Genomic DNA, 144,179 nt, shown 5'->3' with positions numbered 1-144,179 from the left:
TTTTGGGGTTGTGGTTTTTCAGAAAGTTATAGGGTTTTTTTAATTAAGAGAAATATGCCCCATTATAGAGATAGGGCTTTTCAATTTGTTGTGGCTGCGCAGTGGCAGCCAGGAGAGCGAGAGTGAGTGAGGGAAGGGGTCTCGTGCAGGCTGAGGTTATAAAAGTAGCTGCTGGCGGCGGGAGGAGAGCCAGCGGTTCCTGGGTGTGTGCACCTGCGGTCCCTTACAGACTGCAGCGACCCATTAGTACTGTGGAGGAGAGGGGTAGCGGCATAGCAGCCGCAGGCTTACCGAAAGTGCTCACTACTGAGCAATATGGTCCCCTTACCCGAAGTGGGAGCCGCAGCGGGAGGAATAGCTGGAGTTGCGCCGCAGGAGAAAGTCAGAGGACATCCAGAAGAGACATCCGGTGCAGCGCTGACTCCTGACTGACAGCGCTTGCCTACTGAGCGGTGTGGTACCCCCACACCTGAAGCGGGTGCGGGAGCGGCAGCCGGAGAAGACAGCTGTGCTGCACGGAAGAAGTCAGGCAGCAGCAGCACCAGCGGGCTGAGGTGGGGAGGATCAGTATGGTCCCTTACGTGCGGCTCACATTCAGATCCATCCAGCTCCCTTCCCCTCCTCCCCTGCACCCTTAGCAGCCTGCCCCCACATCTCATTCACCCACCGCCGCAGACTCCTCCCCCACACGGTTATTATAATAAGGCCACCCCCCTACCCCCTTCCCTCCCTGCTGTGTGTCCAGCCACCCCCCCCCCTCACCTGCTGTGTGTCCGCCCCCCCCCTCACCTGCTGTGTGTCCAGCCCCCCCCCTCACCTGCTGTGTGTCCGGCCTACCCCCCCTCCCTGCTGTGTGTCCAGCCACCCCCCCCTCACCTGCTGTGCGTCCGGCCTACCCCCCCCTGCTGTGTGTCCAGCCCCCCCCCTCCCTGCTGTGTCCGGCCTACCCCCCCCTCCCTGCTGTTTGTCCGGCCTACCCCCCCCCCTCCCTGCTGTGTGTCCAGACCCCCCCCCTCACCTGCTGTGTGTCCAGCCACGCCCCCCCCCCTCACCTGCTGTGTGTCCGGCCTACCCCCCCCTCCCTGCTGTTTGTCCGGCCACCCTCCCCTCCCCTGCTGTGTGTCCGGCGGCCTACCCCCCCCCTCCCTGCTGTGTGTCCGGCCTACCCCCCCTCACCTGCTGTGTGTCCAGCCCCCCCCCCTCCCCTGCTGTGTGTCCAGCCCCCCCCTCCTCCCCTGCTGTGTGTCTGGCCTACCCCCCCCCCTCCCTGCTGTTTGTCCGGCCACCCTCCCCTCCCCTGCTGTGTGTCCGGCCACCCTCCCCTCCCCTGCTGTGTGTCCGGCCACCCTCCCTTCCCCTGCTGTGTCCGGCCTACCCCCCCTCCCCTGCTGCGTGTCAAGCCCCCCCCCTCACCTGCTGCGTGTCCAGCCCCCCCCTCACCTGCTGTGTGTCCAGCCCCCCCCCCCTCACCTGCTGTGTGTCCAGCCCCCCCCCTCACCTGCTGTGTGTCCAGCCCCCCCCTCACCTGCTGTGTGTCCAGCCCCCCCCTCACCTGCTGTGTGTCCAGCCCCCCCCTCACCTGCTGTGTGTCCAGCCCCCCCCCCTCACCTGCTGTGTGTCCAGCCCCCCCCTCCCCTGCTGTGTGTCCAGCCACCCCCCCTCCCCTGCTGTGTGTCCGGCCTACCCCCCCCCCTCCCTGCTGTTTGTCCGGCCACCCTCCCCTCCCCTGCTGTGTGTCCTGCCACCCCCCCCCCTCCCCTGCTGTGTGTCCGGCCTACCCCCCCCCTCCCTGCTGTTTGTCCGGCCACCCTCCCCTCCCCTGCTGTGTGTCCTGCCACCCCCCCCTCCCCTGCTGTGTGTCCGGCCTACCCTCCCCCCCCCCTCCCCTCCCCTGCTGTTTGTCTGGCCACCATCCCCTCCCCTCCCCTGCTGTGTGTTCGGCAACTCCCCCCTCTTCCCGCTGTGTTCGGCCACCCCCTACCCCCTCCCCTCCCTGCCGTGTGTCCGGTCACCCTCCCCTCTCTGCTGTGTGTCCAGCCACCACCCCCCTCTCTCTGCTGTGTGTCCGGCCACCCCCCCCCCCAGACACGCAGCGCCTGACACACACAGACATGCAACGCCTGACACGCATACGCATATGCAGCGCCTGACACACACGCACACACACAGCACCTGACACACACACACACACACACACACACACAGCACCTGACACACACGCACACACACAGCACCTGACACACACAGCACCTGACACTCACACGGACCTGACACACGCGCACACACACTCACACGCAGCACCTGACACACACGCAGCACCTGACACACAGACTGACCTGACACACACGCACACACTCACACGCGGCGCCTGACGCACATAGACATGCGGCGCCTGACGCACACGCGGCGCCTGACTCACACGCGGCGCCTGACGCACACGCGGCGCCTGACGCACACGCGGCGCCTGACAGACACGCGGCGCCTGACAGACACGCAGCGCCTGACACACACAGACACGCAGCGCCTGACACACACAGACACGCAGCGCCTGACGCACAGGCAGCGCCTGACACACACGCACAGGCAGCGCCTGACACACGCAGCGCCTGACACACGCAGCGCCTGACACACACACGCACCTGACACTCACATGCTCCTGACACACGCAGCACCTGACATACTCACACGCAGCACCTGACACACACGCAGACACGCAGCATCTGACACACACACACACACGCAGCACCTGACACACACACGCAGCACCTGACACACAAACACGCAGACACGCAGCGCCTGACACACACGCAGACACGCAGCGCCTGACACACACGCAGACACGCAGCGCCTGACACACACGCAGACACGCAGCGCCTGACACACACGCAGAGCCTGACACACACGCAGCGCCTGACACACACGCAGACACGCAGCGCCTGACACACACGCAGACACGCAGCGCCTGACACACACGCAGCGCCTGACACACACGCAGACACGCAGCGCCTGACACACACGCAGACACGCAGCGCCTGACACACACGCAGCGCCTGACACACACGCAGCGCCTGACACACACGCAGCGCCTGACACACACGCAGACACGCAGCGCCTGACAGACACGCAGCGCCTGACACACACGCAGACACGCAGCGCCTGACACACACGCAGACACGCAGCGCCTGACACACACGCAGACACGCAGCACCTGACACACACGCAGACACGCAGCACCTGACACACACGCACACACACACACACAGCACCTGACACAGATATGCAGCGGCTGACACACACACGCAGACATACAGCGCCTGACACACACACACGCAGACATGCAGCACCTGACACACACATGCAGCACCTGACAGACACACACACCCACAGACATGCAGCACCTGACACACCCACACACACACATGCATCACCTGACACACCCACACACACAGACATGCATCACCTGACACACCCACACACATATACAGACATGCAGCACCTGACACACACACACACACACACACACAGACATGCAGCGCCTGACACACACACACACATACAGACATGCAGCACCTGACACACACACACACACACACATACAAACATGCAGCACCTGACACACACACACACACACACACACACACGCAGCACCTGACACACATATATACATGTGGCATTTAACGCACACACGCACAGCACCTGACACACAATCATATACACTCAGAGCACCTAACACACACATACACTCGCAGCACCTCACACACACTCGTATACACACGCAGCACCTGCCACTCACACATATATACACATGCAGCACCTGCCACTCCCACATACATGAACAGCACCTGACACACACATACACGCGCAGCACCTGACAGTCACACACATACAGATGCAACAGCTGACACAAACACATACACGCTCAACACCTGAAACCCACGTGGCAGCTGACGCATACAAATGCAGCACCTGAAATACACACATATACACGTGCAGCACCTGAGACACACACACATACACGTACAGCACCTGAGACACACACACACACACATGTATGTACACGCGCGGCTCCAGGCACACACATACGTACGTACACACGCGGCACTTGACACACACACGTACACGCGCGGCACCTGACACACACACACACACGTACGTACATGTGTGGCACCTGACACACACACGTATGCACACGTGTGCCTCCTGACACACACGCGCGTTGCTCCTGACACACACACATGTACGTACACGCTTGGCTCCTGACACACACACGTATGTATACGCGCGGCACCTGAAACCTACATGTATGTACGTATACGCGCGGCTCCTGACACCCTCACGCATGTACACGCGTGGCTCCTGGCACACACACACACACACACACGTACACGCGCGGCACCTGACACATACACGCGTGTACGTACACACATGCACAGCACCTGACATACACACATGTAGGTACGCGCCACCTGACACACACACACACACACACACACACACGTACACGCACGACACCTGACACACACGTACGTACGTACGTACGTACGTACGCGCACGGCACCTGACACACACGTACATCTAGTGATGAGTGGGTTCGGTTCGTCGGAATCCGGACCCCCCGAACTTCACCCATTTTACATGGGTCCGAGGCAGGTTCGAACCTTCCCGCCTTGCTCGTCTAACCCGAGCGCGCCCGAACGTCATCATCCCGCTGTCGGATTCCCGCGAGATTCGGATGTCTGCATTCGTGGAAAGGGGTCCCATGTGTAAACATGGGACCCCTTTCAGTCCGTCTGGTCCGGGTGTTCGGTTTGTTGTTTTGCCAAGTACGTGGATTTAATCTGGAACCTGGATCAGGTGAGTATAATTATCTTTCTCTGACGTCCTAGTGGATGCTGGGACTCCGTCAGGACCATGGGGAATAGCGGCTCCGCAGGAGACAGGGCACAAAATTTAAAAGTTTGACCACTAGGTGGTGTGTACTGGCTCCTCCCCCTATGACCCTCCTCCAAGCCTCAGTTAGGTTTTTGTGCCCGTCCGAGCAGGGTGCAATCTAGGTGGCTCTCATAAAGAGCTGCTTAGAGTAAAAGTTTTGATAGGTTTCTTATTTTCAGTGAGTCCTGCTGGCAACAGGCTCACTGCAACGAGGGACCTAGGGGAGAAGAAGTGAACTCACCTGCGTGCAGGATGGATTTGCTTCTTAGGCTACTGGACACTAGCTCCAGAGGGACGATCACAGGTACAGCCTGGATGGGTCACCGGAGCCGCGCCGCCGACCCCCTTGCAGATGCCGAAGTAAGAAGAGGTCCAGAAACCGGCGGCTGAAGGCTTTTCAGTCTTCATGAGGTAGCGCACAGCACTGCAGCTGTGCGCCATTGCGCTCAGGCACACTTCACACCAGCGGTCACTGAGGGTGCAGGGCGCTGGGGGGGGCGCCCTGGGCAGCAATGAGATTACCTTTCTGGCTAAAAAGAATACATCACATATAGTCCCTGAGGCTATATGGATGTATTTCACCCCTGCCAGGTATCAGAAAAACCGGGAGAAGAGCCCGCCGAAATAGGGGGCGGGGCCTATCTCCTCAGCACACAGCGCCATTTTCCTACACAGCTCCGCTGCTAGGAAGGCTCCCAGGCTCTCCCCTGCACTGCACTACAGAAACAGGGTAAAAAACAGAGAGGGGGGGCATTTTTTGGCGATATTATATATATTTAAGCAGCTATAAGGAAACAACACTTATATAAGGTTGTTCCTATATAATTATAGCGCTTTGGTGTGTGCTGGCAAACTCTCCCTCTGTCTCCCCAAAGGGCTAGTGGGGTCCTGTCTTCTATCAGAGCATTCCCTGTGTGTCTGCTGTGTGTCGGTACGTGTGTGTCGACATGTATGAGGACGATGTTGGTGTGGAGGCGGAGCAATTGCCGGTAATGGTGATGTCACCCCCTAGGGAGTCGACACCGGAATGGATGGCTTTGTTTATGGAATTACGTGATAATGTCAGCACGCTGCAAAAGTCGGTTGACGACATGAGACGGCCGACAAACCAATTAGTACCTGTACAGGCGTCTCAAACACCGTCAGGGGCTGTAAAACGCCCTTTGCCTCAGTCGGTCGACACAGACCCAGACACGGACACCGAATCTAGTGTCGACGGTGAAGAAACGAACGTATTTTCCAGTAGGGCCACACGTTATATGATCACGGCAATGAAGGAGGCTTTGCATATCTCTGATACTGCAAGTACCACAAAAAGGGGTATTATGTGGGGTCTGAAAAAACTACCTGTAGTTTTTCCTGAATCAGAGGAATTGAATGACGTGTGTGATGAAGCGTGGGTTACCCCTGATAAAAAACTGCTAATTTCAAAGAAGTTATTGGCATTATACCCTTTCCCGCCAGAGGTTAGGGCGCGCTGGGAAACACCCCCTAGGGTGGACAAGGTGCTCACACGTTTATCCAAACAAGTGGCGTTACCGTCTCCTGATACGGCCGCCCTCAAGGATCCAGCTGATAGGAGGCTGGAAAATACTCTAAAAAGTATATACACACATACTGGTGTTATACTGCGACCAGCAATCGCCTCAGCCTGGATGTGCAGTGCTGGGGTGGCTTGGTCGGATTCCCTGACTGAAAATATTGATACCCTGGATAGGGACAGTATTTTATTGACTATAGAACAATTAAAGGATGCATTCCTTTATATGCGAGATACACAGAGAGATATCTGCACTCTGGCATCAAGAGTAAGTGCGATGTCCATATCTGCCAGAAGAAGTCTATGGACACGACAGTGGTCAGGCGATGCGGATTCCAAACGGCATATGGAAGTATTGCCGTATAAAGGGGAGGAATTATTTGGGGTCGGTCTATCGGATTTGGTAGCCACGGCAACAGCCGGGTAGTCCACCTTTTTACCTCAAGTCCCCTCCCAACAGAAAAAGACGCAGTCTTTTCAGCCGCAGTCCTTTCGTTCCTATAAGAACAAGCGAGCAAAAGGACATTCATATTTGCCCCGAGGCAAAGGAAAGGGTAAGAGACTGCACCAAGCAGCCCCTTCCCAGGCGCAGAAGTCCTCCCCGGCTTCTGCAAAGGCCTCAGCATGACGCTGGGACCTTACAAGCGGACTCAGGGGCGGTGGGGGGTCGCCTCAAGAATTTCAGCGCACAGTGGGCTCACTCGCAGGTGGACCCCTGGATCCTGCAGGTAGTATCTCAGGGTTACAGGTTGGAATTCGAGAAGTCTCCCCCTCGTCGGTTCCTAAAGTCTGCTTTGCCAACGTCTCCCTCCGACAGGGCGACGGTATTGGAAGCCATTCACAAGCTGTATTCTCAGCAGGTGATAGTCAAGGTACCCCTTCTACAACAGGGAAAGGGGTATTACTCCACACTATTTGTGGTACCGAAGCCGGACGGCTCGGTAAGACCTATTTTAAATCTGAAATCTCTGAACCTGTACATACAAAAATTCAAGTTCAAGATGGAGTCACTCAGAGCAGTGATAGCGAATCTGGAAGAAGGGGATTTTATGGTGTCCTTGGACATCAAGGATGCTTACCTTCATGTCCCAATTTGCCCTTCACACCAAGGGTACCTCAGGTTCATGGTACAAAACTGTCATTATCAGTTTCAAACGCTGCCGTTTGGATTGTCCACGGCACCCAGGGTCTTTACCAAGGTGATGGCCGAAATTATGATCCTTCTTCGAAGAGAAGGCGTATTAATTATCCCTTACTTGGACGATCTCCTGATAAGGGCAAGATCCAGAGAACAGCTGGAGGTCGGAATAGCACTAACTCAAGTAGTGCTCCAACAGCACGGGTGGATTCTGAATTTTTCAAAATCCCAACTGATCCCGACGACACGTCTGCTGTTCCTAGGGATGATTCTGGACACTGTTCAGAAAAAGGTATTTCTTCCAGAGGAGAAAGCCAGGGAGTTATCCGAACTAGTCAGGAACCTCCTAAAACCAGGGACAGTGTCTGTGCATCAATGCACAAGAGTCCTGGGAAAAATGGTGGCTTCTTACGAAGCGATTCCATTCGGCAGATTCCATGCACGAATTTTTCAGTGGGATCTGCTAGACAAATGGTCCGGATCGCATCTGCAGATGCATCAGCGGATAAAATTGTCGACAAGGACAAGGGTCTCTCTGCTATGGTGGTTGCAGAGTGCTCATCTGTTGGAGGGCCGCAGATTCGGCATACAGAACTGGGTCCTAGTGACCACGGATGCCAGCCTGAGAGGCTGGGGAGCGGTCACACAAGGAAGAAACTTCCAGGGCGTGTGGTCAAGCCTGGAAACGTCTCTTCACATAAATATACTGGAACTAAGAGCAATCTACAATGCTCTAAGCCTGGCAAAACCTCTGCTTCAGGGTCAGCCGGTGTTGATCCAGTCGGACAACATCACAGCAGTCGCCCACGTAAACAAACAAAAAACTGGACAGGTATTGCGCCAGGTCAAGAGATCCTCAGGCAATAGCTGTGGACGCTCTGGTAACACCATGGGTGTACCAGTCAGTGTATGTGTTTCCTCCTCTGCCTCTCATACCCAAGGTACTGAGAATTATACGGCAAAGGGGAGTAAGAACGATACTAGTGGCTCCGGACTGGCCAAGAAGGACTTGGTACCCGGAACTTCAGGAGATGCTCACGGAAGATCCGTGGCCTCTACCTCTAAGAAGGGATCTGCTTCAGCAGGGACCGTGTCTATTCCAAGACTTACCGCGGCTGCGTTTGACGGCATGGCGGTTGAACGCCGGATCCTAAAGGAAAAAGGCATTCCGGAAGAGGTCATCCCTACCCTGGTCAAAGCCAGGAAGGAGGTGACTGCACAACATTATCACCGCATTTGGAGAAAATATGTTGCATGGTGTGAGGCCAGGAAGGCCCCGACAGAGGAATTTCAACTGGGTCGATTCCTACATTTCCTGCAAACAGGATTATCTATGGGCCTCAAATTAGGGTCCATTAAGGTTCAAATTTCGGCCCTGTCGATTTTCTTCCAGAAAGAATTGGCTTCAGTTCCTGAAGTCCAGACTTTTGTAAAAGGAGTACTACATATACAGCCCCCGGTTGTGCCCCCAGTGGCACCGTGGGATCTCAATGTAGTTTTGGATTTTCTCAAATCCCATTGGTTTGAGCCACTCAAATCGGTAGATTTGAAATATCTTACATGGAAAGTAACCATGCTACTGGCTCTGGCTTCAGCCAGGAGAGTGTCAGAATTGGCGGCTTTGTCGTATAAAAGCCCATATCTGATTTTCCATTCGGACAGGGCAGAATTGAGGACGCGTCCTCATTTTCTGCCTAAGGTGGTATCAGCGTTTCACCTGAACCAGCCTATTGTGGTGCCTGCGGCTACTAGCGATTTGGAGGATTCCAAGTTGCTGGACGTTGTCAGAGCATTGAAAATATATATTTCAAGGACGGCTGGAGTCAGAAAATCTGACTCGCTGTTTATACTATATGCACCCAACAAGCTGGGTGCTCCTGCTTCGAAGCAGACGATTGCTCGTTGGATTTGTAGCACAATTCAACTGGCACATTCTGTGGCAGGCCTGCCACAGCCTAAATCTGTCAATGCCCACTCCACAAGGAAGGTGGGCTCATCTTGGGCGGCTGCCCGAGGGGTCTCGGCATTACAACTCTGCCGAGCAGCTACGTGGTCAGGGGAGAACACGTTTGTAAAATTCTACAAATTTGATACCCTGGCTAAGGAGGACCTGGAGTTCTCTCATTCGGTGCTGCAGAGTCATCCACACTCTCCCGCCCGTTTGGGAGCTTTGGTATAATCCCCATGGTCCTGACGGAGTCCCAGCATCCACTAGGACGTCAGAGAAAATAAGATTTTACTTACCGATAAATCTATTTCTCATAGTCCGTAGTGGATGCTGGGCGCCCATCCCAAGTGCGGATTGTCTGCAATACTTGTACATAGTTATTGTTACAAAAAAATCGGGTTGTTTATTGTTGTGAGCCATCTTTTCAGAGGCTCCTACGTTATCATACTGTTAACTGGGTTCAGATCACAAGTTGTACGGTGTGATTGGTGTGGCTGGTATGAGTCTTACCCGGGATTCAAAATCCTTCCTTATTGTGTACGCTCGTCCGGGCACAGTATCCTAACTGAGGCTTGGAGGAGGGTCATAGGGGGAGGAGCCAGTACACACCACCTAGTGGTCAAACTTTTAAATTTTGTGCCCTGTCTCCTGCGGAGCCGCTATTCCCCATGGTCCTGACGGAGTCCCAGCATCCACTACGGACTATGAGAAATAGATTTATCGGTAAGTAAAATCTTATTTTTATTTTCAGGTACCCGTGGATTCTACTTGGAGAAGAGGACCGACTGCTTCGTGTCAACATAGGTAAGTATGTGTGTGTCGGCAGGTGTGAAATAAAGTTATACTTTCACGGTGTCTGTGTCCTGTTTTTATTTGGGTATTTTTTCCCCAGTAGAACTACAGGTACCAGCGGGCCCGTTTTTCTCCCGCATGCTGGTACTTGTGGTTCTCAAAGTACCAGATTGCGAGGGAGGCTTGCTGGGACTTGTAGTACTACTGGAAAAAACAATATTCTTTCAATTTTCTCAAGGCTATCAGCCTCCCATCCGCAGCCCTTGGATGGGGGGGACAGCCCCGGGCTTCACCCCTGGCCCTTGGGTGGCTGGGGGGGGACCCCTTGATTGAAGGGGTCCCCACTCCCCCAGGGTACCCCGGCCAGGGGTGACTAGTTGGATATTTAATGCCACGGCCGCAGGGCACTGTATAAAAGTGACCCCCGGCTGTGGCATTATCTGTCCAGCTAGTGGAGCCCGATGCTGGTGTAAAAATAATGGGGGACCCTACTCTTTTTGTCCCCCGTATTTTTTGCACCAGCACCAGGCGCAGAGCCCGGAGCTGGTTTTAAAAATACGGGGGATCCCCTGTCCGTTTTTCCCCCGGATTTTTAGAACCAGGACCGGCTCGAAGAGCCCGAGGCTGGTTATGCTTTGGAGGGGGGACCGCACGCAATTTTTCTTTTCCGGGTTTTTCACATTCCATTTAAAAAAAAAATAATAATAATAATCTTTTAAAAAATATATAAATAATACTTGTGCCTCCAAAAAAGACAAACCAAGTACCTAATCCCTTCTAATATAAATAGATATGCTATTACCCCAAAAAAAACATGTTTTACATTTTTTTTATTAGATTCCGCCTGCAAAGTGTGGCGGATTGAAAATGACGAATTTACTGTTTAAAAGCACTGTTGTCGAATTTACAAACTTCAATTGAATATACTTTTGTTGAATTGCCGCATTTGTACCATTGCAGAAAAGTCGAATTTGTCAAATGTCGAATTTTGAAAGGATGCAAGAATAGGCCCCGCCCCCTTCTTCACATCAGCCGTCCCCTTCTACCCCTGTACCTTGCTCTCTCCTGTCTGTGCTCTCTCCCGTCTGTAGGACTAGGCCCCGCCCCCTTCTTACCCTCCAGTGACTGCTCTCTCCTGACAAGTGGACCAGGCCTGCCCCCTACACGCTGCTGGTGTCTTCATTGTTACTTGGTCTGGAGCTCCGTTGGGGAGAGAACTCACGTGAGCTCATTAAGAATGAGGAACTGGGATGTTTTAATTTTATTGTGAGTAGTGTAGTGTGGTGATGTAGTATGTTGTATGGGGGGTATAGTGTAACTATGAAGTGCAGCATATGGGAGGGCTATAGCATAGTGATGTAGTGTGGCATATGGGGGGTGGTAGCGCATAGGCGTGCGTACAGGGGGTGCCTGGTGCGCACAGGCACTCCCTAATGTCCAGCACCGCTGCACGCCACGCTTGCTGTGGCACAGTGATCGCTGAGTGTGTGATCGGTGGAGCCTAGCCTGTAGCTCATTTCCGTACCTCCCACCACCGCTGCGCCCGCCCCCCCTCTGCCTGCTGCTAATACTATGCTGAGTGCATTCGTCGGCGGCCTCACTGGGGGGACTGGTGTCACCTTGCAATGTGACGTGGTGATGTCCGCCTATGCTCTCCTCCCGCCCACCCGTGCTTTCCTCCCGCTGCGGTCTCTCAGTCCTAGTTTGCCGCGGCTGCCACACCACTGGCAGTGTTCCTCTAGGGGGGACTGGGAGCCGCCGGCAGACACATTCTGCTGAGACTTACTTGTCAGTGCGGGTTCCGGATGGCAGGCGGCGGGTGGGAGGGCAGACGGGGAGCAGGTGTCACAAGGAGTGTGTGGGTAACTAATTCACAATACTTCCGCTCAACGTGGCACTGCTGGTCTTTCATCTCCCATGTCTCTTCACCAGGTGGCGGGCGGCCCGGAAATTAAGTGATGTGTTGTGCAGCAGTCAGTGTGAAGTGACTGTGAGTAACACTGATGGTGCTGATGATGCTGCTGCAGAATCGGGAAGCAATTAATTCATAAATATAATGTACTCTATCAGTGTATTATACATACATAAACATGTACATACGTGTATTTGTGTATACATGTATATACATGAGTGTGTGTGCATATATATATATATATATATATATATATACAGCCAGTTCCCAGGAACAAAAGTCCTCCCCCGCTTCCGCTAAGTCCACAGCATGACGCTGGGGCTCCACTGGTGGAGCCAGGTGCGGTGGGGGCCCGTCTCAAGTGCTTCAGCAATCAGTGGGCTTGCTCACAGGTGGATCCCTGGATTCTACAAGTAGTGTCTCAGGGATTCAAGCTGGAATTCGAGACGTCTCCCCCTCTCCGTTTCCTAAAATCTGCCTTGCCAACATCTCCCTTGGACAGGGAGGCTGTGATAGAGGCAAATTCACAAGCTGTATTTGCAGCAGGTGATAGTCAAGGTACCTCTCCTTTCAAAAATTCACTTCATTTTCTTTACCCTATTATTAAAATGGTAATTGACAAAAACAAACTACATTGTCACCAGAAGAGCAATACAAAATGTACAAGTGATATATTAAAATCATCTTTCCAGCTTGAATTTCAATGATGCATTGGGTCAACAAATTTGTGAGAAACATCTTCACCCTTAAATAAAGATTTTCTTAATTCCTTACCTGTGTGCTAATTAGATATCACCTTGTTTTCACATTAAACAGACTTCCACATGAGAAAGCAGCAAGAAAGCAGTGGCGTTAATGTTTCCTGGTGTCAACTTGTATTATTTCAGTAGACATTGAAATGAGGATGCATCTTGCTGCCTTTCCAATGAAGCAAGTTTAATTTAGTAATAGGTGAAAAACCATCCTTACAAAGGTGTTAATAAGAGACTTGGCTTTGTGGACACTTTTCAGAGAACAAATTTGTTAGCATAAAAATAAAGCCAGAAAATGAAGAGCTGTTTAATCACTCGATTGGATTTTTCTGTCAGCATATTTTTTTTCTCTGCAACCCACTGCTAAATTGTGCTTCCTAGCTGTTTTTTATAAAATCACTGAATCAAATCTAACTCTGATTACATCAGAGAAGGCCATGTACCCTACACCATAAGAGGGGGTTTGAAATTTTGACTTGTCTACTTAAATATCACCAAAATCTGATCACAAGTTTAATTACGTCCCTGGGTGGGATTGAACCACCAACCTTTTGGTTAATAGCCGAACACACTAACCGATTGCGCCACAGAGACACTTTGCAAAAAGTGCATACTGACAAAGGCTAATAAGCATACATCTAGAACGTTTCCTAGAAAAACATTAAAAAATCAATAATCTGGAGAGTTTTTGTAAGATGTTTCTTCCATCAACCAACGAATAAACACATTGGTACTTTCCCATGATGAGTGAGTGCTTCAGGATCTCTTGCACTTACATGTGCAGCAGAGTACTGCAATGGAAGCATGCTGGACCCATAACCCAGAGGTAGGCAGATTGAAACTATCCTTTGCTATATGCATTTTTTTTGTTAATTTAAGTAATCAAAACTGGGATTGATATTTTTGCTCTTTTATTTTTACTTAAAGTACAATAACTTTTACCATTTTAATTTGTTTTAATAGTATATTGACAGTATAGTTTTCTTTCAAAAATCCACTTAATTTTCTTTACCCTGTTATTAAAATGGTAATTGACAAAAAAAACTACATTGTCACCAGAAGAGCAATACAAAATGTACAAGTGATATATTAAATCATCTTTCCAGCTTGAATTTCAATGATGCATTGGGGCAACAATTTTGTGAGAAACATCTTCACCCTTAAATAAAGATTTTCGTAATTCCTTACCTGTGTGCTAATTAGATATCACCTTGTTTTCACATCAAACAGACTTCCACATGAGAAAGCAGCAAGGATGCAGTGGCGTTAATGTTTCCTGGTGTCAACCTGTATTATTTCAGTAGACATTGAAATGAGGATGCATCTTGCTGCCTTTCCAATGAAGCAAGTTTAATTTAGTAATAGGTGAAAAACCATCCCTACAAAGGTGTTAATCAGAGACTTGGCTTTGTGGACACTTTTCAGAGAACAAATTTGTTAGCATAAAAATAAAGCAAGAAAATTAAGAGCTGTTTAATCACGCAATTTGATTTTTTTGCCAGCATATTTCTTTTTCTCTGCAACCCACTGCTAAATTGTGCTTCCTAGATGTTTTTATAAAATCACTGAATCAAATCTAACTCTGATTACATCAGAGAAGGCCAGGTACCCTACACCATAACAGGGGGTATGAAATTTGACTTGTCTACTTAAAGATCACCAAAATCTGATAACAAGGTCAATTACGTCCCTGGGTGGGATTGAACCACCAACCTTTTGGTTAATAGCCGTACACACTAACTGATTGCACCACAGAGACACTTTGCAAAAGTACATACTGACAAAGGCTAATAAGCATTCATCTAAAACGTTTCCTAGAAAAACTTAAAAAAGTCAATAATCTGGAGAGTTTTTGTAAGTTGTTTCTTCTATCAACCAACGAAGAAACACATTGGTACTTTCCCATGATGAGTGAGTGCTTCAGGATCTCTTGCACTTACATGTGCAGCAGAGTACTGCAATGGAAGCATGCTGGGCCCATAACCCAGAGGTAGGCAGATTGAAACTATCCTCTGCTATATGCATTTTTTTGTTTGTTAATTAAAGTAATCCAAAACTGGGATTGATATTTTGGCTCTTTTATTTTTACTTAAAGTACAATAACTTTTACCATTTTAATTTGTTTTAATAGTATATTGACAGTATTGTTTTCTTTCAAAAATCCACTTAATTTTCTTTACCCTATTATTAAAATGGTAATTGACAAAAACAAACTACATTGTCACCAGAAGAGCAATACAAAATGTACAAGTGATATATTAAAATCATCTTTCCAGCTTGAATTTCAATGATGCATTGGGGCAACGATTTTGTGAGAAACATCTTCACCCTTAAATAAAGATTTTCTTAATTCCTTACCTGTGTGCTAATTAGATATCACCTTGTTTTCACATTAAACAGACTTCCACATGAGAAAGCAGCAAGGATGCAGTGGCGTTAATGTTTCCTGGTGTCAACCTGTATTATTTCAGTAGACATTGAAATGAGGATGCATCTTGCTGCCTTTCCAATGAAGCAAGTTTAATTTAGTAATAGGTGAAAAACCATCCTTACAAAGGTATTAATCAGAGACTTGGCTTTGTGGACACTTTTCAGAGAACAAATTTGTTAGCATAAAAATAAAGCCAGAAAATAAAGAGCTGTTTAATCACTCAATTGGATTTTTCTGCCAGCATATTTTTTTTCTCTGCAACCCACTGCTAAATTGTGCTTCCTAGCTGTTTTTATAAAATCACTGAATCAAATCTAACTCTGATTACATCAGAGAAGGCCAGGTACCCTACACAATAAGAGGGGGTTTGAAATTTTGACTTGTCTACTTAAATATCACCAAAATCTGATCACAAGGTCAATTACGTTCCTGGGTGGGATTGAACCACCAACCTTTTGGTTAATAGCCTTACACACTAACCAATTGCACCACAGAGACACTTTGCAAAAAGTACATACTGACAAAGGCTAATAAGCATTCATCAAGAACGTTTCCTAGAAAAACTTTAAAAAGTCAATAATCTGGAGAGTTTTTGTAAGATGTTTCTTCCATCAACCAATGAAGAAACACATTGGTACTTTCCCATGATGAGTGAGTGCTTCAGGATCTCTTGCACTTACATGTGCAGCAGAGTACTGCAATGGAAGCATGCTGGGCCCATAACCCAGAGATAGGCAGATTGAAACTATCCTTTGCTATATGCATTTTTTTTGTTAATTAAAGTAATCCAAAACTGGGATTGATATTTTTGCTCTTTTATTTTTACTTAAAGTACAATAACTTTTACCATTTTAATTTGTTTTAATAGTATATTGACAGTATTGTTTTCTTTCAAAAATCCACTTAATTTTCTTTACCCTATTATTAAAATGGTAATTGACAAAAACAAACTACATTGTCACCAGAAGAGCAATACAAAATGTACAAGTGATATATTAAAATCATCTTTCCAGCTTGAATTTCAATGATGCATTGGGGCAACGATTTTGTGAGAAACATCTTCACCCTTAAATAAAGATTTTCTTAATTCCTTACCTGTGTGCTAATTAGATATCACCTTGTTTTCACATTAAACAGACTTCCACATGAGAAAGCAGCAAGGATGCAGTGGCGTTAATGTTTCCTGGTGTCAACCTGTATTATTTCAGTAGACATTGAAATGAGGATGCATCTTGCTGCCTTTCCAATGAAGCAAGTTTAATTTAGTAATAGGTGAAAAACCATCCCTACAAAGGTGTTAATCAGAGACTTGGCTTTGTGGACACTTTTCAGAGAACAAATTTGTTAGCATAAAAATAAAGCCAGAAAATGAAGAGCTGTTTAATCACTCAATTGGATTTTTTTGCCAGCATATTTCTTTTTCTCTGCAACCCACTGCTAAATTGTGCTTCCTAGCTGTTTTTTTATAAAATCACTGAATCAAATCTAACTCTGATTACATCAGAGAAGGCCAGGTACCCTACACAATAAGAGGGGGTTTGAAATTTTGACTTGTCTACTTAAAGATCACCAAAATCTGATCACAAGGTCAATTACGTCCCTGGGTGTGATTGAACCACCAACCTTTTGGTTAGTAGCCGTACACACTAACTGATTGCGCCACAGAGACACTTTGCAGAAGTAAATACTGACAAAGGCTAATAAGCATTCATCTAAAACGTTTCCTAGAAAAACTTTAAAAAGTCAATAATCTGGAGAGTTTTTGTAAGATGTTTCTTCCATCAACCAACGAACAAACACATTGGTACTTTCCCATGATGAGTGAGTGCTTCAGGATCTCTTGCGCTTACATGTGCAGCAGAGTACTGCAATGGAAGCATGCAGGGCCCATAACCCAGAGGTAGGCAGATTGAAACTATCCTTTGCTATATGCATTTTTTTTTGTTAATTAAAGTAATCCAAAACTGGGATTGATATTTTTGCTCTTTTATTTTTACTTAAAGTACAATAACTTTTACCATTTTAATTTGTTTTAATAGTATATTGACAGTATTGTTTTCTTTCAAAAATCCACTTAATTTTCTTTACCCTATTATTAAAATGGTAATTGACAAAAACAAACTATATTGTCACCAGAAGAGCAATACAAAATGTACAAGTGATATATTAAAATCATCTTTCTCTAATGTCCTAGTGGATGCTGGGGACTCCGTCAGGACCATGGGGATTAGCGGCTCCGCAGGAGACAGGGCACAAAAATAAAGCTTTAGGATCAGGTGGTGTGTACTGGCTCCTCCCCCTATGACCCTCCTCCAAGCCTCAGTTAGGTTTTTGTGCCCGTCCGAGCAGGGTGCAATCTAGGTGGCTCTCCTAAAGAGCTGCTTAGAAAAAGTTTTTTAGGTTTTTTATTTTCAGTAAGTCCTGCTGGCAACAGGCTCACTGCATCGAGGGACTTAGGGGAGAGAAGTGAACTCACCTGCGTGCAGGATGGATTGGCTTCTTAGGCTACTGGACACCATTAGCTCCAGAGGGAGTCGGAACACAGGTCTCACCCTGGGGTTCGTCCTGGAGCTGCGCCGCCGACCCCCCTTGCAGATGCCGAAGTTGGAAGAGGTCCAGAAGCAGGCGGCAGAAGACTTTTCAGTCTTCCTGAGGTAGCGCACAGCACTGCAGCTGTGCGCCATTGCTGTCAGCACACTTCACACAGCGGTCACGGAGGGTGCAGGGCGTTGGGGGGGCGCCCTGGGCACCAATGTATAATACCTTTTTTATGGCTAAAAATACATCACATATAGCCCTTGAGGCTATATGGATGTATTTAACCCCTGCCAGATCTTACAGTCTCCGGAGAAGAGCCCGCCGAAATAGGGGGCGGGGCTTATTCTCCTCAGCACACAGCGCCATTTTCCTGCTCAGCTCCGCTGTGAGGAAGGCTCCCAGGACTCTCCCCTGCACTGTACTACAGAAACAGGGTAAAACAGAGAGGGGGGGCACTTTTTTGGCGATATTACTATATTTAAGCTGCTATAAGGATACAACACTTATATAGGGTTGTTCCCATATATATTATAGCGCTTGGGTGTGTGCTGGCAAACTCTCCCTCTGTCTCCCCAAAGGGCTAGTGGGATCCTGTCTTCAATAGAGCATTCCCTGTGTGTCTGCTGTGTGTCGGTACGTGTGTGTCGACATGTATGAGGACGATGTTGGTGTGGAGGCAGAGCAATTGCCGGTAATGGTGATGTCACCCCCTAGGGAGTCGACACCGGAATGGATGGCTTTGTTTATGGAATTACGTGATAATGTCAGCACATTACAAAAATCAGTTGACGACATGAGACGGCCGTCAAACCAGTTGGTACCTGCCCAGGCGTCTCAGACACCGTCAGGGGCTGTAAAACGCCCTTTACCTCAGTCGGTCGACACAGACCCATACACGGACACTGAATCTAGTGTCGACGGTGAAGAAACAAACGTATTTTCTAGTAGGGCCACACGTTATATGATCACGGCAATGAAGGAGGCTTTGCATATCTCTGATACTACTAGTACCACAAAAAGGGGTATTATGTGGGGGGTGAAAAAACTACCTGTAGTTTTTCCTGAATCAGAGGAATTGAATGATGTATGTGATGAAGCGTGGGTTAACCCAGATAGAAAAGGGCTAATTTCAAAAAAGTTATTGGCATTATACCCTTTCCCGCCAGAGGTTAGGGCGCGCTGGGAAACACCCCCTAAGGTGGATAAGGCGCTCACACGCTTATCAAAACAAGTGGCGTTACCGTCTCCTGATACGGCCGCCCTCAAGGATCCAGCTGATAGGAGGCTGGAAACTACTCTAAAAAGTATATACACACATACTGGTGTTATACTGCGACCAGCCATCGCCTCAGCCTGGATGTGCAGTGCTGGAGTGGTCTGGACGGATTCCCTGACTGAAAATATTGATACCCTGGATAGGGACAGTATTTTACAGACTTTAGAGCAATTAAAGGATGCTTTTCTTTATATGCGAGATGCTCAGAGGGATATTTGCACTCTGGCATCGAGAGTAAGTGCGATGTCCATATCTGCCAGAAGAAGTTTATGGACACGACAGTGGTCAGGTGATGCGGATTCCAAACGGCATATGGAAGTATTGCCGTATAAAGGGGAGGAATTATTTGGCGTCGGTCTATCGGATTTGGTGGCCACGGCAACTGCCGGGAAATCCACTTTTTTACCTCAGACCCCCTCCCAACAGAAAAAGACACCGTCTTTTCAGCCGCAGTCCTTTCGGTCCTATAAGAACAAGCGGGCAAAAGGACAGTCATATCTGCCCCGAGGCAGAGGAAAGGGTAAGAGAGGGCAGCAAGCAGCTCCTTCCCAGGAACAGAAGCCCTCCGCGGGTTCTGCAAAGCCCTCAGCATGACGCTGGGGCTTTACAAGCGGACTCAGGAACGGTGGGGGGTCGACTCAAGAATTTCAGCGCGCAGTGGGCTTGCTCACAGGTGGACCCCTGGATCCTGCAGGTAGTATCTCAGGGTTACAGGTTGGAATTCGAGAAGTCTCCCCCTCGCCGGTTCCTAAAGTCGGCTTTGCCAACGTCTCCCTCAGACAGGGCGACGGTATTGGAAGCCATTCACAAGCTGTTTTCTCAGCAGGTGATAGTCAAGGTACCCCTCCTACAACAGGGAAAGGGGTATTACTCCACGCTATTTGTGGTACCGAAGCCGTACGGCTCGGTAAGACCTATTCTAAATCTGAAATCTTTGAACCTGTACATACAAAAATTCAAGTTCAAGATGGAATCACTCAGAGCAGTGATAGCGAATCTGGAAGAAGGGGACTTTATGGTGTCCCTGGACATAAAAGATGCTTACCTGCATGTCCCAATTTGCCCTTCACATCAAGGGTACCTCAGGTTCGTGGTGCAAAACTGTCATTATCAGTTTCAGATGCTGCCGTTTGGATTGTCCACGGCACCTCGGGTCTTTACCAAGGTAATGGCCGAAATGATGATTCTTCTGCGAAGAAGAGGCGTATTAATTATCCCTTACTTGGACAATCTCCTGATAAGGGCAAGGTCCAGAGAACAGCTAGAGGACGGAGTAGCACTAACCCAAGTAGTGCTGCAACAACACGGGTGGATTCTGAATTTTCCAAAATCTCAGTTGACCCCGACAACACGTCTGCTGTTCCTGGGAATGATTCTGGACACGGTTCAGAAAAAGGTGTTTCTTCCGGAGGAGAAAGCCAAGGAGTTATCCGAACTTGTCAGGAACCTCCTAAAACCAGGAAAAGTGTCTGTGCATCAATGCACAAGAGTCCTGGGAAAGATGGTGGCTTCTTACGAAGCAATCCCATTCGGCAGATTCCACGCACGAACTTTTCAGTGGGATCTGCTGGACAAATGGTCCGGGTCGCATCTGCAGATGCATCAGCGGATAACCTTATCGCCACGGACAAGGGTGTCTCTTCTGTGGTGGTTGCAGAGTGCTCATCTGTTAGAAGGCCGCAGATTCGGCATACAGGACTGGGTCCTGGTGACCACGGATGCCAGTCTGAGAGGCTGGGGAGCGGTCACACAGGGAAGAAACTTCCAGGGAGTATGGTCAAGCCTGGAGATGTCTCTTCACATAAATATACTGGAGCTAAGAGCGATTTACAATGCTCTAAGCCTGGCAAAACCCCTGCTTCAGGGTCAGCCGGTGTTGATCCAGTCGGACAACATCACGGCAGTCGCCCACGTAAACAGACAGGGCGGCACAAGAAGCAGGAGAGCAATGGCAGAAGCTGCAAGGATTCTTCGCTGGGCGGAAGATCATGTGATAGCACTGTCAGCAGTGTTCATTCCGGGAGTGAACAACTGGGAAGCAGACATCCTCAGCAGACACGATCTACACCCGGGAGAGTGGGGACTTCATCCAGAAGTATTCCACATGATTGTGAACCGTTGGGAAAAACCAAAGGTGGATATGATGGCGTCTCGCCTCAACAAAAAACTGGACAGGTATTGCGCCAGGTCAAGAGACCCTCAGGCAATAGCTGTGGACGCTCTGGTAACACCGTGGGTGTTCCAGTCAGTGTATGTGTTTCCTCCTCTGCCTCTCATACCCAAAGTACTGAGAATTATACGGCAAAGGGGAGTGAGAACGATACTCGTGGCTCCGGATTGGCAAAGAAGAACTTGGTACCCGGAACTTCAGGAGATGCTCACGGAAAATCCGTGGCCTCTACCTCTAAGACGGGACCTGATTCAGCAGGGACCGTGTCTATTCCAAGACTTACCGCGGCTGCGTTTGACGGCGTGGCGGTTGAACGCCGAATTCTAAGGGAAAAAGGCATTCCGGAAGAGGTCATTCCTACACTGGTTAAAGCCAGGAAGGAGGTGACTGCACAACATTATCACCGCATTTGGAGAAAATATGTTGCGTGGTGCGAGGCCAGGAAGGCCCCCACGGAGGAATTTCAATTGGGTCGATTCCTACATTTCCTGCAAACAGGATTGTCTATGGGCCTCAAGTTGGGGTCCATTAAGGTTCAAATTTCGGCCCTGTCGATTTTCTTCCAGAAAGAATTGGCTTCAGTTCCTGAAGTCCAGACTTTTGTAAAAGGAGTACTACATATACAGCCCCCGGTTGTGCCCCCAGTGGCTCCGTGGGACCTTAATGTAGTTCTGGATTTTCTCAAATCACATTGGTTTGAGCCACTCAAATCGTCGGATTTGAAATATCTTACATGGAAGGTAACCATGCTACTGGCCCTGGCTTCAGCCAGGAGAGTGTCAGAATTGGCGGCTTTATCGTATAAAAGCCCATATCTGATTTTCCATTCGGACAGGGCAGAACTGCGGACGCGTCCTCATTTTCTGCCTAAGGTGGTGTCAGCGTTTCACCTGAACCAGCCTATTGTGGTGCCTGCGGCTACTAGCGATTTGGAGGATTCCAAGTTGCTGGACGTTGTCAGGGCATTGAAAATATATATTTCAAGGACGGCTGGAGTCAGAAAATCTGACTCGCTGTTTATACTGTATGCACCCAACAAGCTGGGTGCTCCTGCTTCGAAGCAGACGATCCACCAAATCCGATAGACCGACGCCAAATAATTCCTCCCCTTTATACGGCAATACTTCCATATGCCGTTTGGAATCCGCATCACCTGACCACTGTCGTGTCCATAAACTTCTTCTGGCAGATATGGACATCGCACTTACTCTCGATGCCAGAGTGCAAATATCCCTCTGAGCATCTCGCATATAAAGAAAAGCATCCTTTAATTGCTCTAAAGTCTGTAAAATACTGTCCCTATCCAGGGTATCAATATTTTCAGTCAGGGAATCCGTCCAGACCACTCCAGCACTGCACATCCAGGCTGAGGCGATGGCTGGTCGCAGTATAACACCAGTATGTGTGTATATACTTTTTAGAGTAGTTTCCAGCCTCCTATCAGCTGGATCCTTGAGGGCGGCCGTATCAGGAGACGGTAACGCCACTTGTTTTGATAAGCGTGTGAGCGCCTTATCCACCTTAGGGGGTGTTTCCCAGCGCGCCCTAACCTCTGGCGGGAAAGGGTATAATGCCAATAACTTTTTTGAAATTAGCCCTTTTCTATCTGGGTTAACCCACGCTTCATCACATACATCATTCAATTCCTCTGATTCAGGAAAAACTACAGGTAGTTTTTTCACCCCCCACATAATACCCCTTTTTGTGGTACTAGTAGTATCAGAGATATGCAAAGCCTCCTTCATTGCCGTGATCATATAACGTGTGGCCCTACTGGAAAATACGTTTGTTTCTTCACCGTCGACACTAGATTCAGTGTCCGTGTCTGGGTCTGTGTCGACCGACTGAGGTAAAGGGCGTTTTACAGCCCCTGACGGTGTCTGAGACGCCTGGGCAGGTACCAACTGGTTTGACGGCCGTCTCATGTCGTCAACTGATTTTTGTAATGTGCTGACATTATCACGTAATTCCATAAACAAAGCCATCCATTCCGGTGTCGACTCCCTAGGGGGTGACATCACCATTACCGGCAATTGCTCTGCCTCCACACCAACATCGTCCTCATACATGTCGACACACACGTACCGACACACAGCAGACACACAGGGAATGCTCTATTGAAGACAGGACCCCACTAGCCCTTTGGGGAGACAGAGGGAGAGTTTGCCAGCACACACCCAAGCGCTATAATATATATGGGAACAACCCTATATAAGTGTTGTATCCTTATAGCAGCTTAAATATAGTAATATCGCCAAAAAAGTGCCCCCCCTCTCTGTTTTACCCTGTTTCTGTAGTACAGTGCAGGGGAGAGTCCTGGGAGCCTTCCTCACAGCGGAGCTGAGCAGGAAAATGGCGCTGTGTGCTGAGGAGAATAAGCCCCGCCCCCTATTTCGGCGGGCTCTTCTCCGGAGACTGTAAGATCTGGCAGGGGTTAAATACATCCATATAGCCTCAAGGGCTATATGTGATGTATTTTTAGCCATAAAAAAGGTATTATACATTGGTGCCCAGGGCGCCCCCCCAACGCCCTGCACCCTCCGTGACCGCTGTGTGAAGTGTGCTGACAGCAATGGCGCACAGCTGCAGTGCTGTGCGCTACCTCAGGAAGACTGAAAAGTCTTCTGCCGCCTGCTTCTGGACCTCTTCCAACTTCGGCATCTGCAAGGGGGGTCGGCGGCGCAGCTCCAGGACGAACCCCAGGGTGAGACCTGTGTTCCGACTCCCTCTGGAGCTAATGGTGTCCAGTAGCCTAAGAAGCCAATCCATCCTGCACGCAGGTGAGTTCACTTCTCTCCCCTAAGTCCCTCGATGCAGTGAGCCTGTTGCCAGCAGGACTTACTGAAAATAAAAAACCTAAAAAACTTTTTCTAAGCAGCTCTTTAGGAGAGCCACCTAGATTGCACCCTGCTCGGACGGGCACAAAAACCTAACTGAGGCTTGGAGGAGGGTCATAGGGGGAGGAGCCAGTACACACCACCTGATCCTAAAGCTTTATTTTTGTGCCCTGTCTCCTGCGGAGCCGCTAATCCCCATGGTCCTGACGGAGTCCCCAGCATCCACTAGGACATTAGAGAAAGATGATTTTAATATATCACTTGTACATTTTGTATTGCTCTTCTGGTGACAATGTAGTTTGTTTTTGTCAATTACCATTTTAATAATAGGGTAAAGAAAATTAAGTGGATTTTTGAAAGAAAACAATACTGTCAATATACTATTAAAACAAATTAAAATGGTAAAAGTTATTGTACTTTAAGTAAAAATAAAAGAGCAAAAATATCAATCCCAGTTTTGGATTACTTTAATTAACAAAAAAAAATGCATATAGCAAAGGATAGTTTCAATCTGCCTACCTCTGGGTTATGGGCCCTGCATGCTTCCATTGCAGTACTCTGCTGCACATGTAAGCGCAAGAGATCCTGAAGCACTCACTCATCATGGGAAAGTACCAATGTGTTTGTTCGTTGGTTGATGGAAGAAACATCTTACAAAAACTCTCCAGATTATTGACTTTTTAAAGTTTTTCTAGGAAACGTTTTAGATGAATGCTTATTAGCCTTTGTCAGTATTTACTTCTGCAAAGTGTCTCTGTGGCGCAATCAGTTAGTGTGTACGGCTACTAACCAAAAGGTTGGTGGTTCAATCACACCCAGGGACGTAATTGACCTTGTGATCAGATTTTGGTGATCTTTAAGTAGACAAGTCAAAATTTCAAACCCCCTCTTATTGTGTAGGGTACCTGGCCTTCTCTGATGTAATCAGAGTTAGATTTGATTCAGTGATTTTATAAAAAACAGCTAGGAAGCACAATTTAGCAGTGGGTTGCAGAGAAAAAGAAATATGCTGGCAAAAAAATCCAATTGAGTGATTAAACAGCTCTTCATTTTCTGGCTTTATTTTTATGCTAACAAATTTGTTCTCTGAAAAGTGTCCACAAAGCCAAGTCTCTGATTAACACCTTTGTAGGGATGGTTTTTCACCTATTACTAAATTAAACTTGCTTCATTGGAAAGGCAGCAAGATGCATCCTCATTTCAATGTCTACTGAAATAATACAGGTTGACACCAGGAAACATTAACGCCACTGCATCCTTGCTGCTTTCTCATGTGGAAGTCTGTTTAATGTGAAAACAAGGTGATATCTAATTAGCACACAGGTAAGGAATTAAGAAAATCTTTATTTAAGGGTGAAGATGTTTCTCACAAAATCGTTGCCCCTATGCATCATTGAAATTCAAGCTGGAAAGATGATTTTAATATATCACTTGTACATTTTGTATTGCTCTTCTGGTGACAATGTAGTTTGTTTTTGTCAATTACCATTTTAATAATAGGGTAAAGAAAATTAAGTGGATTTTTGAAAGAAAACAATACTGTCAATATACTATTAAAACAAATTAAAATGGTAAAAGTTATTGTACTTTAAGTAAAAATAAAAGAGCAAAAATATCAATCCCAGTTTTGGATTACTTTAATTAACAAAAAAAATGCATATAGCAAAGGATAGTTTCAATCTGCCTATCTCTGGGTTATGGGCCCAGCATGCTTCCATTGCAGTACTCTGCTGCACATGTAAGTGCAAGAGATCCTGAAGCACTCACTCATCATGGGAAAGTACCAATGTGTTTCTTCATTGGTTGATGGAAGAAACATCTTACAAAAACTCTCCAGATTATTGACTTTTTAAAGTTTTTCTAGGAAACGTTCTTGATGAATGCTTATTAGCCTTTGTCAGTATGTACTTTTTGCAAAGTGTCTCTGTGGTGCAATTGGTTAGTGTGTAAGGCTATTAACCAAAAGGTTGGTGGTTCAATCCCACCCAGGAACGTAATTGACCTTGTGATCAGATTTTGGTGATATTTAAGTAGACAAGTCAAAATTTCAAACCCCCTCTTATTGTGTAGGGTACCTGGCCTTCTCTGATGTAATCAGATTTGATTCAGTGATTTTATAAAAACAGCTAGGAAGCACAATTTAGCAGTGGGTTGCAGAGAAAAAAAATATGCTGGCAGAAAAATCCAATTGAGTGATTAAACAGCTCTTTATTTTCTGGCTTTATTTTTATGCTAACAAATTTGTTCTCTGAAAAGTGTCCACAAAGCCAAGTCTCTGATTAATACCTTTGTAAGGATGGTTTTTCACCTATTACTAAATTAAACTTGCTTCATTGGAAAGGCAGCAAGATGCATCCTCATTTCAATGTCTACTGAAATAATACAGGTTGACACCAGGAAACATTAACGCCACTGCATCCTTGCTGCTTTCTCATGTGGAAGTCTGTTTAATGTGAAAACAAGGTGATATCTAATTAGCACACAGGTAAGGAATTAAGAAAATCTTTATTTAAGGGTGAAGATGTTTCTCACAAAATCGTTGCCCCAATGCATCATTGAAATTCAAGCTGGAAAGATGATTTTAATATATCACTTGTACATTTTGTATTGCTCTTCTGGTGACAATGTAGTTTGTTTTTGTCAATTACCATTTTAATAATAGGGTAAAGAAAATTAAGTGGATTTTTGAAAGAAAACAATACTGTCAATATACTATTAAAACAAATTAAAATGGTAAAAGTTATTGTACTTTAAGTAAAAATAAAAGAGCCAAAATATCAATCCCAGTTTTGGATTACTTTAATTAACAAACAAAAAAATGCATATAGCAGAGGATAGTTTCAATCTGCCTACCTCTGGGTTATGGGCCCAGCATGCTTCCATTGCAGTACTCTGCTGCACATGTAAGTGCAAGAGATCCTGAAGCACTCACTCATCATGGGAAAGTACCAATGTGTTTCTTCGTTGGTTGATAGAAGAAACAACTTACAAAAACTCTCCAGATTATTGACTTTTTTAAGTTTTTCTAGGAAACGTTTTAGATGAATGCTTATTAGCCTTTGTCAGTATGTACTTTTGCAAAGTGTCTCTGTGGTGCAATCAGTTAGTGTGTACGGCTATTAACCAAAAGGTTGGTGGTTCAATCCCACCCAGGGACGTAATTGACCTTGTTATCAGATTTTGGTGATCTTTAAGTAGACAAGTCAAATTTCATACCCCCTGTTATGGTGTAGGGTACCTGGCCTTCTCTGATGTAATCAGAGTTAGATTTGATTCAGTGATTTTATAAAAACATCTAGGAAGCACAATTTAGCAGTGGGTTGCAGAGAAAAAGAAATATGCTGGCAAAAAAATCAAATTGCGTGATTAAACAGCTCTTAATTTTCTTGCTTTATTTTTATGCTAACAAATTTGTTCTCTGAAAAGTGTCCACAAAGCCAAGTCTCTGATTAACACCTTTGTAGGGATGGTTTTTCACCTATTACTAAATTAAACTTGCTTCATTGGAAAGGCAGCAAGATGCATCCTCATTTCAATGTCTACTGAAATAATACAGGTTGACACCAGGAAACATTAACGCCACTGCATCCTTGCTGCTTTCTCATGTGGAAGTCTGTTTAATGTGAAAACAAGGTGATATCTAATTAGCACACAGGTAAGGAATTACGAAAATCTTTATTTAAGGGTGAAGATGTTTCTCACAAAATTGTTGCCCCAATGCATCATTGAAATTCAAGCTGGAAAGATGATTTAATATATCACTTGTACATTTTGTATTGCTCTTCTGGTGACAATGTAGTTTTTTTTGTCAATTACCATTTTAATAACAGGGTAAAGAAAATTAAGTGGATTTTTGAAAGAAAACTATACTGTCAATATACTATTAAAACAAATTAAAATGGTAAAAGTTATTGTACTTTAAGTAAAAATAAAAGAGCAAAAATATCAATCCCAGTTTTGATTACTTAAATTAACAAAAAAAAATGCATATAGCAAAGGATAGTTTCAATCTGCCTACCTCTGGGTTATGGGTCCAGCATGCTTCCATTGCAGTACTCTGCTGCACATGTAAGTGCAAGAGATCCTGAAGCACTCACTCATCATGGGAAAGTACCAATGTGTTTATTCGTTGGTTGATGGAAGAAACATCTTACAAAAACTCTCCAGATTATTGATTTTTTAATGTTTTTCTAGGAAACGTTCTAGATGTATGCTTATTAGCCTTTGTCAGTATGCACTTTTTGCAAAGTGTCTCTGTGGCGCAATCGGTTAGTGTGTTCGGCTATTAACCAAAAGGTTGGTGGTTCAATCCCACCCAGGGACGTAATTAAACTTGTGATCAGATTTTGGTGATATTTAAGTAGACAAGTCAAAATTTCAAACCCCCTCTTATGGTGTAGGGTACATGGCCTTCTCTGATGTAATCAGAGTTAGATTTGATTCAGTGATTTTATAAAAAACAGCTAGGAAGCACAATTTAGCAGTGGGTTGCAGAGAAAAAAAATATGCTGGCAGAAAAATCCAATCGAGTGATTAAACAGCTCTTCATTTTCTGGCTTTATTTTTATGCTAACAAATTTGTTCTCTGAAAAGTGTCCACAAAGCCAAGTCTCTGATTAACACCTTTGTAAGGATAGTTTTTCACCTATTACTAAATTAAACTTGCTTCATTGGAAAGGCAGCAAGATGCATCCTCATTTCAATGTCTACTGAAATAATACAAGTTGACACCAGGAAACATTAACGCCACTGCTTTCTTGCTGCTTTCTCATGTGGAAGTCTGTTTAATGTGAAAACAAGGTGATATCTAATTAGCACACAGGTAAGGAATTAAGAAAATCTTTATTTAAGGGTGAAGATGTTTCTCACAAATTTGTTGACCCAATGCATCATTGAAATTCAAGCTGGAAAGATGATTTTAATATATCACTTGTACATTTTGTATTGCTCTTCTGGTGACAATGTAGTTTGTTTTTGTCAATTACCATTTTAATAATAGGGTAAAGAAAATGAAGTGGATTTTTGAAAGGAGAGGTACCTTGACTATCACCTGCTGCAAATACAGCTTGTGAATTTGCCTCTATCACAGCCTCCCTGTCCAAGGGAGATGTTGGCAAGGCAGATTTTAGGAAACGGAGAGGGGGAGACGTCTCGAATTCCAGCTTGAATCCCTGAGACACTACTTGTAGAATCCAGGGATCCACCTGTGAGCAAGCCCACTGATTGCTGAAGCACTTGAGACGGGCCCCCACCGCACCTGGCTCCACCAGTGGAGCCCCAGCGTCATGCTGTGGACTTAGCGGAAGCGGGGGAGGACTTTTGTTCCTGGGAACTGGCTGTATATATATATATATATATATATGCACACACACTCATGTATATACATGTATACACAAATACACGTATGTACATGTTTATGTATGTATAATACACTGATAGAGTACATTATATTTATGAATTAATTGCTTCCCGATTCTGCAGCAGCATCATCAGCACCATCAGTGTTACTCACAGTCACTTCACACTGACTGCTGCACAACACATCACTTAATTTCCGGGCCGCCCGCCACCTGGTGAAGAGACATGGGAGATGAAAGACCAGCAGTGCCACGTTGAGCGGAAGTATTGTGAATTAGTTACCCACACACTCCTTGTGACACCTGCTCCCCGTCTGCCCTCCCACCCGCCGCCTGCCATCCGGAACCCGCACTGACAAGTAAGTCTCAGCAGAATGTGTCTGCCGGCGGCTCCCAGTCCCCCCTAGAGGAACACTGCCAGTGGTGTGGCAGCCGCGGCAAACTAGGACTGAGAGACCGCAGCGGGAGGAAAGCACGGGTGGGCGGGAGGAGAGCATAGGCGGACATCACCACGTCACATTGCAAGGTGACACCAGTCCCCCCAGTGAGGCCGCCGACGAATGCACTCAGCATAGTATTAGCAGCAGGCAGAGGGGGGGCGGGCGCAGCGGTGGTGGGAGGTACGGAAATGAGCTACAGGCTAGGCTCCACCGATCACACACTCAGCGATCACTGTGCCACAGCAAGCGTGGCGTGCAGCGGTGCTGGACATTAGGGAGTGCCTGTGCGCACCAGGCACCCCCTGTACGCACGCCTATGCGCTACCACCCCCCATATGCCACACTACATCACTATGCTATAGCCCTCCCATATGCTGCACTTCATAGTTACACTATACCCCCCATACAACATACTACATCACCACACTACACTACTCACAATAAAATTAAAACATCCCAGTTCCTCATTCTTAATGAGCTCACGTGAGTTCTCTCCCCAACGGAGCTCCAGACCAAGTAACAATGAAGACACCAGCAGCGTGTAGGGGGCAGGCCTGGTCCACTTGTCAGGAGAGAGCAGTCACTGGAGGGTAAGAAGGGGGCGGGGCCTAGTCCTACAGACGGGAGAGAGCACAGACAGGAGAGAGCAAGGTACAGGGGTAGAAGGGGACGGCTGATGTGAAGAAGGGGGCGGGGCCTATTCTTGCATCCTTTCAAAATTCGACATTTGACAAATTCGACTTTTCTGCAATGGTACAAATGCGGCAATTCAACAAAAGTATATTCAATTGAAGTTTGTAAATTCGACAACAGTGCTTTTAAACAGTAAATTCGTCATTTTCAATCCGCCACACTTTGCAGGCGGAATCTAATAAAAAAAATGTAAAACATGTTTTTTTTGGGGTAATAGCATATCTATTTATATTAGAAGGGATTAGGTACTTGGTTTGTCTTTTTTGGAGGCACAAGTATTATTTATATATTTTTTAAAAGATTATTATTATTATTTTTTTTTTAAATGGAATGTGAAAAACCCGGAAAAGAAAAATTGCGTGCGGTCCCCCCTCCAAAGCATAACCAGCCTCGGGCTCTTCGAGCCGGTCCTGGTTCTAAAAATCCGGGGGAAAAACGGACAGGGGATCCCCCGTATTTTTAAAACCAGCTCCGGGCTCTGCGCCTGGTGCTGGTGCAAAAAATACGGGGGACAAAAAGAGTAGGGTCCCCCATTATTTTTACACCAGCATCGGGCTCCACTAGCTGGACAGATAATGCCACAGCCGGGGGTCACTTTTATACAGTGCCCTGCGGCCGTGGCATTAAATATCCAACTAGTCACCCCTGGCCGGGGTACCCTGGGGGAGTGGGGACCCCTTCAATCAAGGGGTCCCCCCCCCAGCCACCCAAGGGCCAGGGGTGAAGCCCGGGGCTGTCCCCCCCATCCAAGGGCTGCGGATGGGAGGCTGATAGCCTTGAGAAAATTGAAAGAATATTGTTTTTTCCAGTAGTACTACAAGTCCCAGCAAGCCTCCCTCGCAATCTGGTACTTTGAGAACCACAAGTACCAGCATGCGGGAGAAAAACGGGCCCGCTGGTACCTGTAGTTCTACTGGGGAAAAAATACCCAAATAAAAACAGGACACAGACACCGTGAAAGTATAACTTTATTTCACACCTGCCGACACACACATACTTACCTATGTTGACACGAAGCAGTCGGTCCTCTTCTCCAAGTAGAATCCACGGGTACCTGAAAATAAAAATAAGATTTTACTTACCGATAAATCTATTTCTCATAGTCCGTAGTGGATGCTGGGACTCCGTCAGGACCATGGGGAATAGCGGCTCCGCAGGAGACAGGGCACAAAATTTAAAAGTTTGACCACTAGGTGGTGTGTACTGGCTTCTCCCCCTATGACCCTCCTCCAAGCCTCAGTTAGGATACTGTGCCCGGACGAGCGTACACAATAAGGAAGGATTTTGAATCCCGGGTAAGACTCATACCAGCCACACCAATCACACCGTACAACTTGTGATCTGAACCCAGTTAACAGTATGATAACGTAGGAGCCTCTGAAAAGATGGCTCACAACAATAAACAACCCGATTTTTTTGTAACAATAACTATGTACAAGTATTGCAGACAATCCGCACTTGGGATGGGCGCCCAGCATCCACTACGGACTATGAGAAATAGATTTATCGGTAAGTAAAATCTTATTTTCTCTGACGTCCTAGTGGATGCTGGGACTCCGTCAGGACCATGGGGATTATACCAAAGCTCCCAAACGGGCGGGAGAGTGTGGATGACTCTGCAGCACCGAATGAGAGAACTCCAGGTCCTCCTTAGCCAGGGTATCAAATTTGTAGAATTTTACAAACGTGTTCTCCCCTGACCACGTAGCTGCTCGGCAGAGTTGTAATGCCGAGACCCCTCGGGCAGCCGCCCAAGATGAGCCCACCTTCCTTGTGGAGTGGGCATTGACAGATTTAGGCTGTGGCAGGCCTGCCACAGAATGTGCCAGTTGAATTGTGCTACAAATCCAACGAGCAATCGTCTGCTTCGAAGCAGGAGCACCCAGCTTGTTGGGTGCATATAGTATAAACAGCGAGTCAGATTTTCTGACTCCAGCCGTCCTTGAAATATATATTTTCAATGCTCTGACAACGTCCAGCAACTTGGAATCCTCCAAATCGCTAGTAGCCGCAGGCACCACAATAGGCTGGTTCAGGTGAAACGCTGATACCACCTTAGGCAGAAAATGAGGACGCGTCCTCAATTCTGCCCTGTCCGAATGGAAAATCAGATATGGGCTTTTATACGACAAAGCCGCCAATTCTGACACTCTCCTGGCTGAAGCCAGAGCCAGTAGCATGGTTACTTTCCATGTAAGATATTTCAAATCTACCGATTTGAGTGGCTCAAACCAATGGGATTTGAGAAAATCCAAAACTACATTGAGATCCCACGGTGCCACTGGGGGCACAACCGGGGGCTGTATATGTAGTACTCCTTTTACAAAAGTCTGGACTTCAGGAACTGAAGCCAATTCTTTCTGGAAGAAAATCGACAGGGCCGAAATTTGAACCTTAATGGACCCTAATTTGAGGCCCATAGATAATCCTGTTTGCAGGAAATGTAGGAATCGACCCAGTTGAAATTCCTCTGTCGGGGCCTTCCTGGCCTCACACCATGCAACATATTTTCTCCAAATGCGGTGATAATGTTGTGCAGTCACCTCCTTCCTGGCTTTGACCAGGGTAGGGATGACCTCTTCCGGAATGCCTTTTTCCTTTAGGAACCGGCGTTCAACCGCCATGCCGTCAAACGCAGCCGCGGTAAGTCTTGGAATAGACATGGTCCCTGCTGAAGCAGATCCCTTCTTAGAGGTAGAGGCCACGGATCTTCCGTGAGCATCTCCTGAAGTTCCGGGTACCAAGTCCTTCTTGGCCAGTCCGGAGCCACTAGTATCGTTCTTACTCCCCTTTGCCGTATAATTCTCAGTACCTTGGGTATGAGAGGCAGAGGAGGAAACACATACACTGACTGGTACACCCATGGTGTTACCAGAGCGTCCACAGCTATTGCCTGAGGATCTCTTGACCTGGCGCAATACCTGTCCAGTTTTTTGTTTGTTTACGTGGGCGACTGCCGTGATGTTGTCCGACTGGATCAACACCGGCTGACCCTGAAGCAGAGGTTTTGCCAGGCTTAGAGCATTGTAGATTGCTCTTAGTTCCAGTATATTTATGTGAAGAGACGTTTCCAGGCTTGACCACACGCCCTGGAAGTTTCTTCCTTGTGTGACCGCTCCCCAGCCTCTCAGGCTGGCATCCGTGGTCACTAGGACCCAGTTCTGTATGCCGAATCTGCGGCCCTCCAACAGATGAGCACTCTGCAACCACCATAGCAGAGAGACCCTTGTCCTTGTCGACAATTTTATCCGCTGATGCATCTGCAGATGCGATCCGGACCATTTGTCTAGCAGATCCCACTGAAAAATTCGTGCATGGAATCTGCCGAATGGAATCGCTTCGTAAGAAGCGACCATTTTTCCCAGGACTCTTGTGCATTGATGCACAGACACTGTCCCTGGTTTTAGGAGGTTCCTGACTAGTTCGGATAACTCCCTGGCTTTCTCCTCTGGAAGAAATACCTTTTTCTGAACAGTGTCCAGAATCATCCCTAGGAACAGCAGACGTGTCGTCGGGATCAGTTGGGATTTTGAAAAATTCAGAATCCACCCGTGCTGTTAGAGCACTACTTGAGTTAGTGCTATTCCGACCTCCAGCTGTTCTCTGGATCTTGCCCTTATCAGGAGATCGTCCAAGTAAGGGATAATTAATACGCCTTCTCTTCGAAGAAGGATCATAATTTCGGCCATCACCTTGGTAAAGACCCTGGGTGCCGTGGACAATCCAAACGGCAGCGTTTGAAACTGATAATGACAGTTTTGTACCATGAACCTGAGGTACCCTTGGTGTGAAGGGCAAATTGGGACATGAAGGTAAGCATCCTTGATGTCCAAGGACACCATAAAATCCCCTTCTTCCAGATTCGCTATCACTGCTCTGAGTGACTCCATCTTGAACTTGAATTTTTGTATGTACAGGTTCAGAGATTTCAGATTTAAAATAGGTCTTACCGAGCCGTCCGGCTTCGGTACCACAAATAGTGTGGAGTAATACCCCTTTCCCTGTTGTAGAAGGGGTACCTTGACTATCACCTGCTGAGAATACAGCTTGTGAATGGCTTCCAATACCGTCGCCCTGTCGGAGGGAGACGTTGGCAAAGCAGACTTTAGGAACCGGCGAGGGGGAGACTTCTCGAATTCCAACCTGTAACCCTGAGATACTACCTGCAGGATCCAGGGGTCCACCTGCGAGTGAGCCCACTGTGCGCTGAAATTCTTGAGGCGACCCCCCACCGCCCCTGAGTCCGCTTGTAAGGTCCCAGCGTCATGCTGAGGCCTTTGCAGAAGCCGGGGAGGACTTCTGCTCCTGGGAAGGGGCTGCTTGGTGCAGTCTCTTACCCTTTCCTTTGCCTCGGGGCAAATATGAATGTCCTTTTGCTCGCTTGTTCTTATAGGAACGAAAGGACTGCGGCTGAAAAGACTGCGTCTTTTTCTGTTGGGAGGGGACTTGAGGTAAAAAGGTGGACTACCCGGCTGTTGCCGTGGCTACCAAATCCGATAGACCGACCCCAAATAATTCCTCCCCTTTATACGGCAATACTTCCATATGCCGTTTGGAATCCGCATCGCCTGACCACTGTCGTGTCCATAGACTTCTTCTGGCAGATATGGACATCGCACTTACTCTTGATGCCAGAGTGCAGATATCTCTCTGTGTATCTCGCATATAAAGGAATGCATCCTTTAATTGTTCTATAGTCAATAAAATACTGTCCCTATCCAGGGTATCAATATTTTCAGTCAGGGAATCCGACCAAGCCACCCCAGCACTGCACATCCAGGCTGAGGCAATTGCTGGTCGCAGTATAACACCAGTATGTGTGTATATACTTTTTAGAGTATTTTCCAGCCTCCTATCAGCTGGATCCTTGAGGGCGGCCGTATCAGGAGACGGTAACGCCACTTGTTTGGATAAACGTGTGAGCACCTTGTCCACCCTAGGGGGTGTTTCCCAGCGCGCCCTAACCTCTGGCGGGAAAGGGTATAATGCCAATAACTTCTTTGAAATTAGCAGTTTTTTATCAGGGGTAACCCACGCTTCATCACACACGTCATTCAATTCCTCTGATTCAGGAAAAACTACAGGTAGTTTTTTCAGACCCCACATAATACCCCTTTTTGTGGTACTTGCAGTATCAGAGATATGCAAAGCCTCCTTCATTGCCGTGATCATATAACGTGTGGCCCTACTGGAAAATACGTTCGTTTCTTCACCGTCGACACTAGATTCGGTGTCCGTGTCTGGGTCTGTGTCGACCGACTGAGGCAAAGGGCGTTTTACAGCCCCTGACGGTGTTTGAGACGCCTGTACAGGTACTAATTGGTTTGTCGGCCGTCTCATGTCGTCAACCGACTTTTGCAGCGTGCTGACATTATCACGTAATTCCATAAACAAAGCCATCCATTCCGGTGTCGACTCCCTAGGGGGTGACATCACCATTACCGGCAATTGCTCCGCCTCCACACCAACATCGTCCTCATACATGTCGACACACACGTACCGACACACAGCAGACACACAGGGAATGCTCTGATAGAAGACAGGACCCCACTAGCCCTTTGGGGAGACAGAGGGAGAGTTTGCCAGCACACACCAAAGCGCTATAATTATATAGGAACAACCTTATATAAGTGTTGTTTCCTTATAGCTGCTTAAATATATATAATATCGCCAAAAAATGCCCCCCCTCTCTGTTTTTTACCCTGTTTCTGTAGTGCAGTGCAGGGGAGAGCCTGGGAGCCTTCCTAGCAGCGGAGCTGTGTAGGAAAATGGCGCTGTGTGCTGAGGAGATAGGCCCCGCCCCCTTTTTCGGCGGGCTCTTCTCCCGGTTTTTCTGATACCTGGCAGGGGTGAAATACATCCATATAGCCTCAGGGACTATATGTGATGTATTCTTTTTAGCCAGAAAGGTAATCTCATTGCTGCCCAGGGCGCCCCCCCCAGCGCCCTGCACCCTCAGTGACCGCTGGTGTGAAGTGTGCCTGAGCGCAATGGCGCACAGCTGCAGTGCTGTGCGCTACCTCATGAAGACTGAAAAGCCTTCAGCCGCCGGTTTCTGGACCTCTTCTTACTTCGGCATCTGCAAGGGGGTCGGCGGCGCGGCTCCGGTGACCCATCCAGGCTGTACCTGTGATCGTCCCTCTGGAGCTAGTGTCCAGTAGCCTAAGAAGCAAATCCATCCTGCACGCAGGTGAGTTCACTTCTTCTCCCCTAGGTCCCTCGTTGCAGTGAGCCTGTTGCCAGCAGGACTCACTGAAAATAAGAAACCTATCAAAACTTTTACTCTAAGCAGCTCTTTATGAGAGCCACCTAGATTGCACCCTGCTCGGACGGGCACAAAAACCTAACTGAGGCTTGGAGGAGGGTCATAGGGGGAGGAGCCAGTACACACCACCTAGTGGTCAAACTTTTAAATTTTGTGCCCTGTCTCCTGCGGAGCCGCTATTCCCCATGGTCCTGACGGAGTCCCAGCATCCACTAGGACGTCAGAGAAAGATAATTATACTCACCTGATCCAGGTTCCAGATTAAATCCACGTACTTGGCAAAACAACAAACCGAACACCCGGACCAGACGGACTGAAAGGGGTCCCATGTTTACACATGGGACCCCTTTCCACGAATGCAGACATCCGAATCTCGCGGGAATCCGACAGCGGGATGATGACGTTCGGGCGCGCTCGGGTTAGACGAGCAAGGCGGGAAGGTTCGAACCTGCCTCGGACCCATGTAAAATGGGTGAAGTTCGGGGGGTCCGGATTCCGACGAACCGAACCCACTCATCACTAGATGTACGTGTGTGTCAGGTGCCGTGCGCGTACGTACGTACGTACGTACGTACGTGTGTGTCAGGTGTCGTGCGTGTACGTGTGTGTGTGTGTGTGTGTGTGTGTGTGTGTCAGGTGGCGCGTACCTACATGTGTGTATGTCAGGTGCTGTGCATGTGTGTACGTACACGCGTGTATGTGTCAGGTGCCGCGCGTGTACGTGTGTGTGTGTGTGTGTGTGCCAGGAGCCACGCGTGTACATGCGTGAGGGTGTCAGGAGCCGCGCGTATACGTACATACGTGTAGGTTTCAGGTGCCGCGCGTATACATACGTGTGTGTGTCAGGAGCCAAGCGTGTACGTACATGTGTGTGTGTCAAGAGCAACGCGCGTGTGTGTCAGGAGCCACACGTGTGCATACGTGTGTGTGTCAGGTGCCACACATGTTCGTACGTACGTACGTACGTACGTGTGTGTGTGTGTCAGGTGCCGCGCGTGTACGTGTGTGTGTCAAGTGCCGCGTGTGTACGTACGTATGTGTGTGCCTGGAGCCGCGCGTGTACATACATGTGTGTGTGTGTGTGTCTCAGGTGCTGTACGTGTATGTGTGTGTCTCAGGTGCTGCACGTGTATATGTGTGTATTTCAGGTGCTGCATTTGTATGCGTCAGCTGCCACGTGGGTTTCAGGTGTTGAGCGTGTATGTGTTTGTGTCAGCTGTTGCATCTGTATGTGTGTGACTGTCAGGTGCTGCGCGTGTATGTGTGTGTCAGGTGCTGTTCATGTATGTGGGAGTGGCAGGTGCTGCATGTGTATATATGTGTGAGTGGCAGGTGCTGCGTGTGTATACGAGTGTGTGTGAGGTGCTGCGAGTGTATGTGTGTGTTAGGTGCTCTGAGTGTATATGATTGTGTGTCAGGTGCTGTGCGTGTGTGCGTTAAATGCCACATGTATATATGTGTGTCAGGTGCTGCGTGTGTGTGTGTGTGTGTGTGTCAGGTGCTGCATGTTTGTATGTGTGTGTGTGTGTGTCAGGTGCTGCATGTCTGTATGTGTGTGTGTGTGTCAGGTGCTGCATGTCTGTGTGTGTGTGTGTGTGTGTGTGTGTCAGGTGCTGCATGTCTGTATATGTGTGTGGGTGTGTCAGGTGATGCATGTCTGTGTGTGTGGGTGTGTCAGGTGATGCATGTGTGTGTGTGGGTGTGTCAGGTGCTGCATGTCTGTGGGTGTGTGTGTCTGTCAGGTGCTGCATGTGTGTGTCAGGTGCTGCATGTCTGCGTGTGTGTGTGTCAGGCGCTGTATGTCTGCGTGTGTGTGTCAGGCGCTGCATATCTGTGTCAGGTGCTGTGTGTGTGTGTGTGTGTGCGTGTGTGTCAGGTGCTGCGTGTCTGCGTGTGTGTCAGGTGCTGCGTGTCTGCGTGTGTGTCAGGCGCTGCGTGTCTGCGTGTGTGTCAGGCGCTGCGTGTCTGCGTGTGTGTCAGGCGCTGCGTGTCTGTCAGGCGCTGCGTGTCTGCGTGTGTGTCAGGCGCTGCGTGTGTGTCAGGCGCTGCGTGTGTGTCAGGCGCTGCGTGTGTGTCAGGCGCTGCGTGTCTGCGTGTGTGTCAGGCGCTGCGTGTCTGCGTGTGTGTCAGGCGCTGCGTGTGTGTCAGGCGCTGCGTGTCTGCGTGTGTGTCAGGCGCTGCGTGTCTGCGTGTGTGTCAGGCGCTGCGTGTGTGTCAGGCTCTGCGTGTGTGTCAGGCGCTGCGTGTCTGCGTGTGTGTCAGGCGCTGCGTGTCTGCGTGTGTGTCAGGCGCTGCGTGTCTGCGTGTGTGTCAGGCGCTGCGTGTCTGCGTGTTTGTGTGTCAGGTGCTGCGTGTGTGTGTCAGGTGCTGCGTGTGTGTGTGTGTGTGTCAGATGCTGCGTGTCTGCGTGTGTGTCAGGTGCTGCGTGTGAGTATGTCAGGTGCTGCGTGTGTCAGGAGCATGTGAGTGTCAGGTGCGTGTGTGTGTCAGGCGCTGCGTGTGTCAGGCGCTGCGTGTGTCAGGCGCTGCCTGTGCGTGTGCGTGTGTGTCAGGCGCTGCCTGTGCGTCAGGCGCTGCGTGTCTGTGTGTGTCAGGCGCTGCGTGTCTGTGTGTATCAGGCGCTGCGTGTCTGTCAGGCGCCGCGTGTCTGTCAGGCGCCGCGTGTGCGTCAGGCGCCGCGTGTGCGTCAGGCGCCGCGTGTGAGTCAGGCGCCGCATGTGCGTCAGGCGCCGCATGTCTATGTGCGTCAGGCGCCGCGTGTGAGTGTGTGCGTGTGTGTCAGGTCCGTCTGTGTGTCAGGTGCTGCGTGTGTGTCAGGTGCTGCGTGTGAGTGTGTGTGCGCGTGTGTCAGGTCCGTGTGAGTGTCAGGTGCTGTGTGTGTCAGGTGCTGTGTGTGTGCGTGTGTGTCAGGTGCTGTGTGTGTGTGTGTGTGTGTGTGTGTCAGGTGCTGTGTGTGTGCGTGTGTGTCAGGCGCTGCATATGCGTATGCGTGTCAGGCGTTGCATGTCTGTGTGTGTCAGGCGCTGCGTGTCTGGGGGGGGTGGCCGGACACACAGCAGAGAGGGGGGGGTGGTGGCTGGACACACAGCAGAGAGGGGAGGGTGACCGGACACACGGCAGGGAGGGGAGGGGGTAGGGGGTGGCCGAACACAGCGGGAAGAGGGGGGAGTTGCCGAACACACAGCAGGGGAGGGGAGGGGATGGTGGCCAGACAAACAGCAGGGGAGGGGAAGGGGGAGAGGGTAGGCCGGACACACAGCAGGGGAGGGGGGGGGTGGCAGGACACACAGCAGGGGAGGGGAGGGTGGCCGGACAAACAGCAGGGAGGGGGGGGGGGTAGGCCGGACACACAGCAGGGGAGGGGGGGGGGTGGCAGGACACACAGCAGGGGAGGGGAGGGTGGCCGGACAAACAGCAGGGAGGGGGGGGGGGTAGGCCGGACACACAGCAGGGGAGGGGGGGTGGCTGGACACACAGCAGGGGAGGGGGGGGCTGGACACACAGCAGGTGAGGGGGGGGGGCTGGACACACAGCAGGTGAGGGGGGGGGCTGGACACACAGCAGGTGAGGGGGGGGCTGGACACACAGCAGGTGAGGGGGGGGGCTGGACACACAGCAGGTGAGGGGGGGGGCTGGACACACAGCAGGTGAGGGGGGGGGGCTGGACACACAGCAGGTGAGGGGGGGGCTGGACACGCAGCAGGTGAGGGGGGGGGGCTTGACACGCAGCAGGGGAGGGGGGGTAGGCCGGACACAGCAGGGGAGGGGAGGGTGGCCGGACACACAGCAGGGGAGGGGAGGGTGGCCGGACACACAGCAGGGGAGGGGAGGGTGGCCGGACAAACAGCAGGGAGGGGGGGGGTAGGCCAGACACACAGCAGGGGAGGAGGGGGGGGCTGGACACACAGCAGGGGAGGGGGGGGGCTGGACACACAGCAGGTGAGGGGGGGTAGGCCGGACACACAGCAGGGAGGGGGGGGTAGGCCGCCGGACACACAGCAGGGGAGGGGAGGGTGGCCGGACAAACAGCAGGGAGGGGGGGGTAGGCCGGACACACAGCAGGTGAGGGGGGGGGCGTGGCTGGACACACAGCAGGTGAGGGGGGTGGTCTGGACACACAGCAGCGAGGGGGGGGGGTAGGCCGGACAAACAGCAGGGAGGGGGGGTAGGCCGGACACAGCAGGGAGGGGGGGGGGCTGGACACACAGCAGGGGGGGTAGGCCGGACGCACAGCAGGTGACGGGGGGGTGGCTGGACACACAGCAGGGAGGGGGGGTAGGCCGGACACACAGCAGGTGAGGGGGGGGGCTGGACACACAGCAGGTGAGGGGGGGGGGCGGACACACAGCAGGTGAGGGGGGGGGTGGCTGGACACACAGCAGGGAGGGAAGGGGGTAGGGGGGTGGCCTTATTATAATAACCGTGTGGGGGAGGAGTCTGCGGCGGTGGGTGAATGAGATGTGGGGGCAGGCTGCTAAGGGTGCAGGGGAGGAGGGGAAGGGAGCTGGATGGATCTGAATGTGAGCCGCACGTAAGGGACCATACTGATCCTCCCCACCTCAGCCCGCTGGTGCTGCTGCTGCCTGACTTCTTCCGTGCAGCACAGCTGTCTTCTCCGGCTGCCGCTCCCGCACCCGCTTCAGGTGTGGGGGTACCACACCGCTCAGTAGGCAAGCGCTGTCAGTCAGGAGTCAGCGCTGCACCGGATGTCTCTTCTGGATGTCCTCTGACTTTCTCCTGCGGCGCAACTCCAGCTATTCCTCCCGCTGCGGCTCCCACTTCGGGTAAGGGGACCATATTGCTCAGTAGTGAGCACTTTCGGTAAGCCTGCGGCTGCTATGCCGCTACCCCTCTCCTCCACAGTACTAATGGGTCGCTGCAGTCTGTAAGGGACCGCAGGTGCACACACCCAGGAACCGCTGGCTCTCCTCCCGCCGCCAGCAGCTACTTTTATAACCTCAGCCTGCACGAGACCCCTTCCCTCACTCACTCTCGCTCTCCTGGCTGCCACTGCGCAGCCACAACAAATTGAAAAGCCCTATCTCTATAATGGGGCATATTTCTCTTAATTAAAAAAACCCTATAACTTTCTGAAAAACCACAACCCCAAAAGGCACTACACTGGGGCATACTCTATCTAGTAAAACAAACCCCAAGTCTTAATTCGTCCTCTATCCGGAGTTATGCCTTCCCAAAAAATATCTAATTCACTCTATAGGAAAACGGTGTCAAAAAGCCACAAAGGAAGTCACAGAAAAAAACTGACAGTTGGAACTTTAGGTTACTCCCAATTCCTCATTTTTTATTATTTTGCCCTGAAATTTGGCATGCAGCACCGGGTGACGATTCTACACGCCCATGCCAAATTTCAGCTCAGTACGTCCAATCAGTTTTGAGGTGTAGCCCCTCAAACACCATGCCCCCATCTCAGAAGTTCCCTATGGGAGAATTCCGTTTGTTCGATTCAGCCTTAATATAAGGGCACGACCGTGCCCTTATAATATCTATCTATCTATCTATCTATCTATCTATCGTATGTGTGTGTATATATACATCTATACATACATGCGCTAACTAGAGATGATCGGGTTCGGTTCCTCGGAATCCGAACCCGCCCGAACTTCAGCTTTTTTTACACGGATCCGAGCGACTCGGATCTTCCCGCCTTGCTCGGTTAACCCGAGCACGCCCGAACGTCATCATGACGCTGTCGGATTCTCGCGAGGCTCGGATTCTATCGCGAGACTCGGATTCTATATAAGGAGCCGCGCGTCGCCGCCATTTTCACACGTGCATTGAGATTGATAGGGAGAGGACGTGGCTGGCGTCCTCTCCATTTAGATTAGAAGAGAGAGAGTGAGATTGAGACAGAGACACTTGATTTACTGGAGCTTAGGAGTACTAGAGAGTGCAGAGTTTACTAGTGACTGACCACTGACCAGTGACCACCAGTGCAGTTTTATTTAATATAATCCGTTCTCTGCCTGAAAAAAACGATACACAGTGACTCAGTCACATACCATATCTGTGCTCAGCCCAGTGTGCTGCATCATCTATGTATAATATCTGACTGTGCTCACACAGCTTAATTGTGGGGGAGACTGGGGAGCAGTTATAGGTTATAGCAGGAGCCAGGAGTACATATTATTAAAATTAAACAGTGCACACTTTTGCTGCAGGAGTGCCACTGCCAGTGTGACTGACCAGTGACCTGACCACACTGACCACCAGTATAGTATACTATATTGTGATTGCCTGAAAAAGTTAAACACTCGTCGTGTGACTTGTGTGGTGTTTTTTTATTCTATAAAAAACTCATTCTGCTGACAGACAGTGTCCAGTAGGTCCGTCATTATATAATATATACCTGTCCGGCTGCAGTAGTGATATATATATATTTTTTATATCATTATTTATCATCCAGTCGCAGCAGACACAGTACGGTAGTTCACGGCTGTAGCTACCTCTGTGTCGGCACTCGGCAGTCCATCCATAATTGTATACCACCTACCCGTGGTTTTTTTTTTCTTTCTTCTTTATACATACTACATCTCATTATCATCCAGTCTATATTAGCAGCAGACACAGTACAGTACGGTAGTCCACGGCTGTAGCTACCTCTGTGTCGGCACTCGGCAGTCCATCCATAATTGTATACCACCTACCCGTGGTTTTTTTTTTCTTCTTTATACATACTACATCTCATTATCATCCAGTCTATATTAGCAGCAGACACAGTACAGTACGGTAGTCCACGGCTGTAGCTACCTCTGTGTCGGCACTCGGCAGTCCATCCATAATTGTATACCACCTACCCGTGGTTTTTTTTTCTTTCTTCTTTATACATACTACATCTCATTATCAACCAGTCTATATTAGCAGCAGACACAGTACAGTACGGTAGTCCACGGCTGTAGCTACCTCTGTGTCGGCACTCGGCAGTCCGTCCATAATTGTATACCACCTACCCGTGGTTTTTTTTTCTTTCTTCTTTATACATACTACATCTCATTATCATCCAGTCTATATTAGCAGCAGACACAGTACAGTACGGTAGTCCACGGCTGTAGCTACCTCTGTGTCGGCACTCGGCAGTCCATCCATAATTGTATACCACCTACCCGTGGTTTTTTTTTTCTTCTTTATACATACTACATCTCATTATCATCCAGTCTATATTAGCAGCAGACACAGTACAGTACGGTAGTCCACGGCTGTAGCTACCTCTGTGTCGGCACTCGGCAGTCCATCCATAATTGTATACCACCTACCCGTGGTTTTTTTTTCTTTCTTCTATATACATACTACATCTCATTATCATCCAGTCTATATTAGCAGCAGACACAGTACAGTACGGTAGTCCACGGCTGTAGCTACCTCTGTGTCGGCACTCGGCAGTCCATCCATAATTGTATACCACCTACCCGTGGTTTTTTTTTCTTTCTTCTTTATACATACTACATCTCTTTATCATCCAGTCTATATTAGCAGCAGACACAGTACAGTATGGTAGTCCACGGCTGTAGCTACCTCTGTGTCGGCACTCGGCAGTCCATCCATAATTGTATACCACCTACCCGTGGTTTTTTTTTCTTGCTTCTTTATACATACTACATCTCATTATCATCCAGTCTATATTAGCAGCAGACACAGTACAGTACGGTAGTCCACGGCTGTAGCTACCTCTGTGTCGGCACTCGGCAGTCCGTCCATAATTGTATACCACCTACCCGTGGTTTTTTTTTCTTTCTTCTTTATACATACATACTACATCTCTTTATCAACCAGTCTATATTAGCAGCAGACACAGTACGGTAGTCCACGGCTGTAGATACCTCTGTGTCGGCACTCGGCAGTCCGTCCATAATTGTATACCACCTACCCGTGGTTTTTTTTTCTTTCTTCTTTATACATACATACTACATCTCTTTATCAACCAGTCTATATTAGCAGCAGACACAGTACAGTACGGTAGTCCACGGCTGTAGCTACCTCTGTGTCGGCACTCGGCAGTCCATCCATAATTGTATACTAGTATCCATCCATCTCCATTGTTTACCTGAGGTGCCTTTTAGTTGTGCCTATTAAAATATGGAGAACAAAAATGTTGAGGTTCCAAAATTAGGGAAAGATCAAGATCCACTTCCACCTCGTGCTGAAGCTGCTGCCACTAGTCATGGCCGAGATGATGAAATGCCAGCAACGTCGTCTGCCAAGGCCGATGCCCAATGTCATAGTACAGAGCATGTCAAATCCAAAACACCAAATATCAGTAAAAAAAGGACTCCAAAACCTAAAATAAAATTGTCGGAGGAGAAGCGTAAACTTGCCAATATGCCATTTACCACACGGAGTGGCAAGGAACGGCTGAGGCCCTGGCCTATGTTCATGGCTAGTGGTTCAGCTTCACATGAGGATGGAAGCACTCAGCCTCTCGCTTGAAAAATGAAAAGACTCAAGCTGGAAAAAGCACAGCAAAGAACTGTGCGTTCTTCGAAATCCCAAATCCACAAGGAGAGTCCAATTGTGTCGGTTGCGATGCCTGACCTTCCCAACACTGGACGTGAAGAGCATGCGCCTTCCACCATTTGCACGCCCTCTGCAAGTGCTGGAAGGAGCACCCGCAGTCCAGTTCCTGATAGTCAGATTAAAGATGTCAGTGTTGAAGTACACCAGGATGAGGAGGATATGGGTGTTGCTGGCGCTGGGGAGGAAATTGACCAGGAGGATTCTGATGGTGAGGTGGTTTGTTTAAGTCAGGCACCCGGGGAGACACCTGTTGTCCGTGGGAGGAATATGGCCGTTGACATGCCTGGTGAAAATACCAAAAAAATCAGCTCTTCGGTGTGGAAGTATTTCACCAGAAATGCTGACAACATTTGTCAAGCCGTGTGTTCCCTTTGTCAAGCTGTAATAAGTAGGGGTAAGGACGTTAACCACCTCGGAACATCCTCCCTTATACGTCACCTGCAGCGCATTCATAATAAGTCAGTGACAAGTTCAAAAACTTTGGCCGACAGCGGAAGCAGTCCACTGACCAGTAAATCCCTTCCTCTTGTAACCAAGCTCACGCAAACCACCCCACCAACTCCCTCAGTGTCAATTTCCTCCTTCCCCAGGAATGCCAATAGTCCTGCAGGCCATGTCACTGGCAATTCTGACGATTCCTCTCCTGCCTGGGATTCCTCCGATGCATCCTTGCGTGTAACGCCTACTGCTGCTGGCGCTGCTGTTGTTGCTGCTGGGAGTCGATGGTCATCCCAGAGGGGAAGTCGTAAGCCCACTTGTACTACTTCCAGTAAGCAATTGACTGTTCAACAGTCCTTTGCGAGGAAGATGAAATATCACAGCAGTCATCCTACTGCAAAGCGGATAACTGATGCCTTGGCATCCTGGGTGGTGAGAAACGTGGTTCCGGTATCCATCATTACTGCAGAGCCAACTAGAGACTTGTTGGAGGTACTGTGTCCCCGGTACCAAATACCATCTAGGTTCCATTTCTCTAGGCAGGCGATAACGAAAATGTACACAGACCTCAGAAAAAGAGTCACCAGTGTCCTAAAAAATGCAGCTGTACCCAATGTCCACTTAACCACGGACATGTGGACAAGTGGAGCAGGGCAGGGTCAGGACTATATGACTGTGACAGCCCACTGGGTAGATGTATGGACTCCCGCCGCAAGAACAGCAGCGGTGGCACCAGTAGCAGCATCTCGCAAACGCCAACTCTTTCCTAGGCAGTCTACGCTTTGTATCACCGGTTTCCAGAATACGCACACAGCTGAAAACCTCTTACGGCAACTGAGGAAGATCATCGCGGAATGGCTTACCCCAATTGGACTCTCCTGTGGATTTGTGGCATCGGACAACGCCAGCAATATTGTGTGTGCATTAAATATGGGCAAATTCCAGCACGTCCCATGTTTTGCACATACCTTGAATTTGGTGGTGCAGAATTTTTTTAAAAACGACAGGGGCGTGCAAGAGATGCTGTCGGTGGCCAGAAGAATTGCGGGACACTTTCGGCGTACAGGCACCACGTACAGAAGACTGGAGCACCACCAAAAACTACTGAACCTGCCCTGCCATCATCTGAAGCAAGAAGTGGTAACGAGGTGGAATTCAACCCTCTATATGCTTCAGAGGTTGGAGGAGCAGCAAAAGGCCATTCAAGCCTATACAATTGAGCACGATATAGGAGGTGGAATGCACCTGTCTCAAGCGCAGTGGAGAATGATTTCAATGTTGTGCAAGGTTCTGATGCCCTTTGAACTTGCCACACGTGAAGTCAGTTCAGACACTGCCAGCCTGAGTCAGGTCATTCCCCTCATCAGGCTTTTGCAGAAGAAGCTGGAGGCATTGAAGGAGGAGCTAACACGGAGCGATTCCGCTAGGCATGTGGGACTTGTGGATGGAGCCCTTAATTCCCTTAACAAGGATTCACGGGTGGTCAATCTGTTGAAATCAGAGCACTACATTTTGGCCACCATGCTCGATCCTAGATTTAAAGCCTACCTTGGATCTCTCTTTCCGGCAGACACAAGTCTGCTGGGGTTGAAAGACCTGCTGGTGAGAAAATTGTCAAGTCAAGCGGAATGCGACCTGTCAACATCTCCTCCTTCACATTCTCCCGCAACTGGGGGTGCGAGGAAAAGGCTCAGAATTCCGAGCCCACCCGCTGGCGGTGATGCAGGGCAGTCTGGAGCGACTGCTGATGCTGACATCTGGTCCGGACTGAAGGACCTGACAACGATTACGGACATGTCGTCTACTGTCACTGCATATGATTCTATCAACATTGAAAGAATGGTGGAGGATTATATGAGTGACCGCATCCAAGTAGGCACGTCACACAGTCCGTACTTATACTGGCAGGAAAAAGAGGCAATTTGGAGGCCATTGCACAAACTGGCTTTATTCTACCTAAGTTGCCCTCCCACAAGTGTGTACTCCGAAAGAGTGTTTAGTGCCGCCGCTCACCTTGTCAGCAATCGGCGTACGAGGTTACATCCAGAAAATGTGGAGAAGATGATGTTCATTAAAATGAATTATAATAAGATTTTCTTTCTAGTGTCCTTCGTTTGGGAGAAAAATGCAAAGGTACAAGACAGCTTTTCCTTGCCAATATCTCTCTTTTGCAAAGAGCTGCGCATTGGAAAATTCAGGGCTATGTCGTGTAGATGATGGCCTAACAGGAGGCTTTAAAATTTTCTTTCTAGTGTCCTTCGTTTGGGAGAAAAATGCAATGGTACAAGACAGCTTTTCCTTGCCAATATCTCTCTTTTGCAAAGAGCTGCGCATTGGAAAATTCAGGGCTATGTCGTGTAGATGATGGCCTAACAGGAGGCTTTAAAATTTTCTTTCTAGTGTCCTTCGTTTGGGAGAAAAATGCAATGGTACAAGACAGCTTTTCCTTGCCAATATCTCTCTTTTGCAAAGAGCTGCGCATTGGAAAATTCAGGGCTATGTCGTGTAGATGATGGCCTAACAGGAGGCTTTAAAATTTTCTTTCTAGTGTCCTTCGTTTGGGAGAAAAATGCAATGGTACAAGACAGCTTTTCCTTGCCAATATCTCTCTTTTGCAAAGAGCTGCGCATTGGAAATATCAGGGCTATGTCGTGTAGATGATGGCCTAACAGGAGGCTTTAAAATTTTCTTTCTAGTGTCCTTCGTTTGGGAGAAAAATGCAAAGGTACAAGACAGCTTTTCCTTGCCAATATCTCTCTTTTGCAAAGAGCTACGCATTGGAAAATTCAGGGCTATGTCGTGTAGATGATGGCCTAACAGGAGGCTTTAAAATTTTCTTTCTAGTGTCCTTCGTTTGGGAGAAAAATGCAAAGGTACAAGACAGCTTTTCCTTGCCAATATCTCTCTTTTGCAAAGAGCTGCGCATTGGAAAATTCAGGGCTATGTCGTGTACATGATGGCCTAACAGGAGGCTTTAAAATTTTCTTTCTAGTGTACTTCGTTTGGGAGAAAAATGCAATGGTACAAGACAGCTTTTCCTTGCCAATATCTCTCTTTTGCAAAGAGCTGCGCATTGGAAAATTCAGGGCTATGTCGTGTAGATGATGGCCTAACAGGAGGCTTTAAAATTTTAATTCTAGTGTCCTTCGTTTGGGAGAAAAATGCAAAGGTACAAGATAGCTTTTCCTTGCCAATATCTCTCTTTTGCAAAGAGCTACGCATTGGAAAATTCAGGGCTATGTCGTGTAGATGATGGCCTAACAGGAGGCTTTAAAATTTTCTTTCTAGTGACCTTCGTTTGGGAGAAAAATGCAAAGGTACAAGACAGCTTTTCCTTGCCAATATCTCTCTTTTGCAAAGAGCTGCTCATTGGAAAATTCAGGGCTATGTCGTGTAGATGATGGCCTAACAGGAGGCTTTAAAATTTTAATTCTAGTGTCCTTCGTTTGGGAGAAAAATGCAAAGGTACCTGACAGCTTTTCCTTGCCAATATCTCTCTTTTGCAAAGAGCTGCGCATTGGAAAATTCAGGGATATGTCGTGTAGATGATGGCATAACAGGAGGCTTTAAAATTTTAATTCTAGTGTCCTTCGTTTGGGAGAAAAATGCAAAGGTACAAGACAGCTTTTCCTTGCCAATATCTCTCTTTTGCAAAGAGCTGCGCATTGGAAAATTCAGGGCTATGTCGTGTAGATGATGGCATAACAGGAGGCTGTAAAATTTTAATTCTAGTGTCCTTCGTTTGGGAGAAAAATGCAAAGGTACAAGACAGCTTTTCCATGCCAATATCTCTCTTTTGCAATGAGCTGCGCATTGGAAAATTCAGGGCTATGTCGTGTAGATGATGGCCTAACAGGAGGCTTTAAAATTTTAATTCTAGTGTCCTTCGTTTGGGAGAAAAATGCAAAGGTACAAGACAGCTTTTCCTTGCCAATATCTCTCTTTTGCAAAGAGCTGCGCATTGGAAAATTCAGGGCTATGTCGTGTAGATGATGGCCTAACAGGAGGCTTTAAAATTTTCTTTCTAGTGTCCTTCGTTTGGGAGAAAAATGCAATGGTACAAGACAGCTTTTCCTTGCCAATATCTCTCTTTTGCAAAGAGCTGCGCATTGGAAAAATCAGGGCTATGTCGTGTAGATGATGGCCTAACAGGAGGCTTTAAAATTTTCTTTCTAGTGTCCTTCGTTTGGGAAAAAAATGCAAAGATACAAGACAGCTTTTCCTTGCCAATATCTCTCTTTTGCAAAGAGCTACGCATTGGAAAATTCAGGGCTATGTCGTGTAGATGATGGCCTAACAGGAGGCTTTAAAATTTTCTTTCTAGTGTCCTTCGTGTGGGAGAAAAATGCAAAGGTAAAAGACAGCTTTTCCTTGCCAATATCTCTCTTTTGCAAAGAGCTGCGCATTGGAAAATTCAGGGCTATGTCGTGTAGATGATGGCCTAACAGGAGGCTTTAAAATTTTCTTTCTAGTGTCCTTCGTTTGGGAGAAAAATGCAATGGTACAAGACAGCTTTTCCTTGCCAATATCTCTCTTTTGCAAAGAGCTGCGCATTGGAAAATTCAGGGCTATGTCGTGTAGATGATGGCCTAACAGGAGGCTTTAAAATTTTAATTCTAGTGTCCTTCGTTTGGGAGAAAAATGCAAAGGTACAAGATAGCTTTTCCTTGCCAATATCTCTCTTTTGCAAAGAGCTGCGCATTGGAAAATTCAGGGCTATGTCGTGTAGATGATGGCTTAACAGGAGGCTTTAAAATTTTCTTTCTAGTGTCCTTCGTTTGGGAGAAAAATGCAATGGTACAAGACAGCTTTTCCTTGCCAATATCTCTCTTTTGCAAAGAGCTGCGCATTGGAAAAAAATCAGGGCTATGTCGTGTAGATGATGGCCTAACAGGAGGCTTTAAAATTTTCTTTCTAGTGTCCTTCGTTTGGGAGAAAAATGCAAAGGTACAAGACAGCTTTTCCTTGCCAATATCTCTCTTTTGCAAAGAGCTGCGCATTGGAAAATTCAGGGCTATGTCGTGTAGATGATGGCCTAACAGGAGGCTTTAAAATGTTCTTTCTAGTGTCCTTCGTTTGGGAGAAAAATGCAATGGTACAAGACAGCTTTTCCTTGCCAATATCTCTCTTTTGCAAAGAGCTGCGCATTGGAAAAATCAGGGCTATGTCGTGTAGATGATGGCCTAACAGGAGGCTTTAAAATTTTAATTCTAGTGTCCTTCGTTTGGGAGAAAAATGCAAAGGTACAAGACAGCTTTTCCTTGCCAATATCTCTCTTTTGCAAAGAGCTACGCATTGGAAAATTCAGGGCTATGTCGTGTAGATGATGGCCTAACAGGAGGCTTTAAAATTTTCTTTCTAGTCTCCTTCGTTTGGGAGAAAAATGCAAAGGTACAAGACAGCTTTTCCTTGCCAATATCTCTCTTTTGCAAAGAGCTGCGCATTGGAAAAATCAGGGCTATGTCGTGTAGATGATGGCCTAACAGGAGGCTTTAAAATTTTAATTCTAGTGTCCTTCGTTTGGGAGAAAAATGCAAAGGTACAAGACAGCTTTTCCTTGCCAATATCTCTCTTTTGCAAAGAGCTACGCATTGGAAAAATCAGGGCTATGTCGTGTAGATGATGGCCTAACAGGAGGCTTTAAAATTTTAATTCTAGTGTCCTTCGTTTGGGAGAAAAATGCAATGGTACAAGACAGCTTTTCCTTGCCAATATCTCTCTTTTGCAAAGAGCTGCGCATTGGAAAAATCAGGGCTATGTCGTGTAGATGATGGCCTAACAGGAGGCTTTAAAAGTTTCTTTCTAGTGTCCTTCGTTTGGGAGAAAAATGCAAAGGTACAAGACAGCTTTTCCTTGCCAATATCTCTCTTTTGCAAAGAGCTGCGCATTGGAAAATTCAGGGCTATGTCGTGTAGATGATGGCCTAACAGGAGGCTTTAAAATTTTCTTTCTAGTGTCCTTCGTTTGGGAGAAAAATGCAATGGTACAAGACAGCTTTTCCTTGCCAATATCTCTCTTTTGCAAAGAGCTGCGCATTGGAAAAATCAGGGCTATGTCGTGTAGATGATGGCCTAACAGGAGGCTTTAAAATTTTAATTCTAGTGTCCTTCGTTTGGGAGAAAAATGCAAAGGTACAAGACAGCTTTTCCTTGCCAATATCTCTCTTTTGCAAAGAGCTACGCATTGGAAAAATCAGGGCTATGTCGTGTAGATGATGGCCTAACAGGAGGCTTTAAAATTTTAATTCTAGTGTCCTTCGTTTGGGAGAAAAATGCAATGGTACAAGACAGCTTTTCCTTGCCAATATCTCTCTTTTGCAAAGAGCTGCGCATTGGAAAAATCAGGGCTATGTCGTGTAGATGATGGCCTAACAGGAGGCTTTAAAATTTTCTTTCTAGTGTCCTTCGTTTGGGAGAAAAATGCAAAGGTACAAGACAGCTTTTCCTTGCCAATATCTCTCTTTTGCAAAGAGCTGCGCATTGGAAAAATCAGGGCTATGTCGTGTAGATGATGGCCTAACAGGAGGCTTTAAAATTTTCTTTCTAGTGTCCTTCGTTTGGGAGAAAAATGCAAAGGTACAAGACAGCTTTTCCTTGCCAATATCTCTCTTTTGCAAAGAGCTGCGCATTGGAAAAATCAGGGCTATGTCGTGTAGATGATGGCCTAACAGGAGGCTTTAAAATTTTCTTTCTAGTGTCCTTCGTTTGGGAGAAAAATGCAAAGGTACAAGACAGCTTTTCCTTGCCAATATCTCTCTTTTGCAAAGAGCTGCGCATTGGAAAATTCAGGGCTATGTCGTGTAGATGATGGCCTAACAGGAGGCTTTAAAATTTTCTTTCTAGTGTCCTTCGTTTGGGAGAAAAATGCAATGGTACAAGACAGCTTTTCCTTGCCAATATCTCTCTTTTGCAAAGAGCTGCGCATTGGAAAAATCAGGGCTATGTCGTGTAGATGATGGCCTAACAGGAGGCTTTAAAATTTTAATTCTAGTGTCCTTCGTTTGGGAGAAAAATGCAAAGGTACAAGACAGCTTTTCCTTGCCAATATCTCTCTTTTGCAAAGAGCTACGCATTGGAAAAATCAGGGCTATGTCGTGTAGATGATGGCCTAACAGGAGGCTTTAAAATTTTAATTCTAGTGTCCTTCGTTTGGGAGAAAAATGCAATGGTACAAGACAGCTTTTCCTTGCCAATATCTCTCTTTTGCAAAGAGCTGCGCATTGGAAAAATCAGGGCTATGTCGTGTAGATGATGGCCTAACAGGAGGCTTTAAAATTTTCTTTCTAGTGTCCTTCGTTTGGGAGAAAAATGCAAAGGTACAAGACAGCTTTTCCTTGCCAATATCTCTCTTTTGCAAAGAGCTGCGCATTGGAAAATTCAGGGCTATGTCGTGTAGATGATGGCCTAACAGGAGGCTTTAAAATTTTCTTTCTAGTGTCCTTCGTTTGGGAGAAAAATGCAATGGTACAAGACAGCTTTTCCTTGCCAATATCTCTCTTTTGCAAAGAGCTGCGCATTGGAAAATTCAGGGCTATGTCGTGTAGATGATGGCCTAACAGGAGGCTTTAAAATTTTAATTCTAGTGTCCTTCGTTTGGGAGAAAAATGCAAAGGTACCTGACAGCTTTTCCTTGCCAATATCTCTCTTTTGCAAAGAGCTGCGCATTGGAAAATTCAGGGCTATGTCGTGTAGATGATGGCATAACAGGAGGCTTTAAAATTTTAATTCTAGTGTCCTTCGTTTGGGAGAAAAATGCAAAGGTACAAGACAGCTTTTCCTTGCCAATATCTCTCTTTTGCAAAGAGCTGCGCATTGGAAAATTCAGGGCTATGTCGTGTAGATGATGGCCTAACAGGAGGCTTTAAAATTTTCTTTCTAGTGTCCTTCGTTTGGGAGAAAAATGCAATGGTACAAGACAGCTTTTCCTTGCCAATATCTCTCTTTTGCAAAGAGCTGCGCATTGGAAAAATCAGGGCTATGTCGTGTAGATGATGGCCTAACAGGAGGCTTTAAAATTTTCTTTCTAGTGTCCTTCGTTTGGGAGAAAAATGCAAAGGTACAAGACAGCTTTTCCTTGCCAATATCTCTCTTTTGCAAAGAGCTACGCATTGGAAAATTCAGGGCTATGTCGTGTAGATGATGGCCTAACAGGAGGCTTTAAAATTTTCTTTCTAGTGTCCTTCGTTTGGGAGAAAAATGCAAAGGTACAAGACAGCTTTTCCTTGCCAATATCTCTCTTTTGCAAAGAGCTGCGCATTGGAAAATTCAGGGCTATGTCGTGTAGATGATGGCCTAACAGGAGGCTTTAAAATTTTCTTTCTAGTGTCCTTCGTTTGGGAGAAAAATGCAATGGTACAAGACAGCTTTTCCTTGCCAATATCTCTCTTTTGCAAAGAGCTGCGCATTGGAAAATTCAGGGCTATGTCGTGTAGATGATGGCCTAACAGGAGGCTTTAAAATTTTAATTCTAGTGTCCTTCGTTTGGGAGAAAAATGCAAAGGTACCTGACAGCTTTTCCTTGCCAATATCTCTCTTTTGCAAAGAGCTGCGCATTGGAAAATTCAGGGCTATGTCGTGTAGATGATGGCATAACAGGAGTCTTTAAAATTTTAATTCTAGTGTCCTTCGTTTGGGAGAAAAATGCAAAGGTACAAGACAGCTTTTCCTTGCCAATATCTCTCTTTTGCAAAGAGCTGCGCATTGGAAAATTCAGGGCTATGTCGTGTAGATGATGGCCTAACAGGAGGCTTTAAAATTTTAATTCTAGTGTCCTTCGTTTGGGAGAAAAATGCAAAGGTACAAGACAGCTTTTCCTTGCCAATATCTCTCTTTTGCAAAGAGCTGCGCATTGGAAAATTCAGGGCTATGTCGTGTAGATGATGGCCTAACAGGAGGCTTTAAAATTTTCTTTCTAGTGTCCTTCGTTTGGGAGAAAAATGCAAAGGTACAAGACAGATTTTCCTTGCCAATATCTCTCTTTTGCAAAGAGCTACGCATTGGAAAATTCAGGGCTATGTCGTGTAGATGATGGCCTAACAGGAGGCTTTAAAATTTTAATTCTAGTGTCCTTCGTTTGGGAGAAAAATGCAAAGGTACAAGACAGCTTTTCCTTGCCAATATCTCTATTTTGCAAAGAGCTGCGCATTGGAAAATTCAGGGCTATGTCGTGTAGATGATGGCCTAACAGGAGGCTTTAAAATTTTAATTCTAGTGTCCTTCGTTTGGGAGAAAAATGCAAAGGTACAAGATAGCTTTTCCTTGCCAATATCTCTCTTTTGCAAAGAGCTGCGCATTGGAAAATTCATGGCTATGCCGTGTAGATGATGGTCTAACAGGAGGCTTTAAAATTTTCTTTCTAGTGTCCTTCGTTTGGGAGAAAAATGCAAAGGTACACGATAGCTTTTCCTTGCCAATATCTCTCTTTTGCAAAGAGCTGCGCATTGGAAAATTCAGGGCTATGTCGTGTAGATGATGCATCGATTGCTCGTTGGATTTGTAGCACAATTCAACTTGCACATTCTGTGGCAGGCCTGCCACAGCCTAAATCTGTCAAGGCCCATTCCACAAGGAAGGTGGGCTCATCCTGGGCGGCTGCCCGAGGGGTCTCGGCATTACAACTCTGCCGAGCAGCTACGTGGTCGGGGGAGAACACGTTTGTAAAATTCTACAAATTTGATACCCTGGCTAAAGAGGACCTGGAGTTCTCTCATTCGGTGCTGCAGAGTCATCCGCACTCTCCCACCCGTTTGGGAGCATTTTTCTCCCAAACAAAGGACACTAGAAAGAAAATTTTAAAGCCTCCTGTTAGACCATCATCTACACGGCATAGCCATGAATTTTCCAATGCGCAGCTCTTTGCAAAAGAGAGATATTGGCAAGGAAAAGCTGTCTTGTACCTTTGCATTTTTCTCCCAAACGAAGGACACTAGAATTAAAATTTTAAAGCCTCCTGTTAGGCCATCATCTACACGACATAGCCCTGAATTTTCCAATGCGTAGCTCTTTGCAAAAGAGAGATATTGGCAAGGAAAAGCTATCTTGTACCTTTGCATTTTTCTCCAAAACGAAGGACACTAGAATTAAAATTTTAAAGCCTCCTGTTAGGCCATCATCTACACGACATAGCCCTGAATTTTCCAATGCGTAGCTCTTTGCAAAAGAGAGATATTGGCAAGGAAAATCTGTCTTGTACCTTTGCATCTTTCTCCCAAACGAAGGACACTAGAAAGAAAATTTTAAAGCCTCCTGTTAGGCCATCATCTACACGACATAGCCCTGAATTTTCCAATGCGCAGCTCTTTGCAAAAGAGAGATATTGGCAATGAAAAGCTGTCTTGTACCTTTGCATTTTTCTCCCAAACGAAGGACACTAGAATTAAACTTTTAAAGCCTCCTGTTAGGCCATCATCTACACGACATAGCCCTGAATTTTCCAATGCGCAGCTCTTTGCAAAAGAGAGATATTGGCAAGGAAAAGCTGTCTTGTACCTTTGCATTTTTCTCCCAAACGAAGGACACTAGAATTAAAATTTTAAAGCCTCCTGTTAGGCCATCATCTACACGACATAGCCCTGAATTTTCCAATGCGTAGCTCTTTGCAAAAGAGAGATATTGGCAAGGAAAAGCTATCTTGTACCTTTGCATTTTTCTCCAAAACGAAGGACACTAGAATTAAAATTTTAAAGCCTCCTGTTAGGCCATCATCTACACGACATAGACCTGAATTTTCCAATGCGCAGCTCTTTGCAAAAGAGAGATATTGGCAAGGAAAAGCTGTCTTGTACCATTGCATTTTTCTCCCAAACGAAGGACACTAGAAAGAAAAATTTAAAGCCTCCTGTTAGGCCATCATCTACACGACATAGCCCTGAATTTTCCAATGCGCAGCTCTTTGCAAAAGAGAGATATTGGCAAGGAAAAGCTGTCTTGTACCTTTGCATTTTTCTCCCAAACGAAGGTCACTAGAAAGAAAATGTTAAAGCCTCCTGTTAGGCCATCATCTACACGACATAGCCCTGAATTTTCCAATGCGTAGCTCTTTGCAAAAGAGAGATATTGGCAAGGAAAAGCTGTCTTGTACCATTGCATTTTTCTCCCAAACAAAGGACACTAGAAAGAAAATTTTAAAGCCTCCTGTTAGACCATCATCTACACGGCATAGCCATGAATTTTCCAATGCTCAGCTCTTTGCAAAAGAGAGATATTGGCAAGGAAAAGCTGTCTTGTACCTTTGCATTTTTCTCCCAAACGAAGGACACTAGAATTAAAATTTTAAAGCCTCCTGTTAGGCCATCATCTACACGATATAGCCCTGAATTTTCCAATGCACAGCTCTTTGCAAAAGAGAGATATTGGCAAGGAAAAGCTGTCTTGTACCTTTGCATTTTTCTCCCAAACGAAGGACACAAGAAAGAAAATTTTAAAGCCTCCTTTAGGCCATCATCTACACGACATAGCCCTGAATTTTCCAATGCGCAGCTCTTTGCAAAAGAGAGATATTGGCAAGGAAAAGCTATCGTGTACCTTTGCATTTTTCTCCCAAACGAAGGACACTAGAAAGAAAATTTTAAAGCCTCCTGTTAGACCATCATCTACACGGCATAGCCATGAATTTTCCAATGCGCAGCTCTTTGCAAAAGAGAGATATTGGCAAGGAAAAGCTATCTTGTACCTTTGCATTTTTCTCCCAAACGAAGGACACTAGAATTAAAATTTTAAAGCCTCCTGTTAGGCCATCATCTACACGACATAGCCCTGAATTTTCCAATGCGCAGCTCTTTGCAAAATAGAGATATTGGCAAGGAAAAGCTGTCTTGTACCTTTGCATTTTTCTCCCAAACGAAGGACACTAGAATTAAAATTTTAAAGCCTCCTGTTAGGCCATCATCTACACGACATAGCCCTGAATTTTCCAATGCGTAGCTCTTTGCAAAAGAGAGATATTGGCAAGGAAAATCTGTCTTGTACCTTTGCATTTTTCTCCCAAACGAAGGACACTAGAAAGAAAATTTTAAAGCCTCCTGTTAGGCCATCATCTACACGACATAGCCCTGAATTTTCCAATGCGCAGCTCTTTGCAAAAGAGAGATATTGGCAAGGAAAAGCTGTCTTGTACCTTTGCATTTTTCTCCCAAACGAAGGACACTAGAATTAAAATTTTAAAGCCTCCTGTTAGGCCATCATCTACACGACATAGCCCTGAATTTTCCAATGCGCAGCTCTTTGCAAAAGAGAGATATTGGCAAGGAAAAGCTGTCTTGTACCTTTGCATTTTTCTCCCAAACGAAGGACACTAGAATTAAAATTTTAAAGCCTCCTGTTATGCCATCATCTACACGACATAGCCCTGAATTTTCCAATGCGCAGCTCTTTGCAAAAGAGAGATATTGGCAAGGAAAAGCTGTCAGGTACCTTTGCATTTTTCTCCCAAACGAAGGACACTAGAATTAAAATTTTAAAGCCTCCTGTTAGGCCATCATCTACACGACATAGCCCTGAATTTTCCAATGCGCAGCTCTTTGCAAAAGAGAGATATTGGCAAGGAAAAGCTGTCTTGTACCATTGCATTTTTCTCCCAAACGAAGGACACTAGAAAGAAAATTTTAAAGCCTCCTGTTAGGCCATCATCTACACGACATAGCCCTGAATTTTCCAATGCGCAGCTCTTTGCAAAAGAGAGATATTGGCAAGGAAAAGCTGTCTTGTACCTTTGCATTTTTCTCCCAAACGAAGGACACTAGAAAGAAAATTTTAAAGCCTCCTGTTAGGCCATCATCTACACGACATAGCCCTGAATTTTCCAATGCGTAGCTCTTTGCAAAAGAGAGATATTGGCAAGGAAAAGCTGTCTTGTACCTTTGCATTTTTCTCCCAAACGAAGGACACTAGAAAGAAAATGTTAAAGCCTCCTGTTAGGCCATCATCTACACGACATAGCCCTGAATTTTCCAATGCGTAGCTCTTTGCAAAAGAGAGATATTGGCAAGGAAAAGCTGTCTTGTACCATTGCATTTTTCTCCCAAACAAAGGACACTAGAAAGAAAATTTTAAAGCCTCCTGTTAGACCATCATCTACACGGCATAGCCATGAATTTTCCAATGCGCAGCTCTTTGCAAAAGAGAGATATTGGCAAGGAAAAGCTGTCTTGTACCTTTGCATTTTTCTCCCAAACGAAGGACACTAGAATTAAAATTTTAAAGCCTCCTGTTAGGCCATCATCTACACGATATAGCCCTGAATTTTCCAATGCACAGCTCTTTGCAAAAGAGAGATATTGGCAAGGAAAAGCTGTCTTGTACCTTTGCATTTTTCTCCCAAACGAAGGACACAAGAAAGAAAATTTTAAAGCCTCCTTTAGGCCATCATCTACACGACATAGCCCTGAATTTTCCAATGCGCAGCTCTTTGCAAAAGAGAGATATTGGCAAGGAAAAGCTATCGTGTACCTTTGCATTTTTCTCCCAAACGAAGGACACTAGAAAGAAAATTTTAAAGCCTCCTGTTAGACCATCATCTACACGGCATAGCCATGAATTTTCCAATGCGCAGCTCTTTGCAAAAGAGAGATATTGGCAAGGAAAAGCTATCTTGTACCTTTGCATTTTTCTCCCAAACGAAGGACACTAGAATTAAAATTTTAAAGCCTCCTGTTAGGCCATCATCTACACGACATAGCCCTGAATTTTCCAATGCGCAGCTCTTTGCAAAATAGAGATATTGGCAAGGAAAAGCTGTCTTGTACCTTTGCATTTTTCTCCCAAACGAAGGACACTAGAATTAAAATTTTAAAGCCTCCTGTTAGGCCATCATCTACACGACATAGCCCTGAATTTTCCAATGCGTAGCTCTTTGCAAAAGAGAGATATTGGCAAGGAAAATCTGTCTTGTACCTTTGCATTTTTCTCCCAAACGAAGGACACTAGAAAGAAAATTTTAAAGCCTCCTGTTAGGCCATCATCTACACGACATAGCCCTGAATTTTCCAATGCGCAGCTCTTTGCAAAAGAGAGATATTGGCAAGGAAAAGCTGTCTTGTACCTTTGCATTTTTCTCCCAAACGAAGGACACTAGAATTAAAATTTTAAAGCCTCCTGTTAGGCCATCATCTACACGACATAGCCCTGAATTTTCCAATGCGCAGCTCTTTGCAAAAGAGAGATATTGGCAAGGAAAAGCTGTCTTGTACCTTTGCATTTTTCTCCCAAACGAAGGACACTAGAATTAAAATTTTAAAGCCTCCTGTTATGCCATCATCTACACGACATAGCCCTGAATTTTCCAATGCGCAGCTCTTTGCAAAAGAGAGATATTGGCAAGGAAAAGCTGTCAGGTACCTTTGCATTTTTCTCCCAAACGAAGGACACTAGAATTAAAATTTTAAAGCCTCCTGTTAGGCCATCATCTACACGACATAGCCCTGAATTTTCCAATGCGCAGCTCTTTGCAAAAGAGAGATATTGGCAAGGAAAAGCTGTCTTGTACCATTGCATTTTTCTCCCAAACGAAGGACACTAGAAAGAAAATTTTAAAGCCTCCTGTTAGGCCATCAGCTACACGACATAGCCCTGAATTTTCCAATGCGCAGCTCTTTGCAAAAGAGAGATATTGGCAAGGAAAAGCTGTCTTGTACCTTTGCATTTTTCTCCCAAACGAAGGACACTAGAAAGAAAATTTTAAAGCCTCCTGTTAGGCCATCATCTACACGACATAGCCCTGAATTTTCCAATGCGTAGCTCTTTGCAAAAGAGAGATATTGGCAAGGAAAAGCTGTCTTGTACCTTTGCATTTTTCTCCCAAACGAAGGACACTAGAAAGAAAATTTTAAAGCCTCCTGTTAGGCCATCATCTACACGACATAGCCCTGATTTTTCCAATGCGCAGCTCTTTGCAAAAGAGAGATATTGGCAAGGAAAAGCTGTCTTGTACCATTGCATTTTTCTCCCAAATGAAGGACACTAGAAAGAAAATTTTAAAGCCTCCTGTTAGGCCATCATCTACACGACATAGCCCTGAATTTTCCAATGCGCAGCTCTTTGCAAAAGAGAGATATTGGCAAGGAAAAGCTGTCTTGTACCTTTGCATTTTTCTCCCAAACGAAGGACACTAGAATTAAAATTTTAAAGCCTCCTGTTAGGCCATCATCTACACGACATAGCCCTGAATTTTCCAATGCGCAGCTCTTTGCAAAAGAGAGATATTGGCAAGGAAAAGCTGTCTTGTACCTTTGCATTTTTCTCCCAAACGAAGGACACTAGAATTAAAATTTTAAAGCCTCCTGTTATGCCATCATCTACACGACATAGCCCTGAATTTTCCAATGCGCAGCTCTTTGCAAAAGAGAGATATTGGCAAGGAAAAGCTGTCAGGTACCTTTGCATTTTTCTCCCAAACGAAGGACACTAGAATTAAAATTTTAAAGCCTCCTGTTAGGCCATCATCTACACGACATAGCCCTGAATTTTCCAATGCGCAGCTCTTTGCAAAAGAGAGATATTGGCAAGGAAAAGCTGTCTTGTACCTTTGCATTTTTCTCCCAAACGAAGGACACTAGAAAGAAAATTTTAAAGCCTCCTGTTAGGCCATCATCTACACGACATAGCCCTGAATTTTCCAATGCGCAGCTCTTTGCAAAAGAGAGATATTGGCAAGGAAAAGCTGTCTTGTACCTTTGCATTTTTCTCCCAAACGAAGGACACTAGAAAGAAAATTTTAAAGCCTCCTGTTAGGCCATCATCTACACGACATAGCCCTGAATTTTCCAATGCGTAGCTCTTTGCAAAAGAGAGATATTGGCAAGGAAAAGCTGTCTTGTACCTTTGCATTTTTCTCCCAAACGAAGGACACTAGAAAGAAAATTTTAAAGCCTCCTGTTAGGCCATCATCTACACGACATAGCCCTGATTTTTCCAATGCGCAGCTCTTTGCAAAAGAGAGATATTGGCAAGGAAAAGCTGTCTTGTACCATTGCATTTTTCTCCCAAACGAAGGACACTAGAATTAAAATTTTAAAGCCTCCTGTTAGGCCATCATCTACACGACATAGCCCTGATTTTTCCAATGCGTAGCTCTTTGCAAAAGAGAGATATTGGCAAGGAAAAGCTGTCTTGTACCTTTGCATTTTTCTCCCAAACGAAGGACACTAGAATTAAAATTTTAAAGCCTCCTGTTAGGCCATCATCTACACGACATAGCCCTGATTTTTCCAATGCGCAGCTCTTTGCAAAAGAGAGATATTGGCAAGGAAAAGCTGTCTTGTACCTTTGCATTTTTCTCCCAAACGAAGGAGACTAGAAAGAAAATTTTAAAGCCTCCTGTTAGGCCATCATCTACACGACATAGCCCTGAATTTTCCAATGCGTAGCTCTTTGCAAAAGAGAGATATTGGCAAGGAAAAGCTGTCTTGTACCTTTGCATTTTTCTCCCAAACGAAGGACACTAGAATTAAAATTTTAAAGCCTCCTGTTAGGCCATCATCTACACGACATAGCCCTGATTTTTCCAATGCGCAGCTCTTTGCAAAAGAGAGATATTGGCAAGGAAAAGCTGTCTTGTACCATTGCATTTTTCTCCCAAACGAAGGACACTAGAAAGAACATTTTAAAGCCTCCTGTTAGGCCATCATCTACACGACATAGCCCTGAATTTTCCAATGCGCAGCTCTTTGCAAAAGAGAGACATTGGCAAGGAAAAGCTGTCTTGTACCTTTGCATTTTTCTCCCAAACGAAGGACACTAGAAAGAAAATTTTAAAGCCTCCTGTTAGGCCATCATCTACACGACATAGCCCTGATTTTTTTCCAATGCGCAGCTCTTTGCAAAAGAGAGATATTGGCAAGGAAAAGCTGTCTTGTACCATTGCATTTTTCTCCCAAACGAAGGACACTAGAAAGAAAATTTTAAAGCCTCCTGTTAAGCCATCATCTACACGACATAGCCCTGAATTTTCCAATGCGCAGCTCTTTGCAAAAGAGAGATATTGGCAAGGAAAAGCTGTCTTGTACCATTGCATTTTTCTCCCAAACGAAGGACACTAGAAAGAAAATTTTAAAGCCTCCTGTTAGGCCATCATCTACACGACATAGCCCTGAATTTTCCAATGCGTAGCTCTTTGCAAAAGAGAGATATTATCAAGGAAAAGCTGTCTTGTACCTTTGCATTTTTCTCCCAAACGAAGGACACTAGAAAGAAAATTTTAAAGCCTCCTGTTAGGCCATCATCTACAAGACATAGCCCTGAATTTTCCAATGCGCAGCTCTTTGCAAAAGAGAGATATTGGCAAGGAAAAGCTGTCTTGTACCTTTGCATTTTTCTCCCAAACGAAGGTCACTAGAAAGAAAATTTTAAAGCCTCCTGTTAGGCCATCATCTACACGACATAGCCCTGAATTTTCCAATGCGCAGCTCTTTGCAAAAGAGAGATATTGGCAAGGAAAAGCTGTCAGGTACCTTTGCATTTTTCTCCCAAACGAAGGACACTAGAATTAAAAATTTATAGCCTCCTGTTAGGCCATCAGCTACACGACATAGCCCTGAATTTTCCAAAGCGCAGCTCTTTGCAAAAGAGAGATATTGGCAAGGAAAAGCTGTCTTGTACCTTTGCATTTTTCTCCCAAACGAAGGTAACTAGAAAGAAAATTTTAAAGCCTCCTGTTAGGCCATCATCTACACGACATAGCCCTGAATTTTCCAATGCGTAGCTCTTTGCAAAAGAGAGATATTGGCAAGGAAAAGCTATCTTGTACCTTTGCATTTTTCTCCCAAACGAAGGACACTAGAATTAAAATTTTAAAGCCTCCTGTTAGGCCATCATCTACACGACATAGCCCTGAATTTTCCAATGCGCAGCTCTTTGCAAAAGAGAGATATTGGCAAGGAAAAGCTGTCTTGTACCATTGCATTTTTCTCCCAAACGAAGGACACTAGAAAGAAAATTTTAAAGCCTCCTGTTAGGCCATCATCTACACGACATAGCCCTGAATTTTCCAATGCGCAGCTCTTTGCAAAAGAGAGATATTGGCAAGGAAAAGCTGTCTTGTACCTTTGCATTTTTCTCCCACACGAAGGACACTAGAAAGAAAATTTTAAAGCCTCCTGTTAGGCCATCATCTACACGACATAGCCCTGAATTTTCCAATGCGTAGCTCTTTGCAAAAGAGAGATATTGTCAAGGAAAAGCTGTCTTGTACCATTGCATTTTTCTCCCAAACGAAGGACACTAGAAAGAAAATTTTAAAGCCTCCTGTTAGGCCATCATCTACACGACATAGCCCTGAATTTTCCAATGCGCAGCTCTTTGCAAAAGAGAGATATTGGCAAGGAAAAGCTGTCTTGTACCTTTGCATTTTTCTCCCAAACGAAGGACACTAGAATTAAAATTTTACAGCCTCCTGTTATGCCATCATCTACACGACATAGCCCTGAATTTTCCAATGCGCAGCTCTTTGCAAAAGAGAGATATTGGCAAGGAAAAGCTGTCTTGTACCTTTGCATTTTTCTCCCAAACGAAGGATACTAGAATTAAAATTTTAAAGCCTCCTGTTATGCCATCATCTACACGACATATCCCTGAATTTTCCAATGCGCAGCTCTTTGCAAAAGAGAGATATTGGCAAGGAAAAGCTGTCAGGTACCTTTGCATTTTTCTCCCAAACGAAGGACACTAGAATTAAAATTTTAAAGCCTCCTGTTAGGCCATCATCTACACGACATAGCCCTGAATTTTCCAATGAGCAGCTCTTTGCAAAAGAGAGATATTGGCAAGGAAAAGCTGTCTTGTACCTTTGCATTTTTCTCCCAAACGAAGGTCACTAGAAAGAAAATTTTAAAGCCTCCTGTTAGGCCATCATCTACACGACATAGCCCTGAATTTTCCAATGCGTAGCTCTTTGCAAAAGAGAGATATTGGCAAGGAAAAGCTATCTTGTACTTTTGCATTTTTCTCCCAAACGAAGGACACTAGAATTAAAATTTTAAAGCCTCCTGTTAGGCCATCATCTACACGACATAGCCCTGAATTTTCCAATGCGCAGCTCTTTGCAAAAGAGAGATATTGGCAAGGAAAAGCTGTCAGGTACCTTTGCATTTTTCTCCCAAACGAAGGACACTAGAATTAAAATTTTAAAGCCTCCTGTTAGGCCATCATCTACACGACATAGCCCTGAATTTTCCAATGCGCAGCTCTTTGCAAAAGAGAGATATTGGCAAGGAAAAGCTGTCTTGTACCATTGCATTTTTCTCCCAAACGAAGGACACTAGAAAGAAAATTTTAAAGCCTCCTGTTAGGCCATCATCTACACGACATAGCCCTGAATTTTCCAATGCGCAGCTCTTTGCAAAAGAGAGATATTGGCAAGGAAAAGCTGTCTTGTACCTTTGCATTTTTCTCCCAAACGAAGGACACTAGAAAGAAAATTTTAAAGCCTCCTGTTAGGCCATCATCTACACGACATAGCCCTGAATTTTCCAATGCGTAGCTCTTTGCAAAAGAGAGATATTGGCAAGGAAAAGCTGTCTTGTACCTTTGCATTTTTCTCCCAAACGAAGGACACTAGAAAGAAAATGTTAAAGCCTCCTGTTAGGCCATCATCTACACGACATAGCCCTGAATTTTCCAATGCGTAGCTCTTTGCAAAAGAGAGATATTGGCAAGGAAAAGCTGTCTTGTACCATTGCATTTTTCTCCCAAACAAAGGACACTAGAAAGAAAATTTTAAAGCCTCCTGTTAGACCATCATCTACACGGCATAGCCATGAATTTTCCAATGCGCAGCTCTTTGCAAAAGAGAGATATTGGCAAGGAAAAGCTGTCTTGTACCTTTGCATTTTTCTCCCAAACGAAGGACACTAGAATTAAAATTTTAAAGCCTCCTGTTAGGCCATCATCTACACGATATAGCCCTGAATTTTCCAATGCACAGCTCTTTGCAAAAGAGAGATATTGGCAAGGAAAAGCTGTCTTGTACCTTTGCATTTTTCTCCCAAACGAAGGACACAAGAAAGAAAATTTTAAAGCCTCCTTTAGGCCATCATCTACACGACATAGCCCTGAATTTTCCAATGCGCAGCTCTTTGCAAAAGAGAGATATTGGCAAGGAAAAGCTATCGTGTACCTTTGCATTTTTCTCCCAAACGAAGGACACTAGAAAGAAAATTTTAAAGCCTCCTGTTAGACCATCATCTACACGGCATAGCCATGAATTTTCCAATGCGCAGCTCTTTGCAAAAGAGAGATATTGGCAAGGAAAAGCTATCTTGTACCTTTGCATTTTTCTCCCAAACGAAGGACACTAGAATTAAAATTTTAAAGCCTCCTGTTAGGCCATCATCTACACGACATAGCCCTGAATTTTCCAATGCGCAGCTCTTTGCAAAATAGAGATATTGGCAAGGAAAAGCTGTCTTGTACCTTTGCATTTTTCTCCCAAACGAAGGACACTAGAATTAAAATTTTAAAGCCTCCTGTTAGGCCATCATCTACACGACATAGCCCTGAATTTTCCAATGCGTAGCTCTTTGCAAAAGAGAGATATTGGCAAGGAAAATCTGTCTTGTACCTTTGCATTTTTCTCCCAAACGAAGGACACTAGAAAGAAAATTTTAAAGCCTCCTGTTAGGCCATCATCTACACGACATAGCCCTGAATTTTCCAATGCGCAGCTCTTTGCAAAAGAGAGATATTGGCAAGGAAAAGCTGTCTTGTACCTTTGCATTTTTCTCCCAAACGAAGGACACTAGAATTAAAATTTTAAAGCCTCCTGTTAGGCCATCATCTACACGACATAGCCCTGAATTTTCCAATGCGCAGCTCTTTGCAAAAGAGAGATATTGGCAAGGAAAAGCTGTCTTGTACCTTTGCATTTTTCTCCCAAACGAAGGACACTAGAATTAAAATTTTAAAGCCTCCTGTTATGCCATCATCTACACGACATAGCCCTGAATTTTCCAATGCGCAGCTCTTTGCAAAAGAGAGATATTGGCAAGGAAAAGCTGTCAGGTACCTTTGCATTTTTCTCCCAAACGAAGGACACTAGAATTAAAATTTTAAAGCCTCCTGTTAGGCCATCATCTACACGACATAGCCCTGAATTTTCCAATGCGCAGCTCTTTGCAAAAGAGAGATATTGGCAAGGAAAAGCTGTCTTGTACCATTGCATTTTTCTCCCAAACGAAGGACACTAGAAAGAAAATTTTAAAGCCTCCTGTTAGGCCATCAGCTACACGACATAGCCCTGAATTTTCCAATGCGCAGCTCTTTGCAAAAGAGAGATATTGGCAAGGAAAAGCTGTCTTGTACCTTTGCATTTTTCTCCCAAACGAAGGACACTAGAAAGAAAATTTTAAAGCCTCCTGTTAGGCCATCATCTACACGACATAGCCCTGAATTTTCCAATGCGTAGCTCTTTGCAAAAGAGAGATATTGGCAAGGAAAAGCTGTCTTGTACCTTTGCATTTTTCTCCCAAACGAAGGACACTAGAAAGAAAATTTTAAAGCCTCCTGTTAGGCCATCATCTACACGACATAGCCCTGATTTTTCCAATGCGCAGCTCTTTGCAAAAGAGAGATATTGGCAAGGAAAAGCTGTCTTGTACCATTGCATTTTTCTCCCAAATGAAGGACACTAGAAAGAAAATTTTAAAGCCTCCTGTTAGGCCATCATCTACACGACATAGCCCTGAATTTTCCAATGCGCAGCTCTTTGCAAAAGAGAGATATTGGCAAGGAAAAGCTGTCTTGTACCTTTGCATTTTTCTCCCAAACGAAGGACACTAGAATTAAAATTTTAAAGCCTCCTGTTAGGCCATCATCTACACGACATAGCCCTGAATTTTCCAATGCGCAGCTCTTTGCAAAAGAGAGATATTGGCAAGGAAAAGCTGTCTTGTACCTTTGCATTTTTCTCCCAAACGAAGGACACTAGAATTAAAATTTTAAAGCCTCCTGTTATGCCATCATCTACACGACATAGCCCTGAAATTTCCAATGCGCAGCTCTTTGCAAAAGAGAGATATTGGCAAGGAAAAGCTGTCAGGTACCTTTGCATTTTTCTCCCAAACGAAGGACACTAGAATTAAAATTTTAAAGCCTCCTGTTAGGCCATCATCTACACGACATAGCCCTGAATTTTCCAATGCGCAGCTCTTTGCAAAAGAGAGATATTGGCAAGGAAAAGCTGTCTTGTACCTTTGCATTTTTCTCCCAAACGAAGGACACTAGAAAGAAAATTTTAAAGCCTCCTGTTAGGCCATCATCTACACGACATAGCCCTGAATTTTCCAATGCGCAGCTCTTTGCAAAAGAGAGATATTGGCAAGGAAAAGCTGTCTTGTACCTTTGCATTTTTCTCCCAAACGAAGGACACTAGAAAGAAAATTTTAAAGCCTCCTGTTAGGCCATCATCTACACGACATAGCCCTGAATTTTCCAATGCGTAGCTCTTTGCAAAAGAGAGATATTGGCAAGGAAAAGCTGTCTTGTACCTTTGCATTTTTCTCCCAAACGAAGGACACTAGAAAGAAAATTTTAAAGCCTCCTGTTAGGCCATCATCTACACGACATAGCCCTGATTTTTCCAATGCGCAGCTCTTTGCAAAAGAGAGATATTGGCAAGGAAAAGCTGTCTTGTACCATTGCATTTTTCTCCCAAACGAAGGACACTAGAATTAAAATTTTAAAGCCTCCTGTTAGGCCATCATCTACACGACATAGCCCTGATTTTTCCAATGCGTAGCTCTTTGCAAAAGAGAGATATTGGCAAGGAAAAGCTGTCTTGTACCTTTGCATTTTTCTCCCAAACGAAGGACACTAGAATTAAAATTTTAAAGCCTCCTGTTAGGCCATCATCTACACGACATAGCCCTGATTTTTCCAATGCGCAGCTCTTTGCAAAAGAGAGATATTGGCAAGGAAAAGCTGTCTTGTACCTTTGCATTTTTCTCCCAAACGAAGGAGACTAGAAAGAAAATTTTAAAGCCTCCTGTTAGGCCATCATCTACACGACATAGCCCTGAATTTTCCAATGCGTAGCTCTTTGCAAAAGAGAGATATTGGCAAGGAAAAGCTGTCTTGTACCTTTGCATTTTTCTCCCAAACGAAGGACACTAGAATTAAAATTTTAAAGCCTCCTGTTAGGCCATCATCTACACGACATAGCCCTGATTTTTCCAATGCGCAGCTCTTTGCAAAAGAGAGATATTGGCAAGGAAAAGCTGTCTTGTACCATTGCATTTTTCTCCCAAACGAAGGACACTAGAAAGAACATTTTAAAGCCTCCTGTTAGGCCATCATCTACACGACATAGCCCTGAATTTTCCAATGCGCAGCTCTTTGCAAAAGAGAGACATTGGCAAGGAAAAGCTGTCTTGTACCTTTGCATTTTTCTCCCAAACGAAGGACACTAGAAAGAAAATTTTAAAGCCTCCTGTTAGGCCATCATCTACACGACATAGCCCTGATTTTTTTCCAATGCGCAGCTCTTTGCAAAAGAGAGATATTGGCAAGGAAAAGCTGTCTTGTACCATTGCATTTTTCTCCCAAACGAAGGACACTAGAAAGAAAATTTTAAAGCCTCCTGTTAAGCCATCATCTACACGACATAGCCCTGAATTTTCCAATGCGCAGCTCTTTGCAAAAGAGAGATATTGGCAAGGAAAAGCTGTCTTGTACCATTGCATTTTTCTCCCAAACGAAGGACACTAGAAAGAAAATTTTAAAGCCTCCTGTTAGGCCATCATCTACACGACATAGCCCTGAATTTTCCAATGCGTAGCTCTTTGCAAAAGAGAGATATTATCAAGGAAAAGCTGTCTTGTACCTTTGCATTTTTCTCCCAAACGAAGGACACTAGAAAGAAAATTTTAAAGCCTCCTGTTAGGCCATCATCTACAAGACATAGCCCTGAATTTTCCAATGCGCAGCTCTTTGCAAAAGAGAGATATTGGCAAGGAAAAGCTGTCTTGTACCTTTGCATTTTTCTCCCAAACGAAGGTCACTAGAAAGAAAATTTTAAAGCCTCCTGTTAGGCCATCATCTACACGACATAGCCCTGAATTTTCCAATGCGCAGCTCTTTGCAAAAGAGAGATATTGGCAAGGAAAAGCTGTCAGGTACCTTTGCATTTTTCTCCCAAACGAAGGACACTAGAATTAAAAATTTATAGCCTCCTGTTAGGCCATCAGCTACACGACATAGCCCTGAATTTTCCAAAGCGCAGCTCTTTGCAAAAGAGAGATATTGGCAAGGAAAAGCTGTCTTGTACCTTTGCATTTTTCTCCCAAACGAAGGTAACTAGAAAGAAAATTTTAAAGCCTCCTGTTAGGCCATCATCTACACGACATAGCCCTGAATTTTCCAATGCGTAGCTCTTTGCAAAAGAGAGATATTGGCAAGGAAAAGCTATCTTGTACCTTTGCATTTTTCTCCCAAACGAAGGACACTAGAATTAAAATTTTAAAGCCTCCTGTTAGGCCATCATCTACACGACATAGCCCTGAATTTTCCAATGCGCAGCTCTTTGCAAAAGAGAGATATTGGCAAGGAAAAGCTGTCTTGTACCATTGCATTTTTCTCCCAAACGAAGGACACTAGAAAGAAAATTTTAAAGCCTCCTGTTAGGCCATCATCTACACGACATAGCCCTGAATTTTCCAATGCGCAGCTCTTTGCAAAAGAGAGATATTGGCAAGGAAAAGCTGTCTTGTACCTTTGCATTTTTCTCCCACACGAAGGACACTAGAAAGAAAATTTTAAAGCCTCCTGTTAGGCCATCATCTACACGACATAGCCCTGAATTTTCCAATGCGTAGCTCTTTGCAAAAGAGAGATATTGTCAAGGAAAAGCTGTCTTGTACCATTGCATTTTTCTCCCAAACGAAGGACACTAGAAAGAAAATTTTAAAGCCTCCTGTTAGGCCATCATCTACACGACATAGCCCTGAATTTTCCAATGCGCAGCTCTTTGCAAAAGAGAGATATTGGCAAGGAAAAGCTGTCTTGTACCTTTGCATTTTTCTCCCAAACGAAGGACACTAGAATTAAAATTTTACAGCCTCCTGTTATGCCATCATCTACACGACATAGCCCTGAATTTTCCAATGCGCAGCTCTTTGCAAAAGAGAGATATTGGCAAGGAAAAGCTGTCTTGTACCTTTGCATTTTTCTCCCAAACGAAGGACACTAGAATTAAAATTTTAAAGCCTCCTGTTATGCCATCATCTACACGACATATCCCTGAATTTTCCAATGCGCAGCTCTTTGCAAAAGAGAGATATTGGCAAGGAAAAGCTGTCAGGTACCTTTGCATTTTTCTCCCAAACGAAGGACACTAGAATTAAAATTTTAAAGCCTCCTGTTAGGCCATCATCTACACGACATAGCCCTGAATTTTCCAATGAGCAGCTCTTTGCAAAAGAGAGATATTGGCAAGGAAAAGCTGTCTTGTACCTTTGCATTTTTCTCCCAAACGAAGGTCACTAGAAAGAAAATTTTAAAGCCTCCTGTTAGGCCATCATCTACACGACATAGCCCTGAATTTTCCAATGCGCAGCTCTTTGCAAAAGAGAGATATTGGCAAGGAAAAGCTGTCTTGTACCTTTGCATTTTTCTCCCAAACGAAGGACACTAGAAAGAAAATTTTAAAGCCTCCTGTTAGGCCATCATCTACACGACATAGCCCTGAATTTTCCAATGCGTAGCTCTTTGCAAAAGAGAGATATTGGCAAGGAAAAGCTGTCTTGTACCTTTGCATTTTTCTCCCAAACGAAGGACACTAGAAAGAAAATTTTAAAGCCTCCTGTTAGGCCATCATCTACACGACATAGCCCTGATATTTCCAATGCGCAGCTCTTTGCAAAAGAGAGATATTGGCAAGGAAAAGCTGTCTTGTACCATTGCATTTTTCTCCCAAACGAAGGACACTAGAAAGAAAATTTTAAAGCCTCCTGTTAGGCCATCATCTACACGACATAGCCCTGAATTTTCCAATGCGCAGCTCTTTGCAAAAGAGAGATATTGGCAAGGAAAAGCTGTCTTGTACCATTGCATTTTTCTCCCAAACGAAGGACACTAGAAAGAAAATTTTAAAGCCTCCTGTTAGGCCATCATCTACACGACATAGCCCTGAATTTTCCAATGCGCAGCTCTTTGCAAAAGAGAGATATTGGCAAGGAAAAGCTGTCTTGTACCTTTGCATTTTTCTCCCAAACGAAGGACACTAGAATGAAAATTTTAAAGCCTCCTGTTAGTGCTTCATCTACACGGTATAGCCCTGAATTTTCCAATGCGCAGCTCTTTGCAAAAGAGAGATATTGGCAAGGAAAAGCTGTCTTGTACCATTGCATTTTTCTCCCAAACGAAGGACACTAGAAAGAACATTTTAAAGCCTCCTGTTAGGCCATCATCTACACGACATAGCCCTGAATTTTCCAATGCGCAGCTCTTTGCAAAAGAGAGATATTGGCAAGGAAAAGCTGTCTTGTACCTTTGCATTTTTCTCCCAAACGAAGGACACTAGAAAGAAAATTTTAAAGCCTCCTGTTAGGCCATCATCTACACGACATAGCCCTGATTTTTTTCCAATGCGCAGCTCTTTGCAAAAGAGAGATATTGGCAAGGAAAAGCTGTCTTGTACCATTGCATTTTTCTCCCAAACGAAGGACACTAGAAAGAAAATTTTAAAGCCTCCTGTTAAGCCATCATCTACACGACATAGCCCTGAATTTTCCAATGCGCAGCTCTTTGCAAAAGAGAGATATTGGCAAGGAAAAGCTGTCTTGTACCATTGCATTTTTCTCCCAAACGAAGGACACTAGAAAGAAAATTTTAAAGCCTCCTGTTAGGCCATCATCTACACGACATAGCCCTGAATTTTCCAATGCGTAGCTCTTTGCAAAAGAGAGATATTATCAAGGAAAAGCTGTCTTGTACCTTTGCATTTTTCTCCCAAACGAAGGACACTAGAAAGAAAATTTTAAAGCCTCCTGTTAGGCCATCATCTACAAGACATAGCCCTGAATTTTCCAATGCGCAGCTCTTTGCAAAAGAGAGATATTGGCAAGGAAAAGCTGTCTTGTACCTTTGCATTTTTCTCCCAAACGAAGGTCACTAGAAAGAAAATTTTAAAGCCTCCTGTTAGGCCATCATCTACACGACATAGCCCTGAATTTTCCAATGCGCAGCTCTTTGCAAAAGAGAGATATTGGCAAGGAAAAGCTGTCAGGTACCTTTGCATTTTTCTCCCAAACGAAGGACACTAGAATTAAAAATTTATAGCCTCCTGTTAGGCCATCAGCTACACGACATAGCCCTGAATTTTCCAAAGCGCAGCTCTTTGCAAAAGAGAGATATTGGCAAGGAAAAGCTGTCTTGTACCTTTGCATTTTTCTCCCAAACGAAGGTCACTAGAAAGAAAATTTTAAAGCCTCCTGTTAGGCCATCATCTACACGACATAGCCCTGAATTTTCCAATGCGTAGCTCTTTGCAAAAGAGAGATATTGGCAAGGAAAAGCTATCTTGTACCTTTGCATTTTTCTCCCAAACGAAGGACACTAGAATTAAAATTTTAAAGCCTCCTGTTAGGCCATCATCTACACGACATAGCCCTGAATTTTTCAATGCGCAGCTCTTTGCAAAAGAGAGATATTGGCAAGGAAAAGCTGTCTTGTACCATTGCATTTTTCTCCCAAACGAAGGACACTAGAAAGAAAATTTTAAAGCCTCCTGTTAGGCCATCATCTACACGACATAGCCCTGAATTTTCCAATGCGCAGCTCTTTGCAAAAGAGAGATATTGGCAAGGAAAAGCTGTCTTGTACCTTTGCATTTTTCTCCCACACGAAGGACACTAGAAAGAAAATTTTAAAGCCTCCTGTTAGGCCATCATCTACACGACATAGCCCTGAATTTTCCAATGCGTAGCTCTTTGCAAAAGAGAGATATTGGCAAGGAAAAGCTGTCTTGTATCTTTGCATTTTTCTCCCAAACGAAGGACACTAGAAAGAAAATTTTAAAGCCTCCTGTTAGGCCATCATCTACACGACATAGCCCTGATTTTTCCAATGCGCAGCTCTTTGCAAAAGAGAGATATTGTCAAGGAAAAGCTGTCTTGTACCATTGCATTTTTCTCCCAAACGAAGGACACTAGAAAGAAAATTTTAAAGCCTCCTGTTAGGCCATCATCTACACGACATAGCCCTGAATTTTCCAATGCGCAGCTCTTTGCAAAAGAGAGATATTGGCAAGGAAAAGCTGTCTTGTACCTTTGCATTTTTCTCCCAAACGAAGGACACTAGAATTAAAATTTTAAAGCCTCCTGTTAGGCCATCATCTACACGACATAGCCCTGAATTTTCCAATGCGCAGCTCATTGCAAAAGAGAGATATTGGCATGGAAAAGCTGTCTTGTACCTTTGCATTTTTCTCCCAAACGAAGGACACTAGAATTAAAATTTTACAGCCTCCTGTTATGCCATCATCTACACGACATAGCCCTGAATTTTCCAATGCGCAGCTCTTTGCAAAAGAGAGATATTGGCAAGGAAAAGCTGTCTTGTACCTTTGCATTTTTCTCCCAAACGAAGGACACTAGAATTAAAATTTTAAAGCCTCCTGTTATGCCATCATCTACACGACATATCCCTGAATTTTCCAATGCGCAGCTCTTTGCAAAAGAGAGATATTGGCAAGGAAAAGCTGTCAGGTACCTTTGCATTTTTCTCCCAAACGAAGGACACTAGAATTAAAATTTTAAAGCCTCCTGTTAGGCCATCATCTACACGACATAGCCCTGAATTTTCCAATGAGCAGCTCTTTGCAAAAGAGAGATATTGGCAAGGAAAAGCAGTCTTGTACCTTTGCATTTTTCTCCCAAACGAAGGTCACTAGAAAGAAAATTTTAAAGCCTCCTGTTAGGCCATCATCTACACGACATAGCCCTGAATTTTCCAATGCGTAGCTCTTTGCAAAAGAGAGATATTGGCAAGGAAAAGCTATCTTGTACCTTTGCATTTTTCTCCCAAACGAAGGACACTAGAATTAAAATTTTAAAGCCTCCTGTTAGGCCATCATCTACACGACATAGCCCTGAATTTTCCAATGCGCAGCTCTTTGCAAAAGAGAGATATTGGCAAGGAAAAGCTGTCTTGTACCATTGCATTTTTCTCCCAAACGAAGTACACTAGAAAGAAAATTTTAAAGCCTCCTGTTAGGCCATCATGTACACGACATAGCCCTGAATTTTCCAATGCGCAGCTCTTTGCAAAAGAGAGATATTGGCAAGGAAAAGCTGTCTTGTACCTTTGCATTTTTCTCCCAAACGAAGGACACTAGAAAGAAAATTTTAAAGCCTCCTGTTAGGCCATCATCTACACGACATAGCCCTAAATTTTCCAATGCGTAGCTCTTTGCAAAAGAGAGATATTGGCAAGGAAAAGCTGTCTTGTACCTTTGCATTTTTCTCCCAAACGAAGGACACTAGAAAGAAAATTTTAAAGCCTCCTGTTAGGCCATCATCTACACGACATAGCCCTGATATTTCCAATGCGCAGCTCTTTGCAAAAGAGAGATATTGGCAAGGAAAAGCTGTCTTGTACCATTGCATTTTTCTCCCAAACGAAGGACACTAGAAAGAAAATTTTAAAGCCTCCTGTTAGGCCATCATCTACACGACATAGCCCTGAATTTTCCAATGCGCAGCTCTTTGCAAAAGAGAGATATTGGCAAGGAAAAGCTGTCTTGTACCATTGCATTTTTCTCCCAAACGAAGGACACTAGAAAGAAAATTTTAAAGCCTCCTGTTAGGCCATCATCTACACGACATAGCCCTGAATTTTCCAATGCGCAGCTCTTTGCAAAAGAGAGATATTGGCAAGGAAAAGCTGTCTTGTACCTTTGCATTTTTCTCCCAAACGAAGGACACTAGAAAGAAAATTTTAAAGCCTCCTGTTAGGCCATCATCTACACGACATAGCCCTGAATTTTCCAATGCGTAGCTCTTTGCAAAAGAGAGATATTGGCAAGGAAAAGCTGTCTTGTACCTTTGCATTTTTCTCCCAAACGAAGGACACTAGAAAGAAAATTTTAAAGCCTCCTGTTAGGCCATCATCTACACGACATAGCCCTGATTTTTCCAATGCGCAGCTCTTTGCAAAAGAGAGATATTGGCAAGGAAAAGCTGTCTTGTACCATTGCATTTTTCTCCCAAACGAAGGACACTAGAAAGAAAATTTTAAAGCCTCCTGTTAGGCCATCATCTACACGACATAGCCCTGAATTTTCCAATGCGCAGCTCTTTGCAAAAGAGAGATATTGGCAAGGAAAAGCTGTCTTGTACCTTTGCATTTTTCTCCCAAACGAAGGACACTAGAATTAAAATTTTAAAGCCTCCTGTTAGGCCATCATCTACACGACATAGCCCTGAATTTTCCAATGCGCAGCTCTTTGCAAAAGAGAGATATTGGCAAGGAAAAGCTGTCTTGTACCTTTGCATTTTTCTCCCAAACGAAGGACACTAGAATTAAAATTTTACAGCCTCCTGTTATGCCATCATCTACACGACATAGCCCTGAATTTTCCAATGCGCAGCTCTTTGCAAAAGAGAGATATTGGCAAGGAAAAGCTGTCTTGTACCTTTGCATTTTTCTCCCAAACGAAGGACACTAGAATTAAAATTTTAAAGCCTCCTGTTAGGCCATCATCTACACGACATGGCCCTGAATTTTCCAATGCGCAGCTCTTTGCAAAAGAGAGATATTGGCAAGGAAAAGCTGTCTTGTACCATTGCATTTTTCTCCCAAACGAAGGACACTAGAAAGAAAATTTTAAAGCCTCCTGTTAGGCCATCATCTACACGACATAGCCCTGAATTTTCCAATGCGCAGCTCTTTGCAAAAGAGAGATATTGGCAAGGAAAAGCTGTCTTGTACCTTTGCATTTTTCTCCCAAACGAAGGACACTAGAAAGAAAATTTTAAAGCCTCCTGTTAGGCCATCATCTACACGACATAGCCCTGAATTTTCCAATGCGTAGCTCTTTGCAAAAGAGAGATATTTGCAAGGAAAAGCTGTCTTGTACCTTTGCATTTTTCTCCCAAACGAAGGACACTAGAAAGAAAATTTTAAAGCCTCCTGTTAGGCCATCATCTACACGACATAGCCCTGATTTTTCCAATGCGCAGCTCTTTGCAAAAGAGAGATATTGGCAAGGAAAAGCTGTCTTGTACCATTGCATTTTTCTCCCAAACGAAGGACACTAGAAAGAAAATTTTAAAGCCTCCTGTTAGGCCATCATCTACACGACATAGCCCTGAATTTTCCAATGCGCAGCTCTTTGCAAAAGAGAGATATTGGCAAGGAAAAGCTGTCTTGTACCTTTGCATTTTTCTCCCAAACGAAGGACACTAGAAAGAAAATTTTAAAGCCTCCTGTTAGGCCATCATCTACACGACATAGCCCTGAATTTTCCAATGCGTAGCTCTTTGCAAAAGAGAGATATTGGCAAGGAAAAGCTGTCTTGTACCTTTGCATTTTTCTCCCAAACGAAGGACACTAGAAAGAAAATTTTAAAGCCTCCTGTTAGGCCATCATCTACACGACATAGCCCTGATTTTTCCAATGCGCAGCTCTTTGCAAAAGAGAGATATTGGCAAGGAAAAGCTGTCTTGTACCATTGCATTTTTCTCCCAAACGAAGGACACTAGAAAGAAAATTTTAAAGCCTCCTGTTAGGCCATCATCTACACGACATAGCCCTGAATTTTCCAATGCGCAGCTCTTTGCAAAAGAGAGATATTGGCAAGGAAAAGCTGTCTTGTACCTTTGCATTTTTCTCCCAAACGAAGGACACTAGAAAGAAAATTTTAAAGCCTCCTGTTAGGCCATCATCTACACGACATAGCCCTGATATTTCCAATGCGCAGCTCTTTGCAAAAGAGAGATATTGGCAAGGAAAAGCTGTCTTGTACCATTGCATTTTTCTCCCAAACGAAGGACACTAGAAAGAAAATTTTAAAGCCTCCTGTTAGGCCATCATCTACACGACATAGCCCTGAATTTTCCAATGCGCAGCTCTTTGCAAAAGAGAGATATTGGCAAGGAAAAGCTGTCTTGTACCATTGCATTTTTCTCCCAAACGAAGGACACTAGAAAGAAAATTTTAAAGCCTCCTGTTAGGCCATCATCTACACGACATAGCCCTGAATTTTCCAATGCGCAGCTCTTTGCAAAAGAGAGATATTGGCAAGGAAAAGCTGTCTTGTACCTTTGCATTTTTCTCCCAAACGAAGGACACTAGAAAGAAAATTTTAAAGCCTCCTGTTAGGCCATCATCTACACGACATAGCCCTGAATTTTCCAATGCGTAGCTCTTTGCAAAAGAGAGATATTGGCAAGGAAAAGCTGTCTTGTACCTTTGCATTTTTCTCCCAAACGAAGGACACTAGAAAGAAAATTTTAAAGCCTCCTGTTAGGCCATCATCTACACGACATAGCCCTGATTTTTCCAATGCGCAGCTCTTTGCAAAAGAGAGATATTGGCAAGGAAAAGCTGTCTTGTACCATTGCATTTTTCTCCCAAACGAAGGACACTAGAAAGAAAATTTTAAAGCCTCCTGTTAGGCCATCATCTACACGACATAGCCCTGAATTTTCCAATGCGCAGCTCTTTGCAAAAGAGAGATATTGGCAAGGAAAAGCTGTCTTGTACCTTTGCATTTTTCTCCCAAACGAAGGACACTAGAATTAAAATTTTAAAGCCTCCTGTTAGGCCATCATCTACACGACATAGCCCTGAATTTTCCAATGCGCAGCTCTTTGCAAAAGAGAGATATTGGCAAGGAAAAGCTGTCTTGTACCTTTGCATTTTTCTCCCAAACGAAGGACACTAGAATTAAAATTTTACAGCCTCCTGTTATGCCATCATCTACACGACATAGCCCTGAATTTTCCAATGCGCAGCTCTTTGCAAAAGAGAGATATTGGCAAGGAAAAGCTGTCTTGTACCTTTGCATTTTTCTCCCAAACGAAGGACACTAGAATTAAAATTTTAAAGCCTCCTGTTAGGCCATCATCTACACGACATGGCCCTGAATTTTCCAATGCGCAGCTCTTTGCAAAAGAGAGATATTGGCAAGGAAAAGCTGTCTTGTACCATTGCATTTTTCTCCCAAACGAAGGACACTAGAAAGAAAATTTTAAAGCCTCCTGTTAGGCCATCATCTACACGACATAACCCTGAATTTTCCAATGCGCAGCTCTTTGCAAAAGAGAGATATTGGCAAGGAAAAGCTGTCTTGTACCTTTGCATTTTTCTCCCAAACGAAGGACACTAGAAAGAAAATTTTAAAGCCTCCTGTTAGGCCATCATCTACACGACATAGCCCTGAATTTTCCAATGCGTAGCTCTTTGCAAAAGAGAGATATTTGCAAGGAAAAGCTGTCTTGTACCTTTGCATTTTTCTCCCAAACGAAGGACACTAGAAAGAAAATTTTAAAGCCTCCTGTTAGGCCATCATCTACACGACATAGCCCTGATTTTTCCAATGCGCAGCTCTTTGCAAAAGAGAGATATTGGCAAGGAAAAGCTGTCTTGTACCATTGCATTTTTCTCCCAAACGAAGGACACTAGAAAGAAAATTTTAAAGCCTCCTGTTAGGCCATCATCTACACGACATAGCCCTGAATTTTCCAATGCGCAGCTCTTTGCAAAAGAGAGATATTGGCAAGGAAAAGCTGTCTTGTACCTTTGCATTTTTCTCCCAAACGAAGGACACTAGAAAGAAAATTTTAAAGCCTCCTGTTAGGCCATCATCTACACGACATAGCCCTGAATTTTCCAATGCGCAGCTCTTTGCAAAAGAGAGATATTGGCAAGGAAAAGCTGTCTTGTACCTTTGCATTTTTCTCCCAAACGAAGGACACTAGAAAGAAAATTTTAAAGCCTCCTGTTAGGCCATCATCTACACGACATAGCCCTGAATTTTCCAATGCGTAGCTCTTTGCAAAAGAGAGATATTGGCAAGGAAAAGCTGTCTTGTACCTTTGCATTTTTCTCCCAAACGAAGGACACTAGAAAGAAAATTTTAAAGCCTCCTGTTAGGCCATCATCTACACGACATAGCCCTGATTTTTCCAATGCGCAGCTCTTTGCAAAAGAGAGATATTGGCAAGGAAAAGCTGTCTTGTACCATTGCATTTTTCTCCCAAACGAAGGACACTAGAAAGAAAATTTTAAAGCCTCCTGTTAGGCCATCATCTACACGACATAGCCCTGAATTTTCCAATGCGCAGCTCTTTGCAAAAGAGAGATATTGGCAAGGAAAAGCTGTCTTGTACCTTTGCATTTTTCTCCCAAACGAAGGACACTAGAATTAAAATTTTAAAGCCTCCTGTTAGGCCATCATCTACACGACATAGCCCTGAATTTTCCAATGCGCAGCTCTTTGCAAAAGAGAGATATTGGCAAGGAAAAGCTGTCTTGTACCTTTGCATTTTTCTCCCAAACGAAGGACACTAGAATTAAAATTTTACAGCCTCCTGTTATGCCATCATCTACACGACATAGCCCTGAATTTTCCAATGCGCAGCTCTTTGCAAAAGAGAGATATTGGCAAGGAAAAGCTGTCTTGTACCTTTGCATTTTTCTCCCAAACGAAGGACACTAGAATTAAAATTTTAAAGCCTCCTGTTATGCCATCATCTACACGACTTATCCCTGAATTTTCCAATGCGCAGCTCTTTGCAAAAGAGAGATATTGGCAAGGAATAGCTGTCAGGTACCTTTGCATTTTTCTCCCAAACGAAGGACACTAGAATTAAAATTTTAAAGCCTCCTGTTAGGCCATCATCTACACGACATAGCCCTGAATTTTCCAATGCGCAGCTCTTTGCAAAAGAGAGATATTGGCAAGGAAAAGCTGTCTTGTACCTTTGCATTTTTCTCCCAAACGAAGGACACTAGAATTAAAATTTTAAAGCCTCCTGTTAGGCCATCATCTACACGACATGGCCCTGAATTTTCCAATGCGCAGCTCTTTGCAAAAGAGAGATATTGGCAAGGAAAAGCTGTCTTGTACCATTGCATTTTTCTCCCAAACGAAGGACACTAGAAAGAAAATTTTAAAGCCTCCTGTTAGGCCATCATCTACACGACATAGCCCTGAATTTTCCAATGCGCAGCTCTTTGCAAAAGAGAGATATTGGCAAGGAAAAGCTGTCTTGTACCTTTGCATTTTTCTCCCAAACGAAGGACACTAGAATTAAAATTTTAAAGCCTCCTGTTAGGCCATCATCTACACGACATAGCCCTGAATTTTCCAATGCGTAGCTCTTTGCAAAAGAGAGATATTGGCAAGGAAAAGCTATCTTGTACCTTTGCATTTTTCTCCCAAACGAAGGACACTAGAATTAAAATTTTAAAGCCTCCTGTTAGGCCATCATCTACACGACATAGACCTGAATTTTCCAATGCGCAGCTCTTTGCAAAAGAGAGATATTGGCAAGGAAAAGCTGTCTTGTACCATTGCATTTTTCTCCCAAACGAAGGACACTAGAAAGAAAAATTTAAAGCCTCCTGTTAGGCCATCATCTACACGACATAGCCCTGAATTTTCCAATGCGCAGCTCTTTGCAAAAGAGAGATATTGGCAAGGAAAAGCTGTCTTGTACCTTTGCATTTTTCTCCCAAACGAAGGTCACTAGAAAGAAAATTTTAAAGCCTCCTGTTAGGCCATCATCTACACGACATAGCCCTGAATTTTCCAATGCGTAGCTCTTTGCAAAAGAGAGATATTGGCAAGGAAAAGCTGTCTTGTACCATTGCATTTTTCTCCCAAACAAAGGAGACGAAAGAAAATTTTAAAGCCTCCTGTTAGACCATCATCTACACGGCATAGCCATGAATTTTCCAATGCGCAGCTCTTTGCAAAAGAGAGATATTGGCAAGGAAAAGCTGTCTTGTACCTTTGCATTTTTCTCCCAAACGAAGGACACTAGAATTAAAATTTTAAAGCCTCCTGTTAGGCCATCATCTACACGATATAGCCCTGAATTTTCCAATGCACAGCTCTTTGCAAAAGAGAGATATTGGCAAGGAAAAGCTATCGTGTACCTTTGCATTTTTCTCCCAAACGAAGGACACTAGAAAGAAAATTTTAAAGCCTCCTGTTAGACCATCATCTACACGGCATAGCCATGAATTTTCCAATGCGCAGCTCTTTGCAAAAGAGAGATATTGGCAAGGAAAAGCTATCTTGTACCTTTGCATTTTTCTCCCAAACGAAGGACACTAGAATTAAAATTTTAAAGCCTCCTGTTAGGCCATCATCTACACGACATAGCCCTGAATTTTCCAATGCGCAGCTCTTTGCAAAAGAGAGATATTGGCAAGGAAAAGCTGTCTTGTACCTTTGCATTTTTCTCCCAAACGAAGGACACTAGAATTAAAATTTTAAAGCCTCCTGTTAGGCCATCATCTACACGACATAGCCCTGAATTTTCCAATGCGTAGCTCTTTGCAAAAGAGAGATATTGGCAAGGAAAATCTGTCTTGTACCTTTGCATTTTTCTCCCAAACGAAGGACACTAGAAAGAAAATTTTAAAGCCTCCTGTTAGGCCATCATCTACACGACATAGCCCTGATTTTTCCAATGCGCAGCTCTTTGCAAAAGAGAGATATTGGCAAGGAAAAGCTGTCTTGTACCATTGCATTTTTCTCCCAAACGAAGGACACTAGAAAGAAAATTTTAAAGCCTCCTGTTAGGCCATCATCTACACGACATAGCCCTGAATTTTCCAATGCGCAGCTCTTTGCAAAAGAGAGATATTGGCAAGGAAAAGCTGTCTTGTACCTTTGCATTTTTCTCCCAAACGAAGGACACTAGAATTAAAATTTTAAAGCCTCCTGTTAGGCCATCATCTACACGACATAGCCCTGAATTTTCCAATGCGCAGCTCTTTGCAAAAGAGAGATATTGGCAAGGAAAAGCTGTCTTGTACCTTTGCATTTTTCTCCCAAACGAAGGACACTAGAATTAAAATTTTAAAGCCTCCTGTTATGCCATCATCTACACGACATAGCCCTGAATTTTCCAATGCGCAGCTCTTTGCAAAAGAGAGATATTGGCAAGTAAAAGCTGTCTTGTACCATTGCATTTTTCTCCCAAACGAAGGACACTAGAAAGAAAATTTTAAAGCCTCCTGTTAGGCCATCATCTACACGACATAGCCCTGAATTTTCCAATGCGTAGCTCTTTGCAAAAGAGAGATATTGGCAAGGAAAAGCTGTCTTGTACCATTGCATTTTTCTCCCAAACGAAGGACACCAGAAAGAAAATTTTAAAGCCTCCTGTTAGGCCATCATCTACACGACATAGCCCTGAATTTTCCAATGCGCAGCTCTTTGCAAAAGAGAGATATTGGCAAGGAAAAGCTGTCTTGTACCTTTGCATTTTTCTCCCAAACGAAGGACACTAGAATTAAAATGTTAAAGCCTCCTGTTAGGCCATCATCTACACGACATAGCCCTGAATTTTCCAATGCGTAGCTCTTTGCAAAAGAGAGATATTGGCAAGGAAAAGCTATCTTGTACCTTTGCATTTTTCTCCCAAACGAAGGACACTAGAAAGAAAATTTTAAAGCCTCCTGTTAGGCCATCATCTACACGACATAGCCCTGATTTTTCCAATGCGCAGCTCTTTGCAAAAGAGAGATATTGGCAAGGAAAAGCTGTCTTGTACCATTGCATTTTTCTCCCAAACGAAGGACACTAGAAAGAAAATTTTAAAGCCTCCTGTTAAGCCATCATCTACACGACATAGCCCTGAATTTTCCAATGCGCAGCTCTTTGCAAAAGAGAGATATTGGCAAGGAAAAGCTGTCTTGTACCATTGCATTTTTCTCCCAAACGAAGGACACTAGAAAGAAAATTTTAAAGCCTCCTGTTAGGCCATCATCTACACGACATAGCCCTGAATTTTCCAATGCGTAGCTCTTTGCAAAAGAGAGATATTGGCAAGGAAAAGCTGTCTTGTACCTTTGCATTTTTCTCCCAAACGAAGGACATTAGAATTAAAATTTTAAAGCCTCCTGTTAGGCCATCATCTACACGACATAGCCCTGAATTTTCCAATGCGCAGCTCTTTGCAAAAGATAGATATTGGCAAGGAAAAGCTGTCTTGTACCATTGCATTTTTCTCCCAAACGAAGGACACTAGAAAGAAAATTTTAAAGCCTCCTGTTAGGCCATCATCTACACGACATAGCCCTGAATTTTCCAATGCGCAGCTCTTTGCAAAAGAGAGATATTGGCAAGGAAAAGCTGTCTTGTACCATTGCATTTTTCTCCCAAACGAAGGACACTAGAAAGAAAATTTTAAAGCCTCCTGTTAGGCCATCATCTACACGACATAGCCCTGAATTTTCCAATGCGTAGCTCTTTGCAAAAGAGAGATATTGGCAAGGAAAAGCTGTCTTGTACCATTGCATTTTTCTCCCAAACGAAGGACACTAGAAAGAAACTTTTAAAGCCTCCTGTTAGGCCATCATCTACACGACATAGCCCTGAATTTTCCAATGCGCAGCTCTTTGCAAAAGAGAGATATTGGCAAGGAAAAGCTGTCTTGTACCTTTGCATTTTTCTCCCAAACGAAGGACACTAGAATTAAAATTTTAAAGCCTCCTGTTAGGCCATCATCTACACGACATAGCCCTGAATTTTCCAATGCGTAGCTCTTTGCAAAAGAGAGATATTGGCAAGGAAAAGCTATCTTGTACCTTTGCATTTTTCTCCCAAACGAAGGACACTAGAATTAAAATTTTAAAGCCTCCTGTTAGGCCATCATCTACACGACATAGACCTGAATTTTCCAATGCGCAGCTCTTTGCAAAAGAGAGATATTGGCAAGGAAAAGCTGTCTTGTACCATTGCATTTTTCTCCCAAACGAAGGACACTAGAAAGAAAAATTTAAAGCCTCCTGTTAGGCCATCATCTACACGACATAGCCCTGAATTTTCCAATGCGCAGCTCTTTGCAAAAGAGAGATATTGGCAAGGAAAAGCTGTCTTGTACCTTTGCATTTTTCTCCCAAACGAAGGTCACTAGAAAGAAAATTTTAAAGCCTCCTGTTAGGCCATCATCTACACGACATAGCCCTGAATTTTCCAATGCGTAGCTCTTTGCAAAAGAGAGATATTGGCAAGGAAAAGCTGTCTTGTACCATTGCATTTTTCTCCCAAACAAAGGACACTAGAAAGAAAATTTTAAAGCCTCCTGTTAGACCATCATCTACACGGCATAGCCATGAATTTTCCAATGCGCAGCTCTTTGCAAAAGAGAGATATTGGCAAGGAAAAGCTGTCTTGTACCTTTGCATTTTTCTCCCAAACGAAGGACACTAGAATTAATATTTTAAAGCCTCCTGTTAGGCCATCATCTACACGATATAGCCCTGAATTTTCCAATGCACAGCTCTTTGCAAAAGAGAGATATTGGCAAGGAAAAGCTGTCTTGTACCTTTGCATTTTTCTCCCAAACGAAGGACACAAGAAAGAAAATTTTAAAGCCTCCTTTAGGCCATCATCTACACGACATAGCCCTGAATTTTCCAATGCGCAGCTCTTTGCAAAAGAGAGATATTGGCAAGGAAAAGCTATCGTGTACCTTTGCATTTTTCTCCCAAACGAAGGACACTAGAATTAAAATTTTAAAGCCTCCTGTTAGGCCATCATCTACACGACATAGCCCTGAATTTTCCAATGCGCAGCTCTTTGCAAAAGAGAGATATTGGCAAGGAAAAGCTGTCTTGTACCTTTGCATTTTTCTCCCAAACGAAGGACACTAGAATTAAAATTTTAAAGCCTCCTGTTAGGCCATCATCTACACGACATAGCCCTGAATTTTCCAATGCGTAGCTCTTTGCAAAAGAGAGATATTGGCAAGGAAAATCTGTCTTGTACCTTTGCATTTTTCTCCCAAACGAAGGACACTAGAATTAAAATTTTAAAGCCTCCTGTTAGGCCATCATCTACACGACATAGCCCTGAATTTTCCAATGCGCAGCTCTTTGCAAAAGAGAGATATTGGCAAGGAAAAGCTGTCAGGTACCTTTGCATTTTTCTCCCAAACGAAGGACACTAGAATTAAAATTTTAAAGCCTCCTGTTAGGCCATCATCTACACGACATAGCCCTGAATTTTCCAATGCGCAGCTCTTTGCAAAAGAGAGATATTGGCAAGGAAAAGCTGTCTTGTACCATTGCATTTTTCTCCCAAACGAAGGACACTAGAAAGAAAATTTTAAAGCCTCCTGTTAGGCCATCATCTACACGACATAGCCCTGAATTTTCCAATGCGCAGCTCTTTGCAAAAGAGAGATATTGGCAAGGAAAAGCTGTCTTGTACCTTTGCATTTTTCTCCCAAACGAAGGACACTAGAATTAAAATTTTAAAGCCTCCTGTTAGGCCATCATCTACACGACATAGCCCTGAATTTTCCAATGCGCAGCTCTTTGCAAAAGAGAGATATTGGCAAGGAAAAGCTGTCTTGTACCTTTGCATTTTTCTCCCAAACGAAGGACACTAGAAAGAAAATTTTAAAGCCTCCTGTTAGGCCATCATCTACACGACATAGCCCTGATTTTTCCAATGCGCAGCTCTTTGCAAAAGAGAGATATTGGCAAGGAAAAGCTGTCTTGTACCATTGCATTTTTCTCCCAAACGAAGGACACTAGAAAGAAAATTTTAAAGCCTCCTGTTAGGCCATCATCTACACGACATAGCCCTGAATTTTCCAATGCGCAGCTCTTTGCAAAAGAGAGATATTGGCAAGGAAAAGCTGTCAGGTACCTTTGCATTTTTCTCCCAAACGAAGGACACTAGAATTAAAATTTTAAAGCCTCCTGTTAGGCCATCATCTACACGACATAGCCCTGAATTTTCCAATGCGCAGCTCTTTGCAAAAGAGAGATATTGGCAAGGAAAAGCTGTCTTGTACCATTGCATTTTTCTCCCAAACGAAGGACACTAGAAAGAAAATTTTAAAGCCTCCTGTTAGGCCATCATCTACACGACATAGCCCTGAATTTTCCAATGCGCAGCTCTTTGCAAAAGAGAGATATTGGCAAGGAAAAGCTGTCTTGTACCTTTGCATTTTTCTCCCAAACGAAGGACACTAGAATTAAAATTTTAAAGCCTCCTGTTAGGCCATCATCTACACGACATAGCCCTGAATTTTCCAATGCGCAGCTCTTTGCAAAAGAGAGATATTGGCAAGGAAAAGCTGTCTTGTACCTTTGCATTTTTCTCCCAAACGAAGGACACTAGAAAGAAAATTTTAAAGCCTCCTGTTAGGCCATCATCTACACGACATAGCCCTGATTTTTCCAATGCGCAGCTCTTTGCAAAAGAGAGATATTGGCAAGGAAAAGCTGTCTTGTACCATTGCATTTTTCTCCCAAACGAAGGACACTAGAAAGAAAATTTTAAAGCCTCCTGTTAGGCCATCATCTACACGACATAGCCCTGAATTTTCCAATGCGCAGCTCTTTGCAAAAGAGAGATATTGGCAAGGAAAAGCTGTCTTGTACCTTTGCATTTTTCTCCCAAACGAAGGACACTAGAATTAAAATTTTAAAGCCTCCTGTTAGGCCATCATCTACACGACATAGCCCTGAATTTTCCAATGCGCAGCTCTTTGCAAAAGAGAGATATTGGCAAGGAAAAGCTGTCTTGTACCTTTGCATTTTTCTCCCAAACGAAGGACACTAGAATTAAAATTTTAAAGCCTCCTGTTATGCCATCATCTACACGACATAGCCCTGAATTTTCCAATGCGCAGCTCTTTGCAAAAGAGAGATATTGGCAAGGAAAAGCTGTCAGGTACCTTTGCATTTTTCTCCCAAACGAAGGACACTAGAATTAAAATTTTAAAGCCTCCTGTTAGGCCATCATCTACACGACATAGCCCTGAATTTTCCAATGCGCAGCTCTTTGCAAAAGAGAGATATTGGCAAGGAAAAGCTGTCTTGTACCATTGCATTTTTCTCCCAAACGAAGGACACTAGAAAGAAAATTTTAAAGCCTCCTGTTAGGCCATCATCTACACGACATAGCCCTGAATTTTCCAATGCGCAGCTCTTTGCAAAAGAGAGATATTGGCAAGGAAAAGCTGTCTTGTACCTTTGCATTTTTCTCCCAAACGAAGGACACTAGAAAGAAAATTTTAAAGCCTCCTGTTAGGCCATCATCTACACGACATAGCCCTGAATTTTCCAATGCGTAGCTCTTTGCAAAAGAGAGATATTGGCAAGGAAAAGCTGTCTTGTACCTTTGCATTTTTCTCCCAAACGAAAGACACTAGAAAGAAAATTTTAAAGCCTCCTGTTAGGCCATCATCTACACGACATAGCCCTGATTTTTCCAATGCGCAGCTCTTTGCAAAAGAGAGATATTGGCAAGGAAAAGCTGTCTTGTACCATTGCATTTTTCTCCCAAACGAAGGACACTAGAAAGAAAATTTTAAAGCCTCCTGTTAGGCCATCATCTACACGACATAGCCCTGAATTTTCCAATGCGCAGCTCTTTGCAAAAGAGAGATATTGGCAAGGAAAAGCTGTCTTGTACCTTTGCATTTTTCTCCCAAACGAAGGACACTAGAATTAAAATTTTAAAGCCTCCTGTTAGGCCATCATCTACACGACATAGCCCTGAATTTTCCAATGCGCAGCTCTTTGCAAAAGAGAGATATTGGCAAGGAAAAGCTGTCTTGTACCTTTGCATTTTTCTCCCAAACGAAGGACACTAGAATTAAAATTTTAAAGCCTCCTGTTATGCCATCATCTACACGACATAGCCCTGAATTTTCCAATGCGCAGCTCTTTGCAAAAGAGAGATATTGGCAAGGAAAAGCTGTCAGGTACCTTTGCATTTTTCTCCCAAACGAAGGACACTAGAATTAAAATTTTAAAGCCTCCTGTTAGGCCATCATCTACACGACATAGCCCTGAATTTTCCAATGCGCAGCTCTTTGCAAAAGAGAGATATTGGCAAGGAAAAGCTGTCTTGTACCATTGCATTTTTCTCCCAAACGAAGGACACTAGAAAGAAAATTTTAAAGCCTCCTGTTAGGCCATCATCTACACGACATAGCCCTGAATTTTCCAATGCGCAGCTCTTTGCAAAAGAGAGATATTGGCAAGGAAAAGCTGTCTTGTACCTTTGCATTTTTCTCCCAAACGAAGGACACTAGAAAGAAAATTTTAAAGCCTCCTGTTAGGCCATCATCTACACGACATAGCCCTGATTTTTCCAATGTGCAGCTCTTTGCAAAAGAGAGATATTGGCAAGGAAAAGCTGTCTTGTACCATTGCATTTTTCTCCCAAACGAAGGACACTAGAAAGAAAATTTTAAAGCCTCCTGTTAGGCCATCATCTACACGACATAGCCCTGAATTTTCCAATGCGCAGCTCTTTGCAAAAGAGAGATATTGGCAAGGAAAAGCTGTCTTGTACCTTTGCATTTTTCTCCCAAACGAAGGACACTAGAATTAAAATTTTAAAGCCTCCTGTTAGGCCATCATCTACACGACATAGCCCTGAATTTTCCAATGCGCAGCTCTTTGCAAAAGAGAGATATTGGCAAGGAAAAGCTGTCTTGTACCTTTGCATTTTTCTCCCAAACGAAGGACACTAGAATTAAAATTTTACAGCCTCCTGTTATGCCATCATCTACACGACATAGCCCTGAATTTTCCAATGCGCAGCTCTTTGCAAAAGAGAGATATTGGCAAGGAAAAGCTGTCTTGTACCTTTGCATTTTTCTCCCAAACGAAGGACACTAGAAAGAAAATTTTAAAGCCTCCTGTTAGGCCATCATCTACACGACATAGCCCTGAATTTTCCAATGCGTAGCTCTTTGCAAAAGAGAGATATTGGCAAGGAAAAGCTGTCTTGTACCTTTGCATTTTTCTCCCAAACGAAGGACACTAGAAAGAAAATTTTAAAGCCTCCTGTTAGGCCATCATCTACACGACATAGCCCTGATTTTTCCAATGCGCAGCTCTTTGCAAAAGAGAGATATTGGCAAGGAAAAGCTGTCTTGTACCATTGCATTTTTCTCCCAAACGAAGGACACTAGAAAGAAAATTTTAAAGCCTCCTGTTAGGCCATCATCTACACGACATAGCCCTGAATTTTCCAATGCGCAGCTCTTTGCAAAAGAGAGATATTGGCAAGGAAAAGCTGTCTTGTACCATTGCATTTTCCTCCCAAACGAAGGACACTAGAAAGAAAATTTTAAAGCCTCCTGTTAGGCCATCATCTACACGACATAGCCCTGAATATTCCAATGGCCAGCTCTTTGCAAAAGAGAGATATTGGCAAGGAAAAGCTGTCTTGTACCTTTGCATTTTTCTCCCAAACGAAGGACACTAGAAAGAAAATTTTAAAGCCTCCTGTTAGGCCATCATCTACACGACATAGCCCTGAATTTTCCAATGCGTAGCTCTTTGCAAAAGAGAGATATTGGCAAGGAAAAGCTGTCTTGTACCTTTGCATTTTTCTCCCAAACGAAGGACACTAGAAAGAAAATTTTAAAGCCTCCTGTTAGGCCATCATCTACACGACATAGCCCTGATTTTTCCAATGCGCAGCTCTTTGCAAAAGAGAGATATTGGCAAGGAAAAGCTGTCTTGTACCATTGCATTTTTCTCCCAAACGAAGGACACTAGAAAGAAAATTTTAAAGCCTCCTGTTAGGCCATCATCTACACGACATAGCCCTGAATTTTCCAATGCGCAGCTCTTTGCAAAAGAGAGATATTGGCAAGGAAAAGCTGTCTTGTACCTTTGCATTTTTCTCCCAAACGAAGGACACTAGAATTAAAATTTTAAAGCCTCCTGTTAGGCCATCATCTACACGACATAGCCCTGAATTTTCCAATGCGCAGCTCTTTGCAAAAGAGAGATATTGGCAAGGAAAAGCTGTCTTGTACCTTTGCATTTTTCTCCCAAACGAAGGACACTAGAATTAAAATTTTACAGCCTCCTGTTATGCCATCATCTACACGACATAGCCCTGAATTTTCCAATGCGCAGCTCTTTGCAAAAGAGAGATATTGGCAAGGAAAAGCTGTCTTGTACCTTTGCATTTTTCTCCCAAACGAAGGACACTAGAATTAAAATTTTAAAGCCTCCTGTTATGCCATCATCTACACGACATATCCCTGAATTTTCCAATGCGCAGCTCTTTGCAAAAGAGAGATATTGGCAAGGAAAAGCTGTCAGGTACCTTTGCATTTTTCTCCCAAACGAAGGACACTAGAATTAAAATTTTAAAGCCTCCTGTTAGGCCATCATCTACACGACATAGCCCTGAATTTTCCAATGCGCAGCTCTTTGCAAAAGAGAGATATTGGCAAGGAAAAGCTGTCTTGTACCTTTGCATTTTTCTCCCAAACGAAGGTCACTAGAAAGAAAATTTTAAAGCCTCCTGTTAGGCCATCATCTACACGACATAGCCCTGAATTTTCCAATGCGTAGCTCTTTGCAAAAGAGAGATATTGGCAAGGAAAAGCTATCTTGTACCTTTGCATTTTTCTCCCAAACGAAGGACACTAGAATTAAAATTTTAAAGCCTCCTGTTAGGCCATCATCTACACGACATAGCCCTGAATTTTCCAATGCGCAGCTCTTTGCAAAAGAGAGATATTGGCAAGGAAAAGCTGTCTTGTACCATTGCATTTTCCTCCCAAACGAAGGACACTAGAAAGAAAATTTTAAAGCCTCCTGTTAGGCCATCATCTACACGACATAGCCCTGAATATTCCAATGGCCAGCTCTTTGCAAAAGAGAGATATTGGCAAGGAAAAGCTGTCTTGTACCTTTGCATTTTTCTCCCAAACGAAGGACACTAGAAAGAAAATTTTAAAGCCTCCTGTTAGGCCATCATCTACACGACATAGCCCTGAATTTTCCAATGCGTAGCTCTTTGCAAAAGAGAGATATTGGCAAGGAAAAGCTGTCTTGTACCTTTGCATTTTTCTCCCAAACGAAGGACACTAGAAAGAAAATTTTAAAGCCTCCTGTTAGGCCATCATCTACACGACATAGCCCTGAATTTTCCAATGCGCAGCTCTTTGCAAAAGAGAGATATTGGCAAGGAAAAGCTGTCTTGTACCTTTGCATTTTTCTCCCAAACGAAGGACACTAGAATTAAAATTTTAAAGCCTCCTGTTAGGCCATCATCTACACGACATAGCCCTGAATTTTCCAATGCGCAGCTCTTTGCAAAAGAGAGATATTGGCAAGGAAAAGCTGTCTTGTACCTTTGCATTTTTCTCCCAAACGAAGGACACTAGAATTAAAATTTTACAGCCTCCTGTTATGCCATCATCTACACGACATAGCCCTGAATTTTCCAATGCGCAGCTCTTTGCAAAAGAGAGATATTGGCAAGGAAAAGCTGTCTTGTACCTTTGCATTTTTCTCCCAAACGAAGGACACTAGAATTAAAATTTTAAAGCCTCCTGTTATGCCATCATCTACACGACATATCCCTGAATTTTCCAATGCGCAGCTCTTTGCAAAAGAGAGATATTGGCAAGGAAAAGCTGTCAGGTACCTTTGCATTTTTCTCCCAAACGAAGGACACTAGAATTAAAATTTTAAAGCCTCCTGTTAGGCCATCATCTACACGACATAGCCCTGAATTTTCCAATGCGCAGCTCTTTGCAAAAGAGAGATATTGGCAAGGAAAAGCTGTCTTGTACCTTTGCATTTTTCTCCCAAACGAAGGTCACTAGAAAGAAAATTTTAAAGCCTCCTGTTAGGCCATCATCTACACGACATAGCCCTGAATTTTCCAATGCGTAGCTCTTTGCAAAAGAGAGATATTGGCAAGGAAAAGCTATCTTGTACCTTTGCATTTTTCTCCCAAACGAAGGACACTAGAATTAAAATTTTAAAGCCTCCTGTTAGGCCATCATCTACACGACATAGCCCTGAATTTTCCAATGCGCAGCTCTTTGCAAAAGAGAGATATTGGCAAGGAAAAGCTGTCTTGTACCATTGCATTTTTCTCCCAAACGAAGGACACTAGAAAGAAAATTTTAAAGCCTCCTGTTAGGCCATCATCTACACGACATAGCCCTGAATTTTCCAATGCGCAGCTCTTTGCAAAAGAGAGATATTGGCAAGGAAAAGCTGTCTTGTACCTTTGCATTTTTCTCCCAAACGAAGGACACTAGAAAGAAAATTTTAAAGCCTCCTGTTAGGCCATCATCTACACGACATAGCCCTGAATTTTCCAATGCGCAGCTCTTTGCAAAAGAAAGATATTGGCAAGGAAAAGCTGTCAGGTACCTTTGCATTTTTCTCCCAAACGAAGGACACTAGAATTAAAATTTTAAAGCCTCCTGTTAGGCCATCATCTACACGACATAGCCCTGAATTTTCCAATGCGCAGCTCTTTGCAAAAGAGAGATATTGGCAAGGAAAAGCTGTCTTGTACCTTTGCATTTTTCTCCCAAACGAAGGTCACTAGAAAGAAAATTTTAAAGCCTCCTGTTAGGCCATCATCTACACGACATAGCCCTGAATTTTCCAATGCGCAGCTCTTTGCAAAAGAGAGATATTGGCAAGGAAAAGCTGTCTTGTACCTTTGCATTTTTCTCCCAAACGAAGGTCACTAGAAAGAAAATTTTAAAGCCTCCTGTTAGGCCATCATCTACACGACATAGCCCTGAATTTTCCAATGCGTAGCTCTTTGCAAAAGAGAGATATTGGCAAGGAAAAGCTATCTTGTACCTTTGCATTTTTCTCCCAAACGAAGGACACTAGAATTAAAATTTTAAAGCCTCCTGTTAGGCCATCATCTACACGACATAGCCCTGAATTTTCCAATGCGCAGCTCTTTGCAAAAGAGAGATATTGGCAAGGAAAAGCTGTCTTGTACCATTGCATTTTTCTCCCAAACGAAGGACACTAGAAAGAAAATTTTAAAGCCTCCTGTTAGGCCATCATCTACACGACATAGCCCTGAATTTTCCAATGCGCAGCTCTTTGCAAAAGAGAGATATTGGCAAGGAAAAGCTGTCTTGTACCTTTGCATTTTTCTCCCAAACGAAGGACACTAGAAAGAAAATTTTAAAGCCTCCTGTTAGGCCATCATCTACACGACATAGCCCTGAATTTTCCAATGCGTAGCTCTTTGCAAAAGAGAGATATTGGCAAGGAAAAGCTGTCTTGTACCTTTGCATTTTTCTCCCAAACGAAGGACACTAGAAATAAAATTTTAAAGCCTCCTGTTAGGCCATCATCTACACGACATAGCCCTGATTTTTCCAATGCGCAGCTCTTTGCAAAAGAAAGATATTGGCAAGGAAAAGCTGTCTTGTACCATTGCATTTTTCTCCCAAACGAAGGACACTAGAAAGAAAATTTTAAAGCCTCCTGTTAGGCCATCATCTACACGACATAGCCCTGAATTTTCCAATGCGTAGCTCTTTGCAAAAGAGAGATATTGGCAAGGAAAAGCTGTCTTGTACCTTTGCATTTTTCTCCCAAACGAAGGAAACTAGAAAGAAAATTTTAAAGCCTCCTGTTAGGCCATCATCTACACGACATAGCCCTGATTTTTCCAATGCGCAGCTCTTTGCAAAAGAGAGATATTGGCAAGGAAAAGCTGTCTTGTACCTTTGCATTTTTCTCCCAAACGAAGGACACTAGAAAGAAAATTTTAAAGCCTCCTGTTAGGCCATCATCTACACGACATAGCCCTGAATTTTCCAATGCGCAGCTCTTTGCAAAAGAGAGATATTGGCAAGGAAAAGCTGTCTTGTACCTTTGCATTTTTCTCCCAAACGAAGGACACTAGAATTAAAATTTTAAAGCCTCCTGTTAGGCCATCATCTACACGACATAGCCCTGAATTTTCCAATGCGCAGCTCTTTGCAAAAGAGAGATATTGGCAAGGAAAAGCTGACTTGTACCTTTGCATTTTTCTCCCAAACGAAGGACACTAGAATTAAAATTTTAAAGCCTCCTGTTATGCCATCATCTACACGACATAGCCCTGAATTTTCCAATGCGCAGCTCTTTGCAAAAGAGAGATATTGGCAAGGAAAAGCTGTCAGGTACCTTTGCATTTTTCTCCCAAACGAAGGACACTAGAATTAAAATTTTAAAGCCTCCTGTTAGGCCATCATCTACACGACATAGCCCTGAATTTTCCAATGCGCAGCTCTTTGCAAAAGAGAGATATTGGCAAGGAAAAGCTGTCTTGTACCTTTGCATTTTTCTCCCAAACGAAGGTCACTAGAAAGAAAATTTTAAAGCCTCCTGTTAGGCCATCATCTACACGACATAGCCCTGAATTTTCCAATGCGCAGCTCTTTGCAAAAGAGAGATATTGGCAAGGAAAAGCTGTCTTGTACCATTGCATTTTTCTCCCAAACGAAGGACACTAGAAAGAAAATTTTAAAGCCTCCTGTTAGGCCATCATCTACACGACATAGCCCTGAATTTTCCAATGCGCAGCTCTTTGCAAAAGAGAGATATTGGCAAGGAAAAGCTGTCTTGTACCTTTGCATTTTTCTCCCAAACGAAGGACACTAGAAAGAAAATTTTAAAGCCTCCTGTTAGGCCATCATCTACACGACATAGCCCTGAATTTTCCAATGCGCAGCTCTTTGCAAAAGAGAGATATTGGCAAGGAAATGCTGTCTTGTACCTTTGCATTTTTCTCCCAAACGAAGGACACTAGAAAGAAAATTTTAAAGCCTCCTGTTAGGCCATCATCTACACGACATAGCCCTGAATTTTCCAATGCGCAGCTCTTTGCAAAAGAGAGATATTGGCAAGGAAAAGCTGTCTTGTACCTTTGCATTTTTCTCCCAAACGAAGGACACTAGAATTAAAATTTTAAAGCCTCCTGTTAGGCCATCATCTACACGACATAGCCCTGAATTTTCCAATGCGCAGCTCTTTGCAAAAGAGAGATATTGGCAAGGAAAAGCTGTCTTGTACCTTTGCATTTTTCTCCCAAACGAAGGACACTAGAATTAAAATTTTACAGCCTCCTGTTATGCCATCATCTACACGACATAGCCCTGAATTTTCCAATGCGCAGCTCTTTGCAAAAGAGAGATATTGGCAAGGAAAAGCTGTCTTGTACCTTTGCATTTTTCTCCCAAACGAAGGACACTAGAAAGAAAATTTTAAAGCCTCCTGTTAGGCCATCATCTACACGACATAGCCCTGAATTTTCCAATGCGTAGCTCTTTGCAAAAGAGAGATATTGGCAAGGAAAAGCTGTCTTGTACCTTTGCATTTTTCTCCCAAACGAAGGACACTAGAAAGAAAATTTTAAAGCCTCCTGTTAGGCCATCATCTACACGACATAGCCCTGATTTTTCCAATGCGCAGCTCTTTGCAAAAGAGAGATATTGGCAAGGAAAAGCTGTCTTGTACCATTGCATTTTTCTCCCAAACGAAGGACACTAGAAAGAAAATTTTAAAGCCTCCTGTTAGGCCATCATCTACACGACATAGCCCTGAATTTTCCAATGCGCAGCTCTTTGCAAAAGAGAGATATTGGCAAGGAAAAGCTGTCTTGTACCATTGCATTTTCCTCCCAAACGAAGGACACTAGAAAGAAAATTTTAAAGCCTCCTGTTAGGCCATCATCTACACGACATAGCCCTGAATATTCCAATGGCCAGCTCTTTGCAAAAGAGAGATATTGGCAAGGAAAAGCTGTCTTGTACCTTTGCATTTTTCTCCCAAACGAAGGACACTAGAAAGAAAATTTTAAAGCCTCCTGTTAGGCCATCATCTACACGACATAGCCCTGAATTTTCCAATGCGTAGCTCTTTGCAAAAGAGAGATATTGGCAAGGAAAAGCTGTCTTGTACCTTTGCATTTTTCTCCCAAACGAAGGACACTAGAAAGAAAATTTTAAAGCCTCCTGTTAGGCCATCATCTACACGACATAGCCCTGATTTTTCCAATGCGCAGCTCTTTGCAAAAGAGAGATATTGGCAAGGAAAAGCTGTCTTGTACCATTGCATTTTTCTCCCAAACGAAGGACACTAGAAAGAAAATTTTAAAGCCTCCTGTTAGGCCATCATCTACACGACATAGCCCTGAATTTTCCAATGCGCAGCTCTTTGCAAAAGAGAGATATTGGCAAGGAAAAGCTGTCTTGTACCTTTGCATTTTTCTCCCAAACGAAGGACACTAGAATTAAAATTTTAAAGCCTCCTGTTAGGCCATCATCTACACGACATAGCCCTGAATTTTCCAATGCGCAGCTCTTTGCAAAAGAGAGATATTGGCAAGGAAAAGCTGTCTTGTACCTTTGCATTTTTCTCCCAAACGAAGGACACTAGAATTAAAATTTTACAGCCTCCTGTTATGCCATCATCTACACGACATAGCCCTGAATTTTCCAATGCGCAGCTCTTTGCAAAAGAGAGATATTGGCAAGGAAAAGCTGTCTTGTACCTTTGCATTTTTCTCCCAAACGAAGGACACTAGAATTAAAATTTTAAAGCCTCCTGTTATGCCATCATCTACACGACATATCCCTGAATTTTCCAATGCGCAGCTCTTTGCAAAAGAGAGATATTGGCAAGGAAAAGCTGTCAGGTACCTTTGCATTTTTCTCCCAAACGAAGGACACTAGAATTAAAATTTTAAAGCCTCCTGTTAGGCCATCATCTACACGACATAGCCCTGAATTTTCCAATGCGCAGCTCTTTGCAAAAGAGAGATATTGGCAAGGAAAAGCTGTCTTGTACCTTTGCATTTTTCTCCCAAACGAAGGTCACTAGAAAGAAAATTTTAAAGCCTCCTGTTAGGCCATCATCTACACGACATAGCCCTGAATTTTCCAATGCGTAGCTCTTTGCAAAAGAGAGATATTGGCAAGGAAAAGCTATCTTGTACCTTTGCATTTTTCTCCCAAACGAAGGACACTAGAATTAAAATTTTAAAGCCTCCTGTTAGGCCATCATCTACACGACATAGCCCTGAATTTTCCAATGCGCAGCTCTTTGCAAAAGAGAGATATTGGCAAGGAAAAGCTGTCTTGTACCATTGCATTTTTCTCCCAAACGAAGGACACTAGAATTAAAATTTTAAAGCCTCCTGTTAGGCCATCATCTACACGACATAGCCCTGAATTTTCCAATGCGCAGCTCTTTGCAAAAGAGAGATATTGGCAAGGAAAAGCTGTCTTGTACCTTTGCATTTTTCTCCCAAACGAAGGACACTAGAAAGAAAATTTTAAAGCCTCCTGTTAGGCCATCATCTACACGACATAGCCCTGAATTTTCCAATGCGCAGCTCTTTGCAAAAGAGAGATATTGGCAAGGAAAAGCTGTCTTGTACCTTTGCATTTTTCTCCCAAACGAAGGACACTAGAATTAAAATTTTAAAGCCTCCTGTTAGGCCATCATCTACACGACATAGCCCTGAATTTTCCAATGCGCAGCTCTTTGCAAAAGAGAGATATTGGCAAGGAAAAGCTGTCTTGTACCTTTGCATTTTTCTCCCAAACGAAGGACACTAGAATTAAAATTTTAAAGCCTCCTGTTATGCCATCATCTACACGACATAGCCCTGAATTTTCCAATGCGCAGCTCTTTGCAAAAGAGAGATATTGGCAAGGAAAAGCTGTCAGGTACCTTTGCATTTTTCTCCCAAACGAAGGACACTAGAATTAAAATTTTAAAGCCTCCTGTTAGGCCATCATCTACACGACATAGCCCTGAATTTTCCAATGCGCAGCTCTTTGCAAAAGAGAGATATTGGCAAGGAAAAGCTGTCTTGTACCTTTGCATTTTTCTCCCAAACGAAGGTCACTAGAAAGAAAATTTTAAAGCCTCCTGTTAGGCCATCATCTACACGACATAGCCCTGAATTTTCCAATGCGCAGCTCTTTGCAAAAGAGAGATATTGGCAAGGAAAAGCTGTCTTGTACCATTGCATTTTTCTCCCAAACGAAGGACACTAGAAAGAAAATTTTAAAGCCTCCTGTTAGGCCATCATCTACACGACATAGCCCTGAATTTTCCAATGCGCAGCTCTTTGCAAAAGAGAGATATTGGCAAGGAAAAGCTGTCTTGTACCTTTGCATTTTTCTCCCAAACGAAGGACACTAGAAAGAAAATTTTAAAGCCTCCTGTTAGGCCATCATCTACACGACATAGCCCTGAATTTTCCAATGCGCAGCTCTTTGCAAAAGAGAGATATTGGCAAGGAAAAGCTGTCTTGTACCTTTGCATTTTTCTCCCAAACGAAGGACACTAGAAAGAAAATTTTAAAGCCTCCTGTTAGGCCATCATCTACACGACATAGCCCTGAATTTTCCAATGCGCAGCTCTTTGCAAAAGAGAGATATTGGCAAGGAAAAGCTGTCTTGTACCTTTGCATTTTTCTCCCAAACGAAGGACACTAGAATTAAAATTTTAAAGCCTCCTGTTAGGCCATCATCTACACGACATAGCCCTGAATTTTCCAATGCGCAGCTCTTTGCAAAAGAGAGATATTGGCAAGGAAAAGCTGTCTTGTACCTTTGCATTTTTCTCCCAAACGAAGGACACTAGAATTAAAATTTTACAGCCTCCTGTTATGCCATCATCTACACGACATAGCCCTGAATTTTCCAATGCGCAGCTCTTTGCAAAAGAGAGATATTGGCAAGGAAAAGCTGTCTTGTACCTTTGCATTTTTCTCCCAAACGAAGGACACTAGAAAGAAAATTTTAAAGCCTCCTGTTAGGCCATCATCTACACGACATAGCCCTGAATTTTCCAATGCGTAGCTCTTTGCAAAAGAGAGATATTGGCAAGGAAAAGCTGTCTTGTACCTTTGCATTTTTCTCCCAAACGAAGGACACTAGAAAGAAAATTTTAAAGCCTCCTGTTAGGCCATCATCTACACGACATAGCCCTGATTTTTCCAATGCGCAGCTCTTTGCAAAAGAGAGATATTGGCAAGGAAAAGCTGTCTTGTACCATTGCATTTTTCTCCCAAACGAAGGACACTAGAAAGAAAATTTTAAAGCCTCCTGTTAGGCCATCATCTACACGACATAGCCCTGAATTTTCCAATGCGCAGCTCTTTGCAAAAGAGAGATATTGGCAAGGAAAAGCTGTCTTGTACCATTGCATTTTCCTCCCAAACGAAGGACACTAGAAAGAAAATTTTAAAGCCTCCTGTTAGGCCATCATCTACACGACATAGCCCTGAATATTCCAATGGCCAGCTCTTTGCAAAAGAGAGATATTGGCAAGGAAAAGCTGTCTTGTACCTTTGCATTTTTCTCCCAAACGAAGGACACTAGAAAGAAAATTTTAAAGCCTCCTGTTAGGCCATCATCTACACGACATAGCCCTGAATTTTCCAATGCGTAGCTCTTTGCAAAAGAGAGATATTGGCAAGGAAAAGCTGTCTTGTACCTTTGCATTTTTCTCCCAAACGAAGGACACTAGAAAGAAAATTTTAAAGCCTCCTGTTAGGCCATCATCTACACGACATAGCCCTGATTTTTCCAATGCGCAGCTCTTTGCAAAAGAGAGATATTGGCAAGGAAAAGCTGTCTTGTACCATTGCATTTTTCTCCCAAACGAAGGACACTAGAAAGAAAATTTTAAAGCCTCCTGTTAGGCCATCATCTACACGACATAGCCCTGAATTTTCCAATGCGCAGCTCTTTGCAAAAGAGAGATATTGGCAAGGAAAAGCTGTCTTGTACCTTTGCATTTTTCTCCCAAACGAAGGACACTAGAATTAAAATTTTAAAGCCTCCTGTTAGGCCATCATCTACACGACATAGCCCTGAATTTTCCAATGCGCAGCTCTTTGCAAAAGAGAGATATTGGCAAGGAAAAGCTGTCTTGTACCTTTGCATTTTTCTCCCAAACGAAGGACACTAGAATTAAAATTTTACAGCCTCCTGTTATGCCATCATCTACACGACATAGCCCTGAATTTTCCAATGCGCAGCTCTTTGCAAAAGAGAGATATTGGCAAGGAAAAGCTGTCTTGTACCTTTGCATTTTTCTCCCAAACGAAGGACACTAGAATTAAAATTTTAAAGCCTCCTGTTATGCCATCATCTACACGACATATCCCTGAATTTTCCAATGCGCAGCTCTTTGCAAAAGAGAGATATTGGCAAGGAAAAGCTGTCAGGTACCTTTGCATTTTTCTCCCAAACGAAGGACACTAGAATTAAAATTTTAAAGCCTCCTGTTAGGCCATCATCTACACGACATAGCCCTGAATTTTCCAATGCGCAGCTCTTTGCAAAAGAGAGATATTGGCAAGGAAAAGCTGTCTTGTACCTTTGCATTTTTCTCCCAAACGAAGGTCACTAGAAAGAAAATTTTAAAGCCTCCTGTTAGGCCATCATCTACACGACATAGCCCTGAATTTTCCAATGCGTAGCTCTTTGCAAAAGAGAGATATTGGCAAGAAAAAGCTATCTTGTACCTTTGCATTTTTCTCCCAAACGAAGGACACTAGAATTAAAATTTTAAAGCCTCCTGTTAGGCCATCATCTACACGACATAGCCCTGAATTTTCCAATGCGCAGCTCTTTGCAAAAGAGAGATATTGGCAAGGAAAAGCTGTCTTGTACCATTGCATTTTTCTCCCAAACGAAGGACACTAGAAAGAAAATTTTAAAGCCTCCTGTTAGGCCATCATCTACACGACATAGCCCTGAATTTTCCAATGCGCAGCTCTTTGCAAAAGAGAGATATTGGCAAGGAAAAGCTGTCTTGTACCTTTGCATTTTTCTCCCAAACGAAGGACACTAGAAAGAAAATTTTAAAGCCTCCTGTTAGGCCATCATCTACACGACATAGCCCTGAATTTTCCAAAGCGTAGCTCTTTGCAAAAGAGAGATATTGGCAAGGAAAAGCTGTCTTGTACCTTTGCATTTTTCTCCCAAACGAAGGACACTAGAAATAACATTTTAAAGCCTCCTGTTAGGCCATCATCTACACGACATAGCCCTGATTTTTCCAATGCGCAGCTCTTTGCAAAAGAGAGATATTGGCAAGGAAAAGCTGTCTTGTACCATTGCATTTTTCTCCCAAACGAAGGACACTAGAAAGAAAATTTTAAAGCCTCCTGTTAGGCCATCATCTACACGACATAGCCCTGAATTTTCCAATGCGCAGCTCTTTGCAAAAGAGAGATATTGGCAAGGAAAAGCTGTCTTGTACCTTTGCATTTTTCTCCCAAACGAAGGACACTAGAAAGAAAATTTTAAAGCCTCCTGTTAGGCCATCATCTACACGACATAGCCCTGATTTTTCCAATGCGCAGCTCTTTGCAAAAGAGAGATATTGGCAAGGAAAAGCTGTCTTGTACCATTGCATTTTTCTCCCAAACGAAGGACACTAGAAAGAAAATTTTAAAGCCTCCTGTTAGGCCATCATCTACACGACATAGCCCTGAATTTTCCAATGCGCAGCTCTTTGCAAAAGAGAGATATTGGCAAGGAAAAGCTGTCTTGTACCTTTGCATTTTTCTCCCAAACGAAGGACACTAGAATTAAAATTTTAAAGCCTCCTGTTAGGCCATCATCTACACGACATAGCCCTGAATTTTCCAATGCGCAGCTCTTTGCAAAAGAGAGATATTGGCAAGGAAAAGCTGTCTTGTACCTTTGCATTTTTCTCCCAAACGAAGGACACTAGAATTAAAATTTTACAGCCTCCTGTTATGCCATCATCTACACGACATAGCCCTGAATTTTCCAATGCGCAGCTCTTTGCAAAAGAGAGATATTGGCAAGGAAAAGCTGTCTTGTACCTTTGCATTTTTCTCCCAAACGAAGGACACTAGAAAGAAAATTTTAAAGCCTCCTGTTAGGCCATCATCTACACGACATAGCCCTGAATTTTCCAATGCGTAGCTCTTTGCAAAAGAGAGATATTGGCAAGGAAAAGCTGTCTTGTACCTTTGCATTTTTCTCCCAAACGAAGGACACTAGAAAGAAAATTTTAAAGCCTCCTGTTAGGCCATCATCTACACGACATAGCCCTGATTTTTCCAATGCGCAGCTCTTTGCAAAAGAGAGATATTGGCAAGGAAAAGCTGTCTTGTACCATTGCATTTTTCTCCCAAACGAAGGACACTAGAAAGAAAATTTTAAAGCCTCCTGTTAGGCCATCATCTACACGACATAGCCCTGAATTTTCCAATGCGCAGCTCTTTGCAAAAGAGAGATATTGGCAAGGAAAAGCTGTCTTGTACCATTGCATTTTCCTCCCAAACGAAGGACACTAGAAAGAAAATTTTAAAGCCTCCTGTTAGGCCATCATCTACACGACATAGCCCTGAATATTCCAATGGCCAGCTCTTTGCAAAAGAGAGATATTGGCAAGGAAAAGCTGTCTTGTACCTTTGCATTTTTCTCCCAAACGAAGGACACTAGAAAGAAAATTTTAAAGCCTCCTGTTAGGCCATCATCTACACGACATAGCCCTGAATTTTCCAATGCGTAGCTCTTTGCAAAAGAGAGATATTGGCAAGGAAAAGCTGTCTTGTACCTTTGCATTTTTCTCCCAAACGAAGGACACTAGAAAGAAAATTTTAAAGCCTCCTGTTAGGCCATCATCTACACGACATAGCCCTGATTTTTCCAATGCGCAGCTCTTTGCAAAAGAGAGATATTGGCAAGGAAAAGCTGTCTTGTACCATTGCATTTTTCTCCCAAACGAAGGACACTAGAAAGAAAATTTTAAAGCCTCCTGTTAGGCCATCATCTACACGACATAGCCCTGAATTTTCCAATGCGCAGCTCTTTGCAAAAGAGAGATATTGGCAAGGAAAAGCTGTCTTGTACCTTTGCATTTTTCTCCCAAACGAAGGACACTAGAATTAAAATTTTAAAGCCTCCTGTTATGCCATCATCTACACGACATATCCCTGAATTTTCCAATGCGCAGCTCTTTGCAAAAGAGAGATATTGGCAAGGAAAAGCTGTCAGGTACCTTTGCATTTTTCTCCCAAACGAAGGACACTAGAATTAAAATTTTACAGCCTCCTGTTATGCCATCATCTACACGACATAGCCCTGAAATTTCCAATGCGCAGCTCTTTGCAAAAGAGAGATATTGGCAAGGAAAAGCTGTCTTGTACCTTTGCATTTTTCTCCCAAACGAAGGACACTAGAAAGAAAATTTTAAAGCCTCCTGTTAGGCCATCATCTACACGACATAGCCCTGAATTTTCCAATGCGTAGCTCTTTGCAAAAGAGAGATATTGGCAAGGAAAAGCTGTCTTGTACCTTTGCATTTTTCTCCCAAACGAAGGACACTAGAAAGAAAATTTTAAAGCCTCCTGTTAGGCCATCATCTACACGACATAGCCCTGATTTTTCCAATGCGCAGCTCTTTGCAAAAGAGAGATATTGGCAAGGAAAAGCTGTCTTGTACCATTGCATTTTTCTCCCAAACGAAGGACACTAGAAAGAAAATTTTAAAGCCTCCTGTTAGGCCATCATCTACACGACATAGCCCTGAATTTTCCAATGCGCAGCTCTTTGCAAAAGAGAGATATTGGCAAGGAAAAGCTGTCTTGTACCATTGCATTTTCCTCCCAAACGAAGGACACTAGAAAGAACATTTTAAAGCCTCCTGTTAGGCCATCATCTACACGACATAGCCCTGAATATTCCAATGGCCAGCTCTTTGCAAAAGAGAGATATTGGCAAGGAAAAGCTGTCTTGTACCTTTGCATTTTTCTCCCAAACGAAGGACACTAGAAAGAAAATTTTAAAGCCTCCTGTTAGGCCATCATCTACACGACATAGCCCTGAATTTTCCAATGCGTAGCTCTTTGCAAAAGAGAGATATTGGCAAGGAAAAGCTGTCTTGTACCTTTGCATTTTTCTCCCAAACGAAGGACACTAGAAAGAAAATTTTAAAGCCTCCTGTTAGGCCATCATCTACACGACATAGCCCTGATTTTTCCAATGCGCAGCTCTTTGCAAAAGAGAGATATTGGCAAGGAAAAGCTGTCTTGTACCATTGCATTTTTCTCCCAAACGAAGGACACTAGAAAGAAAATTTTAAAGCCTCCTGTTAGGCCATCATCTACACGACATAGCCCTGAATTTTCCAATGCGCAGCTCTTTGCAAAAGAGAGATATTGGCAAGGAAAAGCTGTCTTGTACCTTTGCATTTTTCTCCCAAACGAAGGACACTAGAATTAAAATTTTAAAGCCTCCTGTTAGGCCATCATCTACACGACATAGCCCTGAATTTTCCAATGCGCAGCTCTTTGCAAAAGAGAGATATTGGCAAGGAAAAGCTGTCTTGTACCTTTGCATTTTTCTCCCAAACGAAGGACACTAGAATTAAAATTTTACAGCCTCCTGTTATGCCATCATCTACACGACATAGCCCTGAATTTTCCAATGCGCAGCTCTTTGCAAAAGAGAGATATTGGCAAGGAAAAGCTGTCTTGTACCTTTGCATTTTTCTCCCAAACGAAGGACACTAGAATTAAAATTTTAAAGCCTCCTGTTATGCCATCATCTACACGACATAGCCCTGAATTTTCCAATGCGCAGCTCTTTGCAAAAGAGAGATATTGGCAAGGAAAAGCTGTCAGGTACCTTTGCATTTTTCTCCCAAACGAAGGACACTAGAATTAAAATTTTAAAGCCTCCTGTTAGGCCATCATCTACACGACATAGCCCTGAATTTTCCAATGCGCAGCTCTTTGCAAAAGAGAGATATTGGCAAGGAAAAGCTGTCTTGTACCTTTGCATTTTTCTCCCAAACGAAGGTCACTAGAAAGAAAATTTTAAAGCCTCCTGTTAGGCCATCATCTACACGACATAGCCCTGAATTTTCCAATGCGTAGCTCTTTGCAAAAGAGAGATATTGGCAAGGAAAAGCTATCTTGTACCTTTGCATTTTTCTCCCAAACGAAGGACACTAGAATTAAAATTTTAAAGCCTCCTGTTAGGCCATCATCTACACGACATAGCCCTGAATTTTCCAATGCGCAGCTCTTTGCAAAAGAGAGATATTGGCAAGGAAAAGCTGTCTTGTACCATTGCATTTTTCTCCCAAACGAAGGACACTAGAAAGAAAATTTTAAAGCCTCCTGTTAGGCCATCATCTACACGACATAGCCCTGAATTTTCCAATGCGCAGCTCTTTGCAAAAGAGAGATATTGGCAAGGAAAAGCTGTCTTGTACCTTTGCATTTTTCTCCCAAACGAAGGACACTAGAAAGAAAATTTTAAAGCCTCCTGTTAGGCCATCATCTACACGACATAGCCCTGAATTTTCCAATGCGTAGCTCTTTGCAAAAGAGAGATATTGGCAAGGAAAAGCTGTCTTGTACCTTTGCATTTTTCTCCCAAACGAAGGACACTAGAAATAAAATTTTAAAGCCTCCTGTTAGGCCATCATCTACACGACATAGCCCTGATTTTTCCAATGCGCAGCTCTTTGCAAAAGAGAGATATTGGCAAGGAAAAGCTGTCTTGTACCATTGCATTTTTCTCCCAAACGAAGGACACTAGAAAGAAAATTTTAAAGCCTCCTGTTAGGCCATCATCTACACGACATAGCCCTGAATTTTCCAATGCGCAGCTCTTTGCAAAAGAGAGATATTGGCAAGGAAAAGCTGTCTTGTACCTTTGCATTTTTCTCCCAAACGAAGGACACAAGAAAGAAAATTTTAAAGCCTCCTTTAGTTCATCATCTACACGACATAGCCCTGAATTTTCCAATGCGCAGCTCTTTGCAAAAGAGAGATATTGGCAAGGAAAAGCTATCTTGTACCTTTGCATTTTTCTCCCAAACGAAGGACACTAGAAAGAAAATTTTAAAGCCTCCTGTTAGACCATCATCTACACGGCATAGCCATGAATTTTCCAATGCGCAGCTCTTTGCAAAAGAGAGATATTGGCAAGGAAAAGCTATCTTGTACCTTTGCATTTTTCTCCCAAACGAAGGACACTAGAATTAAAATTTTAAAGCCTCCTGTTAGGCCATCATCTACACGACATAGCCCTGAATTTTCCAATGCGCAGCTCTTTGCAAAAGAGAGATATTGGCAAGGAAAAGCTGTCTTGTACCTTTGCATTTTTCTCCCAAACGAAGGACACTAGAAAGAAAATTTTAAAGCCTCCTGTTAGGCCATCATCTACACGACATAGCCCTGATTTTTCCAATGCGCAGCTCTTTGCAAAAGAGAGATATTGGCAAGGAAAAGCTGTCTTGTACCTTTGCATTTTTCTCCCAAACGAAGGACACTAGAAAGAAAATTTTAAAGCCTCCTGTTAGGCCATCATCTACACGACATAGCCCTGAATTTTCCAATGCGCAGCTCTTTGCAAAAGAGAGATATTGGCAAGGAAAAGCTGTCTTGTACCTTTGCATTTTTCTCCCAAACGAAGGACACTAGAATTAAAATTTTAAAGCCTCCTGTTAGGCCATCATCTACACGACATAGCCCTGAATTTTCCAATGCGCAGCTCTTTGCAAAAGAGAGATATTGGCAAGGAAAAGCTGTCTTGTACCATTGCATTTTTCTCCCAAACGAAGGACACTAGAAAGAAAATTGTAAAGCCTCCTGTTAGGCCATCATCTACACGACATAGCCCTGAATTTTCCAATGCGCAGCTCTTTGCAAAAGAGAGATATTGGCAAGGAAAAGCTGTCTTGTACCTTTGCATTTTTCTCCCAAACGAAGGACACTAGAATTAAAATTTTAAAGCCTCCTGTTATGCCATCATCTACACGACATAGCCCTGAATTTTCCAATGCGCAGCTCTTTGCAAAAGAGAGATATTGGCAAGGAAAAGCTGTCTTGTACCATTGCATTTTTCTCCCAAACGAAGGACACTAGAAAGAAAATTGTAAAGCCTCCTGTTAGGCCATCATCTACACGACATAGCCCTGAATTTTCCAATGCGCAGCTCTTTGCAAAAGAGAGATATTGGCAAGGAAAAGCTGTCTTGTACCTTTGCATTTTTCTCCCAAACGAAGGACACTAGAAAGAAAATTTTAAAGCCTCCTGTTAGGCCATCATCTACACGACATAGCCCTGAATTTTCCAATGCGCAGCTCTTTGCAAAAGAGAGATATTGGCAAGGAAAAGCTGTCTTGTACCTTTGCATTTTTCTCCCAAACGAAGGACACTAGAAAGAAAATTTTAAAGCCTCCTGTTAGGCCATCATCTACACGACATAGCCCTGAATTTTCCAATGCGCAGCTCTTTGCAAAAGAGAGATATTGGCAAGGAAAAGCTGTCTTGTACCTTTGCATTTTTCTCCCAAACGAAGGACACTAGAATTAAAATTTTAAAGCCTCCTGTTAGGCCATCATCTACACGACATAGCCCTGAATTTTCCAATGCGCAGCTCTTTGCAAAAGAGAGATATTGGCAAGGAAAAGCTGTCTTGTACCTTTGCATTTTTCTCCCAAACGAAGGACACTAGAATTAAAATTTTACAGCCTCCTGTTATGCCATCATCTACACGACATAGCCCTGAATTTTCCAATGCGCAGCTCTTTGCAAAAGAGAGATATTGGCAAGGAAAAGCTGTCTTGTACCTTTGCATTTTTCTCCCAAACGAAGGACACTAGAAAGAAAATTTTAAAGCCTCCTGTTAGGCCATCATCTACACGACATAGCCCTGAATTTTCCAATGCGTAGCTCTTTGCAAAAGAGAGATATTGGCAAGGAAAAGCTGTCTTGTACCTTTGCATTTTTCTCCCAAACGAAGGACACTAGAAAGAAAATTTTAAAGCCTCCTGTTAGGCCATCATCTACACGACATAGCCCTGATTTTTCCAATGCGCAGCTCTTTGCAAAAGAGAGATATTGGCAAGGAAAAGCTGTCTTGTACCATTGCATTTTTCTCCCAAACGAAGGACACTAGAAAGAAAATTTTAAAGCCTCCTGTTAGGCCATCATCTACACGACATAGCCCTGAATTTTCCAATGCGCAGCTCTTTGCAAAAGAGAGATATTGGCAAGGAAAAGCTGTCTTGTACCATTGCATTTTCCTCCCAAACGAAGGACACTAGAAAGAAAATTTTAAAGCCTCCTGTTAGGCCATCATCTACACGACATAGCCCTGAATATTCCAATGGCCAGCTCTTTGCAAAAGAGAGATATTGGCAAGGAAAAGCTGTCTTGTACCTTTGCATTTTTCTCCCAAACGAAGGACACTAGAAAGAAAATTTTAAAGCCTCCTGTTAGGCCATCATCTACACGACATAGCCCTGAATTTTCCAATGCGTAGCTCTTTGCAAAAGAGAGATATTGGCAAGGAAAAGCTGTCTTGTACCTTTGCATTTTTCTCCCAAACGAAGGACACTAGAAAGAAAATTTTAAAGCCTCCTGTTAGGCCATCATCTACACGACATAGCCCTGATTTTTCCAATGCGCAGCTCTTTGCAAAAGAGAGATATTGGCAAGGAAAAGCTGTCTTGTACCATTGCATTTTTCTCCCAAACGAAGGACACTAGAAAGAAAATTTTAAAGCCTCCTGTTAGGCCATCATCTACACGACATAGCCCTGAATTTTCCAATGCGCAGCTCTTTGCAAAAGAGAGATATTGGCAAGGAAAAGCTGTCTTGTACCTTTGCATTTTTCTCCCAAACGAAGGACACTAGAATTAAAATTTTAAAGCCTCCTGTTAGGCCATCATCTACACGACATAGCCCTGAATTTTCCAATGCGCAGCTCTTTGCAAAAGAGAGATATTGGCAAGGAAAAGCTGTCTTGTACCTTTGCATTTTTCTCCCAAACGAAGGACACTAGAATTAAAATTTTACAGCCTCCTGTTATGCCATCATCTACACGACATAGCCCTGAATTTTCCAATGCGCAGCTCTTTGCAAAAGAGAGATATTGGCAAGGAAAAGCTGTCTTGTACCTTTGCATTTTTCTCCCAAACGAAGGACACTAGAATTAAAATTTTAAAGCCTCCTGTTATGCCATCATCTACACGACATATCCCTGAATTTTCCAATGCGCAGCTCTTTGCAAAAGAGAGATATTGGCAAGGAAAAGCTGTCAGGTACCTTTGCATTTTTCTCCCAAACGAAGGACACTAGAATTAAAATTTTAAAGCCTCCTGTTAGGCCATCATCTACACGACATAGCCCTGAATTTTCCAATGCGCAGCTCTTTGCAAAAGAGAGATATTGGCAAGGAAAAGCTGTCTTGTACCTTTGCATTTTTCTCCCAAACGAAGGTCACTAGAAAGAAAATTTTAAAGCCTCCTGTTAGGCCATCATCTACACGACATAGCCCTGAATTTTCCAATGCGTAGCTCTTTGCAAAAGAGAGATATTGGCAAGGAAAAGCTATCTTGTACCTTTGCATTTTTCTCCCAAACGAAGGACACTAGAATTAAAATTTTAAAGCCTCCTGTTAGGCCATCATCTACACGACATAGCCCTGAATTTTCCAATGCGCAGCTCTTTGCAAAAGAGAGATATTGGCAAGGAAAAGCTGTCTTGTACCATTGCATTTTTCTCCCAAACGAAGGACACTAGAAAGAAAATTTTAAAGCCTCCTGTTAGGCCATCATCTACACGACATAGCCCTGAATTTTCCAATGCGCAGCTCTTTGCAAAAGAGAGATATTGGCAAGGAAAAGCTGTCTTGTACCTTTGCATTTTTCTCCCAAACGAAGGACACTAGAAAGAAAATTTTAAAGCCTCCTGTTAGGCCATCATCTACACGACATAGCCCTGAATTTTCCAATGCGTAGCTCTTTGCAAAAGAGAGATATTGGCAAGGAAAAGCTGTCTTGTACCTTTGCATTTTTCTCCCAAACGAAGGACACTAGAAATAACATTTTAAAGCCTCCTGTTAGGCCACCATCTACACGACATAGCCCTGATTTTTCCAATGCGCAGCTCTTTGCAAAAGAGAGATATTGGCAAGGAAAAGCTGTCTTGTACCATTGCATTTTTCTCCCAAACGAAGGACACTAGAAAGAAAATTTTAAAGCCTCCTGTTAGGCCATCATCTACACGACATAGCCCTGAATTTTCCAATGCGCAGCTCTTTGCAAAAGAGAGATATTGGCAAGGAAAAGCTGTCTTGTACCTTTGCATTTTTCTCCCAAACGAAGGACACAAGAAAGAAAATTTTAAAGCCTCCTTTAGTTCATCATCTACACGACATAGCCCTGAATTTTCCAATGCGCAGCTCTTTGCAAAAGAGAGATATTGGCAAGGAAAAGCTATCTTGTACCTTTGCATTTTTCTCCCAAACGAAGGACACTAGAAAGAAAATTTTAAAGCCTCCTGTTAGACCATCATCTACACGGCATAGCCATGAATTTTCCAATGCGTAGCTCTTTGCAAAAGAGAGATATTGGCAAGGAAAAGCTGTCTTGTACCTTTGCATTTTTCTCCCAAACGAAGGACACTAGAATTAAAATTTTAAAGCCTCCTGTTAGGCCATCATCTACACGACATAGCCCTGAATTTTCCAATGCGCAGCTCTTTGCAAAAGAGAGATATTGGCAAGGAAAAGCTGTCTTGTACCTTTGCATTTTTCTCCCAAACGAAGGAAACTAGAAAGAAAATTTTAAAGCCTCCTGTTAGGCCATCATCTACACGACATAGCCCTGATTTTTCCAATGCGCAGCTCTTTGCAAAAGAGAGATATTGGCAAGGAAAAGCTGTCTTGTACCTTTGCATTTTTCTCCCAAACGAAGGACACTAGAAAGAAAATTTTAAAGCCTCCTGTTAGGCCATCATCTACACGACATAGCCCTGAATTTTCCAATGCGCAGCTCTTTGCAAAAGAGAGATATTAGCAAGGAAAAGCTGTCTTGTACCTTTGCATTTTTCTCCCAAACGAAGGACACTAGAATTAAAATTTTAAAGCCTCCTGTTAGGCCATCATCTACACGACATAGCCCTGAATTTTCCAATGCGCAGCTCTTTGCAAAAGAGAGATATTGGCAAGGAAAAGCTGTCTTGTACTTTGCATTTTTCTCCCAAACGAAGGACACTAGAATTAAAATTTTAAAGCCTCCTGTTATGCCATCATCTACACGACATAGCCCTGAATTTTCCAATGCGCAGCTCTTTGCAAAAGAGAGATATTGGCAAGGAAAAGCTGTCAGGTACCTTTGCATTTTTCTCCCAAACGAAGGACACTAGAATTAAAATTTTAAAGCCTCCTGTTAGGCCATCATCTACACGACATAGCCCTGAATTTTCCAATGCGCAGCTCGTTGCAAAAGAGAGATATTGGCAAGGAAAAGCTGTCTTGTACCATTGCATTTTTCTCCCAAACGAAGGTCACTAGAAAGAAAATTTTAAAGCCTCCTGTTAGGCCATCATCTACACGACATAGCCCTGAATTTTCCAATGCGCAGCTCTTTGCAAAAGAGAGATATTGGCAAGGAAAAGCTGTCTTGTACCATTGCATTTTTCTCCCAAACGAAGGACACTAGAAAGAAAATTTTAAAGCCTCCTGTTAGGCCATCATCTACACGACATAGCCCTGAATTTTCCAATGCGCAGCTCTTTGCAAAAGAGAGATATTGGCAAGGAAAAGCTGTCTTGTACCTTTGCATTTTTCTCCCAAACGAAGGACACTAGAAAGAAAATTTTAAAGCCTCCTGTTAGGCCATCATCTACACGACATAGCCCTGAATTTTCCAATGCGCAGCTCTTTGCAAAAGAGAGATATTGGCAAGGAAAAGCTGTCTTGTACCTTTGCATTTTTCTCCCAAACGAAGGACACTAGAAAGAAAATTTTAAAGCCTCCTGTTAGGCCATCATCTACACGACATAGCCCTGAATTTTCCAATGCGCAGCTCTTTGCAAAAGAGAGATATTGGCAAGGAAAAGCTGTCTTGTACCTTTGCATTTTTCTCCAGAACGAAGGACACTAGAATTAAAATTTTAAAGCCTCCTGTTAGGCCATCATCTACACGACATAGCCCTGAATTTTCCAATGCGCAGCTCTTTGCAAAAGAGAGATATTGGCAAGGAAAAGCTGTCAGGTACCTTTGCATTTTTCTCCCAAACGAAGGTCACTAGAAAGAAAATTTTAAAGCCTCCTGTTAGGCCATCATCTACACGACATAGCCCTGAATTTTCCAATGCGTAGCTCTTTGCAAAAGAGAGATATTGGCAAGGAAAAGCTGTCTTGTACCTTTGCATTTTTCTCCCAAACGAAGGACACTAGAATTAAAATTTTAAAGCCTCCTGTTAGGCCATCATCTACACGACATAGCCCTGAATTTTCCAATGCGCAGCTCTTTGCAAAAGAGAGATATTGGCAAGGAAAAGCTGTCTTGTACCTTTGCATTTTTCTCCCAAACGAAGGACACTAGAATTAAAATTTTAAAGCCTCCTGTTATGCCATCATCTACACGACATAGCCCTGAATTTTCCAATGCGCAGCTCTTTGCAAAAGAGAGATATTGGCAAGGAAAAGCTGTCAGGTACCTTTGCATTTTTCTCCCAAACGAAGGTCACTAGAAAGAAAATTTTAAAGCCTCCTGTTAGGCCATCATCTACACGACATAGCCCTGAATTTTCCAATGCGCAGCTCTTTGCAAAAGAGAGATATTGGCAAGGAAAAGCTGTCTTGTACCATTGCATTTTTCTCCCAAACGAAGGACACTAGAAAGAAAATTTTAAAGCCTCCTGTTAGGCCATCATCTACACGACATAGCCCTGAATTTTCCAATGCGCAGCTCTTTGCAAAAGAGAGATATTGGCAAGGAAAAGCTGTCTTGTACCTTTGCATTTTTCTCCCAAACGAAGGACACTAGAAAGAAAATTTTAAAGCCTCCTGTTAGGCCATCATCTACACGACATAGCCCTGAATTTTCCAATGCGCAGCTCTTTGCAAAAGAGAGATATTGGCAAGGAAAAGCTGTCTTGTACCTTTGCATTTTTCTCCCAAACGAAGGACACTAGAAAGAAAATTTTAAAGCCTCCTGTTAGGCCATCATCTACACGACATAGCCCTGAATTTTCCAATGCGCAGCTCTTTGCAAAAGAGAGATATTGGCAAGGAAAAGCTGTCTTGTACCTTTGCATTTTTCTCCCAAACGAAGGACACTAGAATTAAAATTTTAAAGCCTCCTGTTAGGCCATCATCTACACGACATAGCCCTGAATTTTCCAATGCGCAGCTCTTTGCAAAAGAGAGATATTGGCAAGGAAAAGCTGTCTTGTACCTTTGCATTTTTCTCCCAAACGAAGGACACTAGAATTAAAATTTTACAGCCTCCTGTTATGCCATCATCTACACGACATAGCCCTGAATTTTCCAATGCGCAGCTCTTTGCAAAAGAGAGATATTGGCAAGGAAAAGCTGTCTTGTACCTTTGCATTTTTCTCCCAAACGAAGGACACTAGAATTAAAATTTTAAAGCCTCCTGTTATGCCATCATCTACACGACATATCCCTGAATTTTCCAATGCGCAGCTCTTTGCAAAAGAGAGATATTGGCAAGGAAAAGCTGTCAGGTACCTTTGCATTTTTCTCCCAAACGAAGGACACTAGAATTAAAATTTTAAAGCCTCCTGTTAGGCCATCATCTACACGACATAGCCCTGAATTTTCCAATGCGCAGCTCTTTGCAAAAGAGAGATATTGGCAAGGAAAAGCTGTCTTGTACCTTTGCATTTTTCTCCCAAACGAAGGTCACTAGAAAGAAAATTTTAAAGCCTCCTGTTAGGCCATCATCTACACGACATAGCCCTGAATTTTCCAATGCGTAGCTCTTTGCAAAAGAGAGATATTGGCAAGGAAAAGCTATCTTGTACCTTTGCATTTTTCTCCCAAACGAAGGACACTAGAATTAAAATTTTAAAGCCTCCTGTTAGGCCATCATCTACACGACATAGCCCTGAATTTTCCAATGCGCAGCTCTTTGCAAAAGAGAGATATTGGCAAGGAAAAGCTGTCTTGTACCATTGCATTTTTCTCCCAAACGAAGGACACTAGAAAGAAAATTTTAAAGCCTCCTGTTAGGCCATCATCTACACGACATAGCCCTGAATTTTCCAATGCGTAGCTCTTTGCAAAAGAGAGATATTGGCAAGGAAAAGCTGTCTTGTACCATTGCATTTTTCTCCCAAACGAAGGACACAAGAAAGAAAATTTTAAAGCCTCGTTTAGGCCATCATCTACACGACATAGCCCTGAATTTTCCAATGCGCAGCTCTTTGCAAAAGAGAGATATTGGCAAGGAAAAGCTATCTTGTACCTTTGCATTTTTCTCCCAAACGAAGGACACTAGAATTAAAATTTTAAAGCCTCCTGTTAGGCCATCATCTACACGACATAGCCCTGAATTTTCCAATGCGTAGCTCTTTGCAAAAGAGAGATATTGGCAAGGAAAAGCTGTCTTGTACCTTTGCATTTTTCTCCCAAACGAAGGACACTAGAATTAAAATTTTAAAGCCTCCTGTTAGGCCATCATCTACACGACATAGCCCTGAATTTTCCAATGCGTAGCTCTTTGCAAAAGAGAGATATTGGCAAGGAAAAGCTGTCTTGTACCTTTGCATTTTTCTCCCAAACGAAGGACACTAGAATTAAAATTTTAAAGCCTCCTGTTAGGCCATCATCTACACGACATAGCCCTGAATTTTCCAATGCGCAGCTCTTTGCAAAAGAGAGATATTGGCAAGGAAAAGCTGTCTTGTACCATTGCATTTTTCTCCCAAACGAAGGACACTAGAAAGAAACTTTTAAAGCCTCCTGTTAGGCCATCATCTACACGACATGGCCCTGAATTTTCCAATGCGCAGCTCTTTGCAAAAGAGAGATATTGGCAAGGAAAAGCTGTCTTGTACCTTTGCATTTTTCTCCCAAACGAAGGACACTAGAATTAAAATTTTAAAGCCTCCTGTTAGGCCATCATCTACACGACATAGCCCTGAATTTTCCAATGCGTAGCTCTTTGCAAAAGAGAGATATTGGCAAGGAAAAGCTATCTTGTACCTTTGCATTTTTCTCCCAAACGAAGGACACTAGAATTAAAATTTTAAAGCCTCCTGTTAGGCCATCATCTACACGACATAGACCTGAATTTTCCAATGCGCAGCTCTTTGCAAAAGAGAGATATTGGCAAGGAAAAGCTGTCTTGTACCATTGCATTTTTCTCCCAAACGAAGGACACTAGAAAGAAAAATTTAAAGCCTCCTGTTAGGCCATCATCTACACGACATAGCCCTGAATTTTCCAATGCGCAGCTCTTTGCAAAAGAGAGATATTGGCAAGGAAAAGCTGTCTTGTACCTTTGCATTTTTCTCCCAAACGAAGGACACTAGAATTAAAATTTTAAAGCCTCCTGTTAGGCCATCATCTACACGATATAGCCCTGAATTTTCCAATGCACAGCTCTTTGCAAAAGAGAGATATTGGCAAGGAAAAGCTGTCTTGTACCTTTGCATTTTTCTCCCAAACGAAGGACACAAGAAAGAAAATTTTAAAGCCTCCTTTAGGCCATCATCTACACGACATAGCCCTGAATTTTCCAATGCGCAGCTCTTTGCAAAAGAGAGATATTGGCAAGGAAAAGCTATCGTGTACCTTTGCATTTTTCTCCCAAACGAAGGACACTAGAAAGAAAATTTTAAAGCCTCCTGTTAGACCATCATCTACACGGCATAGCCATGAATTTTCCAATGCGCAGCTCTTTGCAAAAGAGAGATATTGGCAAGGAAAAGCTATCTTGTACCTTTGCATTTTTCTCCCAAACGAAGGACACTAGAATTAAAATTTTAAAGCCTCCTGTTAGGCCATCATCTACACGACATAGCCCTGAATTTTCCAATGCGCAGCTCTTTGCAAAAGAGAGATATTGGCAAGGAAAAGCTGTCTTGTACCTTTGCATTTTTCTCCCAAACGAAGGACACTAGAATTAAAATTTTAAAGCCTCCTGTTAGGCCATCATCTACACGACATAGCCCTGAATTTTCCAATGCGTAGCTCTTTGCAAAAGAGAGATATTGGCAAGGAAAAGCTGTCTTGTACCTTTGCATTTTTCTCCCAAACGAAGGACACTAGAAAGAAAATTTTAAAGCCTCCTGTTAGGCCATCATCTACACGACATAGCCCTGATTTTTCCAATGCGCAGCTCTTTGCAAAAGAGAGATATTGGCAAGGAAATGCTGTCTTGTACCATTGCATTTTTCTCCCAAACGAAGGACACTAGAAAGAAAATTTTAAAGCCTCCTGTTAGGCCATCATCTACACGACATAGCCCTGAATTTTCCAATGCGCAGCTCTTTGCAAAAGAGAGATATTGGCAAGGAAAAGCTGTCTTGTACCTTTGCATTTTTCTCCCAAACGAAGGACACTAGAATTAAAATTTTAAAGCCTCCTGTTAGGCCATCATCTACACGACATAGCCCTGAATTTTCCAATGCGCAGCTTTTTGCAAAAGAGAGATATTGGCAAGGAAAAGCTGTCTTGTACCTTTGCATTTTTCTCCCAAACGAAGGACACTAGAATTAAAATTTTAAAGCCTCCTGTTATGCCATCATCTACACGACATAGCCCTGAATTTTCCAATGCGCAGCTCTTTGCAAAAGAGAGATATTGGCAAGGAAAAGCTGTCAGGTACCTTTGCATTTTTCTCCCAAACGAAGGACACTAGAAAGAAAATTTTAAAGCCTCCTGTTAGGCCATCATCTACACGACATAGCCCTGAATTTTCCAATGCGCAGCTCTTTGCAAAAGAGAGATATTGGCAAGGAAAAGCTGTCTTGTACCTTTGCATTTTTCTCCCAAACGAAGGACACTAGAAAGAAAATTTTAAAGCCTCCTGTTAGGCCATCATCTACACGACATAGCCCTGAATTTTCCAATGCGCAGTTCTTTGCAAAAGAGAGATATTGGCAAGGAAAAGCTGTCTTCTACCTTTGCATTTTTCTCCCAAACGAAGGACACTAGAATTAAAATTTTAAAGCCTCCTGTTAGGCCATCATCTACACGACATAGCCCTGAATTTTCCAATGCGCAGCTCTTTGCAAAAGAGAGATATTGGCAAGGAAAAGCTGTCTTGTACCTTTGCATTTTTCTCCCAAACGAAGGACACTAGAATTAAAATTTTACAGCCTCATGTTATGCCATCATCTACACGACATAGCCCTGAATTTTCCAATGCGCAGCTCTTTTGCTCTTTGCAAAAGAGAGATATTGGCAAGGAAAAGCTGTCTTGTACCTTTGCATTTTTCTCCCAAACGAAGGACACTAGAATTAAAATTTTAAAGCCTCCTGTTAGGCCATCATCTACACGACATAGCCCTGAATTTTCCAATGCGCAGCTCTTTGCAAAAGAGAGATATTGGCAAGGAAAAGCTGTCTTGTACCTTTGCATTTTTCTCCCAAACGAAGGTCACTAGAAAGAAAATTTTAAAGCCTCCTGTTAGGCCATCATCTACACGACAATAGCCCTGAATTTTCCAATGCGTAGCTCTTTGCAAAAGAGAGATATTGGCAAAGAAAAGCTGTCTTGTACCATTGCATTTTTCTCCCAAACGAAGGACACAAGAAAGAAAATTTTAAAGCCTCGTTTAGGCCATCATCTACACGACATAGCCCTGAATTTTCCAATGCGCAGCTCTTTGCAACAGAGAGATATTGGCAAGGAAAAGCTATCTTGTACCTTTGCATTTTTCTCCCAAACGAAGGACACTAGAATTAAAATTTTAAAGCCTCCTGTTAGGCTATCATCTACACGACATAGCCCTGAATTTTCCAATGCGTAGCTCTTTGCAAAAGAGAGATATTGGCAAGGAAAAGCTGTCTTGTACCTTTGCATTTTTCTCCCAAACGAAGGACACTAGAATTAAAATTTTAAAGCCTCCTGTTAGGCCATCATCTACACGACATAGCCCTGAATTTTCCAATGCGCAGCTCTTTGCAAAAGAGAGATATTGGCAAGGAAAAGCTGTCTTGTACCTTTGCATTTTTCTCCCAAACGAAGGACACTAGAATTAAAATTTTAAAGCCTCCTGTTATGCCATCATCTACACGACATAGCCCTGAATTTTCCAATGCGCAGCTCTTTGCAAAAGAGAGATATTGGCAAGGAAAAGCTGTCAGGTACCTTTGCATTTTTCTCCCAAACGAAGGACACTAGAATTAAAATTTTAAAGCCTCCTGTTAGGCCATCATCTACACGACATAGCCCTGAATTTTCCAATGCGCAGCTCTTTGCAAAAGAGAGATATTGGCAAGGAAAAGCTGTCTTGTACCTTTGCATTTTTCTCCCAAACGAAGGTCACTAGAAAGAAAATTTTAAAGCCTCCTGTTAGGCCATCATCTACACGACATAGCCCTGAATTTTCCAATGCGCAGCTCTTTGCAAAAGAGAGATATTGGCAAGGAAAAGCTGTCTTGTACCATTGCATTTTTCTCCCAAACGAAGGACACTAGAAAGAAAATTTTAAAGCCTCCTGTTAGGCCATCATCTACACGACATAGCCCTGAATTTTCCAATGCGCAGCTCTTTGCAAAAGAGAGATATTGGCAAGGAAAAGCTGTCTTGTACCTTTGCATTTTTCTCCCAAACGAAGGACACTAGAAAGAAAATTTTAAAGCCTCCTGTTAGGCCATCATCTACACGACATAGCCCTGAATTTTCCAATGCGCAGCTCTTTGCAAAAGAGAGATATTGGCAAGGAAAAGCTGTCTTGTACCTTTGCATTTTTCTCCCAAACGAAGGACACTAGAAAGAAAATTTTAAAGCCTCCTGTTAGGCCATCATCTACACGACATAGCCCTGAATTTTCCAATGCGCAGCTCTTTGCAAAAGAGAGATATTGGCAAGGAAAAGCTGTCTTGTACCTTTGCATTTTTCTCCCAAACGAAGGACACTAGAATTAAAATTTTAAAGCCTCCTGTTAGGCCATCATCTACACGACATAGCCCTGAATTTTCCAATGCGCAGCTCTTTGCAAAAGAGAGATATTGGCAAGGAAAAGCTGTCTTGTACCTTTGCATTTTTCTCCCAAACGAAGGACACTAGAATTAAAATTTTACAGCCTCCTGTTATGCCATCATCTACACGACATAGCCCTGAATTTTCCAATGCGCAGCTCTTTGCAAAAGAGAGATATTGGCAAGGAAAAGCTGTCTTGTACCTTTGCATTTTTCTCCCAAACGAAGGACACTAGAATTAAAATTTTAAAGCCTCCTGTTATGCCATCATCTACACGACATATCCCTGAATTTTCCAATGCGCAGCTCTTTGCAAAAGAGAGATATTGGCAAGGAAAAGCTATCAGGTACCTTTGCATTTTTCTCCCAAACGAAGGACACAAGAAAGAAAATTTTAAAGCCTCGTTTAGGCCATCATCTACACGACATAGCCCTGAATTTTCCAATGCGCAGCTCTTTGCAAAAGAGAGATATTGGCAAGGAAAAGCTATCTTGTACCTTTGCATTTTTCTCCCAAACGAAGGACACTAGAATTAAAATTTTAAAGCCTCCTGTTAGGCCATCATCTACACGACATAGCCCTGAATTTTCCAATGCGTAGCTCTTTGCAAAAGAGAGATATTGGCAAGGAAAAGCTGTCTTGTACCTTTGCATTTTTCTCCCAAACGAAGGACACTAGAATTAAAATTTTAAAGCCTCCTGTTAGGCCATCATCTACACGACATAGCCCTGAATTTTCCAATGCGTAGCTCTTTGCAAAAGAGAGATATTGGCAAGGAAAAGCTGTCTTGTACCTTTGCATTTTTCTCCCAAACGAAGGACACTAGAATTAAAATTTTAAAGCCTCCTGTTAGGCCATCATCTACACGACATAGCCCTGAATTTTCCAATGCGCAGCTCTTTGCAAAAGAGAGATATTGGCAAGGAAAAGCTGTCTTGTACCATTGCATTTTTCTCCCAAACGAAGGACACTAGAAAGAAACTTTTAAAGCCTCCTGTTAGGCCATCATCTACACGACATGGCCCTGAATTTTCCAATGCGCAGCTCTTTGCAAAAGAGAGATATTGGCAAGGAAAAGCTGTCTTGTACCTTTGCATTTTTCTCCCAAATGAAGGACACTAGAATTAAAATTTTAAAGCCTCCTGTTAGGCCATCATCTACACGACATAGCCCTGAATTTTCCAATGCGTAGGTCTTTGCAAAAGAGAGATATTGGCAAGGAAAAGCTATCTTGTACCTTTGCATTTTTCTCCCAAACGAAGGACACTAGAATTAAAATTTTAAAGCCTCCTGTTAGGCCATCATCTACACGATATAGCCCTGAATTTTCCAATGCACAGCTCTTTGCAAAAGAGAGATATTGGCAAGGAAAAGCTGTCTTGTACCTTTGCATTTTTCTCCCAAACGAAGGACACAAGAAAGAAAATTTTAAAGCCTCCTTTAGGCCATCATCTACACGACATAGCCCTGAATTTTCCAATGCGCAGCTCTTTGCAAAAGAGAGATATTGGCAAGGAAAAGCTATTGTGTACCTTTGCATTTTTCTCCCAAACGAAGGACACTAGAAAGAAAATTTTAAAGCCTCCTGTTAGACCATCATCTACACGGCATAGCCATGAATTTTCCAATGCGCAGCTCTTTGCAAAAGAGAGATATTGGCAAGGAAAAGCTATCTTGTACCTTTGCATTTTTCTCCCAAACGAAGGACACTAGAATTAAAATTTTAAAGCCTCCTGTTAGGCCATCATCTACACGACATAGCCCTGAATTTTCCAATGCGCAGCTCTTTGCAAAAGAGAGATATTGGCAAGGAAAAGCTGTCTTGTACCTTTGCATTTTTCTCCCAAACGAAGGACACTAGAATTAAAATTTTAAAGCCTCCTGTTAGGCCATCATCTACACGACATAGCCCTGAATTTTCCAATGCGTAGCTCTTTGCAAAAGAGAGATATTGGCAAGGAAAAGCTGTTTTGTACCTTTGCATTTTTCTCCCAAACGAAGGACACTAGAAAGAAAATTTTAAAGCCTCCTGTTAGGCCATCATCTACACGACATAGCCCTGATTTTTCCAATGCGCAGCTCTTTGCAAAAGAGAGATATTGGCAAGGAAAAGCTGTCTTGTACCATTGCATTTTTCTCCCAAACGAAGGACACTAGAAAGAAAATTTTAAAGCCTCCTGTTAGGCCATCATCTACACGACATAGCCCTGAATTTTCCAATGCGCAGCTCTTTGCAAAAGAGAGATATTGGCAAGGAAAAGCTGTCTTGTACCTTTGCATTTTTCTCCCAAACGAAGGACACTAGAATTAAAATTTTAAAGCCTCCTGTTAGGCCATCATCTACACGACATAGCCCTGAATTTTCCAATGCGCAGCTTTTTGCAAAAGAGAGATATTGGCAAGGAAAAGCTGTCTTGTACCTTTGCATTTTTCTCCCAAACGAAGGACACTAGAATTAAAATTTTAAAGCCTCCTGTTATGCCATCATCTACACGACATAGCCCTGAATTTTCCAATGCGCAGCTCTTTGCAAAAGAGAGATATTGGCAAGGAAAAGCTGTCAGGTACCTTTGCATTTTTCTCCCAAACGAAGGACACTAGAATTAAAATTTTAAAGCCTCCTGTTAGGCCATCAGCTACACGACATAGCCCTGAATTTTCCAATGCGCAGCTCTTTGCAAAAGAGAGATATTGGCAAGGAAAAGCTGTCTTGTACCTTTGCATTTTTCTCCCAAACGAAGGTCACTAGAAAGAAAATTTTAAAGCCTCCTGTTAGGCCATCATCTACACGACATAGCCCTGAATTTTCCAAAGCGTAGCTCTTTGCAAAAGAGAGATATTGGCAAGGAAAAGCTATCTTGTACCTTTGCATTTTTCTCCCAAACGAAGGACATTAGAATTAAAATTTTAAAGCCTCCTGTTAGGCCATCATCTACACGACATAGCCCTGAATTTTCCAATGCGCAGCTCTTTGCAAAAGAGAGATATTGGCAAGGAAAAGCTGTCTTGTACCATTGCATTTTTCTCCCAAACGAAGGACACTAGAAAGAAAATTTTAAAGCCTCCTGTTAGGCCATCATCTACACGACATAGCCCTGAATTTTCCAATGCGCAGCTCTTTGCAAAAGAGAGATATTGGCAAGAAAAAGCTGTCTTGTACCTTTGCATTTTTCTCCCAAACGAAGGACACTAGAAAGAAAATTTTAAAGCCTCCTGTTAGGCCATCATCTACACGACATAGCCCTGAATTTTCCAATGCGTAGCTCTTTGCAAAAGAGAGATATTGGCAAGGAAAAGCTGTCTTGTACCTTTGCATTTTTCTCCCAAACGAAGGACACTAGAAAGAAAATTTTAAAGCCTCCTGTTAGGCCATCATCTACACGACATAGCCCTGATTTTTCCAATGCGCAGCTCTTTGCAAAAGAGAGATATTGGCAAGGAAAAGCTGTCTTGTACCATTGCATTTTTCTCCCAAACGAAGGACACTAGAAAGAAAATTTTAAAGCCTCCTGTTAGGCCATCATCTACACGACATAGCCCTGAATTTTCCAATGCGCAGCTCTTTGCAAAAGAGAGATATTGGCAAGGAAAAGCTGTCTTGTACCTTTGCATTTTTCTCCCAAACGAAGGACACTAGAATTAAAATTTTAAAGCCTCCTGTTAGGCCATCATCTACACGACATAGCCCTGAATTTTCCAATGCGCAGCTCTTTGCAAAAGAGAGATATTGGCAAGGAAAAGCTGTCTTGTACCTTTGCATTTTTCTCCCAAACGAAGGACACTAGAATTAAAATTTTACAGCCTCCTGTTATGCCATCATCTACACGACATAGCCCTGAATTTTCCAATGCGCAGCTCTTTGCAAAAGAGAGATATTGGCAAGGAAAAGCTGTCTTGTACCTTTGCATTTTTCTCCCAAACGAAGGACACTAGAAAGAAAATTTTAAAGCCTCCTGTTAGGCCATCATCTACACGACATAGCCCTGAATTTTCCAATGCGTAGCTCTTTGCAAAAGAGAGATATTGGCAAGGAAAAGCTGTCTTGTACCTTTGCATTTTTCTCCCAAACGAAGGACACTAGAAAGAAAATTTTAAAGCCTCCTGTTAGGCCATCATCTACACGACATAGCCCTGATTTTTCCAATGCGCAGCTCTTTGCAAAAGAGAGATATTGGCAAGGAAAAGCTGTCTTGTACCATTGCATTTTTCTCCCAAACGAAGGACACTAGAAAGAAAATTTTAAAGCCTCCTGTTAGGCCATCATCTACACGACATAGCCCTGAATTTTCCAATGCGCAGCTCTTTGCAAAAGAGAGATATTGGCAAGGAAAAGCTGTCTTGTACCATTGCATTTTCCTCCCAAACGAAGGACACTAGAAAGAAAATTTTAAAGCCTCCTGTTAGGCCATCATCTACACGACATAGCCCTGAATTTTCCAATGGCCAGCTCTTTGCAAAAGAGAGATATTGGCAAGGAAAAGCTGTCTTGTACCTTTGCATTTTTCTCCCAAACGAAGGACACTAGAAAGAAAATTTTAAAGCCTCCTATTAGGCCATCATCTACACGACATAGCCCTGAATTTTCCAATGCGTAGCTCTTTGCAAAAGAGAGATATTGGCAAGGAAAAGCTGTCTTGTACCTTTGCATTTTTCTCCCAAACGAAGGACACTAGAAAGAAAATTTTAAAGCCTCCTGTTAGGCCATCATCTACACGACATAGCCCTGATTTTTCCAATGCGCAGCTCTTTGCAAAAGAGAGATATTGGCAAGGAAAAGCTGTCTTGTACCATTGCATTTTTTTCCCAAACGAAGGACACTAGAAAGAAAATTTTAAAGCCTCCTGTTAGGCCATCATCTACACGACATAGCCCTGAATTTTCCAATGCGCAGCTCTTTGCAAAAGAGAGATATTGGCAAGGAAAAGCTGTCTTGTACCTTTGCATTTTTCTCCCAAACGAAGGACACTAGAATTAAAATTTTAAAGCCTCCTGTTAGGCCATCATCTACACGACATAGCCCTGAATTTTCCAATGCGCAGCTCTTTGCAAAAGAGAGATATTTGCAAGGAAAAGCTGTCTTGTACCTTTGCATTTTTCTCCCAAACGAAGGACACTAGAATTAAAATTTTACAGCCTCCTGTTATGCCATCATCTACACGACATAGCCCTGAATTTTCCAATGCGCAGCTCTTTGCAAAAGAGAGATATTGGCAAGGAAAAGCTGTCTTGTACCTTTGCATTTTTCTCCCAAACGAAGGACACTAGAATTAAAATTTTAAAGCCTCCTGTTATGCCATCATCTACACGACATATCCCTGAATTTTCCAATGCGCAGCTCTTTGCAAAAGAGAGATATTGGCAAGGAAAAGCTGTCAGGTACCTTTGCATTTTTCTCCCAAACGAAGGACACTAGAATTAAAATTTTAAAGCCTCCTGTTAGGCCATCATCTACACGACATAGCCCTGAATTTTCCAATGCGCAGCTCTTTGCAAAAGAGAGATATTGGCAAGGAAAAGCTGTCTTGTACCTTTGCATTTTTCTCCCAAACGAAGGACACTAGAATTAAAATTTTAAAGCCTCCTGTTAGGCCATCATCTACACGGCATAGCCATGAATTTTCCAATGCGCAGCTCTTTGCAAAAGAGAGATATTGGCAAGGAAAAGCTGTCTTGTACCTTTGCAATTTTCTCCCAAACGAAGGACACTAGAATTTAAATTTTATAGCCTCCTTTTAGGCCATCATCTACACGATATAGCCCTGAATTTTCCAATGCACAGCTCTTTGCAAAAGAGAGATATTGGCAAGGAAATGCTGTCTTGTACCTTTGCATTTTTCTCCCAAACGAAGGACACAAGAAAGAAAATTTTAAAGCCTCCTTTAGGCCATCATCTACACGACATAGCCCTGAATTTTCCATTGCGCAGCTCTTTGCAAAAGAGAGATATTGGCAAGGAAAAGCTATCTTGTACCTTTGCATTTTTCTCCCAAACGAAGGACACTAGAAAGAAAATTTTAAAGCCTCCTGTTAGACCATCATCTACACGGCATAGCCATGAATTTTCCAATGCGCAGCTCTTTGCAAAAGAGAGATATTACGTAATTGACCTTGTTATCAGATTTTGATGATCTTTAAGTAGACAAGTCAAAATTTCAAACCCCCTGTTATGGTGTAGGGTACCTGGCCTTCTCTGATGTAATCAGAGTTAGATTTGATTCAGTGATTTTATAAAAACAGCTAGGAAGCACAATTTAGCAGTGGGCTGCAGAGAAAAAGAAATATGCTGGCAAAAAAATCAAATTGCGTGATTAAACAGCTCTTCATTTCTGGCTTTATTTTTATGCTAACAAATTTGTTCTCTGAAAAGTGTCCACAAAGCCAAGTCTCTGATTAACACCTTTGTAGGGATGGTTTTTCACCTATTACTAAATTAAACTTGCTTCATTGGAAAGGCAGCAAGATGCATCCTCATTTCAATGTCTACTGAAATAATACAGGTTGACACCAGGAAACATTAACGCCACTGCATCCTTGCTGCTTTCTCATGTGAAAGTCTGTTTAATGTGAAAACAAGGTGATATCTAATTAGCACACAGGTAAGGAATTACGAAAATCTTGATTTAATGGTGAAGATGTTTCTCACAAAATTGTTGCCCCAATGCATCATTGAAATTCAAGCTGGAAAGATGATTTTAATATATCACTTGTACATTTTGTATTGCTCTTCTGGTGTCAATGTAGTTTTTTTTGTCAATTACCATTTTAATAACAGGGTAAAGAAAATTAAGTGGATTTTTGAAAGAAAACTATACTGTCAATATACTATTAAAACAAATTAAAATGGTAAAAGTTATTGTACTTTAAGTAAAAATAAAAGAGCAAAAATATCAATCCCAGTTTTGATTACTTAAATTAACAAAAAAAATGCATATAGCAAAGGATAGTTTCAATCTGCCTACCTCTGGGTTATGGGTCCAGCATGCTTCCATTGCAGTACTCTGCTGCACATGTAAGTGCAAGAGATCCTGAAGCACTCACTCATCATGGGAAAGTACCAATGTGTTTCTTCATTGGTTGATGGAAGAAACATCTTACAAAAACTCTCCAGATTATTGACTTTTTAAAGTTTTTCTAGGAAACGTTCTTGATGAATGCTTATTAGCCTTTGTCAGTATATACTTTTTGCAAAGTGTCTCTGTGGTGCAATTGGTTAGTGTGTAAGGCTATTAACCAAAAGGTTGGTGGTTCAATCCCACCCAGGAACGTAATTGACCTTGTGATCAGATTTTGGTGATATTTAAGTAGACAAGTCAAAATTTCAAACCCCCTCTTATTGTGTAGGGTACCTGGCCTTCTCTGATGTAATCAGAGTTAGATTTGATTCAGTGATTTTATAAAAAACAGCTAGGAAGCACAATTTAGCAGTGGGTTGCAGAGAAAAAAAATATGCTGGCAAAAAAAATCCAATTGAGTGATTAAACAGCTCTTCATTTTCTGGCTTTATTTTTATGCTAACAAATTTGTTCTCTGAAAAGTGTCCACAAAGCCAAGTCTCTGATTAACACCTTTGTAGGGATGGTTTTTCACCTATTACTAAATTAAACTTGCTTCATTGGAAAGGCAGCAAGATGCATCCTCATTTCAATGTCTACTGAAATAATACAAGTTGACACCAGGAAACATTAACGCCACTGCATCCTTGCTGCTTTCTCATGTGGAAGTCTGTTTAATGCGAAAACAAGGTGATATCTAATTAGCACACAGGTAATGAATTAAGAAAATCTTTATTTAAGGGTAAAGATGTTTCTCACAAAATCGTTGCCCCAATGCATCATTGAAATTCAAGCTGGAAAGATGATTTTAATATATCACTTGTACATTTTGTATTGCTCTTCTGGTGACAATGTAGTTTGCTTTTGTCAATTACCATTTTAATAATAGGGTAAAGAAAATTAAGTGGATTTTTGAAAGAAAACAATACTGTCAATATACTATTAAAACAAATTAAAATGGTAAAAGTTATTGTACTTTAAGTAAAAATAAAAGAGCCAAAATATCAATCCCAGTTTTGGATTACTTTAATTAACAAACAAAAAAATGCATATAGCAGAGGATAGTTTCAATCTGCCTACCTCTGGGTTATGGGCCCAGCATGCTTCCATTGCTGTACTCTGCTGCACATGTAAGTGCAAGAGATCCTGAAGCACTCACTCATCATGGGAAAGTACCAATGTGTTTCTTCGTTGGTTGATAGAAGAAACATCTTACAAAAACTCTCCAGATTATTGACTTTTTTAAGTTTTTCTAGGAAACGTTTTAGATGAATGCTTATTAGCATTTGTCAGTATGTACTTTTGCAAAGTGTCTCTGTGGCGCAATTGGTTAGTGTGTAAGGCTATTAACCAAAAGGTTGGTGGTTCAATCCCACCCAGGAATGTAATTGACCTTGTGATCAGATTTTGGTGATATTTAAGTAGACAAGTCAAAATTTCAAACCCCCTCTTATTGTGTAGGGTACCTGGCCTTCTCTGATGTAATCAGAGTTAGATTTGATTCAGTGATTTTATAAAAAACAGCTAGGAAGCACAATTTAGCAGTGGGTTGCAGATAAAAAAAATATGCTGGCAAAAAAATACAATTGAGTGATTAAACAGCTCTTCATTTTCTGGCTTTATTTTTATGCTAACAAATTTGTTCTCTGAAAAGTGTCCACAAAGCCAAGTCTCTGATTAACACCTTTGTAGGGATGGTTTTTCACCTATTACTAAATTAAACTTGCTTCATTGGAAAGGCAGCAAGATGCATCCTCATTTCAATGTCTACTGAAATAATACAGGTTGACACCAGTAAACATTAACGCCACTGCATCCTTGCTGCTTTCTCATGTGGAAGTCTGTTTAATGTGAAAACAAGGTGATATCTAATTAGCACACAGGTAAGGAATTAAGAAAATCTTTATTTAAGGGTGAAGATGTTTCTCACAAAATCGTTGCCCCAATGCATCATTGAAATTCAAGCTGGAAAGATGATTTTAATATATCACTTGTACATTTTGTATTGTTCTTCTGGTGTCAATGTAGTTTGTTTTTGTCAATTACCATTTTAATAATAGGGTAAAGAAAATTAAGTCGATTTTTGAAAGAAAACAATACTGTCAATATACTATCAAAACAAATTAAAATGGTAAAAGTTATTGTACTTTAAGTAAAAATAAAAGAGCCAAAATATCAATCCCAGTTTTGGATTACTTTAATTAACAAAAAAAATTCATATAGCAAAGGATAGTTTCAATCTGCCTACCTCTGGGTTATGGGCCCAGCATGCTTCCATTGCAGTACTCTGCTGCATATGTAAGTGCAAGAGATCCTGAAGCACTCACTCATCTTGGGAAAGTACCAATGTGTTTCTTCATTGGTTGATGGAAGAAACATCTTACAAAAACTCTCCAGATTATTGACTTTTTAAAGTTTTTCTAGGAAACGTTCTTGATGAATGCTTATTAGCCTTTGTCAGTATATACTTTTCGCAAAGTGTCTCTGTGGTGCAATTGGTTAGTGTGTAAGGCTATTAACCAAAAGGTTGGTGGTTCAATCCCAGCCAGGAACGTAATTGACCTTGTGATCAGATTTTGGTGATATTTAAGTTGACAAGTCAAAATTTCAAACCCCCTCTTATTGTGTAGGGTACCTGGCCTTCTCTGATGTAATCAGAGTTAGATTTGATTCAGTGATTTTATAAAAAACAGCTAGGAAGCACAATTTAGCAGTGGGTTGCAGAGAAAAAAAATATGCTGGCAAAAAAAATCCAATTGAGTGATTAAACAGCTCTTCATTTTCTGGCTTTATTTTTATGCTAACAAATTTGTTCTCTGAAAAGTGTCCACAAAGCCAAGTCTCTGATTAACACCTTTGTAGGGATGGTTTTTCACCTATTACTAAATTAAACTTGCTTCATTGGAAAGGCAGTAAGATGCATCCTCATTTCAATGTCTACTGAAATAATACAAGTTGACACCAGGAAACATTAACGCCACTGCATCCTTGCTGCTTTCTCATGTGGAAGTCTGTTTAATGCGAAAACAAGGTGATATCTAATTAGCACACAGGTAAGGAATTAAGAAAATCTTTATTTAAGGGTGAAGATGTTTCTCACAAAATTGTTGCCCCAATGCATCATTGAAATTCAAGCTGGAAAGATGATTTTAATATATCACTTGTACATTTTGTATTGCTCTTCTGGTGACAATGTAGTTTGTTTTTGTCAATTACCATTTTAATAATAGGGTAAAGAAAATTAAGTGGATTTTTGAAAGAAAACAATACTGTCAATATACTATTAAAACAAATTAAAATGGTAAAAGTTATTGTACTTTAAGTAAAAATAAAAGAGCCAAAATATCAATCCCAGTTTTGGATTACTTTAATTAAAAAAAAAATGCATACAGCAGAGGATAGTTTCAATCTGCCTACCTCTGGGTTATGAGCCCAGCATGCTTCCATTGCTGTATACGGCTGGATAGACGTCGGCTGGCAGTGCTTTCATAGAAGTGCTGACATAAAAGTGTTATTATAAAAATAGCGTTATACCTGCGTTAAGTTATATCATCAGCTGTTGTCAATTGTGAACTTGTGAACCAACTCATCACTCTTTGTGCTCAACAGGTATGATTCGTTGAACTACACATCCCAGCAAGTTGTACTGCATTTGCTGATTATGCCAAATTAATTTCATGTTTGAATAGTCTAGGTATGATTCATTGAACTACACATCCCAGCAAGTTGTACTGCATTTGCTGATTATGCCAAATGAATTTCATGTTTGAATAGTCTAGGTATGATTCGTTGAACTACACATCCCAGCAAGTTGTACTGCATTTGCTGATTATGCCAAATGAATTTCATGTTTGAATAGTCTAGGTATGATTCGTTGAACTACACATCCCAGCAAGTTGTACTGCATTTGCTGATTATGCCAAATGAATTTCATGTTTGAATAGTCTAGGTATGATTCGTTGAACTACACATCCCAGCAAGTTGTACTGCATTTGCTGATTATGCCAAATGAATTTCATGTTTGAATAGTCTAGGTATGATTCGTTGAACTACACATCCCAGCAAGTTGTACTGCATTTGCTGATTATGCCAAATGAATTTCATGTTTGAATAGTCTAGGTATGATTCGTTGAACTACACATCCCAGCAAGTTGTTCTGCATTTGCTGATTATGCCAAATGAATTTCATGTTTGAATAGTCTAGGTATGATTCGTTGAACTACACATCCCAGCAAGTTGTACTGCATTTGCTGATTATGCCAAATGAATTTCATGTTTGAATAGTCTAGGTATGATTCGTTGAACTACACATCCCAGCAAGTTGTACTGCATTTGCTGATTATGCCAAATGAATTTCATGTTTGAATAGTCTAGGTATGATTCGTTGAACTACACATCCCAGCAAGTTGTACTGCATTTGCTGATTATGCCAAATGAATTTCATGTTTGAATAGTCTAGGTATGATTCGTTGAACTACACATCCCAGCAAGTTGTACTGCATTTGCTGATTATGCCAAATGAATTTCATGTTTGAATAGTCTAGGTATGATTCGTTGAACTACACATCCCAGCAAGTTGTACTGCATTTGCTGATTATGCCAAATGAATTTCATGTTTGAATAGTCTAGGTATGATTCGCTGAACTACACATCCCAGCAAGTTGTACTGCATTTGCTGATTATGCCAAATGAATTTCATGTTTGAATAGTCTAGGTATGATTCGTTGAACTACACATCCCAGCAAGTTGTACTGCATTTGCTGATTATGCCAAATGAATTTCATGTTTGAATAGTCTAGGTATGATTCGTTGAACTACACATCCCAGCAAGTTGTACTGCATTTGCTGATTATGCCAAATGAATTTCATGTTTGAATAGTCTAGGTATGATTCGTTGAACTACACATCCCAGCAAGTTGTACTGCATTTGCTGATTATGCCAAATGAATTTCATGTTTGAATAGTCTAGGTATGATTCGTTGAACTACACATCCCAGCAAGTTGTACTGCATTTGCTGATTATGCCAAATGAATTTCATGTTTGAATAGTCTAGGTATGATTCGTTGAACTACACATCCCAGCAAGTTGTACTGCATTTGCTGATTATGCCAAATGAATTTCATGTTTGAATAGTCTAGGTATGATTCGTTGAACTACACATCCCAGCAAGTTGTACTGCATTTGCTGATTATGCCAAATGAATTTCATGTTTGAATAGTCTAGGTATGATTCGTTGAACTACACATCCCAGCAAGTTGTACTGCATTTGCTGATTATGCCAAATGAATTTCATGTTTGAATAGTCTAGGTATGATTCGCTGAACTACACATCCCAGCAAGTTGTACTGCATTTGCTGATTATGCCAAATGAATTTCATGTTTGAATAGTCTAGGTATGATTCGTTGAACTACACATCCCAGCAAGTTGTACTGCATTTGCTGATTATGCCAAATGAATTTCATGTTTGAATAGTCTAGGTATATTGAATACGGGTTTTTTTGTTTTTTTTCTTGTATGTTTTTCTCTTTGTAGAGATATAGTTGGCTGCCTTATTGGCATGTAATGTCTGTTTTTCTAAGCTAATTTATGGCCTTAGTTTAAAGGGGGATGGTCTTGGGTGGAGTTTGCAATCATTGCATTCACATGGATATTGTTCCTATTTGAAGTCTAGTATACGGCTGGATAGACGTCGGCTGGCAGTGCTTTCATAGAAGTGCTGACATAAAAGTGTTATTATAAAAATAGCGTTATACCTGCGTTAAGTTATATCATCAGCTGTTGTCAATTGTGAACTTGTGAACCAACTCCTCATCACTCTTTGTGCTCAACAGGTATGATTCGTTGAACTACACATCCCAGCAAGTTGTACTGCATTTGCTGATTATGCCAAATTAATTTCATGTTTGAATAGTCTAGGTATGATTCATTGAACTACACATCCCAGCAAGTTGTACTGCATTTGCTGATTATGCCAAATGAATTTCATGTTTGAATAGTCTAGGTATGATTCGTTGAACTACACATCCCAGCAAGTTGTACTGCATTTGCTGATTATGCCAAATGAATTTCATGTTTGAATAGTCTAGGTATGATTCGTTGAACTACACATCCCAGCAAGTTGTACTGCATTTGCTGATTATGCCAAATGAATTTCATGTTTGAATAGTCTAGGTATGATTCGTTGAACTACACATCCCAGCAAGTTGTACTGCATTTGCTGATTATGCCAAATGAATTTCATGTTTGAATAGTCTAGGTATGATTCGTTGAACTACACATCCCAGCAAGTTGTACTGCATTTGCTGATTATGCCAAATGAATTTCATGTTTGAATAGTCTAGGTATGATTCGTTGAACTACACATCCCAGCAAGTTGTACTGCATTTGCTGATTATGCCAAATGAATTTCATGTTTGAATAGTCTAGGTATGATTCGTTGAACTACACATCCCAGCAAGTTGTACTGCATTTGCTGATTATGCCAAATGAATTTCATGTTTGAATAGTCTAGGTATGATTCGTTGAACTACACATCCCAGCAAGTTGTACTGCATTTGCTGATTATGCCAAATGAATTTCATGTTTGAATAGTCTAGGTATGATTCGTTGAACTACACATCCCAGCAAGTTGTACTGCATTTGCTGATTATGCCAAATGAATTTCATGTTTGAATAGTCTAGGTATGATTCGTTGAACTACACATCCCAGCAAGTTGTACTGCATTTGCTGATTATGCCAAATGAATTTCATATTTGAATAGTCTAGGTATGATTCGTTGAACTACACATCCCAGCAAGTTGTACTGCATTTGCTGATTATGCCAAATGAATTTCATGTTTGAATAGTCTAGGTATGATTCGTTGAACTACACATCCCAGCAAGTTGTACTGCATTTGCTGATTATGCCAAATGAATTTCATGTTTGAATAGTCTAGGTATGATTCGCTGAACTACACATCCCAGCAAGTTGTACTGCATTTGCTGATTATGCCAAATGAATTTCATGTTTGAATAGTCTAGGTATGATTCGTTGAACTACACATCCCAGCAAGTTGTACTGCATTTGCTGATTATGCCAAATGAATTTCATGTTTGAATAGTCTAGGTATGATTCGTTGAACTACACATCCCAGCAAGTTGTACTGCATTTGCTGATTATGCCAAATTAATTTCATGTTTGAATAGTCTAGGTATGATTCGTTGAACTACACATCCCAGCAAGTTGTACTGCATTTGCTGATTATGCCAAATGAATTTCATGTTTGAATAGTCTAGGTATGATTCGTTGAACTACACATCCCAGCAAGTTGTACTGCATTTGCTGATTATGCCAAATGAATTTCATGTTTGAATAGTCTAGGTATGATTCGTTGAACTACACATCCCAGCAAGTTGTACTGCATTTGCTGATTATGCCAAATGAATTTCATGTTTGAATAGTCTAGGTATGATTCGTTGAACTACACATCCCAGCAAGTTGTACTGCATTTGCTGATTATGCCAAATGAATTTCATGTTTGAATAGTCTAGGTATGATTCGTTGAACTACACATCCCAGCAAGTTGTACTGCATTTGCTGATTATGCCAAATGAATTTCATGTTTGAATAGTCTAGGTATGATTCGCTGAACTACACATCCCAGCAAGTTGTACTGCATTTGCTGATTATGCCAAATGAATTTCATGTTTGAATAGTCTAGGTATGATTCGTTGAACTACACATCCCAGCAAGTTGTACTGCATTTGCTGATTATGCCAAATGAATTTCATGTTTGAATAGTCTAGGTATATTGAATACGGGTTTTTTTGTTTTTTTTCTTGTATGTTTTTCTCTTTGTAGAGATATAGTTGGCTGCCTTATTGGCATGTAATGTCTGTTTTTCTAAGCTAATTTATGGCCTTAGTTTAAAGGGGGATGGTCTTGGGTGGAGTTTGCAATCATTGCATTCACATGGATATTGTTCCTATTTGAAGTCTAGTATACGGCTGGATAGACGTCGGCTGGCAGTGCTTTCATAGAAGTGCTGACATAAAAGTGTTATTATAAAAATAGCGTTATACCTGCGTTAAGTTATATCATCAGCTGTTGTCAATTGTGAACTTGTGAACCAACTCCTCATCACTCTTTGTGCTCAACAGGTATGATTCGTTGAACTACACATCCCAGCAAGTTGTACTGCATTTGCTGATTATGCCAAATGAATTTCATGTTTGAATAGTCTAGGTATGATTCATTGAACTACACATCCCAGCAAGTTGTACTGCATTTGCTGATTATGCCAAATGAATTTCATGTTTGAATAGTCTAGGTATGATTCGTTGAACTACACATCCCAGCAAGTTGTACTGCATTTGCTGATTATGCCAAATGAATTTCATGTTTGAATAGTCTAGGTATGATTCGTTGAACTACACATCCCAGCAAGTTGTACTGCATTTGCTGATTATGCCAAATGAATTTCATGTTTGAATAGTCTAGGTATGATTCGTTGAACTACACATCCCAGCAAGTTGTACTGCATTTGCTGATTATGCCAAATGAATTTCATGTTTGAATAGTCTAGGTATGATTCGTTGAACTACACATCCCAGCAAGTTGTACTGCATTTGCTGATTATGCCAAATGAATGTCATGTTTGAATAGTCTAGGTATGATTCGTTGAACTACACATCCCAGCAAGTTGTACTGCATTTGCTGATTATGCCAAATGAATTTCATGTTTGAATAGTCTAGGTATGATTCGTTGAACTACACATCCCAGCAAGTTGTACTGCATTTGCTGATTATGCCAAATGAATTTCATGTTTGAATAGTCTAGGTATGATTCGTTGAACTACACATCCCAGCAAGTTGTACTGCATTTGCTGATTATGCCAAATGAATTTCATGTTTGAATAGTCTAGGTATGATTCGTTGAACTACACATCCCAGCAAGTTGTACTGCATTTGCTGATTATGCCAAATGAATTTCATGTTTGAATAGTCTAGGTATGATTCGTTGAACTACACATTCCAGCAAGTTGTACTGCATTTGCTGATTATGCCAAATGAATTTCATGTTTGAATAGTCTAGGTATGATTCGTTGAACTACACATCCCAGCAAGTTGTACTGCATTTGCTGATTATGCCAAATGAATTTCATGTTTGAATAGTCTAGGTATGATTCGTTGAACTACACATCCCAGCAAGTTGTACTGCATTTGCTGATTATGCCAAATGAATTTCATGTTTGAATAGTCTAGGTATGATTCGCTGAACTACACATCCCAGCAAGTTGTACTGCATTTGCTGATTATGCCAAATGAATTTCATGTTTGAATAGTCTAGGTATGATTCGTTGAACTACACATCCCAGCAAGTTGTACTGCATTTGCTGATTATGCCAAATGAATTTCATGTTTGAATAGTCTAGGTATGATTCGTTGAACTACACATCCCAGCAAGTTGTACTGCATTTGCTGATTATGCCAAATTAATTTCATGTTTGAATAGTCTAGGTATGATGCGTTGAACTACACATCCCAGCAAGTTGTACTGCATTTGCTGATTATGCCAAATGAATTTCATGTTTGAATAGTCTAGGTATGATTCGTTGAACTACACATCCCAGCAAGTTGTACTGCATTTGCTGATTATGCCAAATGAATTTCATGTTTGAATAGTCTAGGTATATTGAATACGGGTTTTTTTGTTTTTTTTCTTGTATGTTTTTCTCTTTGTAGAGATATAGTTGGCTGCCTTATTGGCATGTAATGTCTGTTTTTCTAAGCTAATTTATGGCCTTAGTTTAAAGGGGGATGGTCTTGGGTGGAGTTTGCAATCATTGCATTCACATGGATATTGTTCCTATTTGAAGTCTAGTATACGGCTGGATAGACGTCGGCTGGCAGTGCTTTCATAGAAGTGCTGACATAAAAGTGTTATTATAAAAATAGCGTTATACCTGCGTTAAACCGAAGAAAACCAGAAGGAAAACATCAACACACCAACACTACCACAAAAGGACTGCCTTAATGCTCAAAAGTATGTAATTCATCTTATGCATATCATCCGTTTTTACAAAACCTAGGAAAAGGCATCCCCAATCTGCTCACTACAGTTCTCTCTTATGCAAACTTATGTATGTTTCTTTATGTAATGATTTCTTGAAAATGTCATTGCATGTGTGGGGAAGTTGCTCAGTGAAACAGTTTAGTATTGCATACTAACTGGTGATTACCTCTTTTGAACATTAACCCATTGTGGTCAGGTGTACTATGTCTTTATATTTAGTAAGGTATAGTCGTGGTGTAAAGGACAGAGTATGATTACTGATTAGTAAAAGAAAACAAATACTGAGCAACATCCCCAAACAGGTAATTTCAACTTTAAACTTGTCATTTATTTTGTACGCTCTGGACATGGCTACTACTAACAAATGCACAGAAACATTTTTTAAAGCTATGTCTGCAAATGCTAGGAGCTTAGGAGACAAAATTCCAGAGCTAATTGCGATAATGACAAGGGATAACCTGGATTTTGTGGCTATTACAGAGTCTTGGTGCAATGAGAATCATGACTGGGACTTAACTATACCAGGATACAATTTATTTAGGAAAGATAGAATAGGAAGAATAGGAGGAGGGGTAGCAATGTATGTGAAAAAAAGCATAAATGCCACTTTAATACAAAATATTGAAGCCAAAACTGAGGCCCTTTGGGTCACCATAGAAACTGGGAAGAATGACATTATTCGCATTGGGGTGATCTATAGATCACCAGGCCAGGGGCAGGATTTGGACAGGAACCTATTGTTGGACATCTCTAAAATGGCTTTTAAGGGAGAAGTCATAATCATGGGAGACTTTAATTTACCTGATGTAAATTGGGAGGGGTCTTTTGCAAGTTCAGCTACAAGTGGCAAATTTCTACATTCCTTACAGGGAGCATCTCTCAAGCAATTGGTGAGGGAGCCCACTCGCAAAGACTCAATATTAGATCTAATTCTTACAAATGGTGATAGAATATCTGATATATATGTGGGTGAGCACCTGGGATCCAGTGATCATCAAGCAGTATGGTTTAGTATAAAGACAGGATCCAACTCCTCTCACACAAAAACAAAGGTGTTGGATTTTAGAAATGCAGACTTTGCAAAAATGGGGAGATGTTTAAGTGATTCATTGGCAGACTGGAGGAACTTGGAAGGGGTGCAGGAGAGGTGGAAAAAAATTAAAAGTGCATTACTAAGTGTAACAGACCTTTGTATCAAAATGGTTAGGAAAAGCACCAGGAAAAGGAAGCCAGTGTGGTTCACAAAAGTAGTATCAACTAGTGTGAAAGCAAAAAAGATGGCTTTTAGGAAATACAAACAGACTCAAAATAATAACGACAAAGAGGAGTATCTGGACAGACGGAAGGATGCTAAGAAAGTGATCAGACGTGCAAAGGCAGAAGCTGAGGAGAAAATGGCCCAGTCAGTAGATAAAGGGGGCAAAACTTTTTTTAAGTATATAAGTGAAAGGAGAAAATCAAATGGAGGAATAATAAGACTTAAGACAGAGAGTGGGCATTTGGTGGAGGGAGACAAGGCAATAGCAGATCACCTAAATAATTATTTTTGCTCAGTATTTACTACAGAAGAAGGGATGGGGCCACAGTTAAATTGCAAGGACATTCATAAAAATAAGGTAGATGAAAATACATTTACAGAGGAGAAGGTCCTAACAGAACTTTCAAAACTAAAAGTGGATAAATCAATGGGACCAGATGGAATACACCCAAGGATACTCAAAGAGCTAAAAGATGTCCTGGTTACACCTTTAACAGAATTATTTAACCAGTCACTAAATACAGGTGATATTCCAGAGGACTGGAAAAGAGCAAATGTAGTTCCACTGCACAAAAGTGGAAGCAAGGAAGAAGCAAGTAACTACAGACCAGTAAGCCTTACATCAGTAGTAGGGAAAGTAATGGAAAAACTATTAAAAGAAAGAGTAGTGGAATATCTTAAATCAAACAACTTACAGGATCCAAAACAGCATGGATTTACTGGTGGGAGATCATGCCAAACAAATCTTATTGACTTTTTTTGACTCTGTGATGAAAATAATAGATCAAGGGGGAGCTGTAGATGTAGCATATCTAGACTTTAGTAAGGCATTTGACACTGTCCCACATCACAGACTGCTAAATAAACTTGAAAGCCTGGGGGTGGATTATAAATTAGTGAAATGGATAAGAACCTGGTTGCAGGATAGGAAACAGACAGTTGTAGTTAATGGAGTGCAATCTATGGAAGGAAATGTTACCAGTGGAGTACCCCAGGGATCTGTACTTGGTCCAGTTCTCTTTAATATCTTTGTTGGTGACATTGCAGATGGTATTGAAGGGAAGATATGCCTTTTTGCAGATGATACAAAGATATGCAACAGGGTACACACACCGGGAGCAGTCAAACAAATGATTGATGACCTAGGTAGGCTTGAGAAATGGTCAAGAACGTGGCAACTACAGTTTAATGCTAAAAAATGCAAAATCATGCACTTGGGTCTCAAAAACCCAAAGGCTAAGTATAGTATCAAGGGTACTATAATGGAAACTACTGAGGAGGAAAGAGATTTAGGAGTCACTATTTCAAGTGACTTGAAGGCAGGAAAGCAATGCAACAAAGCAATGAGAAAGGCAAGTCAGATGCTTGGTTGCATAGGGAGAGGAATCAGTAGCAGGAAAAAAGAAGTGATAATGCCACTGTATCGGTCATTGGTAAGGCCCCATCTGGAATACTGTGTCCAGTTCTGGAGACCCTATCTCCAGAAGGATATAAATACATTAGAGAGTGTACAAAGAAGGGCAACTAAAATGGTGCATGGCCTACATCACAAAACTTACCCGGAAAGGCTAAAAGATCTTAACATGTATAGTTTGGAGGAGAGAAGGGAAAGGGGAGACATGATAGAAACTTTCAAATATATAAAGGGTCTTAACAAAGTTCAGGAGGGAAACATTCTTCAAAGGAAAAGAAGCATTAGAACTCGAGGGCATACATTGAGACTGGAGGGGGGGAGGTTCAGGGGAAATTTAAGGAAAAATTACTTCACAGAAAGGGTAGTGGATAAGTGGAATAGCCTCCCATCAGAGGTGGTAGAGGCTAAGACTGTAGGGCAATTTAAACATGCTTGGGACAGGCATATGAATATCCTTACAAAGAATCAAGGTTAAAAAAGGGTTGAGATTGCCTAAAGGATAAAATAAAAAAGGGGCAGACTAGATGGGCCAAGTGGTTCTTATCTGCCGTCAAATTCTATGTTTCTATGTTTACTCTGCTGCACATGTAAGTGCAAGAGATCCTGAAGCACTCACTCATCATGGGAAAGTACCAATGTGTTTCTTCGTTGGTTGATGGAAGAAACATCTTACAAAAACTCTCCAGATTATTGACTTTTTAAAGTTTTTCTAGGAAACGTTTTAGATGAATGCTTATTAGCCTTTGTCAGTATGCACTTTCGCAAAGTGTCTCTGTGGCGCAATCAGTTAGTGTGTACGGCTATTAACTAAAAGGTTGGTGGTTCAATCCCACCCAGGGATGTAATTGACCTTGTTATCAGATTTTGGTGATCTTTAAGTAGACAAGTCAAAATTTCAAACCCCCTCTTATGGTGTAGGGTACCTGGCCTTCTCTGATGTAATCAGAGTTAGATTTGATTCATTGATTTTATAAAAACAGCTAGGAAGCACAATTTAGCAGTGGTTTGCAGAGAAAAAAAATATGCTGGCAGAAAAATCCAATTGAGTGATTAAACAGCTCTTCGTTTTCTGGCTTTATTTTTATGCTAACAAATTTGTTCTCTGAAAAGTGTCCACAAAGCCAAGTCTCTGATTAACACCTTTGTAAGGATGGTTTTTCACCTATTACTAAATTAAACTTGCTTCATTGGAAAGGCAGCAAGATGCATCCTCATTTCAATGTCTACTGAAATAATACAAGTTGACACCAGGAAACATTAACGCCACTGCATCCTTGCTGCTTTCTCATGTGGAAGTCTGTTTAATGTGAAAACAAGGTGATATCTAATTAGCACACAGGTAAGGAATTACGAAAATCTTTATTTAAGGGTGAAGATGTTTCTCACAAAATTGTTGCCCCAATGGATCATTGAAATTCAAGCTGGAAAGATGATTTTAATATATCACTTGTACATTTTGTATTTCTCTTCTGGTGACAATGTAGTTTTTTTTGTCAATTACCATTTTAATAATAGGGTAAAGAAAATTAAGTGGATTTTTGAAAGAAAACTATACTGTCAATATACTATTAAAACAAATTAAAATGGTAAAAGTTATTGTACTTTAAGTAAAAATAAAAGAGCAAAAATATCAATCCCAGTTTTGATTACTTAAATTAACAAAAAAAAATGCATATAGCAAAGGATAGTTTCAATCTGCCTAACTCTGGGTTATGGGTCCAGCATGCTTCCATTGCAGTACTCTGCTGCACATGTAAGTGCAAGAGATCCTGAAGCACTCACTCATCATGGGAAAGTACCAATGTGTTTATTCGTTGGTTGATGGAAGAAACATCTTACAAAAACTCTCCAGATTATTGATTTTTTAATGTTTTTCTAGGAAACGTTCTAGATGTATGCTTATTAGCCTTTGTCAGTATGTACTTTTTGCAAAGTGTCTCTGTGGCGCAATCGGTTAGTGTGTTCGGCTATTAACCAAAAGGTTGGTGGTTCAATCCCACCCAGGGACGTAATTGACCTTGTGATCAGATTTTGGTGATATTTAAGTAGACAAGTCAAAATTTCAAACCCCCTCTTATTGTGTAGGGTACCTGGCCTTCTCTGATGTAATCAGAGTTAGATTTGATTCAGTGATTTTATAAAAAACAGCTAGGAAGCACAATTTAGCAGTGGGTTGCAGAGAAAAAAAATATGCTGGCAGAAAAATCCAATTGAGTGATTAAACAGCTCTTCATTTTCTGGCTTTATTTTTATGCTAACAAATTTGTTCTCTGAAAAGTGTCCACAAAGCCAAGTCTCTGATTAACACCTTTGTAAGGATGGTTTTTCACCTATTACTAAATTAAACTTGCTTCATTGGAAAGGCAGCAAGATGCATCCTCATTTCAATGTCTACTGAAATAATACAAGTTGACACCAGGAAACTTTAACGCCACTGCATCCTTGCTGCTTTCTCATGTGGAAGTCTGTTTAATGTGAAAACAAGGTGATATCTAATTAGCACACAGGTAAGGAATTAAGAAAATCTTTATTTAAGGGTGAAGATGTTTCTCACAAAATTGTTGACCCAATGCATCATTGAAATTCAAGCTGGAAAGATGAATTTAATATATCACTTGTACATTTTGTATTGCTCTTCTGGTGACAATGTAGTTTGTTTTTGTCAATTACCATTTTAATAATAGGGTAAAGAAAATTAAGTGGATTTTTGAAAGAAAACAATACTGTCAATATACTATTAAAACAAATTAAAATGGTAAAAGTTATTGTACTTTAAGTAAAAATAAAAGAGACAAAATTTCAATCCCAGTTTTGGATTACTTTAATTAACAAAAAAAAATGCATATAGCAGAGGATAGTTTCAATCTGCCTACCTCTGGGTTATGGGCCCAGCATGCTTCCATTGCAGTACTCTGCTGCACATGTAAGTGCAAGAGATCCTGAAGCACTCACTCATCATGGGAAAGTACCAATGTGTTTCTTCGTTGGTTGATGGAAGAAACATCTTACAAAAACTCTCCAGATTATTGACTTTTTAAAGTTTTGCTAGGAAACGTTTTAGATGAATGCTTATTAGCCTTTGTCAGTATGGACTTTTGCAAAGTGTCTCTGTGGCGCAAACAGTTAGTATGTACGGCGATTAACCAAAAGGTTGGTGGTTCAATCCCACCCAGGGACCTAATTGACCTTGTTATCAGATTTTGGTGATCTTCAAGTAGACAAGTCAAAATTTCAAACCCCCTGTTATGGTGTAGGGTACCTGGCCTTCTCTGATGTAATCAGAGTTAGATTTGATTCAGTGATTTTATAAAAACAGCTAGGAAGCACTATTTAGCAGTGGGTTGCAGAGAAAAAAAATATGCTGGCAAAAAAATCCAATTGAGTGATTAAACAGCTCTTTATTTTCTGGCTTTATTTTTATGCTAACAAATTTGTTCTCTGAAAAGTGTCCACAAAGCCAAGTCTCTGATTAACACCTTTGTAAGGATGGTTTTTCACCTATTACTAAATTAAACTTGCTTCATTGGAAAGGCAGCAAGATGCATCCTCATTTCAATGTCAACTGAAATAATACAGGTTGACACCAGGAAACATTAACGCCACTGCATCCTTGCTGCTTTCTCATGTGGAAGTCTGTTTAATGTGAAAACAAGGTGATATCTAATTAGCACACAGGTAAGGAATTAAGAAAATCTTTATTTAAGGGTGAATATGTTTCTCACAAAATCGTTGCCCCAATGCATCATTGAAATTCAAGCTGGAAAGATGATTTTAATATATCACTTGTACATTTTGTATTGCTCTTCTGGTGACAATGTAGTTTGTTTTTGTCAATTACCATTTTAATAATAGGGTAAAGAAAATTAAGTGGATTTTTGAAAGAAAACAATACTGTCAATATACTATTAAAACAAATTAAAATGGTAAAAGTTATTGTACTTTAAGTAAAAATAAAAGAGCCAAAATATCAATCCCAGTTTTGGATTACTTTAATTAACAAACAAAAAAATGCATATAGCAGAGGATATTTTCAATCTGCCTACCTCTGGGTTATGGGCCCAGCATGCTTCCATTGCTATACTCTGCTGCACATGTAAGTGCAAGAGATCCTGAAGCACTCACTCATCATGGGAAAGTACCAATGTGTTTCTTCGTTGGTTGATAGAAGAAACATCTTACAAAAACTCTCCAGATTATTGACTTTTTTAAGTTTTTCTAGGAAACGTTTTAGATGAATGCTTATTAGCCTTTGTCAGTATGTACTTTTGCAAAGTGTCTCTGTGGCGCAATCAGTTAGTGTGTACGGCTATTAACCAAAAAGTTGGTGGTTCAATCCCACCCAGGGACGTAATTGACCTTGTTATCAGATTTTGGTGATCTTTAAGTAGACAAGTCAAATTTCATACCCCCTGTTATGGTGTAGGGTACCTGGCCTTCTCTGATGTAATCAGAGTTAGATTTGATTCAGTGATTTTATAAAA

Source organism: Pseudophryne corroboree, unplaced genomic scaffold (genome assembly GCF_028390025.1).
Source record: "Pseudophryne corroboree isolate aPseCor3 unplaced genomic scaffold, aPseCor3.hap2 scaffold_160, whole genome shotgun sequence".
Lineage (NCBI taxonomy): Eukaryota > Metazoa > Chordata > Amphibia > Anura > Myobatrachidae > Pseudophryne > Pseudophryne corroboree.
This window is presented reverse-complemented; position numbering follows the sequence as displayed.